The sequence below is a fragment of the Ochotona curzoniae genome, unplaced genomic scaffold (genome assembly GCF_017591425.1).
Source record: "Ochotona curzoniae isolate NIBS_2020 unplaced genomic scaffold, NIBS_Ocur_1.0 contig_1, whole genome shotgun sequence".
Lineage (NCBI taxonomy): Eukaryota > Metazoa > Chordata > Mammalia > Lagomorpha > Ochotonidae > Ochotona > Ochotona curzoniae.
The window spans coordinates 21,779,701-21,923,879 of NW_024464918.1; the positions used below are offsets into that span (position 1 = coordinate 21,779,701).

At 38.0% G+C, this 144,179-nt stretch overlaps 4 protein-coding genes and 4 long non-coding RNA genes across 9 annotated transcripts; 5 read left to right on the forward strand and 3 right to left on the reverse strand.

Annotated features, from left to right (window-relative positions):
• Positions 1–1,500: 1,500 nt before the first annotated feature.
• SPINK7 (serine peptidase inhibitor Kazal type 7) lies at positions 1,501–4,403 on the reverse strand. Its single transcript, XM_040974353.1, has 4 exons — positions 4,334–4,403; positions 3,569–3,594; positions 2,784–2,908; positions 1,501–1,546 (listed from the first exon to the last, which is right to left on the reverse strand). The coding sequence occupies exons 1-4, from the start codon at positions 4,401–4,403 to the stop codon at positions 1,501–1,503; spliced, it is 267 nt and encodes an 88-aa protein (XP_040830287.1).
• Positions 4,404–25,998: 21,595 nt separating this feature from the next.
• SPINK13 (serine peptidase inhibitor Kazal type 13) lies at positions 25,999–33,947 on the reverse strand. The gene is made up of 4 exons (XM_040974366.1): positions 33,854–33,947; positions 31,273–31,310; positions 30,149–30,276; positions 25,999–26,047 (listed from the first exon to the last, which is right to left on the reverse strand). Exons 1-4 carry the CDS (start codon positions 33,945–33,947, stop codon positions 25,999–26,001), a joined length of 309 nt encoding a protein of 102 aa, XP_040830300.1.
• A 16,238-nt stretch (positions 33,948–50,185) lies between these two features.
• LOC121167930 (sperm-associated acrosin inhibitor-like) lies at positions 50,186–55,970 on the forward strand. Its single transcript, XM_040997687.1, has 5 exons — positions 50,186–50,334; positions 51,141–51,178; positions 51,991–52,109; positions 52,932–53,012; positions 55,862–55,970. Exons 1-4 carry the CDS (start codon positions 50,271–50,273, stop codon positions 52,975–52,977), a joined length of 267 nt encoding a protein of 88 aa, XP_040853621.1. The 5' UTR covers positions 50,186–50,270; the 3' UTR covers positions 52,978–53,012; positions 55,862–55,970.
• A 1,373-nt stretch (positions 55,971–57,343) lies between these two features.
• LOC121168012 lies at positions 57,344–79,993 on the forward strand. Of its 2 annotated transcripts, none has more exons than XR_005885687.1 (4): positions 57,344–57,452; positions 72,798–72,858; positions 78,744–78,861; positions 79,852–79,993. It is a non-coding gene; the product is annotated as an uncharacterized LOC121168012 (long non-coding RNA). The 2 variants fall into 2 exon arrangements; XR_005885678.1 differs by lacking the exon at positions 57,344–57,452 and adding an exon at positions 71,967–72,127.
• Positions 79,994–80,666: 673 nt separating this feature from the next.
• Positions 80,667–86,694, forward strand: LOC121168098. Its single transcript, XR_005885691.1, has 3 exons — positions 80,667–80,741; positions 86,296–86,518; positions 86,613–86,694. It is a non-coding gene; the product is annotated as an uncharacterized LOC121168098 (long non-coding RNA).
• Positions 86,695–88,208: 1,514 nt separating this feature from the next.
• LOC121152330 (ovomucoid-like) lies at positions 88,209–102,688 on the reverse strand. The gene is made up of 5 exons (XM_040974376.1): positions 102,619–102,688; positions 96,826–96,866; positions 95,809–95,918; positions 89,111–89,215; positions 88,209–88,263 (listed from the first exon to the last, which is right to left on the reverse strand). Exons 1-5 carry the CDS (start codon positions 102,686–102,688, stop codon positions 88,209–88,211), a joined length of 381 nt encoding a protein of 126 aa, XP_040830310.1.
• A 1,338-nt stretch (positions 102,689–104,026) lies between these two features.
• Positions 104,027–111,725, forward strand: LOC121153394. Its single transcript, XR_005883393.1, has 4 exons — positions 104,027–104,065; positions 104,785–104,894; positions 110,951–111,277; positions 111,674–111,725. It is a non-coding gene; the product is annotated as an uncharacterized LOC121153394 (long non-coding RNA).
• Positions 111,726–120,592: 8,867 nt separating this feature from the next.
• Positions 120,593–122,120, forward strand: LOC121153398. The gene is made up of 3 exons (XR_005883394.1): positions 120,593–120,673; positions 121,573–121,604; positions 121,938–122,120. It is a non-coding gene; the product is annotated as an uncharacterized LOC121153398 (long non-coding RNA).
• Positions 122,121–144,179: the final 22,059 nt, after the last annotated feature.

The window sequence follows — 144,179 nt, forward strand, 5'->3', positions numbered from 1 at the left end:
TGAAACACATTTTAATATAATATTCCTGTATACTTTAAAAAAAGAATTTATTTTTACATATTTGAAATAAGAGTTGAGAAAGAGAAATCTTCCGTCTGCTCTTTCATGCCCCAAATGTCCAATAATGGCCAGGGTTAGGCCGTACCAAAACCAGAAGCCATGGGCCGCCTCTGGATTGCCCATGAGGGTACAGAGTCCATCTGCTGCTGATTTCCCAGGCACATTAGCAGTAATCTGAATCAGCAGTGGAGCCAGGGTTAGAACTGGAACTCACGAGGAATGCCAGTGTGCAGATTTCTTTAACATCTATATCACAGGCCGGGCTGTGGTTGATGTGGTGTTATGAATTGATGTCAATCTGAAACAGTAATATTATTTCAACCCCAAACAACCTGTATCTCATGCAATAAGATATTGTGAAGTAATCAAGGAATCAATAATCGATATGAGTAGACTGCTTCTGATCTACATCAAAGAATTGTAAAATTGTAAGGCTCTAAACAAGATGGAAGAATCCACCATGGGGGGGGGAGCGGGTTTTGGGGAGGGGAGGTGGGAATCCCAGAAGCTGAAATTCAGTGTTTCCCGTAAACACAGAATTTACAGAACAAATAATAATTAGCTAAAACAAGAAGCTAAGCATAGTATAGTCCTACGGCATGTGAAGTAAACAGAAGAAAAATCAAACAAGTTTATTTTTAATAAAAATGGATAACATCTTTTTTTTAACAATTAAAAAAAATTCTAGAACAGTATTGTTCATTGATGTTTGTGCATTTGCATATGTATGTGTCTGTATTATGTGTGTGTTGTGTGGCTATGTGTATTTCTGTTTCTTGGAAGATAATTTGGATTCTTTGAACAAAAATTTTCTTTGTACCAGATTTGTGTGCTCCCAATTTTAAGGATTACTTACTTTTATTTCAAATGCAGATTTACAGAGAGAAGGAGAGACAGTGACATCTCCATCCATTGATTTACTCCTCAACTGGCCACAATGGCCTGAGCTGAGCCAGTGTGAGCCAGGTGGCAGGAGTTTCTTCCAGATCTCCCATGTGGTTGTAGGATTGAAGGCCTTTGGCCATTCTCTACTGCCTTCTCAGGCCATAAGCAGGGTGCTGGATTGGAAATGGAGTGGCTAGGACATGAACCGGCGCCTGATAGGATGCTTACAGTAGCATGCAGTGAAATTGAGTCACCATGCCAGCCCTCTATTTTCATTTTTAACTGAGATATTAAATTGTGATCTGAGAAACAAATATAAACAGAAGTAAAGATGAGCTTTTTGAGGGAGATAAGTTTATTGAAGTATTTAACAAAAAAACAATCTGAATTTGTAAGGAGAGCACAATCACCTCCTCCACTCAGAAAAGTTGACTGTGAACATGGCTTCATTCCCACTCAGATCATGTTGAAGATGAAGAGAAGTCATTTGGAGCCCATGGATAATGGAGTAAGTGACAAATATGTTTTTGCTATCTACCAGCACCCCTTGAGAAATTAACATGTTCCTTCATGAAGAAATTGAACTCTTCCATTGCTCTTCCTAAAAGAAGACAAATTTATCAAAATTCAGTAACACAAGAGAAGTCCTCATGTGATTATAGACCTGAAAGAAAATCTTGCATTTATGAGGTACAACTGTATTTATAGATGAGGGAACTGAGTCTCCCAAAGGTATGTCCTTGTCACAAGTAGTTTTGACATAAGCCAAGTTTCCCTAATGCAGAGAAGATTCTGCCCCATCTCTTACTGTTTTTGTCTCAAGTCCCAGGTGATCATTCAGCTTCTTTACAATGAAGAATGACAACTAACAAAGAAAGTGAAGTTTTGCTATCCCTTGGCTTTTCCCAGTCCACCATGTTTCCTTGTCCATGTCCCTTGAACACAGCAACTTTCCTGGCTGAAGGCAAAGTGTTTGAATGCCTTGCAGAATCTTTCCTTTTATCAATTAAAACTTGCAGAATAGGAATAAATACATGTCCTTCTGGGCTCAGGGTTTAAATGATATTCTTATTTGTTGAGAAAATCACAAAGATAAGAAATACAAGATCTAAGATAATTGGCTAAAATCCAGGGTCCTAAAGGAGAGTTAATGAAGTTCAAAGCGGACTTAATTTCAGGGAGTGTTAAGCTGCACACATGCACTGAAAAAGTGACATCTGCCTAGTTACATTTCTCCAAAAACAGTGTGTGGGCCAAGCACAGAATACATAAGCAAAATATGTCCATGAGATTCTGGTCCAAGTACTGACAGCTTGCATCCTCTATTTTAGATAAAAGAAAAACAATCACTTTGGCAACCTTACTTCTTCTTAAGGCTACAGAGATTTAAGAATTCTAGGAAATTGAGTACAAAGGATCTCTAGACATGGTGTATCTAAGAATGAACTTGTGTTAGGGTCATTAAATATCAAATAGAAATCATAGGTAGTGGTTTTCAGTTATTTTTTTGAAGATGAAATTTAGAATCCTTTCTTCAAACAACATGGGCCTATACAGAACCCCTGGTTCCAGAGAAAGCAGTCTGGGAACTCATGTTAGATTTTCACAGTTGACTGACTAGAACTGGAGGTTCTGTGATGGGACGGGAGCAATCTAAGCTGAAGGGTAGGCAGCCCCTCCCTAGCCTGACTGGACAGAGTCAGTTTTCTGACCTGATTAGCCAGTATGTGTATGAATAAGTGCATCCCATAGAGAGCTGAGCAGATTGTTTCAATGAGGAGGATTTGTAGTGAAGAATATTAGCTTCAGATCTCCTTTGATTCCCATGAAGTACTCACAAGGTCTCAGTACACAGGTGACATTCATTCCCGTAGGTGATGTAGTCAGAACCACAAACCGGCAGGTATGTGATAGGGCAAGGAATGGCCACCACTGGGTACTTCTTATATATGCTGCAGTCCACCTGGTCAGACACAAAAGAATGTGCTGCTTTGCTCACAGACCTCAGATGAGTCTGTTCTGGCTGCAAGAGCTCAAAGCTCCAGCTTAATATTTTGGTGCTGCTGTGGCTACTTCTGTAAGGAATAATATTACCAATGTGATGACTAGTGGTACTACCAGAAAGGCTTAGATTTTTTCCTACTACACTCACTTAACAATTGAGCACTTGAGCATCCTTAATTCTTCATGGATTTTCTTTAATATTTTGGTCACTTGAATAGGGTAGCTTTTCTATGAGCTCTTTTACAGTTGAGGAAATTAGAGCTCTGAAACATAGCTTGTGTAAGGTGAATGATGATAAATGGTAGAGTTGGAATTTGATTCTATAGGCTGTACCTCTGTCCTGCCTCTCACAAGTCATCCCTTGCATGAAAATGTCACTAGCCTCTTTTGAAAGGCAGTTTGCTCCTTTAATTCTGGAAATTTTAAAAATAAATATTAAGGGTATAGACTTTGTAGTCACCTGTATGTTATATTTCTTAAGTGGTATTCTGGAAATAAAGGCCATTTCATCTGTGTTTACTTCCACTTTCAACCTCCATAAATACACAAATTAATTCTGTATTTAGAAGTATTCTCTGATTGTCAATAGCAATTGAAATAAAATATTCAACATACTCACCGTTGTTATTGGCAGACTGTTAACTTCTGAAAGAAATATGGGTAGAAAGTTAAAGTAAAGCACTCACTGGTTGATTTGTTCTGTCCTACAGCTAAAGGCTGTGTTATCTCCCCTGGCAGTGAGTCTCAACACATTCCCCATCCTTATGCAACATCCCAGTTATTTCATAAGAAAGTTGAATGGCCAGAGGTTAGAGAGGTCCTTAGTTCAGACAGAATAACCTCTTTGTGTTGACCACTGAACATTTTTTGGAGCTCATGCGTTTTGATAATGGCTCAAAGCAGGTTGCAATCTTTTCCCTTCTCTTGAAAATAAAGAATATGATTTGAAATTTAGAAAGTTTAATTAAGTAGTCTTCAGAATATACATGTTTAATTATCTCCTAACTTTTGAAGCATTGTGTTTAATTTTGATCCTCCTATATTAATTTGGGGAAATCCAAGTTTTCCCATATCTTTGCAGAGTGGAATGGTTTTTAATTACTGCAACTTTCAGCGTCTTTATTAAATGGACACTTAACAGAGAAGTTAGGAAATTTTTGGTCCTTAGATGCAAATAAAGATCTTTGAAAAGGAAGACATGAGATCCAAATCCTTCCACCTCGTTCTAGAACACAAAAATTTCTCTTTCCAGGCTAGGGCTATCTCTGTCTACAGTCCAAAGCACTTTGAATCCACACAAGCACACACTGGTCTCATTTGCTTTTATGCCAGAAAAGGAAAAGGGGCTAAGTTTTGTGTGGGACACTGTCTTCCTGTAACTCACCAGAGCTGCTGCAGAGATGGGTTGCTGCACAGAGCAGGAGGAACACCTCAGTGAGCTTCAGGGTGGACATGGCTGTGATGCAGAGGCGGCTTGGAGAAGAACACAGCTGAATGGCTGTATCCTAGGAAAAGGATCACATTTATATGGCAAGCCTCAGTTCCTCCACCTCTCCTATGAGGTCATCCAGAGCCAGTATTAGCCCTGAGAGAATCTCATACATTGTCACACTGTGGGCGTTGTTGCAGTTGTTGTCACTTAATTGCTACTTCCTATGTGATCAACAAATTGATTATTTGAGGACAGAGGCATTTTTCTGCCTTCTGCATAGGTGTGGGCCATTGATTGGTATTTATTCAAACTTCAGATAGTAGAAAATATTAAGCATGGACCACTTGGCCTAGTTATAAAATAAATGAAAAACTTTCTTTTCATTGTCAAAGCAGAAGATATTAAATCTGTATTAGATAGTTTGAATCAACTATTTCCTTTTGGCTCCTGGGAATATATTGTTTTATTTTGAGGCAGTGAACCTGATAGAAGAAACAGTGACCTTGGCGTTAGTGAGGTTTGAAGGACACTGAAATGTTACTCTTGACAGCATTTGGCCCAGTGGCTTTAAATTTAAGTATTGTAAATGTGGTTAGCTTGTTATCAGTTAGGAAGGATGGGCTGCTCTGTAGCATATGTCTCAAAGATTTCTGTGACTTAAAACAATGCATTAATTTGTTTCTTTATAAAAATATGCATTTATTTATTTTAGAGATAGAGAGGCAAACAGAGTGGAAATAAGCAATATTTTTTCTTCCTAAAGTACATATTCTATTTGAGGGACAGAGGAAGAAAAAGTGAAGAAGGGAAGGAGAGGGGGAGGGAGGGAATGGAGAGACAGAAGGAGAGAGAGAGCGCACTTCTGCCCTTGAATTAGTTCATCAAGAGCCAAGCAGCCAGACTTGGCCAGGCTAAAGACAAAAGCCAGAAACGCAGTCCTGGTCCCCACGAGTATAGCAAGGATCCAAGTACTAGTATGGTCACCTGCTGCCAGATTATGAAGAAGCTGGAATTGGAGGCAGAGTCAATACGCAAACTGAGAGACTCACAAAATGAGATGTTTACATCCCAACCTTTCTGCTGCATGAAATCATTATCCCAAGTTTGTTTCGTAGTAAGGTATATGTTTTTACTCTTTAAGTGATGATGTTGTCTTGGCTTCTGTCTGGATGACAAAAGGCCAGGTGGAATATTCCAGCCCAAAAGGGATACTGAGTCACTTCCTCTTACATGCCCTTACAAGGCAAGTGGCTTTGCTCAAACATAGAGGGTACAAAGTGAATGTGCCCTATCTTACCTTGTTCCCTACAGCCAAGAATGAGGAGAAATGGAAGTAGTTGGTAAACAGTTCAGAGACCACCCCAGAGCCTGAACTTCCTTCTGTCTGATGGGTCCTATTGTTCTTCACAACACAGTTGCACAACTGGAGTCATTTACATAAGCATTTATTCTGAATCACAGTAAGTTAATTACATTATTTTGGTTGCTTTTGTTATCATAATCCACAAACCAAAAGTCAATATTAGATTGTGAACTGCATTGTCTAATCACAGTCATTCAAATGGTGCTGCTTGTTTACTGAGTATAAGAACATATGAGTGACAACCGGGGGACAGGCAATAGATTCTTTCCCATCAATCTTTTGCTTACACTTTTATAGTTTAGTATATTCTACAATAGCATCTACAAAAAAGAGTAAATGAAAAATAAATTATATTGTGTGGATCTTTAAAATTTGGACATTTGCAATTATTTGGGAGGTAATATAATCCGGTGGATAAACACATGGTTGTTGGGCTCACTGGATCTCATATGAAAGCTTCCTTCCGCAACTATTGATTGTTTGCCTTTGAATCTATGAATTATGTTAATCTCAGAACTCTTCCTCACTTGTAGACATATTTAGTTAAAATGATGTATTTGAGCGTGACAATTTTTAAAGACATTTTATTTATTATGAAGGCAAAGTTACAGAGAGATGTTCTATCTGCTGGTTTACTCTCCAATGGTGGTATGACGCTGTTGCCTGGACCAGGCTGAAGCCAGGAGCCTGGAACTCCATTCGAGTCTCCCATGTGTGTTTCAGGGGCACAAACATGTGGACTCTCTTCTGCTGTCTTACCAGGCACATTAAGCAGGAGCTGGATTGGAAGCAGAGCAGTTGGGACCTAAAGCAGCATTCTAGTCCGGGATCTGTTGTCAAAGGTGGTGCCTTAACAATTTCCATAGTGTGAAGTTTTCACACACAGGCATGCACTCAGTCATGTGTCACTTAACAATGGGGCTGCACTCTGATAAATGTACCATTAGAGGGTGCCATCATCATGTAGACATGAAGTATGTTTATATAAACCTACATGGTAGGGTCCACAACACTGCATGATCCATGTGATTTAGGGCCACAGTAAATGGTGCAACAGATGTAGAGTCTAAAACAGAAATAATAATGCAATCAGGAGATGCAGAACATGAGGTGTGAGGCTGTAATAAAGCTACTGTTTGACAGTAAACTTTTTTGTAAGTAGAAATATACTCTAATGATAAAAAGAACATTATAGTAAACATAAATTAGTATTGGTCATTTATTATCATTATTTGGCATTATGTAGTATACATACTTATATTGCCATATTTTTATAGACTAGAGGTACAATATGTTGGTTTATGCCAGAATCACCTCAAATATGTGAATAGCACATTGTGCTATGACATTGTGATAGTTACAAGGTCAGCAGGTGATTGGGATTTTTAAGTCCATTATAATATCATGGAACAACTGTCTAACACATTGTTACATGGCTCATGACCTGTATATATTAATATACTTAAAATTTGTGATGGATGCATATGTAGAATGGTGTGTGTGTGTTTACATACAAATGTGCCAAGCTCATAATTATATTTTGGTACATGATAATGTCACCTTCATGACAACTCACGAAAAAAGGAATTTTTATTATTCTAATTTCACCAGTGAGTAAACTGAGGTTGAGGGGATTTAAGTAATCATTCAGTGATCATAATACCAATTAATGGAGTCAGCTGTGCTCAGTCATGGAAGAGAAATGAAGAGTCTAATAAAGAGAAATGATAGTTAAGTTACAGTTTCATCTGAAAACTTGGAGAGAATGAATAATGAGAAAAAGTTATGATATCATCATTTCAGTTTGAAAATTTGGGACCAAAAATACTGTTTTGGTAAGGGGCAGTGGGAGTGAGACCAAGAGGATGATCAGGATTACATAGGATTATAGTGTCAAACATTTAAAAAATTTTTTTTGTGCTCAGAGAGGAGATGGATAGAAGAAAGCTTCAGCTAGTTTCATCAAAAAGTATAGCACATGTAATTATGTATGGTGATTAACACTTGGTAATGCTAGCAAACATCTTGGAGTGTCTCAAATAAAGTAAAGAACAAGTGGAATGCAGGGAAAGAGATGTTTTTGAACAATACAGAAAAAGAGATGAGGGGCTTTGGCCATTACATGCCAGGGGTGCCTTTTTTTTTTTCTTTCAGGAACTTAGATCTCTCCAAACTGTTATTTATTGGCCAGTACTGCAAGCTGTAGTGTGCAAAGCTACCTCCTCTGATACTGGCCTGAGTGAGTTTGATCTTCCATCTCTTGTTCACTCCTCAGATGCCTACAACAGCTTGGGCATTTCAGGTCAGAGTTAGGAGGCAGAAACTCAATTCAGGTCTCCCATGTGAGTGGCAGGAACACAAGTATTTGATCCATCATCTGCTGCTTTCTAGAATGCACATTATTAAGAAGCAGGAGTTAGAAGTAGTGCTACAATTTGAACTGGTATGACATGTGGGTATCCTAAATGGTGTTTGAATTGCTGTGTCAAACACCTGCCTTGGAGTTTCTCTTTGCTTTGGAAGACTTGTATTTGTCTGGAGGCTTGAAAAAGATGGATACATGTATGTATCAGTGGGAACATATCAAATTAATAGTAATGGAAGGATGCCCCTAGACAAAGTTGGCACAATATTTAATATGGCCATTCAGTACCATGCTGGATATTTCTACCAAAATTCATTGTGATTTTGAGTGACAAAGAAAATGGATTTTATGGATAGGAAGTGGGTACATTTGAGACTTAAGACAACATTAAAGACTTGTTTGGAGGCTTCAACTCTTGGAACATAATTAGACTCTAGAAGGTTCTGAAGTACTATGCAAGATGTCAGCATTTCCAAATGTAGAGGTCAAGTTTTGGGCAAAACATGAACTGTAGGCGTGGGGAATATGAACAATTGTTTACTAAGACTATGACTAGCAGGTCAAGTAGTAGATTTCCTTTCTCAGGGATAGGGTTGAGATCATGATCCTGAGAGTGTATTACAAAAATAAAGTAGGTGAAAGTTGGGTGAAGACAAAGATCTGCATTAAAAGGGTGAGGAAAAGTAAGGTTAACGTATCAGATATGGACTTGTTGGGATTTGGCATTTATTGACATGTTCAGGAAAATTTCAGGCTAGAAGCTGAGTCACAAATTGTGGAGCATCCCATTGAAATGAAAGATGAATCTGGAGATGAGAAGTTGTCTACTTCAGGCAGAGGGTGGTGTGCATTCCTTGTACTGCTGAAAGAGGGGTGGGTGTGGAATGTAGGAACTTGAAGACTTGTAGGAGAGGGTTCACTGTGATCCATCTGGGAGGAGGTATGGTGAAGTTAATGCAGAAGGATTCAAAAACAGAATAGGAAAGAAGTTTGAGAGTTGGAAAAGTTTTTCCCTAGTAGCTTTGAAGTGCCACAGAAAGGGCAGCATGACTCATAAGAGGATGAGCTAAGGGTGAGAGAGTAAAAATGTAACATTACCTGAAGGAAGAGATCCTCAGTAAATTGTGGGGAGATAGGGAATCCAGTGCCACAGCTGAAGGCTAGTGGCTGTAGGAATGGGATCTATCCATTCTTCCTTCCTCTCCTTCCTCACCTTGTTCTCTTCTTCCCTCCCTCCTCCTCTCTTCCTTCCTCCCTCCCTCCCTCCTATTGTTCCTTCCTTTTACTCCCCTCTCCTCCCCTCCCTTTCACTGCCTTCCCTTTCCCTCTCTTCCCCTCACTTCCCCTCTCCTCCCCTCTTCTCCTCTCCTCTCCTCACATCCTGTGCTAGAATTGTGCTACACCTGCTATTTGTGCTATCTCACTGAAACCTTACAAGAAACTTAAGAAACTCCTGTGTTATTTTCCCTGTTAGTGTATACAGCTAAAACTTTGAAGTGTTTCCCCTAAGGTTTATTTATTGGAAAGGAAGAATTGGGCGGGGGAAGGGGGACAGAGAAGAAGGGCGGAAGGGAGAGACAGAAATGTTCCATCTGCTAAATGGTTGTAATGGCTCACACTGGACCAGGCCAAAGCCAGGAGCCTGAAACTCCTCCCAAATCTATCACATGTGTATCAGCAGCCCAAGAACTTAGGTCATCTTCAGTTGCTTTTCCAGGTGCATTAGCAGGGAGCTGGATCAGTGGTACCAGAGCAACTGGTACCACAACTGGTACCCAATGGGATTCCAGTGCCTTATAAGGATGACCCCAGGAAGAACTGGTGGTTTCTAATTACCCTGGTATGTTGCCTTTAAATCAAAATGTATACTACACACACACACACACATACTGTAGATAGAGACACTGAGCACTGAAATACTAGGAGTAAGGCAGAATCAGAACAATCTGTAAATACAGCTGTACTTGTAAATTAGCATCTCTAGAGAGAAGTGAGCATTAGGGCTGCGCGTGGGATTTTCATGTGGGACAAGCTTCTGTAAACAGAGAGGATCTCCATAAGGAGAGACAATAGCAGAGCGAGGACAAAGGGTTCCTATTCTGTCTGTATTCCCATCTATCTAATCAACAATATATGATGATCCTCTTTTCTTTTTGCTTCCTCTACATCTAGTGAAAGTTGTAGAAATTGTTGTAACCAAGTTTTAAGATAAAAATTCATTCTGAGGGATAGACTTGTGGCACAGAAGTTAGGTCATCACTTGGAACATGCACATTGCATATCAGATGCCTGGTTTCAATCCCAGCTTTTCCACTTCTGATCCAGTTTTGCTAATATAAATCCTGGGAGTCAGGTGATAGCTCAAGTACATGGGTCCCTTGCCACTGCTATGGGAGACATAGATTGAATTCTGGGCTCCTCGTTTTGGCCTGGTGTGGAGAGACAGAAACTTGGAGTAGGGGACTTCTTGCTATTGTAAGACCATAATCAGGGCTGTTCTTTTGTTGAGAAAGCTCAAGGAGTTTGGGGGAAAGGTCCTGAAGCAGTTGGCATGGAAATGCAAGGGCTAGGAGCTTTCATAATCCTCAAATTTACATAGTAAACCAAAGATAGGATGCTTCATCTCCCTGTGCTGTTAATCATTAGTAGCCTGTTAGAAGACTACACTGTTTGCTATTGACTCCCCTATTACATATCTGCATGTAAACTGCATCTTGTTTCAGACCCCCTTCCTTACCTATGTGATCCTCTGTCTTTAAAAGTTTTATGCTGTTAATAAACTTTAGCTATTGACCATCAGTCAGTAGTCTATGTGTATAATTATAGGCTGTGTGCACGAAGTGCATCGCTGCTGGACGGCAAATAGCCTGACCCAGGCCTGGTGTTATGGGCGTTTGGGGTATAAACTAGATACTAGAGGGAGATTCATATTCATTTCCTAATTCATTTATTTATTCATTTCTCTCTCCCTCTCTCCCTTACTTCCTCCCTCCTCCACCAACTTCTTTTCAAATAGAATGAAAATGAAAAATTTTAAAGTCAACCATCAGAACACTAACATGTATGTTAAAAGAAAAGACTAGTGTGAACCTGGGTGGTAAGCCTACTCCCTAGGGCTCCTTCCTTTTCAACACCTAGCAAGCATCACCCAACCCTTCAAAGCCTTCCTTCCTGGTTCATTTGAAATCGTTGGCCTACATTGGGTTGGATCAAACAAGTCTTCTGCTTATGCCCTTCTTCTGAGTGACTCCTTCATATACTAGGCATTTTCTTTTTTAACATATAGGTCCTACTATGATCATGCCTTCCTGTGCACCAGGGCGCAATGATTTAGAAATCTGTATATTTGAGTTTTGGCTTTATTCCCTGCCTTCCATGGGAACAGAGAGTTAGCACACCCAAGAATCTGTGATTTAGGTAGCATTCAGTTGTCTTTGAGCCACTGGGATAAAAGCTCTAATCATGGGACTAGATGATGTGAATGAATAGAAGCATTATTTTTTTTCCCTCTGACTCATGTTGCTCTCAGTTGACCTCATGTTATCTAGTTGTAAATGACATGCACACACCCAGCTCCCAGCACATTTTAGTAAAATCATGTTTGTTTTACTCAGTGCTGAAAGGATATCTGACACTCTAGAGTTGGCCAGCACTAATAGGCCTGCCATAAAAAAATAAAACTAACCATGGAGCTTGAACAGGAATTGTTTTGTTTCAGTTTTGGAATTCAAAGTCAAAATGACAACATGTCTAGCTTCTCCTGAGACCTCTCTTCTAGGCTTATGGTCTTTTTGCTGTGTCCTCACATAGCCTTGATTTGTGCACTGGCCCCCGGTGTTTCTTTCTCTTTTTGTAAGGACATAAGCCTTTTGCGTTAAAGTCACACTCTTAGGAACCTATTTAACCTCAATTACCCCCCTTAAAGTCTATATCTCAAAATATAGCCACATTGGCAGTTAGGGCTTCTGCTTGTGAAATTTGGGTAAGTATCTTGCAGCCTATACCATTCTACTTCCAGATTCCCTAGATTCTTGTCCTTCCCATATCCTGAAAAATCACAGACCTTCCTTTAATCTTCAAGATAATTTTCACCCATGAAATCATTTGTAAAAAAAATATTAGTTTATTTTATTTGAGAGAAAGGATGAGGAAAAAGAATGCCCATATGCTGGTTCACTTTCCAAGGGGCCCACAGTGGTTCCTGGCTGAGAACAACAAGCAGGAGCTTGTTGGAATTCAATCCAGATCTCATGTCTGGGTGGCAGAGACTCAGCTACTTGAGCAGTGAGCAGCAGCCTGTCATGGTGCAAGAGGGAGAATGGATTCCTAATCTTCATAAGGTAGCTACTTTAAAAATTTGCAAATATAAATCCTTTCTTTGCACTTGGAGATACAAACTTAAAGACAACAAAAACAAAAACATTGTATCCTCAAGTAACTCAGAGCTCTCTTTGAAATATAAACCTTCAAGAAGAACACTCTGTATCTTCCTCACTTTGTTAAATGCTTGTTTTAACATACACCACTGCCTCCTGACTGAAAAATGCAGAAAATTGTTTCTTCCCTGGGTAAGAAAGAATCCTTTAGCAAACCCAGAAGGGTTACTCACATTAACTGACTACTCCTTCTACTTTTCATGAATTTCCACTTCTCTGACTCTACTCAAGCTACACCATTCCATTCTTTAGGTTCTCATTGTCCCTAAACTGTCCAGTCACCTGTATACAAGTCAAAGTTGAATTCACACAGGGCACTTGTTTTTTCTATAACAATGACATTACAATATGGTAATACCGAATGAATAGTACTACTGAATGAATGAGGCCCAGTGCAGTGGCTTAGTGACTAAACCCTAGTGACCTTTATACACTGGGATCCCATATGAGTGCTGGCTTGTATCTCACATGATCCACTTCCCATCCAGCTCCCTGCTTGTGGCCTGGGAAGGCAGTCAAGAGTGACCCAAGGCCTCAGGACCCTGCACCTGTGAGGGAGACCTGTGAGAAGTTCCTGGCTCCTAGATTTGGATTGGCTTATCTCTGCTTATTGCAGACACTTGGGAAGTGAACCAGTGGATGGAAAATTTCTGTATCTCCTTCTCTCTGTGTATCTAACTTTCCTATAATAAATAAACAAACAAACAAACAAACAAATAAATAAATAAAATGCACTTAAAGAAGAGATTTAGGAGAAGTGTCCCTGGATAATCCATCATGATTATATTCACCTTTACTCTGTGCGCTACTATGGCATTCTTTCCCATTTTACATAAAGTGTAATATTCTGCCTTAAAATAAAAATATTTATTGTCAGTGCTTTTGTAAGATAGTATTAAATTACTAGAGTATATCAATGGTAGAGAAAGTATGCAAGTATGCATGCATGTGTACACTTTGAGATGGAGAAGTTTTATATCTAGCCTTAAATATCATGATTACAGTTAAGCAATAATCATTACAGTAACTGTAGACTCCTTTAACTTTTATACATTATTTGAAGTGTATTTGAACATATGTATACGGGTACTCAGCATGTAGCTTTTCACAATAGTGCTATGTACTTACACAGTTTATTATAATGCACACCTTTCATGTACCATTTGAAGAACTCATATGTATATGTTTTTGTTTTAATTTTTTTGGCACCAAAATAAACTTCCCTTTTAATTCTATTTTCCATGATTTTTTTTAAGTACTCTCATATGATATTCTAACTTTATGCTAGAATCTTGAAAGAGGACTTCTCTTCATCCCAAAATATGTCCTGTTCTTCTAGATGTTTGAGAGTAGAGAGAGTACAGTTATTGTAATTTTTTCTCTAGTAAAGTGTTCTATAACTATTATTAGTGAATCATAGCGACTATTATAGTATATAATAATGTTAGTAAAGTAACAATTATTAATGAATAATAAACAGAACAGCTTTGCAAAATGCAGAATTTTCATTGAGTAACACAATGTACTTTAAAACTTTTTATAGACAGATGCTTCTCAGTTTATAATGAGATAACATATTGATAAATCCAGAATAAATTGAAAATATTCAAACTCTTAAATTCATTTAATAACTAGCCAGCCAAACATCATAGTTCATAATACATAACATTGATATGTATCTATGTTTATTATTTCTTTAAAAATATATATGCTTAAGTGAAATTTTACACAGAAGTCTTTGAAACTGGCTGCTAATGAAGAATTAGACATTAACTTTAACCATCAGGATCGCTTTCCTCAAGTAGTATAAAAGCTAAAACTGAGCATCCTGAACTGGCTGACAAAATTCTTGGAAATGAATGTTATGTAAGTAATACTACAACACAGTACAGGTTAAAATTCATCTAATCCTCTGGAGACAGCATTGCCAACAGGTTAGGTGAGTTGACAAGCAGGAAAATGAAAACATTGAAATAGTATTCTGTCAAAATGCTCTGTGTATCTTTTAGGGGGTTGTTATGGTATTTAACAACTATAATAGAAGAAAAACAATTATGAACATAATAGTAACTATATCAATCACGTATATGTTTACTTTCAAATAAAAATGCCATATTTTATTCTTGTTCATTGTTAAAGCTGTGTGTAATGTTGTTATTGAAGTTAATTTGATAAAGGAATTTAATTTTGGTTTGTACTTTTCTAACTTTTTAACATTTCCTTTTCTAGTTATTCATGTTATCTCCTACAAAAGGATTAGTCCTTGAAATGTGCTATTTAACATGTTTAATGTATTCATGTTATCTATTTGAAAAACAAAGAACGCGGAGAGAGAGTGAGCAGAGGCAGAGAGATTCAGAGATCTTGTACTTGCTGGTTCAGTTGCTAGATGTCCCTAACACCTAGGTGTGGGCCAGAATTCAGATGTCCTACTTAATATGTCAGGGATCTGACTGCTTGAGCCTTTAAGGTGCCCTTAGCAGGAAGTCTGCATCGGAAGTGGAAAGTCAAACCCAGTCACTCTGATACACGATGCAAGTGTGTTAAGTGGCACCTTAACCAAAAAGCAGAACACCTTCCCCAGTCTTTGCAATTGAGCAAACAAGCTTGTTCTTAAGAACATGTGGTTTAAGAACTTCTCTAGAGAGTTTGGTGACAATGTCATTGTAGGTGGAGTTACAGAGAAATGAATGGAGTAACAACATGTTTGAATTTAATGATTGACAGAGTGAAAACACCACAAATTGGGAACAGGGACAGCTGAGGGAAAGAGCTGGCCTGTGAGATGGAATGTTTGAGTCTCAGATCTCTGGATTGTAAGTTATAGTGTAAAATTCAGAGTATCTATTAGGAAATCAGAGCTGCAAGACTAAAGCTAAGGTCTTGAAAAAGATGAAACTAAGGAACTATTTGCACAAAATCATAGTGTAAACAATAAGGCAGCCATAGGGAATGATGTCTAATGGGATCTGAGTGTATATTTTTTCACAGTAACCTTCACTAAAATTGACTTTCCCTTGACATTAATGCTTTGATTCTCTCAACTCATTCAAACTTTCCTAATATTGTTCAGGAGACAGGAATACAGAATGATAATAGTGATAATGAAATAATGACGACAAAATTATGGTAACAATAAAATCTAGTGCCATACAGGAGACTTTACATTCCAAGGACAGTTCTTCTCATGCAAGAAAATGATAACCCAATTTGAATATTACATAACATATACATGTATCAACACATGCAATATTTATAACTTTCATTTTTTCTAATAAAATTGAATTTAATTAATTTAAAAAATAAGGCTAAGGTACAAGCGGATTAAGTAACATTGAAAGTCATTAATATGATATGGAATTGAAATTTGAGTTCAAGGGGCCAGTGGCTCAGATGGTTAATCCTCCCCCTCTGAGCACAGGTGTCCCATATGGGTGCATGTTCCTCCTTGGCTGCCCCACTTCCCATCCAGTTCTCTGCTTGTAGTCTGGGTAAGTAGCCTTGGGAATCTGCACTGGTGTGGGAAACCCAGAAGAAATTCCTGGCTTCTAGCTTTGGATTGGCTCAGCTCCAGCCACTGCAGCCATTTGGAGGGTGAGCCAGTGGGTGAAAGATCTTTATATCTGTCTTTCCTTCTCTCTCTAAAGATTTCTTCCCCATAAAAATAAATAAACCTTTAAAAATTAGAAGTCAGAGTAGTTTCATTTTAGTTTGTGCATCTTTCCTTCCTTTTCCTATTCTCTCTATTTCCTCTCTCCTGTACCCTCATCTCTCCTCATCCCTCCGCTCCTCTCTCCCTTTCTTTCCTGTCTCCTCCCTATTCTTTCCCCTCCCCTCTCTTCACCACTCCCTCTCTTCCCTCTCCCTGCACCTTCTCTTCCCACTTTCTCTCCTCTCTTCCTTTACCTCCCTCCTTCTTTCTCTTCTCCTCTTGTCTCTTCTCCTTTTCCCCATCTTTCTGTTTGTTTGTTTTTTGTTTTCTTTTGAAGCAGAGAAGCACACATATGCAGAACTTATATATCTACTAATTCATATCCTAAATTCCCCTGATGGCTTGAGCTAGGTCAAAACCAAATCCAGGAGTCAGGAATTCATTCTAGGTCTCCCACATGAGGATTAATTGAGTCATCATCTGCTTACTTCCCAGAGCCCATGGTATCAGGCAGTAAGAGCCAGGAGCCAGATCTGAGTTACAAACCTAGGTACTCTGGTATTGGATGTGGATGGCTTTTTTGTTTGTTTCCATTTTACGATTTTTACTTTATGTCCGTAAAGATAACAAAAAAAAATTTGTATTTCATCTGGGGCTTTAATCTTTCTTCTGAGGATTATTTCTAGTTACTCCATAGTTTTGCAGAATCTTGCAAACCTTTTAATTTGAAGCTTTTTTTTTTGGTCGATGTGAACATCTTAACCAGTGTCGTAACTACGAGGCCAGGCACCTGCTCCATCATGCTTTTATGTTAAGCTATTGTTTACTAACCACTAAAGATATGCTAGTGAACCTTAGAATTATTAACACTAAGTCACACAATGTCTTGGAAGAATCTATATTGCCTACAGGAAAACCATTTTTTAAAATACATTTATCTTTCAGAATAGAATTAAATTATCTCTTCTCAAATATTTATGGGAATTGAAATTTCCTGTGGATCTTGATAAAATGAAAATTTGACCTGGTACATTGGAGATGAGATCTGTAACTCTCCATTTTCTAAGAGTGTAACGATTTTGTTTTGAATGACAGTGACAAAATGGCAATGAGAGAAGGGAAGGGGGAGAGAGAGGAGGAGGGGAGAGAGAGAGAGAGAAATATGTTCCATCTGCTTTTGATCTTGAGCCAGGGTTAGGCCAGGTCAAAGCCAGAAGAGCCAGAAACTTCATCCTGGCGTCCCACATGGGTGGGAGGAGCCTAGGTAATTAAAACACCATCTGTTACCTTTCAGGCATCCTGTAAGGGATGCAGACATCCTGACTGGTGGCTCTAACCTGTTCTGCCCACCGCCTTTACCCAGCCCTGTAAATCTGCATTTAAAAAAAAAATGATCCTATGGTTTGAAGAGCAAGAGTCTGGAAAGTCGTGAGGCAGATGAAGTCAGAAACGTGTCATAGAATTTACAGTTAAATTATGCTTCAGAATTCTATATAGAGTGACCAAATTGTAGCTCAATATATTAAAGTATTGAAGGAACATCCTTTTAATGGTTTGTCATGTCATTTAGAATAAGATAGCGACTTCGGTCCATAGTTTAAAAGTCCCACCTACATGATATATTTGGAACTGTTATCCAGCTCTTCTCTTGTTACTGAATCCTGACTTCTCCTGTCCTCCATCTATCTGTTTAAAGGAGGCTAAATTAACTCTACCACTTGCTTTTGTGTATCTGGAGCTGCTTCCCCAACTTCCTTAAGACCTAGCTCACCAAATATCAGTATCTCCACTGAGTCCTCTTTGGCATCATACCCTTGCTAGCCTTGAGATTGTGCTTTGTTAGCTTCTAATTCCTTTATCCTTCTAGAACAGACCCAATAGAATGTGAAGTCTAAAAGAATAAAAGTTTATCTGCCTTGTATGTAGGATAACAAATGGCACAGAGTAGATACCTAGTGAGTAGTTTTGAAACTCACATCTCATTTAGCTGTTCTCTAAAAATATTTCTTAATGTTTGATAGACTAACTAGCTTTGGATGAGACAATAGAGTAACAGCAGATCAAATCTGGAAAGTTGATGCTCAGAGTATTGGCCAATGTATTGGAAGTATATGCAAAACAGCAAGAAAATTGTGCTGCTTTATGAGAACTGGTTTTACAATTTTGAAAACAACATTCTTGATACACCATTTGTCCATTGGTGTATCTAGACAGGATGTTTTTTTGAAGATCAATATTTTTTAAGATGATATAGTTTGCACTTTGAAAAATCTCTTATCATTACCTCTCTTGTGCTTAGGCACAACATCAGCACATCAGCTTGTGGCTAATGTCAAGGTATCCTGAGCTCAAGACTCAATCCTCCTTTATAATCAAAAGTATTATAGTTACCTTATGTAAGTTTAAATTTAGCATCTGTAAAATGGGGATGACAATAATTTCAGGCTTATGGGACTCTGAAGAAGAATGAGGGAACAAATAAGGCACACTGTGGGCACTTGGCATGGGTATATGTAGTCACTGACCCGGGGACAGCTGTTCCATGCCTTCAGTGTTAGGATTCACTTTAATAGCAGAATGATGGACTTGTGACTGTTTATGAAGGACTATGACACTGTAATAATATGGGGAAATTGGAGGAGGGAGGATGGGACTTAGGGAATAGGGAGGGGAAATTCCAGAGCCTGTGAACTATATTATAAACAAAACAAAACAAACTACCTGTGTGCATGGGCTCCACCAGGGTGTTCTCTTCACACAAACCTTCCACATTTTATAGAGGCTTTTATTTTGTTTATTGTCACTTTTGGTAAGGCAGAGATGAAAAGACTAAATAATGAACTAGTGTTGGCCCATGAGAGTTGGTTGCTGTTAACAAGAGAAGGTTTAAATTGTAGAATATGTTTTACTTTGAAGACCTAAAAGACCTGATGGTAAATCTCTTCAGCTCCGAAGAATGTCAAACCTTTTGGTATGACACACTAGGGGTGCACAGAGGGAAGGGGGAAGAAAATGAGAGCATGAGATTCCCTGTGCCTGCAGAGATAGTTCATGTGATTTTCCTGGAAAGGTGAGTTCAAGGCTACCTTCTGGAATCTTGTGACCTGATCAGGTTAAACCAAGTTAAAAGAACGAGGCTGACATCTAGTGGTAGTGGCTGAGAACACACAGAAACCAAAGGCAGACTTCCTTCAGGTTTTATCTCCCCAGGCTTCAAACATAGTAATGATTTTCTCTTTCTCTATAAAACAAGGTCATTTTTTAAATAAGTGACATGTTATTAAAAATAGTCAATTTAGGGTAAGCATTTATGACACAGCAGTTTAAACCTCCACTTGGAATACCTGCATCCTACGTCGGAGAGCCTGGTTCTGGACTTCACTCCAGTTTCCTACTAACACAGTGGGAGGGAGCAGATGATGGCCCAGTTACCTGGAGTTCCTGTCACCCATGTGGGAGACCTGCACGTAGCCTCCCGCTTCCCGGTTGCTCCTGTCCCAGACCTGGCTGTTGGGAGCATTTGGGGAATTAGATGATTTCTCTACCTCTGTCCTCCCCCTGTCACTCTGTCTTTGAAATGAACAAATCTTTAGGAAATAAAGCAAGTCAAGCAGTTTATTGACTAATGTATTGAAAGGATTGAGATGAAGTGAATATTAGCCATGGTGGAACAAGAGTGGGAAGCAAATGACATTAACTCCTCCTGTCCTACTCAAACATATACCTATATAAACTAGGCTTTCCTTTCTCTCCTATTAGTATGTGGTCCTGATATCCTCTAATAATTCATGTGGACTTCAGCCATGATACTGAGGTTAGCAGGCCACAGGCCTGTGTGTGTGTGTATGTTTATGTGTGGTGGGGGAGGGTCTTAATTTCTCTGCCCCGATATCTGTGCCTTGATGGCCTGTGGATTTTTTTTTTTTTTATCAAACCCATCATAATTCCAATCCCCATTTAGAGGAGTTTTTTTTTTTTCTTTTGCCTATGTGTCCTAAAGTCATGCATCCCCAAGATAATCACAATAGGAGTTACTATTCCTCTCATGTATTCTTGAATATTTGTGTTTCTCTTCAATGTGAACACTAATATTGTCTGTTATTTCCTTCTTGGACCTGCATGATAGAGCAGAATTTATAAGCTGGTTAATTCAGATTCATTAAATCAATGAATGAATATGTCTAATCTGTGAAGTGGACATGGATATACTTATGGCATAATGTGGTTGTGTAGGCTGAATGAGAGTGGATGTATATAGTGCTTGAACATAGGATTTCATAAACAATGAAAAGGAGTGAATGTCGTTTTTAAACTCGCATTTTCTGCACCATTGTTTCTCAGTTGTGTTTATAACATGGAAGGGTCAGGGATATTTTAGACCCAGGGGAAGTATTTGAACCACTGGTACATTCTTTGGAATGCATCAACTAAGTCTTACTGTTTGGGAGAGATTCTATTCAGTTGTATTTGGTAATATACATGAAAATAGAGCAGAAGGATCTGGAAAGCCTGGAATGGAGTGGTCTCTGCTGGACATTGGATCCTACTCGGGCATAAATTCCACTTCAGCCCAGAATCCCCCTGAAATGAATTGTATGGAGAAAGAATAGGATGCACAGTCATGTAAAATAACAGACCGATTCATGTAAAATATGCCAAGTGAAACAATGCTCTCATCTCTCTAAAGGCATTTTCCTAAACACGCTCTCTTAATGACCGCAGGAAGCCTGTATATTAGGTGTAAGGAGAGGAGGAATGCTTGTTTCCCTAAGTATGTAGTCACAAAGGGAGCAGGAGGAAACAAGCTCCAGCATATTGTGCTGTTGCTGTTGTAGACTGAATATTGATACCAAGATTAAAATGTGAAAGCAGAGCTCATTTACATGTTTCCACTCACTGTCTTTGTTAAGGGAGAACAAGTAGAGATTGCATCTCAAAGGTTTTAAGAATGTACTGTCTGATTCTGATACACAATGATATTGTTTCACATGAATTATTTAATACCTACAGTGAGACTTTCAAAGTGTTTTTCCACATCCATAACACTTGCACAGTGTTTTCTATCTGTAATCTTGCTAAAGCTTGTTTTTTTTCACTGTGTAAGGTCTGATAGTGAGAGCAGGATTGTAGTATACTTTTGTTTACATGCTTTTGAACTTCTGAATTGTGTATACTCTGCAGAATGCTGACTTCAGAAAAGAAGATTTCTCTGTCACTGTGCTGATAATTTTTTCCCTTTCTATGAATATGTTGATGTCTGTTGAATTATAAGTCTTGGCAAATTTTTAAATTAAATTTGTTTTTAAAAATATTGTTCATATAATTGAGAGAGATGCATGCCCATATGGGTCTCCAGTTAGGGTGCTGAGGGTCTGGGTATGGATGAAGGTGGGTGGGATAGATAGTTTGTTTTTCCTCCCATGTCTTCAGGGCAGAAGAGGAGTGGGCCACACTGCTGTCAAATTACATCTGCATCTGGGGATAGCAGGCAGACCTTCAGTGATGTCTTAGAGACCCTGATGTGGAAAGAGGATTCCAAGGGTGGTACTTGAGTGGTTTTGTTTCACCAGGGTTGAAAAAATCTTTCCAAAATCTGTTGGCTGACTACATCTATTTTAGTGCACTGCTAGGCCCAGGAATATGTTGCAAAGCTTGGCCAGGAGAATGATTCAACTTGTTCTGCTTTCCATCTTCTGACAAGGCCCTCCACATCTCTGCAGGCCTAGATAAGCTGTCTGTCCAGGACATGCCTGTCCACTGCACACACAGCATCTGAAGAGGCCCAGTCTCAGCAGACACACTCCAAGCTTGTACTACATACACTGAGATTTTCTCTATGGCTGGGTTTTGAGTCCAGGCATATAATTTGGGGAGTCCCCCCAAAAACCTCTCCTGGGGTGATCTCAAATTTGACTTTTATGTGTGCCAGCTGGTGCAGGTTCAGGGTCTGTCACTTGTCCCAGCCAATGCACATACCAATGTACATTGCTCAGTTCTACCCCCAGCCCCATCTCACATGTAAACTGATGGGTGATGTGGTCTAGCCTAGCCCAGCCCATCCTGCCACACAAGTGGGTGCTGAGGCCTGGTTGGGCGACTCTAATATCCCCCACCAGTCCATCCCCAGCCCTGGTTGTTGTATGTGCCAGCCTCTGCTGCTGCCTGACCTGACCAAACCCACATCTCATCCTACTCTAGTGTGTACCTGGACCAACGTGCCTTGACCAACCTGGCCCACCCCCAGCCCTGCCTGTTATGATTACGAGTGTGAGCTGTAACCTAGCATGGCAGTGCCCACGGTACCCTTACCAGGCCCACTCCCAGCCCTGAATCTTGCCCCTGCCTGGGGGTTCTGCAGTCCAACCTGACATGACTTGTACCAAGTTCTGGCACTTACTAGCATGTGCTATAGCCTAGCCTGGCTGGCCCACCTCCAGCCTAACTCACCCAGCTCTCATGCTTAATAGTGGAAATAGAAGTCCAGCAAAGGATTCTTCGAAGTTTCTCTACCAGGCCTGCTCCTAGTTCTGAGTCTTGAGCATGCCAGAAGTTGCTGCGACCCTTTCTGTGATGGCCCACCCCCAAGCTCAGCATTCACTAGCAGGTGCTACAACCTGGCTCAGCCCACCCTACCCCCAGTCTAGTTCTCACTGGTAGGTGCAGCAGCCTAACACAGGCTGACCCACCCCTAGCCCTCATATGAACTGGTAGTTGTTGCGTTCCAGTCAGCCTGGTCTGTACTGTAACCTGGCTCTTGCTTGTGCCAGTGTATGCCACAGATTGGCCCAGCCTAGTCTACATCCAGACCTGGCTCACACATGTGCTGATGGGTGCTGTAGCCGAGCCTGGCTTGGCCTGGCCTGGCCCACTGCCAGCCTTGGCTCTCATGCTCATCAGTGGAAGCTGCAACATAGCAGGGGAATTCTCCAAGTTCCCCTACAAGGCTTGCTCCTAACCCTGGATCTTGTGTGTGCTGGCAGATGCTGCAGCCCAGCCAGATATGGCCTGTCCCCAAACGTAGCATACACCAGTGAATATTATGACCTAGTGTGACTGGCCTACATCCATTCTGGTTTGCCAGTGGGTACTACAGCCTATCCCAGCCTGGCCCACCCCCACATCCAGCTCGCATTTGAGCCAGTGGGTGCCATGGCCAAGCTTTGCCTGTCTACACCAATTCCAGCTATTGTGAGTACGAGCAAGTGCTGAAGCCTAGCCAAGGCTGACCTTCCTAAAAACTCAATCTATACAAATGCTAAAGATTGCTGCAGCCTTGCCAAGCCCAGGCTGCTCTCAACTCTTCTCAGGGTTTGATCTTGCCAGCAGGCCTTGAGGTCACCGAGGGTAAGGTGATGGTGTTCTTCAGCCAAAGAGCCACGGTTTCAAGCTGGTGAGGAATGTCTGCTGTATTATTCACAAATTACAAGTTTTAAAGGTTAGGGAAGGGCAGAGCAGGAGGGTGTCTTCTGGCAGTCCTCCATCCACCAAAGATGCTGTAATTGGCTATAAGGCATGTCCATTCCCATTAATCTTTAATCATGTCAGAAGTCACGATCCACATGCATTCCCTTTGACTTTCTAGTCATGTCAGAGATCACGTTCTGCATGCAGGGCTGGAAACTGTTCCTCAGGTCATGGGCAGGTATGCAGTGAGCCATGCCCACCAGGTAGCAGGCAGGAGCCCATAAACTCTAGCTCTCACACTCACCAGTAGGAGCTGTAGTATAATGGAGGAGTACCTAGAGTTCTGCTACCAGGTCCCTTCCCAGTCCCTGATCTTGCTCATGCTGGCAGGTGCATGCCAGCACCAGCCTGGGCTGCCCCCAACTCTTGCTGTCATATTCACCGATAGGAGCCATAGCTTAGCAGAGGAGTCCCTGGAATTCCCCTGCCAGGTCCCTTCCTAGTCTGTGATCTTGTACATGATGGAGATATTTGACCCCAACCTGGTGTGGCCTGTAGTCTCAGCTTTTGCTGGCTGGTGTTGCATCCTAGTCTACCTGGGCATGACCTGCACCATGTCCAGGTTCTGGTTCTTATGTGTGCTAGCTTCATCCTACCTGATGTGACAAGAGATCCAGCACACACAAATGCTGACAAGTGCTGCAGCCCTGCCTGGCCTGGTCAGCCTATAACCCTGGCTCTTGTGTTCCCCAATAGGAACTATGGCCTAGCAGGGGAGTTCCGCAAGTTCTCCTATCAGGCCTGCTCCTAGCCCTGAAATCTTAGTGTGCTGGAAATTGCCATGGCACTGCTTGGCATTGTGTACCTTCAGTCCTGGCCTTTGTGTGTGCTAGCAGGTGCTGCAGCCTGGTCCAGTCAGGCACCCTCCTAGCCCTGGCTCCCGCCAGTGTCAGATGAGTTCTGTGGTCCAGTCTGTTTCAACTGGTCACCACTTTCAGCTCTCCATGTAAGCTGGTAGGTTCTATAGACCCACAGAGGTGAGTTCATAAGTCCCATACAGAATCAGCCCCCAGTATTCTAGTGGGTGCTGTGGCCAGCCTGACATAGCCCAAATCATCCCACATGTAGATTAAAATAGGCCTGGGTTGTGAGTTTCGTACAGGTTATGATGAAGTCAGCACAATTGTAAACAGAAACTGAACATTGGGAACTATGCTGAGACATAATTGGGGTTTCTGAAAACAGAAACACAGATACCTCGATATGTAGGGAACAGCAAAAGGTGCTCTTTTCATTTGCTTTCTTCAAACATCTCCTAAAAATATTTATTGTTGGTTTGTACAGATATATATGACTACTTGATGTGAGCTCACAGCAGATTAAAAGAAAAAACAAACAAAACAAACAAACAAAAAATCCCTACAGAAAACCTGATTCTTGCTTCCAGACGAATGTTTAAAGGGTGGAACACCAGTGTAATCATTAGAATGAGACCAGAGGCCTTCCAGAGTGGATGAGTGACTCTGTAATAATCCAAACCAAGAAAATTTTGGAGTTGCTATAACCAAGAACACTGACAGATGATATAACCCCAAGCAGTGATAAAGCTGAGGATAGAATTTGGATATCCTTATCATCATTCTAGTGTCATATCTGAGTAAGAAATATCTGTTGATGTGACACCCTTCATCACTCTGATTATTTACTTCCCTAACTGAAAAAGGTGTAACTCGTCTATTCAGGGAATTTAGAGAATAGCAATAGGTCTAGATAACTTTTTTTTTTAAAGACTTATTTATTTTTTTATTGGAAAGTCAGATATACAGACAGGAGGAGAGACACTAAGATCTTCTGTTCCCTGGTTGATTCTTGAAGTGGCCACAATGGCCGGAGCTGAGCCAATGCAAAGCCAGGAGCCAGGAGCTTGTTCTGGATCTCCCATGTGGATGCAGAGTCCCAAGGCCTTAGGTCATCCTCTGCTGCTTTCCCAGGCCTCAAGCAGGGAGCTGGATGGGAAATGGGGCTGCCAGGACATGAACTGGCACTGATATGGGATCCCAGGTATGTAAGGTGAGGACTTTAGCCACTAGGTTACCACGCCAGGCCCTAGATAACTCTATTTTGCTGCAAGTGCATACATTTTGTTGCTAGAGGCCTGCTGTGACTCTGTAGGGAAGCCTGTGCTCTGTGACAAATTCAATTCAGTGGAGAGTCCGTAAACCCACTTGGTGAGCAGACATTCCAACCCAAAAAGAGATGTCAGTTTTAAATAATAATTTCCCCCAAATTATTATCAATTAGGCTTTTTGATTATGTTTGTTTTGCAATAAATGTGATAGTTGGCTATCATGGAATTTCAAAAGAAATAGAAAACAAGTGGAAGTATTCTGTTACTCCTTAATTACATTTTCCATATTTCTCAAATTGAACTTCAGCACCAAATTCCCTAAAGGGGAGAGAAATGAAGGAACATTATTATTATAAGAAAAGTGAGAATTGTTCTTAAATGTACTCTCTATTATTTTTTACAACCTAAAAATCAGTTGCTTTACAATTTCCTTTAAAAATTAACCTTATTTCTGTTCCTATTTGTCACCACCACAGTTTTGTATCTCTTATAGTGTTAATTCTCCAAAAAGTGTTCTGTTCAGTTTTCTAAAATAAAGTTTTGTCATCTTGGAACCTATTCCTGTTTCACTCAGTGCTTTTCCTTTCAGCATAAGAATACACCAAGAGGTATATGACAAGCGGAGCAGTGATCCTGTGCATAGTTCACTCTGTACTCAAAGCATCTGAGCGTAGGACACCTCTGAGCGTAGGAAATCTCTGCCTCACTCGAGCATGTAGGCTTCATGTAGACTGGCTTCTTTTTGAGTTTTCACCCTTGCAGATGACAGTATACTCCCTGCCTTATTTCTCAGTTCCAAATGATTCCCCAGTAGATTTAACTATCAATTTTCCTTTATGAATTTGGTTTATTTAAAAGTTTTAACTTCTCTGTGTTTAAGAAATACCCAACCCTAACCCCAGATTCAAATGTGTATATGTGTGTGTGTGTATCATATATGATTCACATATTACTCTTGTGGTCCAGATAAATGCTTCGGGATAAATGGTTAATAAAAACATAAAGAAGCAATGTGAACCACCTCCGCCAACAAGGAGAGATTTGAAACTTCAGTTACCTGGAATGCCTGAACTTTACCTGAATAGGGAGCCACTGCAGGGACACTAATGTTTATTTATATTGCCTCTGAAAATCTGCATTTTTATTTTATTTTATTTATTACTAATTTATTTTTAGATTAAATGTAATTTCTAAATCAACCATCTAAAGCTTATTTAAAAACTACTTTTATTATCATCAGCTATTATACAAATTTGTCAACTTGGACTGCATTTGCAAATTCTTGAGGAGTTTGAGCTTTGTTTCATAAAAATCTATGTTCTTGGTAGCTTTTAGCAGAGTCTGACACTGAGAAAGTATTAAGTATTTGTATTAACTGTGGCCAAGAATTACATTCTTCAGTATTTTTTGGAGGGTATCTGTTATTCATAAATGGGAAGTCTCTTTCTGGATTTTGAGTACAATTTGCCAAGTTTATTCTTTCAAGCCTCACCATGAGCTGAGACTGAGGAATTATCACTCATCAATCAAAACAGCATTGAGACTTTTCTTTTTTGCCTCAAAACAAAGAAATGGCTTGAAAGTTAAATTTGTATTTGCATGTTAGAAGGAAAATTAAAACGAATGTAGTGGTCAGTGTACCACTTCTGCATGGACTCAGTTTCCTGTGTTTGAGAGTAGGATCTTTGGTTTTGAACATTTTTCATGTTGGCTACTAAGTCATGTTGTTTCTCATTTTCAAATAACAGGAAACCTCATTTGTGTTTAGAATTAAGAATGACAGCTAGAGTGATAATAGCACATGTGTCAGAGTTAAAATATACATTGAACAAAAGGAACAGAAGGTGGGAGAAAGAATGAATGTATCAAGAGTTCCAATTCCTGAGAGATGATCCAGGAAAAGGTAAAGAAAGAAGGAAAGAAGAGAGGGATGCGGGCAGAGTGGAAGGGAAATGCTTCTTGCTTCTCTTCCCCAGTGCTGCCGGAAGAATATGAGGCATGACCCTAAAGCTGGTGAGACTGTTCTGTGCAATCATAGCTTCCTCAGTGAGGATGAAATGAATCTCAGAATTACATGCCAGAACTGCCCGTTCTCTGTAACTTTCAGGAGGTTAGGCCATTATGAGTAAATTCTTACACTGCTCTGATTGGTGATGAGTGTCCAAGTACCAGATAGTGCCTATGTGTGTCATGGGGGAGGGGCCGCTTACATAAAACAACTGAATAGTTTCAAGTCTATTGTCTAAATAGCTGCTTTCTAAGAAATCAATAGAAACTGCTTTAAGAAAGAATGGGTAGAATTTAAATATTCTACATAGTCTGGTAAGATTCGTGAATTCTCATTCACCTTTCTGTGAAGACAGTGATAGGGACTTGGCTATTTTATATATTTTTAGTTTCTATTGTTTCTTTTAAAAGATACTTCAGGGCCTGGCACAGTAGCCTAGTGGCTAAAGCCCTTGCCTTGCATGCCCGTAATACAATATGGGCACCAGTTCATGTCCTGGCTGCTCCACTTCCCTTCCAGCTCCTTGTTTGTGGCCAGGGAATACAATCAAGGACAGTCCAAAGGCCCTGGGATCCTGCACCTGCATGGGAGACCTGGAAGAAGCTCCTGGCTCTTGGCTTCAGATCACCTTAATTCGGGCTGTTGTGGTCACTTGGGGAGTAGACCAGTGGATGGGAGATCTTTGTCTCCTCTCTGTGATTCTGATTTTCCAATAAAAAAAAATCCTTTTTAAATAAGAAAATATTTCAGCCAATCTCTGAAACTAGTACTCACTCTAGAGTTGGGTGTGTATCCCCTTATTCCAGCTTCTACACCCCATCTCAATCAGTGCTTAGCAGAAATCCTCATGAGGTACTAACATCATGCTGGAGGCTGGTGAGAACTACTCTCAAAGGAAGTTGTGCAGTTGGCATGAAGAGTATAGGTTCTTGATGTGAATACTGTTCTTGAGCCTGCCCTTTAGTATACGCTAGCACGTCATGAATGATGAATATGTTTTCATTGGATCTGGAGCCATTCCGTCTTAAGTTTGACTTCTGGGGTGAGGGGTGGAGAGAATGATGGAGATGAGCTTTGCAAGTAGGTGCGCAGTGCCCTCATGACCCACGCAAGAAAAAGTGTGGATTCCACGTCTTTGGTTAGCTTCCCTGCTTGTTGAGCTGTCATACATATTGTCATTCCTTGTGGGTAGCAGAATTAAATATTGCTTATGCTAACCCACAGGGAGAGGACTACTGGAAATTCTCTCTCGTATCTCCAAATTGGTGTATTTTCATTGTAATAAATAGATACAAGTAATGTAAGCACTGTTCTGAGTTTCATGAGGCCTTCTAGTGAATTATCAAACCTGAGAGTAGTCATGGGACAACACTCTCTCTGCCCGCCCCCTCCCACAAAGATCTCACAAGTTGTGAAGGAGGAACTGCCAATACACAGGCTTATTCATGAAAACATTTAAGTGAAGCTAACATATTTCACGTGGAATGTTACTGATTTTTTTAAAATCTGAATTTCCTGCTGGATTTATTTAAAAGATAACAGTATCACAGTTGTTAACCTTTTATTTAGGTGAGAAAATATAACCATCTTGTTACACATGTTCAGCAATGTTTGTGCTTATATCCTTATCTAGGTCTTCATCTGTACCTTCATCTATACTTACTGCTTTATCTTCATCTCTGTCTATATCTGTATTTGTTAATATTTGTCAAATGACAGGCTTGTCAATGAGACTTGTAAAGAATTTGAATGATTTTCATAATAATGGCCTTTCATGTGTTGTTTGAATATAACATATAGACTTTTTATAAATACTATTTCTGTGTAACCCTCCCAGAACTTCATGTAAGTTTTTTGTTTTCAAAATATGTCTACTTTGAAATGTTAATTAAACTTACAACATTTTTCACTGTCCATATAGTCTGCCCATAATATATATATATATTTAATTTAGAAAAATGCACTTGTTAATTTTACTTATTTGAGGGATGAAGAAGTAGTGACAGTCAGATGGTCAGTCAAACAGACAGACTTCTTACTGCAGTAGTTCACCCCCTAAACACTGGGTACATCCTAGATTGCACTGACTGGGAGGCAAGAATTCAATCAAATTCTCCTACATGAGTGGCAGAAGGCCCAGCCACCTGCTGCTTTTGATGTAAACTAGCAGAAAGCCAAAATTAGAAATGGAGCAGGACTTAAAGTCAGGTACTTGGATATGGAATGCAGGCAACAAATATTATGGCAGCCTCCGTGCCACGTACTTATCCCTACACCCAAAGTTTCATAAAGAACAGGCTATTTTTTGATGGTATGCATCAGTAAAATCTAATTCCTTGGTTTTTATTTTTTGGAACTTCTGTGAAATTCCATAGGGGAAAATATAGTAATGGTGTTTTATTTTTACTTACCACTTGTCAATACAGAAAAAACACTCATTCTGATAAGTATGGTTATTTTTAGCACACACGTATGCTGTCACATTAGGACAATCGGCTTCATAAGAAGGTTCCAATGGTTGATATAAATGGCATGGAGGCTGTAAATACCATGGAAATAATGAATATTTATACTCTTTCTTCTGTGCCTTGCTTGTCACTTCTGTCACAGAACTATTCATTGATGTTTTTCATGAATTTCTTATATTCTGAGGGTCCACCAGAAAAGTTTTGTTTTTTCCTGACTGTAGTGTATGCACCCATCCCTGGCACCTCTTTTTTTTTAAGATTTATTTATTTATTGGAAAGTCAGATATACAGAGAGGAGGAAAGACAGAGAGGAAGATCTTCCATCTGATGATTCACTCCCCAAGTGAGCGCAACGGCCGATGCTATGCCAATCTGAAGCCAGGATCCAGGAACTTCTTCTGGGTCTCCCACATGGGTGCAGGGTCCCAAAGCCTTGGGCTGTCCTTGACTGCTTTCCCAGGCCACAAGCAGGGAGCTGGATGGGAAGTGGAGCTGCTGGGATTAGAACCGGCGCCCATATGGGATCCTGGTACGTTCAAGGTGAGGACTTTAGCCACTAGGCCACGCAGCCGGGCCCCCCTGGCACCTCTTAAATTCATAGTATAATGGCATTCATGCATAACTCCAAATACAGAGCTTTCATTTAATCTTGGTCTCCCATCCCAGTCACTCTAGGACATTTGTGAGGGAAAGAGGGATGTGTGTGTTTGTGAATTTCTAGAAAACTGAGCTCAAGTGTGGTTGGGAAGAATGGTGGTTCAGTATTGAGACGGCGGATACATTTTAGAGTTACCAGAATCAACTTTGTGATTGAGTAAGTGACAGGTGTTAACTTACTTAATACTTAGAAATATACTAACTCAGTGTATCTTATTTGGCCTTATGTATTTATTTTGCTAAGAGGTATTACTATATTATGGTACTTTTACTGCAGGATGGCATCTAAGCCAGAGAAGTTAAGCTACATGCCAGAGTCCACAACAAATCTTTCTCTTCTCCTTTACTTGCATTAAATTTCACATCAGCCATATCCAGAAATTGATCTGGAATGAAAAATGCAAATTTACCTTAGGCCATTTGGAAATGTCATGTGTTCTGAGAATGCCTGCAATTAAAGCACAAACAATAGGTTAGAGGATAACATATAATCCACACATATAATCCAAGCATGAGTCTTGTTAAAGTTTTTGTTTCTCAATGGCTTATTTTCTGTTATTGTCATTTAAATAACCTGGCAAGACCTGGATGAAAACTCATATCTTTTTGGCATTCTGATATGAAATGCCGGTGATGGTGAGCGGAACATTTACCTTCATACTACGGTGATTGCCCAGAAAAATACCTTTTAGTGAGACTTGAATCTGATTACCAAACTCAAAGAAAAAATTCAGACAACATATTATTATGATGAAAACAATACATATTTGTTGTGCTCTAGAGGGTTTCTTTTGAATTAACAAATTAGAAAATAGAATAAGAATCCACAATGGAGATAACAAGCTTGATTTTTCCACTGAAGAAAGTTGTGTGTGTATGTGTGTATATTTCATTTATTTATATATTATATATAATATTTATATTATATAACATATATTGTTTATATCTTATATTATACTAATGCATAATAAATATATCATGTTTATATAATTATTTCTTTTTATTTTACTATATTATATATTATAATTATTCTGTCACATACAATATAATATACATTATATTATGTATCATATAATATATTGTTTATATTCATATTTTATTATTTATATATAATATAATAAATATATTTATATCTATATTATATGACATATAATAATATGTTATACTACATATTCATATATTATATGTGATATATATGTATATAGTTCATTTTTTTTTTGTAGAAAAGGCTCATTTATTTATTTGAAGGAAAGAGAGAGTTGGATTAATTTTTATCTGTGGGTTCATTCCCAAACTGACCATAACAGCAGAATCTGGGCCAAGCTGAAGCCAGGAGCTGAGAATTTCATCCCAGCTCCCTTTACATGAATGGCAGGGGCCCAAGCACTTTCTGCTGCTCCTAGGCACATTAACAGGAGGGTAGATCAGAAGCAGAGGAACTGGGGCTTGAACTGGCTCTCTGATATGGGATGCTACTGTGCTACAATGACTTTCCAGAAAAATACCTTTTAGGGATACGTGATTCTGATGAACAAGCTCAAAAACATATTTAAGCAAAAGCATTCCTTATCCAATATTACAGAAAACTTTTTTTTCCCCTCTCTTGTAACTTCAGGGAGATCAGACGGTTAGTCTTCCTAAATCGACAGATTGCTCACCTGAAAAAACAGTATGTGCCAAAGCAGAGAATACCAGGAAAAATATGATCTTTGGAGAAAGGCAGCCATTTGATTTCATCTGGTATCCTTCTTTCATGAAACCTGCAAAAATGCCCAAGACAATTTAGTCCTAATTTCTGACAGAACTGGCTTTCTAAGCATCGGACAACCCCAAAACCCCAGCTAGTGTCATGCCCATGGAGTTGGCTTTGGCAGTCTCACAATGGCCCGAAAGATCTCTCTGCTCTCAACAAGGGAAGAAAAATACCCTTCCCCCTGCCAATCACAAGTTTATGTACATCACAGTTCTAGCTTAGAAGAAAAATGGACCTCAGGACTCTCATTTTAGCCGACCCCAAATATGTTACCTATCAGTAAATTTATTTTACACTTTGGGATACTCTTGTGATTGACTGTAGACATGCCATATATTCATGAGAATTCTAGGATAATAAATGTGAATTGAAGGTTGTCCCTCATATTCAGGCACATGTCACCCTGTAATACAAGCTGTTTGATTTTCTGAACTAGATTAGTTTTCTCCACACTGGTATCTTTCATTTTCTGGTTACTCTTTGTTGGGCCAGTTAAATGAATACAAATATAAAGAAGGAATTGCAAATGGAATTATTAATCCTGGGAAATACCAATTATATGTGGCACCATTCCTGATAAAAGAATCAGCGCGCGCGCACACACACACACACACACACACACACACACGAACTACAGAAGTTTGTGGAAAATGGAATCATTTCTCTTTGTGCAAAATATTTTGAAATTCACATGCAGTATTTTCGTAACAGTTTTCCATTAACTTTCTGGCATTGAATTCATGTATTAAAATGCATAAGACACTAGAAACTATGGAATTTGGAGTCAGAAATTAGAAGTCCTAGGTTCAGCATCTCCTAGGTATGTGAGTCTCAGAAAAAATATTTGTAGAATATTGAAAGGATCAACTGGTATTAATATGAGGTTAATCATATTAAATAGACGATTTATTCAGTTCAAATTTTGTTTGTAGGGATGAGAATATTAGAGGAAATAAAAACTACTCAATTCCGTTTCTTCAGCTTTATCATGCTCTAGCAAATTCAATGTACTCTTTTCCAAATTCTAACAGGTGAGCATGTAGACAAATGATTCAGAACCACATTAAGGCAGAAGCTCCCTTTACTTTCACAGGCAAAGGAAACAAAAGGAAAGTGTTAGGGGGAAGCAAAACTCACTGTTGGTAATGACATCTTCCAGTGATGGGAGAGATCACTAATGTGGAAGGCAAAGAGAAGATATCTGAATAAAGTGATTAAACCTTGAGGTCACAGTTTACCTTGAGAGGAGTTGCTGGTTTGGATTTCTTTGGCCAGGGATGTGTGGAGCACAGTAGCAGTCTCCTTACTTGGATCACTGATGCCTAGTAGCATGAATTGTCTCAAAGGGCTGTTTGTTTCTGACTTTGATCTTTCAATTGTGTCTGATGTTTCATGCACCAATAGGCTGGGTCAGACTTGAAGGCTATGTGCATAGATTTCTATTTGTGGAGCATGAGAACAAGAAGTACTGGTGTCTGCAAATCAGACTGATGACCTACCGTATTCCAGAACATTTGGTCAATTTTGATTCAGGTGGATTCTGGTCTTTGCAAATGCCTCTACCTCTATTTCTCAGAAGTCTTACATGTTTTATATTTCTTGGGTATCATTTTTTTTTCCTCTGGGAAATAACAATATTCCAAATAATAATCTTTGCAAGACCTATGCCTCCCATTATTCCATTTAGTGCCTTGTACCATGTCTCAACTCTGACAAGTCTGAAAATTGACCTAAAATTCAGCCTCACAGACTTTAAATTACTTTGTGTTGTTAGTAGTCTTGTTGTTGTTTTATGTTCCTGCCTCAAACTGAAACCCAGGTCTGACATTTATATTTAGCCTCCTTTTTCATTGTGTCCTTCATCTATTTTTGATAGTTTTTAGTTTGAGAGACAAATCTTCTGTCTGCTGTTTTACTTCCCTTGGGAGGAACAGGGTAGAACAGAGACCCCAAAATGAAGTGTCAGAAATGAGAGCTTCCAGTAAAAAGATAGCTTTCAAAGTAAATTGAGATTTTAAATCCAGTTTCAGAGTATGTTCATCTTAAATGAAACTCAGACCAGTAAGACTTTTATTGGTTGGATTGTGTGTTTTATGCCTTAACCACAGTCACAATAAATATTCTGAAAATGGATGCAGAAAATAGACAAAAAAGCTTCCATAGTTTGTCTGAAAAGAAAGAAACCAAGTCATTGAAGGTGGTAAGGTCTTCAGAAAGGAAAGGACTTTTATTTAGACAATCCTATGGGATCCTTGTGTCTCAGGTCCCCAACCTGATGGTTGAGCATGTGCTGGTGTGAACTTGATAGGGATTCAGCAACCCTTCCTCTGGTTTCTGAAGCCAAACTCTCCAGACATAAAATTGAGATGACTAGAATCTTACCCAATTTTACTGGTGAACAACACGCTTAACAGTACCTTCTTATGACAAACAGTAGTTCTAAACAACACAACACAGAACAAAAGAAGACAATGACTAGCTATAACAAGAGTCACATACCCAAAGAGCTGTTCATTTCTAACCAAAATTTTCTCCTGTAAAACTCGATTGGAAAATCCCTCTTAGAAGAGATAAGGTTCAATTGAGTAGAGGTTGATTATCATGTTTTGTGGTGAAGATTGCTTTTGGTCACCTTTGCTGAGAGTTCTATGCCCCTCCTGGATTTTGTTTCCCAATTCTTGTTCCAGATTAGGGAAATTTTTCTTATTTGATTAAATAGATTTTTAAACTCAGCTTCCCTGTCTGCATCTTCTACAACTCCCATAACTCTTATGCTGGGCCTTTTAATTATTAAATACTTTATTTTTAGCTTGATCCAGCCAGCTCCACTTTCAGCTTTTGCTTGTTTCCCCATTGTGAAAACAAATATCTTCCAATTCTGAGATTTTTTTTGCCGCATTCATTCTGTTATGGAGACTTTCCACTGAATTTTTTTTTTTAAAGATTTATTTTTATTATTTTTTTATTGGAAAGGCGGATATACAGAGAGGAGAGACAGAGAGGAAGATCTTCCGTCCGATGATTCACTCCCCAAGTGAGTCAAACGGCCGATGCTATGCCGATCCGAAGCCAGGAGCCTCTTCTGGGTCTCCCACGCGGGTGCAGGTTCCCAAAGCTTTGGGCTGTCCTCGACTGCTTTCCCAGGCCACAGGCAGGGAGCTGGAAGGGAAGCGGGGCTGCTGGGATTAGAACCGGCGCCCATATGGGATCCCGGGCGTGCAAGGCGAGGACCTTTAACCACTTGCGCCACCGCGCCGGGCCCTCCACTGAATTTTTAATTTGCTCTATTGTGTCCTTCATTTCCAATAATTGGGCTTGATTTTGTTTCAGTGTTGTTATTTCCTGTATAATATACTGCTTAAAATCCTTGAACTCCTCATCTCCTTCTTGTTAAGAAACTTGATAATGATTCTTCTGAATACTTTATCCCCCATTTTCTCAATGTGTTCTTAAGTTAATTCTGAGGTTGGCAAGGGCTTTTGCCCCTTTGCAGGGGGTCTTCAGTAATTTTCATTGTGCCTGCATCTCTTTTTTTGCTCTTGATCATTGTACTTCTGCTTAACAGATTCCCCTTAGGGCAGGTTTCTAAGCTGTGTCACCCACAGGTCTACAATTCAATTTTACTTATTACAGTTGGCACCAGGTCCTTTTTTTGCAGTCACTTGTGCCACTCTGGGGTCTTTTGTTAGACTTCCACCAGTCTCCATAGCCCCATCTTCTGGCCCTCTCCACCTCATGTGACCCATGCTGAGGCTTCACTGTTGCCTATACAGCCTTTCTCTCACTTCTGATTCAGGCAGTTCCCAGGATTAAGGAGACACCAGGTTTCCTGAATAGCTAGTATGTTGGTGGTGTTGATCTTGCCAGAACCTGCTTGCCCTTTGATCTGAGGGCTACACAGACTTATTTTGGGTCATAAGATCCCAAAGTCAGTTTTATTTTTTATGTGTGACCAGTACAATGCACTAAGCCCAGTGAGTTCACTCCCAGCTCAGTGCATGTGCAAGTCACTATTGTCCCTGCAGTCTCAAAGTCTTTTCCATGTTGTACAAAATGGTGCCTGACATGGCATTGGTGGAATTCTAGATCTGCTGGCCATTAGGTCTGGGCCTACCCAGACCTATTTTGTGTGGAACCTATAGAATGCCACATTATCGCAGTGCACTGAGCCAGAAATGAGTTTGCTCCCAGCTTATTGCATGCACAACTCTGTCCCATAGCCTTTGCCTTCCTATGCAAAATGGCACCCAGTTAGGCTCAAGTGGGGAACTGGGCTGTGATATCCACCCTGTTACTGCACCACCAGTTTGGGATCTGCTGCTCTGTCTCTGCTCCTGATCAAATCAAGTAGAACAGCCAGATGGGCAGCTCTCTGACTTCACCTCTTGAGGTCTTGTTGAACTCCCCTTCCCTGCTGGTTTCTGGTGAAATCTCAGGCTGCCGGTGGAGTTGAGATTGCTGCTCACTGACTGCTCTTGGGGTATCTGGCCACTGCAACACTGCACTGTTGTCTCTGCTGCATTCCTGTGTCTGTCAGTCTCCCAGTGCCCCTCTGCCATCAGTCTGTTCTATTTCCTGGAATGTGCCCTCTTTGCTTCCATGTCTAATGTTTCTCCATTTGTTTGAATGTGTCATTACCCTATTCCGCCATATTGATTCTCTGTAGTCACCACTACGCTTCTCATTAACAACTGAAGAGGGCAGTCATATACTACATAATGTAGTAAGTCAGATACTTGCATCTCAACTTGCTCAGAAAAAAATCTGTACCCTTTTAGATGAACAGAAAAGAAAAAAAATCTGTACTTTTTCAGAGGAACAGAAAAGTAAAGGCCATCTACTACAAAGCTACCATAAAATGAAATCATATATAAGCATTAAATATTTTAGGCCAATATTACTCCTTCTTTACATATACATAGACACAGTCACGTATCCAAGCCAGCGTTCCAGTGTCAATAAATGGTTGTAGATTCTGTTTTTGACTGCTATAGACTGTTATTGAACTTACCTGTCCACTGTAAGGAAGTAGAAAACTGGACAAGATTAAAAAATAATTGTATTGCAGCGTTAGACCACAGGCAGTGAAAAACTAAGCTGGTAGATTGCTGAGGAAAGACAGGCAGCTACCTGGACTCCCTGGCTTGCACATGACATTTTAATGGAAGCTGTTGACCTCAGACCTCTTGCATCTGGTATATCACATACGAGCAGCACTTGAATAATACCAAGTGACAGGAACCATTAGGATATGCTCAGTGTTGGGTTTTATTAACTTGGCAATGAGTATTGAAATAGTCCTGTTGATTCCTTAGTGTCAACTGAAGCTTGTAATAGAAGTGATGGAAATATTCCCTCAGCTACTTAGGTAGGTCCTAGAGATGTCATACATGGGTTTCACATGTCAGCAAAGCCTGTGGATCCATGGAGGGTTTGAAGGAGCACACAAGAGGCCAATCTCACACGCATCAAAACAAGTTTGTTTTACCAGTACATGCTGAGTGTCAGAAGCCGCTAGAATATACCCAGTATTGGGCTTTACCAAATGAGACTGAGTCCCAAGACACAGTCGCTTTACCCCTTGCTATCTCTCTAAGATTGAGGGCAGCCCTGCAGCTACCCAGAGTGGTCCCAGGATGCTCACCTCTGATCCTGCTGTCACAGTCTCCACATGTCCTGAGGTATTTGCAAAGCCTACCCAAAATATGCCTTAGGCACTCAGGTGCTTAGAGTAAATATTGCATATAATTCTTACCATTACAAGCCTCTACACATAGTGTCAGTAAATGATTTTACAAGAGTATTTACCTACCAATCTGTTTTTACTTGCACAGTTATCTTTATCCACTTGAAAGGCGGAGATACAAAGAGGCAGAGACAGACAGACACAGGGAAAACTCTTTATCACTGGGTCACTCCACCAATGCCCTTAACACCCAATAGACCAGGCAGAAGCTGGGAACAAGGAATTCAGTCTGGCTTTTCCATACAGATGACAGGAACCCATGAACTTGATCCAACCCTTGCTGCTTCCATAGGGTCTGCACTGGCAGGAGGCTGGAATCTGAAGAGGAGTGGAGATTAAAAGGCATTCTCCCCCAGGCATTCTCATGTTGGGAGAGGCATCCTGAGTGAAATCCTAGCACCTTGTGCATCCCAAGTGACTTCCTAGCAGCTGACCCATTCCACCCCCGCCCGCCCCACCTGTTTTTATTTTTCATTTGAACTGGTTGCTGGGTTGGAGTCTGACTGGTAATGTAAGGAGTCCCTGAAGTTTCCATGAAGAAGATTCTAACTCAGAGGCTCCTTGAAAGTAGATGTGGGCATTATGGCTTTGTCACAGCTTTTGCTTACTCCTCGTTTCCTCCGTCCATAGTGTATGTCATATTGATAGACACAACCAAGCATAGGAGAGCAGTTTGGAGACATGGACAGAGGTGTGTAGGCTCTGTAGTAGTAAAGATGGTGTCTAGATGAAGTCACTTCCTTCCATTGGCTCAGTTTGTGACCCAAGCCTAGTTCAGGTGTGCTGTGAATATAGTGATAAAGAACGAAAGCTTAAGACACTCAGTGAATGGAAGTAAAGAGTGAAATGACTTAGAGGTGATCAGGCGATGCAATATTACTATTTCTGTGTCATATAAGGGTGCTTGAAAATTTTGATGGAAAATTGATTTTTAAGATTATTTGGGCATAAACATTTTGAATACCTTACATAAATTTTTCTAATTGTGCTTTTTTCATGAACTTTTTCTTGACACCTTATGTACATGTATTCTTTAAAATGGTACCAGATAAAGCTTATATTTTAATTCCACTCCTACAAACTTTTGGAATATCCTAGTATTGTACTATTAGGCTCACCATGTCATGGATATTATCTAGATATTAGCAGGAAATGAATAATGAGGATCGGAATTTGGACTTATTCTTCTAGTCCTTATTCATAACCTACTAAGTGCCTACATTACAATAAGCCAAAGGAATGGCACTAGAATTTATGAGTCTTAGAATTTTAATAAAAGCAAGCTACAATTTTTTAGTAGTTCAGCATTATTCCAATTAATGTATAGCTGTTAGGTCTTTAAGATACCACTAGAAACCTAACTTTATTAAATTACTACTTGTTTTGTTTTACCAAACACAAAGAAATTGATAAAATTTAGTTTTGTAGTAGTGAAGTAAAGAAAGTAAAGAAAACAAGGCAAGCAATATCCAGGAAGTAGAAAGACCATCAGCCAGGAGATGTGGCAGTTGATAATCTTATCATGTGTGGGATTGATATTAGAAGAACAGAAGGAACCTGTTCCACACAAGATAGCAAATGAATAGAACACTTTATTCTGCTTGCCTGAGTTAGACAGGAATGATCAAAGGCCTACTGTTAAAAGATAATTGAGTCCTTAACTAAAGGCTACTTTCATTAGAAATGTTTGGCTTTTTTCTGTTTCTTAGAAGACAGAAAAGGCATATTCTCAGAGCCTAAAAAAAAAAAATCAGCATAGAAGTATGGTATCTCACAGTCAGAATTTACTCAAATCTTATATATTCATAATGGGGCTTTTATTTTTTGATTGCAGCCCATCTTATAAAATATATTTTAAATTGCATTCAAAGAACAAATAGATGCAAATACATATCTTAAAAATTTTAACACAATTATCATGCTTTGTGATACATTATAATATTTTCTATTTTACTTTTTCTTGTTTTTCACTTCACTGTATAGTTTATAACCTGATTTGACTTTACAACTCATTAATGCATCAGGGTCTATAATATAAAATGTATTAGACTGCTTTTAAGAGTTAATAATTGAATTTTGCAAGTGTGTGTGTGTGTGTGTGTGTGTGTGTGTGTGTCCACATGTGCATGTTCATTTCTGCCCTGTTTGGTATCACACTGATTTTAAAGTATTACAAAGGACATTTCTTCCAGTTAGGCCACCTCAGGTTTCTTCCCCCAATCCCCTCCTCAAATCTGTAGGATGTTATTGGTACATGGAGAGTTCAAAAGGAGAAAAAAAAAGCCACAACATGGAAAGATAAAGTTAAATCAGAGGCAAGAGGTATAAGATTAACTGTGGCAATATATCCATTCATTAGGTTTATTTGCATAGGATCTTTTGTTTTTCACTCTGAGAAGCTATACACAAACTCATATGCTAAAGTTGTAACTTTCCTTTTGAAGAGAAGAGAGAGAAAAAAGAGAAAGATCTTCCATTCACTGTTTTACCTATTAAATGGGTACAATAACCAGGTGTAGGCTAAGAATAAGGAGCTACATTCTGATCTTTCACTTGGGAAGCAGTGGGAATGGGCAGACCAGTGTGGCTGGAGCAGACGGGTAAGAGACAATGATAAAAATATCAGCTGTTACTAGTATCAAAGAGAAAGAATCATTTTTGCTGTTAGATTGTTGCGCAGCAACAGTGAAGCAGAAGTGACGGAAGGTGAAGAACCACTGGTACAGGCGTTGGCAGGCATTATACAGGCCCTGCCAGCATAAAAGCAAGGGAACAATGACATTATTTGAACAAGAAAGTGATTTTTTTAATCAGGCATTTCTGTAGGATGTTACACTGAGAATAAACACAGAGACCTTAAGAGAGCAGTGAGGAGACTGCTTTGTTTCAAGAGAGAAACCTATTTAGATGGTGGGGATAAGGCACCAGCTTCTTGGTGTGTTTTGAAGGAAGCACTGCCAGGATTTACCCTTTGATGAATTTCCTACATTACTTTTCCAGGTACTTAGAAACTAGACTGCAGCTGTCCAAACCAAGTCGGTGAATGACAAAGACTTGAAGAATGTGATAGTACGAAACAAAGGGAATATTAGCAAGAGCTTCAAAATATGCTATGTAACCATCACTTCGTTGTATTTATTGAATAAAACTTGAGAGTAGATTCTCATTCTTCAGAATTCAATTAATACACATGTGGAGAGCAGCGCTTGCCAAGCTTTGTCACATCATGTCCCACATAGAAAATAATATGAATTACAAAGAGACAAGGCTACCTACCACTGGTAACAACCTACCCAGAGAGTTCAGATGTGCTAGTTATGATGCCACGTAGAATATTAAGAAAACCCATATATTTAATAGCCTACATGTTAATAGTTTGCTTAATGACTATAGCCACATTCTACTACTAAATTACAGAAATCAGCCATAACAGCTGAGGCCAGTGGTATCTAGCTAGTATGACGTATACACAAAGAGTTCATAGAATAAGGGAATTAAAAGGTAAGTTAGAGCACGAGTGTTTGGCTTAAGGATTAAGATGGTATTTGAGATGCCAGTTAACACACTTGCGTATTTAAGACACCTGCATGCTGTATCAGAGTGTCTGGGTTCAAGTTCTGCTGTTGTTCCTGACTCCAGCTTCTACCTAATGCAGAACTTCAGAGGGAGCAAATGGTGAATCGACCATTAGGATCCTTATCAAACATACTGAGTTTCTGGTGCCAGGCGTTAGTCTCACCCAGCCCCAGCAATCATGAGCTTTCTGGAATGAACCAGTGAATAGAAGCACTTGGCTCTTTTTGTTGTATTTCTCTCTCTGCCTCTCAAATAATAATGATGATAATAATAATAATTTATTTTGTTGCCAAAATTTTGAAGTCCGTGACTTTTTATAATATCCAATTTCACCAAACTGTGAGGACCATCTTGTATTAGGTTAGCATTAAATCTCTGCTTTAGCTAAAAACTGAGACTACTAAATATAAGCTGAACTTTTTTTTTCTTTTTTGATTTTCATGATGCATTTCCATAGGCTCAGGGATTTTTGTCTTACCCTCTCTCTGTTTCCACTCCTCCCAAGTGATTTCCCTTATATTATTGCAATAGAATAGTCCTACAACTGTTACAAGTCCATCATTCTGGTATTTAAGAGTATCATGATGTTGTAGGTATAGACCGTGATAGAAAGCCTATCATTCTAGTGTCAAGATATATTTAAGTTTCATTAGGAATCCATCTTTTATTCAGGAGTAGCATGTCTTCACTTCTTGGTATGGTAGTCTCCATTATACAGTTCCTCTAGCTGAATGTATGAATAGACATATTTACCTATATACTTTGCATGTAAGCAGCCTTGTATCAGAGGTGACATGGTATTTGTCCTTTTGGGACTGACTTATATCAATGAGCAGAATGTTCTCTAGTTGAAACCATATTGTTACAAGTGGTAGAATTTATGCTTTCATTTCATGTATGATATATGGCAAGGATCCAATTCCACTTTCACTAATGCCTTTTGTCAAAAATGATCCTTTCTACTTTCTTGCACCCTTGCCATATCTAAACTTCAGTTAATTTTGCTTCACATTTCATTCAACTGGTGTGGAACAGTGCTATAGCCAAATATTCTTTGCTAAATATCACGTTTAATTGCATGAAAGATACAGGTGACATGATAATGACTTGTATCTCTAATATTTGTGAAATGTGTGGGACAGAAATTATTCTTCTGTAATTCAAAATCAAGATTCTGTGTTAAAATTTCTGAATAAGCTGTCAAGTTTACTCTGAAGTGGGTGGGTTTGAATTAAGGATTTCAGTTTCCAAAATTGCTGGAGAAACCAGAATGTGAAGATTAGTTCAATGAAATCCCACTGTGGTTTCCAGTTGACTCTGGGATGGAGACAGAATGTGCTCAACTTCTAAAGTATGGCATTGCCCAGAATGGTCTCAGCCATACTTTCCAGACTTTCTTGAATCTTCTTGGAGCTGTTCATATCTATCTTGTTTTCCAGCTCTGGTTGCCCTGATACTCATCTGTGAGATTTTCAAATATGCCATGCCCAGGCCTCATGCACAAACCATTGATTCATATGCTGGGGATATAACTGAACGCTGGTAAAAGGTAGCCAGGTAATATCTCTTTCTGATTTAATTTGTAATGTATTTTTAACAAGATGTTCCTGTTTAGGGAAATGTTTGATGGGCACACAAGAACACTCTACATTAATAATTGCAGTCTTATTATATGAATCTATATTTAACTCAAACTCAGAGATCCAATAGAATGAAATCTCTATTAAGTCTGATATGGCCTCACAGCAGGTAGTTGTCTATGTAGAATTTCCCAAATGTATTCTTCCTTTTCTTCAGTTGTTTCTGTTGGCTATTGTTGCACAGTAGTTAGAAATATATTACCACTTACATTTTTTTTTTCAGTCATTGGACATTTCCAGTCTCACCCCATATTTTACAATGCATGTGGTCAAAATTTTCCCAAACCTCTTGCTTAGGGAAGATCTATTGAGAAATAGGAGAAATATTTCTTATTAGATACTTTATGACCTCCAGGAAAGATACAAATTATCCCTGTCCCTCCTATCTGCCAGTTGGCAGCCCTTTACCCATGAAGCTCCCTACCAAGAGGCCTATCAAGAAAACTCTTGCACTGGGTGCATGTGACTGAGAAGAAAGGGTGAATAAAACACACAGTGTCTGGAGCTGTTGCCCACACACTGCACTGCGCTCCACCTCCAGGTAGGTCAGGTGGCATATGGAGAGCAGCACTCTGGTTTTCAGCATTGCTGTGAGAACCTTCATGTCTTTTCTTTTCCAAGTCCTGTTGTGACTTTCTGAATAAAATCTGAGGTTCTGCTGTGAACAATTCCTTACAGGTGGGAGATTATCTGTGGCCTGACCCAGAGGATGAGGAGCATAAGCCACTCCTTTGTAAATGTTCCAGGAGACTTTTCCTGGGGTTCTCTAAGTTCCTAGGAGGCCCTGTGTGCACATGATGTGTGCTTTAGTATCTGAGGATGGGGAGAACATGAGGGAGGGGAGAGGAGGTGGAATATGAATGGTGCTTTCAACTATGAGAGAGAATGCTGTGGACAAGGAGCACTGATTCCTATGCTATAAACATTGTTAAAGTTTTCTTCCACAGACTTGCTACAATGCCTTTCTTCTCACCATGGATCACAGCAGTTTTCATCATTTCCTTGACATTCTTTCTACATTGTGGTGAGTATATCTCAAACTTTGAGTGAAGCATTTTGCGTACATGAAATGTAGCAAGCCATTGTTTTAATTAGTGATTGGACAAGATTGTCTTTCAGGGTTTGCAAGCTGTCAGCTGGTGAAATAAGACAGGACGTGTTTCGGATGTCTTTTTCAAATTGTAGCTGTGGATCACTTTTCTTTCATTGTGTATTTTAAAGCTAAAGAAGTATTTAGACTGGGCAGTAGACCTTACACTTTTATTCCTCTGGGATGAAAGATATTTGCGTGTCATTTTTGCTCTTATGTTCACATTCCATGATGGTTAAATGCCAAGTGTACACAATCATAAGTCTTTACACCTGGCATTTTTTGGCAATCCATTGTTTTATGTATTGTTTTAGATCAAGGCCTCATTTTAGAAGAGTATTCATTGATCTGTTTGCTGATAAATTATTTTCTTAAAATCCCACGGTATTCTTGCTTTTTAGAGTAAAGTAATTATGAGGAATCAGAGCCTTCATATTACAGTTGAACACTAATGTGTTAAATAGTAATGAAAATCTTGCAGATTATTTATGTGACATGTTATGTGGCTGTAATGCACTCATTATCTTCTTTGACTAGGCTGTCTTTCAGAAAAAAATGGAAAAACTATTCTATAAGAATGTGAAAAGAAAGCCAATAAGGAGAATTTAGTGTAATATTATAAAAGAGTAAATGCCATTTTCAAACATCATATGGATTTTTAAATTACATAGTATTCCAAGATTTGTAAATCATTTTGTGTGCTTGGTATTTTAATACTACTAAAACTCTCATTTTATACTTGCCTACATTAGTATCAGTACACAATTTACATAGGTTTCTGCTACTAAATGTAGGTAATTCACAGCATAGCGTATGCTATTGTCTCCATGTTCTTCTTCTTTTTTAAATTCCTCTTCTGTTTTTTGTTTGCAGAACCTTCTTTTAACTATCGAACAGAATATCGCCTAGCAGTACGTTAATAATGATTAATTTTTAAGTTGGAAATGGTAAACAATAATAGAATATATAACAACAAACTATACAGGCATCAAACAAACTAATATAAAAACACAAAACATTATGAAAACATTATTGAAAAACCTGCTATGTTACACTAAGGTATATACATTTAATTTTTCCAAAGGTATAAAACCATTTGGCTTTACTGACAAGATAAAACTCATCAGTTTCAAAAAATTCCATGAGTGAGCATAAGCTATGTTGTATTCAGCATCTAATATATGTGAAAGATTGTTCAAGTAGAATCATACAGCCTCAGAAGCAAGAGGACCAACAGAAACAGTAACACAATTATACCCTTATGGATGAATAAAGTTATAATTTTAATATATTAATATTTTACAGTATTATATGTGAGAGAAGAAAATGAATTACATTTCTAAACATCTAGCTAAAGACCAAAGAAGTTATGAAAATTATATCATGTAAGAATACATTATTAAGATATAACTAGCTAACATGGAAAGCATATGAGAAATTAAATGTTAAAATAGAGTTGCGTATGGTGGTACACTTATTATTTACAAACAAATAAATAAATGGATACAAATATACTATTTAAAAAGACAAAGAAGGATTGGTTTTATGATTTCTTGTTTCACATAATAATTCAGCACATTTGACCTGAGGATAAACTGAGGTGAGAATAAAGGGAAAGGAGGTTGCTGAATTATAAAAAAAATGAATTCAGTTACATCTATTGCTTTTTAGAATTAATATTGGGTTTGTTAAGTATAACAGCAGTATTTCATGCTTAGCTGACTCATGGGTACCTCAATTTTTATTGCTAAAATTCGAAGCAAAATAGAATTATTCCATTTCTGTACCTGGAATTTTGTTTGGCAATGATGAAAAAATTTGTTAAAAACTTTGTTATCTAATAAATTCAGTGATGGCTTTTTCTGTTCAATAGCCAACCTGTCAGAGGTATTCAAACTACATTTGCACCAAAGAGTTTGATCCAGTCTGCGCAAGCAATCGCCAGACTTATGGGAATATATGCATGTTCTGCAGTGCAAAGCGGTAAGAATAGCAGATTAACCAGCAACTCCTCGACAGAAATAGAGAGACCACCACAAAATGATAGTAAAAAAAAAAAATCTTTCTGATGACCTAGGAGAGACGTGCTGAAGACAGTTATAGTATCTATTTTCGTAAAAACCACAAGAACACAATTCAACCTCTCCCTGAAGCTCTGTTTCTAAAGGTAGTTTAAAGGAAGTTTTGTATTTGGCTTTTCAAATACAAATACATAAATCACTGAATTTAACTTAGTTTGATTGTTGCTAGTTACTGCTGACTGCTGAATGCAGAACTGAGAAATCCCTCACATTGGTCCCCAAATTTCTAACAAGGACTCCTTCCGAGTTTGATGACATCCCTCAGTTCTTCCTTCGACTACAGGACATTCTGGAACATTCCACTGAATCTCCAGCCCTATTTTCTGCACTCTGAATGAGTTTGCTGTGAAATGTTCTGCCAGGCTTCCTATCTATCCCACCATTGCCATCACTCACAGGTGCTTCCTCCAATGAAGCCCTTGTATGTGTAACCAGCAAACTGGCTTCTGCCCCTGGAGATGCACTCAAACAAATCCTTATCCTGTCCTCTTCCGTGGATGAGCAAGTCCCAAGATGGAATCAAACTAGGATGAAGAAGAGGCCAACAAACCTTGTGCAAAGCTAGAGAGCTAGTAGGACCAATCTGCATGTGGAATTGGAAAACAGACTCTGAACTGTCCCATGTTCAGAACCTCATTAAGAAGTGTTTTATGCATTACTCAGTGAGTTTAAAATGTTCTTTCCATCATTTATTTTTCTTCTCCTTGTCCTCTCCTTTCTAGAGAGAGTAAAGGTGCAATTTCATTCATTCGTTATGGCGTTTGTCGGTCATCCTGACCTACACATTTCTGTGTCTTCCATTGCAACCCCGTTTATGCTGGATTCTACAATCAACTAGAATCTCCTTCATTAGCGTCTTTAATTCCTTGATGATCAAGTGAACACATCTGTGGTACTTAAGGTGGTCATGGGTCTTTTCCAACACTAACAACCTGCAACTGAAGGATCTTTATTCCCAGTGTTCAATTTTTCAATAACAACCTGAAAAACTACAGTCTTAATTTTGTGTTTGAATATAGCATAGCGCAGTTTTTAATCATAAATGTTTTAATGAGCAAAATGTTAAATAGTTTTACCTGTTCAAATGTGCCATTATTGTTCTTTGTGTTTTTTATAAAGGGTTACAATTAATGACTATTCTTTGTATCTATAATTTAATATATTCACAGGTGAATGCACAGTACATTACTAGAGTATTAGTTAAAACTAAAAATACCTGGATTGCTCTTTACCCTAACGCATCAGTTGAATAATTGAATGAAGCATTAATTGAGTAAAGCAGCAACTGAATAACAAGATGTACTTTATTCAGAATATGAAATTAGTATATTTACACATAAAAGTACACTATGAATTCAGGGCAAATGTAAAAGTCAATGGACAATAATACGCAAAATATTAAAGGCAGTTTCCATATGGTGATGTAATTACAGGTTTTTCTTTCTCATCAACTTTTGGGATCTTTTATTTTAGTAAGACAAGGATTAGTTTCAAGAAAAATTCCTCAGTAAGACAATAAAATTCCTCATGGATTTTCCTGCTAATTAATTTTGTGCACCATAGCATTTTCAAATAATTATGCTTAAAGGATAGCCAAATTTTCCTTCATATTTTGCATTGAAATTGTCATTCAGTAGTGACTTTATTATGGCTCAGGTTAAATGTGGATTTCTCTCACAATGTCTCTATTAGTATAACTTTACAGGAAGTCTTACACTGAGATAGCTTGAATTATCCCTCATTGTTTCTCTACATTTTATGGTGTTAGCTATTCTAGGTGCTTTGTCTTTTCATACAAGCTTGTTGGTTCACAAATGTTTCTGTGTTTTGAAGATAAAGTAACAGATATGCAAAAAAAAAAAAAAAGCAGAAGAAATGTTCCATGTGGGTAAGTGGGACTGAGTACTTGGACCATCATTAATTCCTTTCCCAACATAAGAGCACAAAGCTGGTATTGGAAGAGGTATGATTGAGATATAAAGTGGCAATCTGATATGAGATACTGGCAAGATAAAGTGTTATGCCACAGTGTAGCATCACCCTCTAGCCCCATACAAACTTAAAAGCCAGATTGTTAATAAAATGAGCTTCTCTAATATAGGTTGTAACTGGATGTGTTGGTTGATTGGGTTGGAGAATAATGACATTTAACAATGCTGCACTATTAAGCGTGAGCATTTGGCTCAGCGGACCATGAATCAATCCTTTTGCCCCCTGCCACCTGGTGGGAGACCCACTTTATTGGTAATTAAGTCATAACTCTCATTGGTACCACCATTCACTGACAAACTATAGATTGTGAGTTTTCCATTATGGTTGTGCCAGTTTACTTTATTTCCAATAGTTCACAACTATTCCAGTTTTTGTACTTCCCTGCCGGCTCTGTTGCTTTTTTAAAAAATAATATCCTTGTGAATTAGTATGAGGTTGTATCTCATTATCGAATTGAAGATCACTTTTCTGATGATGGTAAGTGATGTTCAACACCTTTTTATAAACGTATTAGTCTTTTGTATGAAAAAAATCCCTTATAAAAAAAAATCTTGTGCCCATGTCAAGGCCTTCAGGAAATTGTGCAGTATAGAAGTTCCATTACAGAAACTGTATTCAGACAGTCCTCCTATCTTTTTCTTCCAAGCTTAACCTTCAGTTACCTCAAAATGTTATAAAATTTCACATTAAACATTGAAAAATCTCAATTTGGTTTACCACATTTTGTTGCCAGAATCTAAGGGAATATGTAGTTAGAGATAACAGAAGTTTTATTGTCTTGTTTCACTAGTTTTGCTCCTTTTTTATTCAGTTGCATGGGTGATTTCCTATTACTTTCTTATCTTAGGATCTATACTAACGCTAATTGTTTTCTCTCTTCTTCATCGTCTGGGTACATCATGACCTATTTTGCAGCTCCCAGAGAGAACACACAATACCTCTATACCATGTTTGCCCAGAGCATCTCCCTCATTCCCATTGTTTCCCTCCCTCACATATCAATGAAAGAGACTTAGTGGGAAGGTGGCAACTGAGGAGGGGGGTGAACAAAATAGTCACAGTCTGCAGAGCTGGTGGCCTCGATTCCCATGAGGTCTCTGCATGAGGTAAGTCACGGGCAGATCTGGGGAGCTGGAGTTAGTGTGGAGCATGGCTGCAAGGAGTGTTCCCAGAGAGTGCCAACTGAAGGCACTTTCTGTTTTCAACAGTGTATGTTTCCTGAAATGTAGACCTGTTACTTCTGAGCTAAGACAAAGGGTTGGGAAAGCAAGCATCTAATGTTTACCTGTTCAAAATGGACGTGGATCTCTCACAGGAGCTTTGAGACTTGTTGTGTTCATGTTAGACTTGGAAGTATAAAAAGGAAAATAATTGCCGTTCATCAGAAATCTAGGGGTTTAGGGCAGTTCATTTACCAGTAGGAGTGTTTCCATGTGTGGAATCTGATTCTGTTTGGACGTAAAATGTTGTAGAATTGATTCTGGTTCATAAGTTAACAGCCAGAAATTTTCACTCACAGACTTGCAAAAAATGTCTTTCTACTCCTCATGGATTAAAGTTGTTTTCATCATGATCTCCATCTTCCTTTATTGTGGTGAGTGTATTTTTTCGTTCTGAGTGAGACACATTTCATATCCTAGAAAGTTAAAACAACATTTACTCCTCTTTAGGCATAGGGAGACAGACTGTATTAGGTTGATAATGTTTGACTAGTAACTAAACAGATATGGAACCCGTGTCTTTCTAAAGTTACGTCAATACTTCTTTACTCCTTATAGTGGAGAAATGGAGAAAGAATGAGTTAAGATACAGATATTTGTTAATTACCTTTATTAATTCTTGACTGAAAAAGCAAGAACTTTCCTTTGGGAAGTGGTATTCTGCTTATGGCTACTTTAGAGTGTGAGTGAGACTGATCTCTTTCTTACTCCGAGTCTCCTGAAGTCAAACCTATTTGTGAAAAAAAAATACACACAGACACTTCAACTTACAGTATTATTTGAACCTTAGCAAAAATCATTCTGTAGGGCACTGAGTTAAAGTACACAATTAGAACAGTTATTTAATTCATGAAGTACTGTGCAAGCTTCATGTTTGAATAAATCACGTAAAGCATTGTCTCTTTTGATAAAGATATCAGTTATAAAGCTGCAGAAATAATGAAAAATGTTTCAAGTAATATGTGATTGATTTAGGATTTAAAATTATTTTAAAGTAAAGTTTATGAACTGAGATTTTACTACTGCCATAAGAAATAACATTATTTTCATTTTTCATTCTTAGTACAAGTATTATTTTGATAACTCTGTAAATTAGAGACATACTCAGCTACTAGCTGAAAGTTTCATGACTTTTTTTTTAGTTTCTTTCATGTGTGTATTTTTCTTCATTCTTTTCTAGAAACTTCCTTATTTGTTAAATCAGGTAACGAACGAAAGGTAAGACAATGTGCCTGTTGCAGCAGCTGAAAATATAAATTATTCACATTTTTGTGTTGTAAATGTTAACAAATTTTAGCAAAAAAAAATAGACAAAATGTTCCCTCAAATCATCAAAATATAATGTCATTGTGTGTTTTGAACAAAATCATTCAACTTCTTCTTGATAAGATAAAAAAACTACAAATCCTGTTTTTGCAAAACCTATTTGAGGGAATCAATGTTGTTTCAACCAGCTATCTGAGTGAGTCCATCTTGTTCAGCAAACAAATGCACATTTTTTAAAGCAACAGGACAATTATCTTTTAACATCCATGTATGTGCAGAGTAGATTATTATAATGGTGGAAAAAAAAATTAAAGCTCTCAACATTCCAATGGAAAAGGTTTATCTAAAATGTAGGTTATAAAATATAAAACAGTGTTTTACTCATGTAAATTCTTATACTGTGACAACCATGCTGTTTGTGTTTTGTGGAGCAGTGAAATTATAGAAACAGAAGTGGACAAAAAGATAGAAAATATAGTTTTGATACTTATTGGTATGATAAAAGAAATCATGTGAGCTAGCAGAAGGGAGAGAATCCCTGGATAATGTCAAAATTGCATTGGCTTTTTCTCAATAAGTAGAGATATAAAATATTGATAATTTTTAAAAGTAAGTTTTAGTTATACTAAAGTTTATGTATGGTTGAACCTAGCATATGTTCTTTATTCTGCTTTTGATGTGTGGTATTTCATGTTAGAATTAGAGAATATTTTGTCTAGATATTTGTTGTCTGATAAATTTCATGCAGTTTCAATATTTTTCAGCCAGATTGTTTTTTATATGTGTTTAAAAAGCAACGTGCTTGCACCAGTGAGGTTAACCCAGTCTGCGCATCCAATGGCCGAACGTACCGTAATAAGTGTGTTTTCTGCAGCGAAAATAAGTAAGAACATAATCATACATATTTGCTCATTGAAACGAATGAAGACAGCATTACATTAGTTTATGATATTGATGCTTGAGACATGGTATATATACAAAGTAACTATAAAGATGTGCATCCAGCACTTGTATCTTTCCTTGAGGTTTACATTTCTTAAAAAATTCGTTGGCTCTTATCCCTCTATATAATCATGCTGGATTTCCTAGAGCTGTGGAAACTAATTTTGTTACACTTTATTAGTAGTATACTACACACCAGTGTTATGAAATGCTGAAATCTTGAGGCTACACGGCAAGTTTTGATGAATCCACACACACAAAAAAAGTACAGGTACAGTGAATTAGAAACCGTTGGTGCATTCAGAAATCACAAGGCAATTCTCTGAAAGCTTCTTTGGATTGTAGGGCAGCAAGAGTGCCCTATTTTCTCACTCTCCTTCTGAAGGAGTGTTTGTTAGCCTTTGCCCGTTCCCCCCAACTCTGTGTTGTTTTCCCTTGTAACAGTCCTGGAACTTGCTTAAGCCCGAATGTCATCTTCTCAAGGAGCACTTATGTGATTCCTAGTCCTCTCCTTTCTCAAGTGTTGGCCAATTCCAAGACTGAGAGAGACTAAATAAATGGAAAGGTTTAGTTGTCCCTGAAGCCAACATATGTAAAACTGGTGCTGGGAATTGTCCAGATTCTTAAAAAAAAAGAAGCACATCTTCTCCATTATTTACCCAAGTTCAAATACTTCTTGTAGAGATGTCTCTGGTGCATTTCCTAGAGAGTTGAGCCCATTCCTTTATGATTTACTTTTCATTCTCATTTTTTTCCTTGGCAGGATTTTAGGTGAAAAAATGAAATTTGTTCACTATGGACGCTGCTGAATTTGGATGGAGCTGTGTGTCTTCTTGGCTATAAGGTGATCGTGCTCTGCAGTGGAATCTGCAGGTAGAATAAGTAGCATCTCTTCAGTTCCAGTATTGAATTCTACAACCATCACCACAAACTAGCTTCTTTTATCTTCATGTTTTTGCTATTTCTATAATGTTTTTTCATTTATAATATAATGAAAGGCTACATGAAGAATTCAACAGATAAAAAGTAATAACATAATTCAACAGAAATAATGGCAAGGACTATAAAAAATTAAAAGGTTTATATCAGTATACAGTAGTTTTTTAAATTGTCATAGATCATTGAAATTAATCTTTGTCAAATAAATTGCTAAGAATGGTATACCATGGGTGTGACATGGTAGCATAGTGCCTAAGTCCTTGCTTTGCATGCATTGGTATCCATATGGGCACCGCTTCATGTCTCAGTTGCCCCACTTCCCATTTGGCTCCCTGGCTATGGCCTGAGAAAGCAGTCAAGCATGGCCCAAAGCCTTGAATCTTGCACCTATGTGGGAGACCTGGAAGAATCTCCTGGCTTCAGGTCTTGTCACTGCTGCCATTTGGGGCTTGAGTTAGTGGATTTTTCTCTCTGTCTTTCCTCCTCTCGGTATATCTACTTTTCCAAAAAAAAAAAAATAAAATAAAATAAAATAAATCTTAAAAGAAAGAATGGTATACCACAAACAAATTTTAGACTCTTTAAAATACTGCCCGAAAGTGTTTCTGATTGTAGCTAACCCCTCTTACTGACTTCATCTAATCTTACTAATCTGTAGCATTTGATATTGATTTTTCCTTTTCTGAACAGAATGAACAACTGTGTAGTCTTTTATGCTTACTTTTTGCATTAAAGTTGCATAATGATTTAAGAATTCATAGTGTTTGTGCCTTGTATTAGTAGTTTACAATTTTTACTTTTTGTTATTTTTGAGGTACATTTTAAATTAATATTACAGTCAAACAGGTATTGCTGCAATAAATAAAGCATTCAACAGAGTGAAAGTCAAAATACCATAGAGCTAAGTAGAAATATAGATAATTATATTACACATATATATGTACATATGTGTGTGTAGGTAATATATAGGTAAATATAGACAAGAAGCAAATGAAAAAGAGTCAGTTTCACTCATATGCAGTACATTTTAAGATATTCACAGGTGCTGAAAATTGTAGAGGGTTAACAGCCTTAATGTTTTCAGCAAGATTTAAAACAAAGTTCGAGAAAATGCTATATATGCATCTGAGCTGTTATACACAGGCATTTCCTTATTTATGTGTTAGTTTGTTTTGTGCTGATAAACTTCGTTGGGGTTATTTTTCATCAGTTTATACACAATTGAATCATTTGTTTTTGGCTATTATGAATAATGTGAACATCAGCATGTCATTATTTAGATGGATTTTTTTTTTAGAATGAAGTAGCTATCTGGTGAAATGTTTCCATAGCTCACTTACATGTGGAAACTTCAAGTAATGTGACAGATTATCATGTAAAGAGATGTAAAGTCTTACATTTCCCCAGCAATCCGCTGGCCACACAAGCTGGCCAGATTCATCAGTTAGTTACTGGACTTTGGGAGAAAGACTCAAAGCAAGCCCAACAGGGAATGTATTTGTGTGTATTTCTAACTGGACGAGAACATTAGAACTCATTCAAACGGGCATGCCAAGTGCTGGGGGATGGCGATGTCTAGAAGAACCAGTGACTTGGGTCATTGGTCCTTCCTTGGCAAGAGGGAAGGGAAAGCTCCCAATACCATCTTAACAATTGAGTGGACAGTGGAAAAGCTGTAAAAATATGTTTTCCCTACCAAACACCACAGTTACATTGAGTTTATGCAAAGAAGAAGAGGGAAAAATCTCCAGGAAGTCTTCATGGTGACTTTAGTAGCCGTTGTATTCCTCTTTTCTGTGCTAGAAGAAACACCATTCAATTGAACAAATTCTGTGTTGAGTGGTGTCACCTTATCAAGGACACAGACTGTTAATTGCACTAATACTTATGAGTGCAAAAATGCTAGCCTAATGGAAATTTTATTGTTTCACCACTTTTGAAGGGGATCAGAAGAATTTAACCCAGAGAAGAAAACAAATTTGTTTAAAGCTTATTCAGAAATATAGTAAAAGGGTTAAAACTGAAAAAAAAAAAAACATTTCCCCAGCAATTCATGGTTTTGCCACATTCTCATTTTACTTTGTTTTTAGAGGACAGCCATTTTAGTGGATGCATTTACTGTTAGTATTACCACAGAAGATTTAAATCATCGTGTGAAATATCCACAAAGCCTACTCTAGCCAGCTGAAAATATCAAACATTAATGGAATACAATAAACTAAATACTTAAACTGGTTATTTTTAGTTGATGGCATTGTTTTGCTTTACCCATATTTCTCTTTTTTCTTGAGCTCAGGAATATATACTTCTTATTCAAAAAAATTAAGAAATAAGAGTTGGTTGTGAACGTGATGTGCTTTCATGCTACTTAGCATTCTTCAACAGTGACATTCACTGTCAGAATCGTATCAGCTCACACAGTGATAGAGCGGCTGCTGAACTTACCAACGGGAATGCTTGAAGGGAACTGCAGGTGCTCTGCAAGTGAGGCAAGATGTTCGGATGCTCATTGTAGCCACTATCCACAATACTTGATGAGCTAATATATGGATACACAGAAATGAGCTTTTCTGAATGATCTTGTTTTTTCAATAGGATCCTTTTTGATTCGGGGACCCTCAAATGTATTAGAGCTATTGTAGTCAGCTCTGTAAGGTACACAATATTTGGTAGTTTTGTGTTCCATGGTTCATTCAGAAACCTCACTACAGTACACAATAGAAATGCCTCTCAAAGTCTTTCCTTTTCATACAGCAGTAGCAATTGTATAAACCTGAGATTTTGGAATAGCAGTGCCAAAGAAGCCCATGGAGAACAGAATGATGTCAGAGGAATATCTTCTGGCCAAGACCAATGAATGGCGTCCACTTATGCTTTCATGGAACTTCCAGCTCAGGTCTACGTGCTCTGCTCCTTCTTTAAGTAGCTGCCACAGATCTGCTTGCCCTCAGGATACAGTTCCACAGCCTAGAACCCCAAGTCATGCAGATACTTCAAAGAAGCATCAGTCCAAGTGAAGGTAAAATAATGTAACTGAATTATAGCAGTGTGAAAAATTCAGTTTATTTTCTACAGTGCTATAGTATTTGAAATCTATGAATGTCTTAAGGTACTAAAATATAGCAAGTGGCTCACTTGATTACATATTGGATGTTATCCTGTTATGTTATACATCGTACTACTTAAATTAATTCTGAAGTGCCTTTAACACCAAGTCAGTGACAGCATTTTTCCTTCAGACCTTTGTGTTCTTTGATAATTTTCCCTCAGTGGTGAGTTTCAATACACTAATGATTACACTGATTTCATTATATTGATGAAAGGGCCAAACACACAGGAATATTAATTTTTGAAAAAGTGGACTTTATGTCTGATGATTCAGACATTGTGGTGAAACACCACAACCACCAGTTGCCACATAAATATAAAGTAGCCCAACAGGACTTGAGTTACTAATCTCACTGTAATAAGCATGAAAATTTTCAGTTTAATAAATGTAGCCAAATCTTGTCATACTGGTTATAATAGATATGCCTATTAAGAGTTTGTTTAAGAGCAAATACTATGGTAAAATTTGTAGAGCTGCATCCTGCAGTGCCAACATCTCTTAATGCATGCCAGTTAGAATCCTGGATGTTCCACTTCTGATCAAATCCCTGCTATAGGGCTTAGGAAACCAGTGAGGATCCCCAAGACCTTGGGTCCCTGCACGCATGTGGGTAACCCATAACAGGCTCATGTCTCCTTGCTTAGGTCATGCCAAGCCCTGGCCACTGTTGCAGTGGGGAGACAGTGAAAGAAAGATTACATCTTTCTCTCTCTCTCTCTCTCCCAACATACTTAACTCTGCTATTCAGATACTTCTCCTTTTTTTTTTTAAAAAAAAGTATGATTTTAATTTGATTGATATGATTCATTGCATTTAACCTAACAAATAGTTAAGTACAGTACTACACAGTTTGTCCTTTATGCCTGATCTTGAGACCATGCCTCTTGGGTCTTTATTCTTCCATTAGCAACATTTTTATGTGTTATATGTCCTTATGTTCTTTAGCTACCTTGAAATTTCATTTTAAAAAAAATTTAACTCTATGTTTGAGATCACTTGGAGACAGAGATTCCACCAAGTAATTCATTCTCTAAATGAACAGTGACCAGTGGTGGACCTGGGCTTATGCCAAGACAGGAATTAAATATGGCCCTCACTTGGGGTGGCAAGGATTCTGTCTCTTGAGGATCTCTGAAGGAGCATAGAAGCTCCACGCACCTTCATCCAGCCTGTGCCCTTGGTGTATTTTGCGTCTTGATGACCTCAAGTGCTTATTTTTCTAACAAGTCATTGTAAGTAAGTAGCATGTTGCCCTATGTTGTATGAACTTTGCTACTAGGTACTCATACCTCATAAGGAGGCTGTGTCAATCTGTGCTTTGTAACCAAGTCCAACATGAATTATGTATAATCTGGCATGTACTGCTTGTGATTGGCATCAGAAGTGGGGACGATTTTCTGGAACTGAGCTTAAATATTTGATGCTGAGGGTCACAGCAAATTCAGATAGTGTCAGGCTGCATGAAATTACAGGAATTCAGTCATTGTTCAAAGACCTTTGGAGATCAGCTGGGGAAACTCCTACACATTACAATAAGCAGAAGCACTAAACACTGGTATTTGAGATTTTGATTTTTCCTACTGCTTGCCCATGTGGAAATCCATGGTCAGCTTTTGGTCTAGCCATATGCTCTCTCTACCTAAGGTTTTTAAAATATACTGCACAGTACCATAGAATTCAGAGTTTTTGAGAGGACACTATGACTACTTAATATATCAATTTCAACTTAGATTTTCGTAAAGACTGCTAACATGATGTAGCAAGCTGGGTATGAAAAAATCACCAATTCAAGTAAGATTATTACTTTGATCTAATATCAAGATATTCCATAAAGGTTATTTTTGTTTAATTATTTTTTGAAAGTGCCAAGCAATGTGCATCATTGTACAGATAAACAAGTTTTTTGTCCTTTGAACCCATTCATAACCTCCAGCCAAGTTAAGAACAAAAGATTAGATTTGCATTAGGGTGTTTATCAATTTTTTGTACCTTAAAGTTGTTACTCTACAGAATTACACACTATCTCAGAATTAAAAAGAAATAATTTAGTTTTGCACCCTGCAGTTGAAGAGATGTTAGATGAAAAGTTTGAAATACAAAAGGTAGAAATTGGAACCTTATTAACATACTTAATCAGTTTAGTTTGACTACTAATGAAAAATATTAAAAATTGAACACAAAAGCTCATGACAACACAGAGGTGATTTTTAAAATGTTTAAGACAACTTGAAATAGCATAATTTAGTAGCTATTGATTCTAAATGACACTGTATTGCATATAATACTGCATAGTTCCATAGATGTTTTATAATCTTGGTAAATGTATAGTTTTTCTCAAGAGATAAGATTAAATTTATGAAGAGGGAAAAAAAACCCTTGATTTAATCTGATGTCCTAGGGACTTGTCATTGCAGTCTCTCTCCCCCGCCATTTTTTCCTCTTGGTTTGATTCTCTTACCCTTTTTGGATCACTTGCTTGGAAAGCTTTCTGCTCCTTATCTTGGGATCTGTAATTGCTGATATTATCTTTTTGTTCTCTCCACACTGCACTTAGATTGATCAGATCAAATTTTATTCCAGTCTCGGGAGAGAAGCTCTGTGAAGAACTAGTTGTGAGCATCTTGCATGAGTTGCTTTTAGTCATTCAAGAACACACAGTGCCCCCTATCCCCCTACAATGACCCTCACTTCACCCCAGGCACTGCACTCCCATTTCATGGACTTGGGCCATGTGTCTTCCGTCTGTCAAGTTCCCTACTCACAGATCAAGATGGGAGTCTATAACAGATTTATTTGACTAAGGAGAAAAGTTAAGTAAGCGTTCAGCAGGACTCTTTAGTTCTGTGTCTGCGACCTAAAGTAATCATATGTGAAATGTAAGGAGGCAGCGCTGAGGTACAAGATTCGTTTCAGAAAGAAACCTGGAAAGCAAGAATGAGTGTTTTCTTTAGCTACAGCCACACTCCTAGGGGTGACCTGAAGAGTTGCAGAGTAAATAGCACCTCTTATTTGTGGAAAGAGGATGTTTATCTGCATGTGCTCAGCATATGTAGATGACAGAATGCCTTTCATTGAAACTGAATGAGCGCTGGAATGCAAAGCAGGAATTGTTCTCCTGAGTTAGGATCCCAGGTTGTTGGAGCCTCCCAGCACTAGTTGCCCTGAAACTCATCTGTGAGGTTTTCAAATACACCATGCCCAGGCCTCATGCACAAACCATTGATTCATTTGCTGGGGATATAACTGGACACTGGCAAAAGGTCTCCAGGTAATATCTCTTCCTGATTGTGAATTTGTGGTATGGTTTTACAAGATCATACTATGTAGGGAAATGTTTAATGGGCACACAACAACAGTCCACATTACTACATGCAATTTTATATGAATCTACCAGTAACCTCAAACTCAGAGATACAGTAAGATCAAATCTCTATTTTGTCTCTGCCATTGCAGGACAGGCACATGTCTGTAAAATTTCCCAAATGTAGTGTTCCTTTTCTTGAGTTGATTCTGTTGATCATCGCTGCCCTGAAACTTAGGAAGCTTGTATTTATTTTTTTTTTATCATAGGATCCCTAAATACGACATTTCCATGGCACCCCAAACTTTTGAATGCATGAGATCAGGTTATTCGAGACTCTTGCTGAGAGAGGTGCTATAGAGAAATACGTGAAATTTCTTATGAGCTACTATATGACCTCTAGGAAGGACACAAAGTATCTCTCCTATCTGCCCTTGGGCAGCCTTTTTATCCTCACAATGCTGCCCATCAACAAGTCACTCAGCAAACTCTTGAGCTGCATGTACTTGACTTAGAAGAAAGGATGAATAAAACACACAGTGTCTGGAGCTGTTGTCCACACACTACACTGTGCTCACCCTCCAGGTAGGTCAGGTGGCATGTGGAGAGCAGCACTCTGGCTTCTAGCATTGCTGTGAGAACCTTCCTGCCCTTTTCTTTTCAACATCCTGTTGTGACTTTCTGAGTAAAATCTGAGGTTCTGGTGAACATTTCCTTACAAGTGGGAGATTATCTGTGGCCTGACCCAGAGGATGGGGAGCATAAACCACTCCTTTGTATATGTTCCAGGAGACTTTTCCTGGGGTTCTCTAAGTTTCCAGGAGGCCCTGTGTGCACATGATGTGTGCTTTAGTATCTGAGGATGGGGAGAACATGAGGGAGGAGAGGAGGTGGAATTGAATGGTTCTTTCAACTGTGAGAGAGAATGCTGTGGACAAGGAGCACTGATTCCTGTGCTATAAACATTGTTAAAGTTTTCTTCCACAGACTTGCTACAATGCCTTTCTTCTCACCATGGATCACAGCAGTTTTCATCATTTCCTTGACATTCCCTTTTCATTCTGGTGAGTATATCTTCCATCTGTCAGTGAAGCATTTTGCATGCTTGAAATGTAGCAAGCCCTTGTTTTAGTTAGTGATTGGACAGGAATGTCTTTTGAAGGTGGCAGAATGTCAGCTGATAAAATAAGATAGGACATGTTTCTAATTTTCTTTTCAAATTGCAGCTGTTGATCATCTTTATTTCATTGCCTACTTTAAAGCTAAAAAATTATGTAGGCTAGGCAGTAGTCCTTGGAATTTTGTTGTTCTGGGATGAAATGTATATTCACGCATATGTAAATTCTTTTTTATCTTCTTCTTGTGTACACCAAGTGTACACAATCAGGACTCCTTACACTTGACATTTCTTGGAAATTTAGTGTTTTATTTAGTCTCCTTGATCAAGGCCTCATGTAAGAATAGGACTCATTGATCTGTTAGCTCCTAAATTATCTTTCATGTAGTCCTACTGTATCTATGAATTTCAGAGTAAAGTAATTGTGAAGTGTCAGAGCTTCATTTTACGATTGAATATTAATGAGTTAAATACTAATTAACGTTTGTGATAGTAGAGGGCATGTTATGGGATTGCAATGAAATCACTATCTTTTCCTAGGCTGTGTTGTTTTTCAAATGGGAAAGTTATAGTATGTATGTTGGTATTAAAAAGGCAATATGGAGGAATTTTTTGGAATATTAAATAATACAGAAATCTATTTTAATATGTAATATGTAACATGAACTTTTGAATTTCAGAATATACCCAGATTTGAAATCACTTTGTATTTTTAGCAATTTAATACTTTCAAAATTGTTCATTTAATTACTGCATGGTATTAATGTCAGTAAGCAGAAGTTTGCATAGGCATTGCCACTAAGCAGTGTGGGAAATTTGCAGCATAGAGTATGCTTTTGTCCTCATTTTTCTTTTTATTTTTAATTTTTCTGTGTTTTTTGTTTTCCAGAAACCTCTTTTAACCATCCACCAGTAGTTCGCCCACCTGTAAGTTAATACTGATTAACTTGAAAGTTGTAATGGTAAATTCTAATAGAAAATGTCAACAAACAAAACATGTACACTTCAAAACAGACAAAAGAAAAAGTATAATCTATTGAAAAACCTATGTTTTCCTTATTTAAGGACCATGCATTTAATCTTTCCAGTTATAGAAAACTGTTTGGCAAAAAGTACAAGATAAAACTATTCCATTATTTAGTAATTCCATTAGTGGGAATAAGGTTTGTTGTATTCAGCATCTAATGTATGATAAAGCTTTTGAAGTAAAATCATTCATCCAAATAAGCAAGAGGAATAAAACAAACAGTAACTCAATTATCATTTTAAGGATGGATAAAGTTATAATTTTAACAGATTCAGTCTTGTCTTTTTATGTTCAATAGCCATGGTGTGATTTGTATTCAGACTCTACTTGCCCAATTGAAGAAGATCCAGTATGTGCAAGTAATGCAAATACTTACATCAATAGATGTGTATTCTGCCATGCAAAGAGGTAAAAATACCAGTTTTTTGCACATATCTTTTATTCAACATGCTTATAAATAAATTTAAATTAATGATAGTCTTAAAATTATTTCTCCTCCAGTTACATTTTTCAATCAGTAGTACGATTGCAAGGCAAAAAGAAATATCATAATATATAACTACATGAATTTCTTCAGCCACTTACCTTATACATAGACACACATAAAACAAAAAGTCTTATAGAGACTATTCCAAAGAAATAAACTATCACAAAATAATAGTAAAAACAATATTTCTGATGACCTTGAAAAAGAGACAGAGGATAGCCATACTATCTCTATAATAATAAAACCCACTAGAAAAAACTTTGACCTCTTCCTAAAGCTCTGTTTCTAAAAGAATTTTTGTATTTGGCCTCACAGTATGCCTGTATTATATAATACAGTAAATATATAAACCAGTTAATTTAGCTTAGTATCAATGTTGCTAGTTACTGCTACCAGACTGTTGAGTACAGAGCTCAGAAATCCTTCACATTGGGCCCTGTAGTATGAAGAACTGCTTCCGAATTTGATGACACCCCTCAGTCCTTCCTTTGACTACAGAACGTTCTAGAGCATTCTACCAGGTTGCCCTCCCCATTTCCTTCATTCTGAAGGCGTTTGCTGCTAACTGTTCTGCCAGCATTCCTATCTATCCCACTCTTGCTCTCACTCACAAGTGTGCCTCTTATGTTAGACTTCCACCGTGGTCTCTGTAGCCCCAGGTCCTGGCATGCCACACGTCATCTCCTGTGATACCATGCTGAAGCCGCACTGTTGTCTGTACAACATTTCTTCCACTTCTGATTTGAGCGTTTCCCAGGATTAGGGAAACACTAGGTGTCCTATATAACTAGGTTGTTAGTGGTGTTGATCTTGTAGGAATCTTGGCTGTTAGGTTTGAGGGCCAAATGTACCTATTTTAATACGCAAAATGTCAAAATCAGTACTATTTTCCCTGGGGGACCAGTGCAATGCACTGAGCTCAATGAGTTCACTCCCAGATGCACAGCTCACTGTTGTCCCTGCAGTCTTAAAACCTTTGCCACAGCGCACAAAATGGTGCTTGATGTTCCCTACTAGAGTTCTTCATAGGCTGGCCGTCTGAGGGCTGCCTGGACATATCTTAGGTGGAACTTGTAGGATGTCATCTTGTTGCAATTCACTGAGGCAGAAATAAATTCACTGCCAGCTCAGTGCATGCACAGTCCTGTCCCACAAAACTCATCTGGGACCTGTCACTATGTCTCTGCTCCTGATCAAATCAAATACACCAGCAGGACGGGCAATTCTTTGGGTTCACCTCCAGAGCTCCCGGTCTCTTCCCACCTTTGTTGCAGATAGAGTTCCAGCTGCCAGAGCAGTTAAGATTGTCACTCACTGAACGCTGCTGTGGTGTCAGTCACTGCAGCACCACACTGTTGCCTCCGCTGCTCTCCTATGTCTGTCAGTCTCCAGATGTCCCTTCGCTACTGTTCTGTCCTCTTCTATTTCATGGATTGTGCCCTCTCTGCTTCACACTGGCTAATGTTTCTCAGTCTGTTTAAGCATGCCTTTACCCTATTCTGCCAGCCAGTGGCATTCTCAAAAATAGAATGAAGCAAGCAGAAGAAAGAATCTCAGAATTGGAAGATATTTCCTGTCAACAGAGGGAAACACAAAAAGGTGGAAACAAAGCTGGGTCATGCTAAAAAAAAAGTATTCAAGAATTGAAAGACACCATTAAAAGGCCAAATACAAGAAATACGAGAGTCCCAGAAGGTGCAGAAAGAGAAGTTGAGTTTAAAAATGTATTTAATGAAATAATAAAGGGAAATTTACCTAGAGAAAGAATTGGGAAACAATATTGAGGAGGGGCACAGAATTCCAAACATGGTTGATCAAAAGCAGTCTTCACCACGACACATGATAATCAAGCTTTCTTCAAAACGAACATAACTAAGTGTGCATGTGAAAAAAAATCAATTGACATGTAAGGGAATGTCAATTAAAATCACAGAGACCTCTCACACGCCAGAAAAGAATGGAGCAACATTTTCCAGCTTCTAGAAGCAAAAAAACTGTCATCCCAGGATAATGCATCCAGCAAAGCTTTCCTTTGAAAATGAAATTTTCTTTGAAAATAAAGTTAAAAGAATGTGTCTCTTCCAAACTTGCCCTACAAATGATACTTAAAGATGTTCTCTTGACAGAGAAGAGGAAAGCAGTCAGCAAAACCAAAGGCAAATGTGAAGAACATCCCAGTAAAATAGCAGCGGAAGACTAAATCAATGAACAACTCATTGCTAAAATGACAGGAACAAATTACTACCCATTCACATTAAACCTGAATGTGAATGACTTAAACTCATAAATTGAACATCATAGATTAGCAGATTAGATGAAAAAATCGGTTTGTTGCCTACAGGAGACATATTTCACCAACAAAGATCAGTGGAAACTGTATCTCATGGATTTTGATTTTTTTGTTAGTTTCACCTCTTCAAAACACTTTCTTCTCATTAAATTCTTCACTGACTCATACATCATACAGTAGCATCATTTTGTTCAAGAAGGTTCTTGATTTTCTTTTTCATTTCCTCAGTTACTTATTAGTCATTCAGTATCATGTTATTTAACTTCATGACAGTTTTAATTTCTTATTTTCTTCCTTTTGTTGACTTTGTATTGTAGCTTTTCATTGAAGGGGATGTATAGTAACTGTGTAATGGAGATTATCATATCCAGATGTGAAGACACAATGCAGTATGCATCCCTACTTCAAAGATGGACTCTCATGAAACTATTAACTATGTCTTGACACTAGGATACTGGGCTCTTTGTCATTGTCTATGCCTGCAATGATCATAAACATATGACTGCTTATGAAGAACTATTTTATAGTGATAATATAGGGGAACTCAGTGGCGGAGAGGGAGAGGATTTGGAGAGGGAGTAAGTGAAATCCCAGGGCCTATGGAACTATATCATAAAGTGATAATAATAATAAAAAATGATAACTTTAAAAAAGTGTTTCTCCCTAAGAAGCCCTTGTATGTGTAATCTGCAAACTGGCTTCTGTCCCTAGAGATCCACTAAACAAACCCTCATCCTGTCTTCTTCTGTGTAAGAGCAAGTCCCAAAATGGAATCAGGACTGGATTGAAGGATGGGCCAGGTTGTCTCAAGGATGGGTTTTTGTGCGAAGTTAGAGAGTAAGTTAACCGAGTTGCATGTAGAAGTGGAAAACAGACTCTCTGAACTGTCCCATGTTCAAAACCTCATTGAAAAGAGTTTTATGCAGTACTGATGAATTTAAATGTTCTCTCTACCATTTACTTTTTTTCCTCTTTGTCTCTTTATAGAAAGTATAACAATACATTTTCATTTGTTCATTATGGTGAATGCTGAAATCTGCCTGATCTACACATGTGCCTTCTTTGCAACCCCATTTATGGTGGATTCTACAATCAACCAGAATCTCTTTAATTGGTGTCTTAAATTCATCAGTGATCAAGTGAGCACATCTGTGGTAGCTAAGATAGGACATGGGATGTTATGGAAATTTTCAACACTAACAACCTGTAATTGAAGGAGCTTTGTTTTCATTGTTCAATTTTCTAATAACAACCTAAAATATTGGTGTTTTAATTTTGTGTTTGGTAATAACATAGCTCAATTTTTAATTGTATATACTTGAATTGATGCAATGTTATTAAAATATTATTTTTAGTGTTCTAGCTTTGATAATCAGTTATAATTGGTAATCATTAATATTCTTCATATCTATAGTTAAATATATTCACAGGTGAATACCCAATACATTATTTGAGTGTTTGTTTGCTGGAGACCAGCTCTAGTTCAGTTTGGAGCTCAGGAAGGATGTGTGGAGTCAGCGAGAAAGGATACATGCACCACCATAACTTGGGGTTCATAATGGACAACTCGAGAAAACTGTCTTCTTTATTTACACAGAAATCATCTGCACAGATATTTGATTGTTTTATTTATACTTCATGGTTAAGCAGGCATTTTCAAAGATAATCCTGAAAAATATTATAACCATTTTATTTAAAAGCAAACCATTATTCATTCTCCAGTGATAGCCACTGGGTGACACCCAGGAACTCTTAAGATCGGAGCACGTATGGTTCCATGTTAATTAGTAATACACTCCTACCACATTTCTATTTCGACAACTTATCTATCACCTAGTGGAAAAAAAGATATTATAAAAAAGAAACTTCAAAGATTAAATCTCACTATAATTATGAGCTTTATAACCCCGTAAACAAATAATTTAAAACGTGTTTCTATAATGCTAGTACAAGCATCCTTTAATTCCTCTAGCCAAAGGGTCATAAAAGTGGCTAAGACAGATACTTTTTTGAGTCAAGGCAAATTGCAAAAACAGGCTAACCCTTAGGTTACAGTAACTATATTTGTTACCACAAAAGTTTCTGCTTGTACTCCTATCATTTTCATTAATTTTTATGATACTTATCAAGTCATTTTCCAGAACGCACGCTATGTGTATGGACCAGGTTCCAGGACAATAGTTAGAACACAATAAGGTGTTCAGGTACAGCATGAGCTCAATTGTGAATTAATTCTCATAAAGTTTTAAAGGTTCACTCACCAGACATCATCAGTAACATTAGTTCCTAAGCTCACATTAGTTACAGAAACCATTTTACAAGGGCAAACAACAATGCCTCAACAGATTTCAGGAATTTTTAAAGGGATAGTTGAGTATCTATGTAAAGTTGGTAAAACTGTGTTGAGGTGGTTAGAGAGACATCCACCAGGCCTTGCCATATGACTGGAAGCTCCTTGTGGCCTTACCAACAGGGGAGCTGTTCTCTTAACCTTTGTGTTGTTCACCCCAATTGCAAAGTTCCCAGTTAAGAGTACAAGTACCTGAATTCTTCTTGAACCTAAAATATCAGAATCCCTAGGAAAAGCATCTGAAAAAGTAATCCTGAATTCTAACAAGTGCCCTAAAGTTGAACCTTAGAATTCTATGTTTTAGGACCTGGCACTATAGCCTGGTGGCTAAAGTCCTTGTCTCATGCACTCTGGGATCCCATATGGGTGCTGATTCTAATCCTGGCAGCCCTGTTTCCCATCTAACTCCCTGCTTGGGGCCTGGGAAAGCAGTCAATGACGGACCAAAGCCTTGGGACCCTGCACCTGTGTGGGAGACCCGGAAGAAGCTTCTGACTCCTGACTTCAAATTGGCTCAGCTCTGCCCATTGCGGCTGCTTGAGGAGTGAATCAGTGGATGGAAGATCTTCCTCTCTGTCTGTTCAACTTTGCAATAAGAATTAACAAATGTTAAAAAGAAGAACACTATGTTTTAATCTTAGAATACTATGTGTATAAACATTAGGCAATGTGAATAAATTCTAAAAAAGTAGGGTGCGTGAAAATAATCAAATGCCTTGCAGGTTTATTCAGATACACTGTGAGGTTTATGAGGCTTGTATGAATGCAACAGATTTTCGTTTTCTGCCATAAATCAATCAAGACAGAAAATGGTTATCCTGGGGTGTTGGGTAGTCTGCCTTCACCAGTGTAGGCTATCCATTAGTGGCACAAGTCTTATACTCTATCATTTCAATCAATCTCTCCACCAAGTTAAAGCAGGCCTTATATGGATAGCCAACATTCCCCTAAAGCTGCATTATTATAACAGAAAAAGCTGATTGACTAATGAAAGATAACTGCCAACTTGTTGTATGGACTACATAAAGCCTGCTCTCCTCATCACTAAAATTTTCTCAATGAAAAAATGATCTAACTGGGTGGGGCTTCTCCCTCAATATCTCCTTTTTGTCAGATACATGAAGGAAGCGGTATGGAAATGGTGGTCTTACCCACTTCCCTGTAGCTCTTGAACCTTTTCACCCTAATTACCTATGTAAAGATTGCCAAAATATAATAGAAAAAAATTATCTATGACGGGGGTGGGCAACACAATGGCTTAACTAATTAATACCCCACCTTCAATTTCTGGAATCCCTTATGGGCACCAGTTTGTTTCTTAGCTGTTCCAACTGTTGATCCAGCGCCCTGCTTGTGGCCTGAGAAAGCAGTGAAGAATGGCTCAAATGCTTGGGATCCTGCACACGATGGAAAGCCAGAGAAAGCTCCTGGCAGCTGCCTTCACATTGCCCCTGTTCTGGTCATTGCAGCTACTGCTGGAGTGAACAGGTGCATGGGAGTTCTTTTCTGTCTCTCCTTCACTTTGTAAATCTGCCTTTTGAAAAAAGTAAAAATTAACAATCTATATGGAACGGTTCAGTCTTTTACATTCTAGTATGCACTCCTCACTCTATCTTAGCCAAAATGCTGAGACGCAATCTAGTATTCATTCTTTATGTAATATTCATTTGAACGCATGTATTTCAAAACTGTTTGTTGAACTGAGAATCAGAGTTACATAAACAAGGGGAGAAAGATTTTCCATTGTCTGGTTAACTCCCTGGATTGCTGTAATGGCCCAGACTTGGCCAGGCCAAAGACAGAGCCAGAAGCTTCTTCACATCTCCTATGTAAATGACAACAGCCCTAACCGTGGAGCTGTCTTTCGTTTCCCAGGTGTCAGGATTAACTGAACAGATGAGAAGATGCTTAATGGAGAAATGATTTTATTAATCTACACTGAAGCCATCATCCAAACTTTCAGAGTGATGTGCCTTGTTTAAGAATACACAGGTTTTTTTTTTTTCCACCATGAAAGAAACTGGATGTTATACAAAGCTTTCATTAATCCTTCTCTTACGTGAAACTAGCAATTTCTGAATAATTTCTCTTGTGTTAGCAAAACCAAAGAAGAAATGTGCGAGAAAACATTAACACAGAGTCTCAATATGATTTGATTCATAACCTGTAACTCATGGACAGAAAGGAGAAGATAGTATGGATGCCAGGCATGCTGTCTTCTATTATTTATAACCAGAGGGAAGCACAAAGGAGAGATAACACTGAGGGGTTTGGTCTGCTTAACAAGATTAGTCACAAGCCCAGGTGTTCCTTGCCTGTGAATAGCCCCTGTGCCCACCAATGCACTGGGCTCCTTCACCAGGTCACTAGCAGGGAACTGGATTGGATATAGCCTGTGATGTAAGCTAGTACCTTTAAATTTGCTGAGACCCAAATCATAGAGTACCTATATGTGTATAAACATTAATTTTGCACTCAAAAGAGTATAACTGAATAGTTAATTCAGTTGATGCTTGATTCAGTTATACTACTGAAGGTTTAGGGTAAAGAGCCATCAGGTATTTTCAATCTTAAGAAAAAAAGCGTTGGTCCCAGGCAATAGTACAGTGGTACGATCCTCGCCTTGAATGTGCACTGGTTCTAATCCTGGCAGCTCCACTTCCCACCTAGCTCCCTGCTTGTGGTCTGGGAAAGCAGCCGAGGATGGCCCAGAGCATTGGAACCCTGCGCCGACGTGGGAGACCTGGAAAGAAGTTCCTGGCTTCAGATCGGCACAGCACTGGCTGTCACGGCCACTTGAACCATCAGATGAAAGATCTTCCTCTCTGTCTCTCCTCCTCTCTGTACATCTGCCTTCCAATAAAAATAAATAAATCTTAAAAAAAAAAAGAAACAAAGTGGTGCACATTCAGCTGTGAATATATTAAATTATAGATACAATCAGTAGTCCTGTATTGTAGCCTGTTACTTTACCCAAAACAGAAAGAACATTAAAAAACACATGTAAAAAGATTAAACTATTTAATATATGCTGATTAAAGTATTAATGATTACATTTGTGCTATTTTATTATCAAACACAAAATTCAGATACTAGTATTTTCAGTTATTGAAAAATGAACACTGTGAATAATGGTTGTTAGTGTTGGAAGATTCTTTAACATCCATATCCCAACTTAGGTACAACAGATGTGTTCACTTGATCATCGAGGAATTTAAGATACTATTTAAAGAGATTCTAGTTGATTGAAGAATCCACCATGAATGGGGTTGCAAAGAAGGCACAGAAATGTGTAGGTCAGCCTACAGAGCAAGCACCATAGTGAACGAATGAAAATGTTTGCTTACTCATGCTATATAAAAAAAAAGAGAGAGAGAAAAAAGTAAATGATGGAAAGAACATTTTGAATTCACCAAGTACTGCATAAAACACTTCTCATTGATGCTTTGAACCTGGGACACTTCAGAGAGTTTGTTCTCCACTTCCACATGCAGCTCTGTCCCACTTACTCTCTAACATTTTACGTGAATGAATCTGGGACAACCAGGCCCTTCCTTCTATCCAGTCCTGACTCCATCTTGGGACTTGCTCCTATATGAAGGAGCAAAAGCTTATGTTTTCTTTGAGTGAACCTTCGAGGACAGAAGCCAGTTTGCAGATTACACATACAAAGACTTCATAGGAGGAAGCACCTGTGAGTGAGAACAAGAGTCGGGTAGATGGGAAGGCTGGCAGAATGTTTTGCAGCAAACTCCTTCCGAGTGCATAAAATAGGCAGGGGATTCCAGTGGAATGTCCCAGAATGTCCTGTTGTCGAAGGGTGTCATTAAATTAGGATGGAGGAAAGCTTGTTAGAACTATGTAGCCCAATGTGAGGGATTTCTCAGTTCTGTAGTCAGTAGTCAGCAGTTAACTGGCTTATGTACTCATATGTCTCATACAGTACAAGTATACTGAGAGACAAAAAACAAATCTACTTACAAAACTGTTTTTAGACACAGAGCTTGAGGGTGAAGTAGAAATGTGTTTTAGTGGGTTTTATGATTTGAGACATATTACAGCTCTTTTTGGTATGATTTCCTAGATCATCAGAAACATGATTTTTACTATCATTTTGTGTTAGTTTCTCTATTTCTGTTGAAGAATTGCTATATCATCTGGCATTCTTACCTCTTGGCACTGCAAAACATGCAGCTATTGCCATGTGTCTTGCCATCACTCGCACAGACTGGATCAAATTCATTGTTGCAAATGTGGCTTGCATATGAATCACAGTTTGGCTATTGAACACGAAAGGACATAATTGAATTTATGATAAGGTTTAAATAAGAATTCTCTTTATTCTCACACAAAATTACAGATATAAAAAATAATGTGAATGTTTTAAATGATAACTTTATCCATCCTTAAGTAGATAGTTGGGTTACTTTGCTTAATTCTCTTGCTTCTTAGGGTAAATGATTCTACTAAAATATTCTGTTACATACACTGGATGCCGAGTACAACAAAGCTTACGCCCACTCACGGAAATTTTAAATAATGGAATAGTGTAACTTGTTATTAAAGCCAAATGGTGCTATACTATTGGGTAGATTAAATCTATGACTCTTAATATGAATTTCATAGGTTTTCAATAGCATATCATTTATTACTTGATGTTTCTTTTGTTTCAAAGGTGTATACTTTATTTATTGACATTATCTCTTAGAATTTATCATTTCCAACTTAAAAATTAATCAGTATTGACTTACTGGTTCTGGAACTTCTTTTTTTTGGTTAAAAGAGGTTTCTGCAAGCAGTAAACAGAAGTAAAATGTGAAAAAGGAGAAAATATGGACAATAAGATACACTATTCTGTGAATTTCTCACCTTTCTTAGTAGTAGAACTGTATGAGAATGGCGTACGAGTAATAATGCAGGCAAGTAATAAAATGAGCATTTCTGTTAGTTCTAAAACAAGACTCATTCTGTACACTTGGCATTTAGTCATCATGTTATATAATCATATGGGCAAAAATGGTAAGTATAGATGTTTCATCCCAGAGAAATAATAATCTAAGATCTTATGCCTAGTCTAATGACTTCTTTAGCTATAAAGCAGGCAATGAAAGAGAAGTGCTCCTAATCTTCAGTTTAAAAAGGTAATTTGAAATTGTCCTGTCTTTTTTTTACCAGCTGACACTTTGCAAATCGTAAAAGACAATATTGTCCAGTCATTAATTAAAACAAGGACTTGCTACATTTCAGGTATGCAAAATGTTTCACGGACAGATGGAAGATATACTCACCAGAATGAAAAGGGAATGTCAAGGAAATGATGAAAACTGCTGTGATCCATGGTGAGAAGAAAGGCATTGTAGCAAGTCTGTGGAAGAAAACTTTAACAATGTTTATAGCACAGGAATCAGTGCTCCTTGTCCACAGCATTCTCTCTCATAGTTGCAATTCATATTACACCTCCCTTCTCTCCCTTCCCTCATGTTCTCCCCATCCTCAGATACTAAAGCACACATCATGTGCACACAGGGCCTCCTAGGAACTTAGAGAACCCCAGGAAAAGTCTCCTGGAACATTTATAAAGGAGTGGCTTATGCTCCCCATCCCCTGAGTCAGGCCACAGACCATCTCCCACTTGTAAGGAAATATGCACACCAGAACCTCAGATTCTACTCAGAAAGTCACAACAGGACATTGCAAAGAAAACGGCAGGAAGGTTCTCACAGCAATGCTGGAAGCCAGAATGCTGCTCTCCATATGCCACCTGACCTACCTGGAGGGTGAGCGCAGTGTAGTGTGTGGACAACAGCTCCAGACACTGTGTGTTTTATTCACCCTTTCTTCTCAGTCACGTGCATGCAGCTCAAGAGTTCCTTTGGTTGGTAGGTTGGTGTGGAGAGCTTCATGGATATAAATGGGCTGCCCAAGGGCAGATAGGAGAGAGAGATATTTTGTGTCTTTTTTGGAGGTCATAAAATAGCTCATAAGAAATATTTCTCTATTTCTCAATAGATCTTCCCTCAGCATGAAGTTCTGGACAAGTTCATCTCAGCTGATGCATTTAGCAATCCGGGTGAGTGCAGAGAAGTGGCATTTACAGTTTATGATAAAAAAGAAGTAGAAAAGATGAAGTAGAATCTTTTATCCTATTGTATCAGAATTAGCCAAAGAATAAGATCTTAGAAAGAATTCATTTTGGAAATTCTACTTACACAGCACCTAAACTTCAAGATCAGCAACATACCAAACTTCATAGAAGTTTGATTCTGTTGGATCTTTTGAGGTTGATGGCAGATTCATATAAAATTGCATGTAGTAATGTAGAGTGTTGTTTTGTGCCATTTAAACATTTCCCTAAATGGTATGATCTTGTAAAAGTTCCACTAATTCACAATCAGGAAGAGATATTACCTGGAGACCTTTTGCCAGTGTCCAGTTATATCCCCAGCATATGAATCAATGGTTTGTGCATGAGGTCTGGACAGTGATGTATTTGAAAATCTCACAGATCAGTATCAGGGCAACTAGTGCTGGAAAACCAGATATGATGTGAAAAGCACTAAGAACATACAAGGAAGTCTGGAATATAAGCCTAAGGTCATTCTGGACAATGACCTTCATTGAAAGTTAAGCTCCAATTGTTGAGTAATGTATGAGTTGATTTTGGAAAGGTGAATTGGACAGGGCCATGCAAATAGTTCACGGACAAGTGCAGAGACCAGGTTGAGCTCAGGTCATGCTGGTCTGCATTGTCACACCTAACAGTTTGTGTGAACCAGGGATGGGAATAGACTGAACAGGGCCAGGTTCTAGTACCTGCCAGTGAATTTTGGGATTGCCAGGCTGGGTCAGGCCAGGCTAGAGCATCCAAAGGCATAGGCCAAGATTGATGAGGGAGTATACCAAGCTTAGTCAGAGTAACCACTGGCAGGCACAAGATCTATGGCTGGGAACAGGCCTGGTTCGGGAGCAATTGGGATGCCCTGACTGGGTTGTGGTTCCCACTGTGAGTGAAAAGACCAGAGTGGAAGCTGTTGTCTAGTCCTGGCTATAGTGTCTCTTGGCACAAGTGTGGTTGGTGGTTGGGTATGGGCACACTGGACTAGGCTAGACTCCAGCACCCACTGGTGCCCATGAGAACCCAGGTACATGTAAGACAGGCTAGGCTAGGTCTCTGCCCCTGCTTAGACAGATGTGAGCTGTGTCTGAGTGTGGACCAGGCTTGGCTGGGCTGTAACACTCATCAGTATAATCAAAATGGGTGAAATTCAGTCAGGAAAGGCCACTGTTACTTCTAGGACGGGAGGTGTACTAAGTAGGGCTGGCCCAAGGAGCCACCAGTGTGTGCAAGATCTGGCATTGGGAGAGGTTTGGATGGAAGAGCTTGAGCAACTCTTCTGTTGTGACATAGTCCCTTCAGGTAAGTACAAGAACCATGACAGAGAGCACCTTGGACCAGGCCAAGGAATGGTACTCAGCAGCATACATTTGGTGCAGTTTGGGGGCAAACCAGGCTGGGCCAGTTCACATCACCCACTGGCTAATCTGAGCACCAGAATGGAGTGTTGGTTCAGCCGCGTTTGGTCACAGCACAAGCCAGTTCACATGAGGGCCAGAAATGGGGGGCAGCTGAGCTGGTCTAGGCTGTAACCCCAACCAATGTGAGTTGGAATTGGGGGCAGACTGGGCCCAACCATGCTAAGGCACCCACTGGCTAATGGTGAGGTGAGGCGGGCCATGCCAGACTGGGCCACAGCACACTAGAGACCCAGTAGGACCTGCTAGACTACCACTCCCACTGGAAAGCATGAGTGGGAATAGAGGCAGACCAGACCAGGCAGGGATACAACACCTATTGGCCTCAAGTGGGCTGGATCAGGTACAAGTCAGGCTGGGCTAACTGTTCCTCCTGGTGCTTGCATAAGGCAGAGTGAGTATAACTTGGTTAGGCATTGTTGCAGCAGAACTGCCCGGAGAGTGCAAGATCTGGGAGTGGGAGTGGGCTCAGTAGGGAAATACTGGGCAACTCTCTCCTGGATTGCCACTCTGACTGGTGGGCATAAGAACCGGGACTGGGGTAGGCATGACTAGACAGATAGTGGTACCTGCCAGCATGTGTGTGGGCTGGATAGTGGGGCTGATTGGATTGAACTAGACTTCAATGACCATTGACATGTGTGAGGGCTGAATGGAAGGTGAGGCAGACTGGACCAGTCTACTGTACATACTGGCAAGCACAGAAACCAAGGCAGGGGTTGGGCCTGGTGGGGGTTATTGCAGGTCCCTCCGACTAGGCTGTAGCTCCCACTATGTATGTAAAGGCAGAGTGTGTGGTGGGCAGGATTGGGCTGGGCTCTAATACCCATTGTGTTGGCAGTGAATAACTGGGCAGTGGAGACTCAAAAGTGGGCTATGTAGATCAGTGGGTTCTGGAGAGACTTACCTTATGCAGAGACCTCATGGGAATTGAGGCCACCAGCTCTGCAGACTGACTATTTTGTTCACCCCCCTCCTCAGTTGCCACCTTCCCACTAAGTCTCTTTCATTGATACGTGAGGGAGGGGAACGATGGGAATATGGGTGATGGTCAGGGCAAACATAGTGTAGAGGTATTGTGTGTTCTCTCTGGGAGCTGCAAAATAGGTCATGATGTAGCAGGAAGGATGAGGAAGGGGAAAAATGAGCATGATTATAGATCCTAAGATAGGAAAGCAGTAAGAAAACATCCAATCAACTGAATTAAAAAGGAAAAAAAAAGTAAATGAACCAAAACAATCAGGACTTTTTATGTGTAACTAGATATGTGCCTATTACCCTTACTAGATTTTGGCAACAAAGTGGTAAACCAAATTGAGATTTTCCAATGTTTAGTTTGAATTTTGTAATATTTTGAGAAAGCAGGTTTAAAGTTGGAACAAAAAATATGCAAGGGTTATTTGATTAGACATTATCTCTAATGGTAACACCCATACAGCATAATTTCACGAAGGACATAAAAATGGGCCAAAGACTTTATTAAGAGGACTCTTTTTCATACAAAAAGCTAATACACTTATGAAAAGGTGTTGAACATCACATCATAATCAGCAGAGAACTGATAAATTCAGTAATGAGATATGGTCTCATATCAGTTCACACAGATGCTAGTTTTTTTAAAGATTTATTTTATTTTTATTGGAAAGGCGGATATACAGAGAGGAGAAACAGAGAGGAAGATCTTCCATCTGATGATTCACTCCCCAAGTGAGTCAAACGGCCGATGCTATGCCAATCTGAAGCCAGGAGCCTCTTCCGGGTCTCCCACACGGGTGCAGGGTCCCAAAGCTTTGGGCCGTCCTCTGCTGCTTTCCCAGGCCACAGGCAGGGAGCTGGAAGGGAAGCGGGGCTGCCGGGATTAGAACCGGCGCCCATATGGGATCCCGGGCGTGCAAGGTGAGGACCTTAACCACTTGCGCCACCGCGCCGGGCCCAGATGCTATTTTTTGGAAAAGAACACAAAGCTGGCAGGAAGTGCAAAATTTGGAATGTTTACCAGTTGTTGGAGGGAAAATTACTGGTACAACCACAATAAAAAATTCATAATCTACAGTTTGTAGATGAATGTTCATAACAGTACCAATGAGAGTTATGACTTAATTACCATTAAAGTCGGTCTCCAACTGGGCAGCAGGGACCCAAAGACTTGGACCCTCATCTGCTGAGCCAAACACTCACCCTTAATAGATACAGTATTGTTAAATGTCATTATTCTCTAAGCCAATCAACCAACACATCCAGTTACAGCGTGTATTAGAGAAACTCATTTTACAAACAACCTAGCTTTTCACTTTGTATTTGGGCATGTTGACAATGTGGCATAGCATTCATGTCAATGTTTGCCATGCCCATATCCCATATCAGAATGCCAGTTCATGTTGCAGCCATGCCGATTCTAACCCAGCTTCGTGCTCATCACTTTGGAAAAGGAATTAATGATGGTTCAAGTACCCAGTTTCACCCACCTACATGGGGGACCAGGCTGGAGCTTCTGACTGTTTGCATAGACCTGATCAAGACCTGGTTAGGGCAGCCATTTACACAGGGAACCAGCACATTGAAGATCTCTTCTGCTCTCTTTGCATATTTGTTATTTTATCTTCTGAGCACAGAAACATTTGTAAAATAGCAAGTTTGTATGAAATGACAAAGTACCTAAAATAGCTAACACCATAAAAAAGTAGAAAAATAATTAGGGCTAATTCAAGCTACCTGAGTCTAAGATTTACTATAAAACTACAGTAATGGAGACATTGCGGCAGAAATCTCTGAGCCATGATAAAGTCACTACTGAATGACAATTTCAATGCATACTCTGAAGGAAAAATTGGCTATCCTTTAAGCATCATTATTTGAAAATGCTAGGGTGCAAAAATAATTTGCAGGAAAAACCATGAAGGATTTGATTGTCTTATTGAGGATTTTCCCATGAAACAAGGTCATGTCTTTTACGAAAATATAAGATCCACAAAATCAGTAAAGAAAAAAGCTGCAATTCCATCACTATGTGGAAACCACATATTTTTGTATTTACTTTCAATTCTTAGAGTACCTATGTGTGTATAAACATTAATTTCATACTGAGAAAAAGGTACAATTAGTAATTGATACTTTATTCAGTTGATGCATCATTCAATTATTGAACTGATGCTCTAGGGTAAAGAGGAATTCAGGAATTTTTATTCTTAAGAAACACTAAGACTAAATGTGAATTCTCCTGTGTATGTATTTAACTATAGATACAAAGAATACTCATGTATTGTAACCCATTATTTACCAAAGCGAGAAAGAACATGGAAAAAAAATTGAGCAAACATTTAACATTTTATTGATTAAAGTATTTGTAACTAAAAATGTTGCTATGTTATTTTCAATAACAAAACTGAGTTTTTCTATGTTGTTATTGAAAAATTGAACAGTGAAAACAAAGGTCCTTCAATTACAGGTTGTTAGTGCAGGAAAATCCTTTAAAGTTCTGTGTCCCATCTTAGGTACCTCAGATGTGTTCACTTGATCATCGAGAAATTTAAGAGTCCAATTAAATAGATTTTAGTTGATTGTAGGATCCACCACGAATGTGGTTGCAAAGAAGCCACAGAAATGTATCGATCAGTTATCTTTGCATTTACCAAAATGAACGAATATTAACAGATGTTTTCTGTTTCTGTAGAGAAGAGAACAAATAGAAGAAAAAGTAAATGATGGAAAGAACATTTTAAAGTCACTGAGTCCTACATAAAGCACTTCTCAGTTACGTTTGGAACCTGGAACCGTTTAGAGTGTTCTCCACTTGCACGTGAAGCTCCGTCCCACTTACTCTCCAGCTTGCACAAGGCTCCTCTCCACCTGACCTACCTTCAACCTCGTTCTGATTCCATCTTGGGACTTGCTCAGACACAGAAGAGGATAGGTTTAGGGTGTATTTGAATGGATCTCCAAGGGGAGAAACCAGTTTGCATATGGCACATACAAGGGCTTCACAGGAGGAAACATTTGTGAGTGAGAGCAACCGTGGGATAGATTGAAGGCTGGCAGAATGCTTAGCAACAGACTCCTTCCGCATGAAGGAAATAGGGAGGGAGATCCGGTGCTACGTTCTAGAATGTCCTAGAGTGTAAGGAAAGACTGAGTGGTGTCATCAAATTAGGAAGGAAAAGTCCATCTTAGTATAATGGGGCCCAATGTGAGGGATTTCTGATTTCTGTAGTCAGCAGTGTGTCAGCAGTAACTAGCAATAATCGAAGTTCAATTAACTAGTTTATGTATATACCTGTATTATGCAAGGCAGATACCCTGAGAGCTCAAATACAAAACTTCTTACAAAACTGCTTTTAGACACAGAACTTCAGGGACAGGTTGAAGTATGTTCTTGTCGTTTTATGATTTGAGATACTGTAGCCATCATTTGTATCATTCTCTCAGGTCATCAGAAACATGGTTTTTATTATCATTTGGTGAAGCTTTCTCTATTTCTGTTGAAGAGTTGCTATTCAACCTGGGATTCTTACCTCTTGACTCTACAGAACCAGCACATATTGTCGTAAGTTTCACCATCAGTTGCACAGACTGGATCATAATCTTTGGTGCAAGAGTATATTGGTTGTGAATCGCAATTTAGCTATTGAAAACAAACAAAAAAAACCCCTGAATTTATTAGATAAATAAATTTTTAATATTTTTTACATTCTTCATACAAAACTCTAAATATAGAAAATGAATATGTATACTCCATTTCAAAGTTAATCAATAAAAATTGAGGTAACCATGATTCAGACATGAAAATCCTTCGCTATGCTTAATTAACCCAAAACTCATATTAAGAAGCAGTAACAGCAACTGAATCCATCTTTTATAAGTTATCAAGATCCTTCCACTTCTGTTTATTCTCAGGTCAAAAGTCCTCAATTACTTTGTGAATCAGAAATAAAAAAATAATAATTTCATCTTTATTAATAGTATAATGATATTTGTACTTATCCACATATGTATGTGTAAAATCACATACAGCTCTACTTCAATGTAATTTGTTATATATTCACCATGTTGATCATTTACATCTGTAAAACTATGCTGGCCTTATATATTTGTTTAGAAATAGTTTATTGCCTTTTACCCAGATACTATTCCAAAATGTGAATATATGAAGATGATAATTTTATCCATCTGTAAGTGTGTAGTTGAGTTACTATTTGTTTTATTCCTCTTGATTGTTAGGGTGAATGATTCTACTTCAACATTCTTTCACGTACATTAGATGCTGAGTACAACAAAGCTTATGCCCACTCATGAAATTTTTAAATAATAGTTTTAACTTGTTGAATCAAAATAGTTTTATATAACTGAAAGATGAACTCTGTCGCCCTCAATGTAATAATAACATAGGTTTCAATTGCATACTGTTTTATATGGATATGTTTGTTTGCTTGAATGGGTGTACAATTTGTTAGTTCACATTTTCTGTTAAAATTTACCATTTCCAGCTTAAAAATTAGTCGCTATTAACCTACCCGCTTGGAATCTTCTCTTCCAGGGATAAAAGAGGTTTCTGCAAACAACACACAGGTGAAGAATTAAAAATAAGAAGAAAATGGAGACAGTAGCATACACTTTGTTGGGAATTTCCTACATTTCTTCGTAGCAGAAGCCTATGTGAATTGTGTGCTGATACGAACGACAGGCAAGTAATAAAATGAATGTTTTTGCCAGTACTAAAATATTAATATACAAAATGACTACCAAGCAATATATTCAATAGTTCCAAAAATTCACATCATCTATGAAAAATAGTTCTCTGGATTATACAGTATTCCATCAAATGCTCCTATATTGGCCTCTTTTCCAGATTTTACATTATTGTTTTTCCATTTGATTTGGAGGACAGGCTAGTCAAAGTAGACAATGTTTACATTATACTCCCTATCATATCCTATAAATGTAATATGTAGACATTAATTAGTATTTAACTTATTAATATTAAATTGTAATGTAAAGGCTGATACCTCATAATTACTTTAATCTGAAATGAAAGAACATAATTTATCAGCAGACTAATCTATCAGTTATCTTATTATATGAGACCTTGATCTAAAAGAAGAAGCACAATTAGATTTCGAACATGCCAAGCATAAAGACTCATGATTCTGTATAGTTGGCATTAAACTGACATGGAATGTAAAAATAAGGGCAAAAATGGTAAGCAAAGATCTTTCATCCCAGAGAAATAATATTCTAAAGTCTATTTCCCAGTCTAAATATTTCTTTAGCTTTAAAATACACAATGAAAGAGAAGTGATTCACAGATGCAATTTGAAAAATGCATTTGGAACATGTCCTGTTTTTTTTCACCAGCTGACAGTGTGCAAAACCCAAAAGGCAATCTTGTCCAATCACTAATTCAAACAAGGACTTGCTACATTTCAGGTATGCAAATGCTTCACTCAAAGTTTGAGATATACTCACCACAATGTAAAAAGAATGTCAAGGAAATGATGAACACTGCTGTGATCCATGGTGAGAAGAAAGGCATTGTAGCAAGTCTGTGGAAGAAAACTTTAACAATGTTTATAGCACAGGAATCAGTGCTCCTTGTCCACAAGAATCTCTCTCATAGTTGCAATTCGTATTCCACCTCCCTTCTCTTCCCTCCCTCATGTTCTCCTCTATCCTCAGATACTAAAGCACACATCATGTGCACACAGGGCCTCCTAGGAACTTAGAGAACCCCAGGAAAAGTCTCCTGGAACATTTACAAAGGAGTGGCTTATGCTCCCTATTCTCTGGGTCAGGCCACAGACCATTTCCCACCTGTAAGGAAATGTTCACAGCAGAATCTCAGATTCTACTCAGAAAGTCACAACAGGACTTGGAAAACAAAGGACATGAAGGTTCTCACAGCAATGTTGGAAGCCAGAGCACTGCTCTCCATATGCCACCTGGCCTACCTGGAGGTGGAGCTCAGTGTAGTGTGTGGACAACAGCTCCAGACACTGTGTGTTTTATTCACCCTTTCTTCTCAGTCAAGTACATGCAGTGCAATCGTTTCCTGATTGGCTTGTTGATGGGCAGCATTGTAAGGGTAAAAAGGCTGCCCAAGGGCAGATAGGAGAGGGAGAGATATTTTCTGTCCTTCCTGGAGGTCACAAAGCATTTCATAAGAAATATTTCTCCTATTTCTCAATAGATCTTCTGTTAGCAGGGGTTTGGGACACGTTGATCTCAGCTGATGCATTCCAAAATTAGTGATAAGAGTGGAAAGGTGCTGATTATAGATCCTATGATAGAAAAAAAATGAACAACAACAAAAAGAAGTAATTGCTGTCTAAATTATTGGGTATGAATATCCAAGAGAATGAAATCAATAAAGGTAGAAAGTGCATATGAGAAATTCTATGTAGACAAGTGCCTAACTTGTCTAACATGTGCCCAGAAACACATCAAACTTAATGGAGATTTGATCCCTGGTGGATCTCTGAGAAGATTTAAATGTAGAATCACATTAATTTTTAATGCCTAATGTAGAGTTCTTGTGATCCTATCTTGTAAAAAATATATAATGCAAGTCCTGGCACGATAGCCTAGGGGATAAATCCTTGTCTAGTATCTGCCAAATCTCATATGAGTACCACTTCCTATCCCAGCTGCTAAACTTTCATCAGTTTCCCTGCTTGAAGCCTGAGGAAGCCGTTGAGGTTTTCCAAAGCCTTGAGACTCTGTACTGAAGGGGGGTCCAGGAAATCCTCCTGGCTCCTGGCTTCAGGTTAGCTCACCTCTTTCTGTTGTGGCCACTAGCAGCGGACAGAAGGTTTTTATTTCTCTGTCTTTTCTTCTCTTTGTAAAATTGCCTTTCCAATAAAAATAAGTAGGTCTTGAAAAAATAGTATATTCCACAATCAGAAGTAGGAAGAGATATCAACTGAAGACCTTTTTCCAACAGCCGGCTATAATCAATCACGTGAATCTGTCACTTGTGCATGAGGCCCAGACAATGGATTATCCTTACCAGCATATTCCCACATTCTAAAGTGTATGTAAGTGAGTCAGCAAATATACCACATAATTATTGTGATCAGCCAATAGAATTTGTGTCTGACTGAATAAATTGCAGTGTCTCCTAGAGTGCCTGTGAAACATGTGATGCCATATCAGAGCAAGTAAAAAATGTTTGTTGATTGTATCAGACAGTAAATGCATGGAATAATCCATAATTCAGGCATAATATTTAAGCTAAGATAGTTCAAAAACAATCTATCTGAATTATATCATGAGTAAGAGAAATTATCGTGCTATGCAAATTATTTCAATGAGAGACAGCATATATTTTGAAAGACTTATTTTTATTGGAAAGGCAGATTTACAGAGAGAAAAGATTATCTACTGGTTCACTGATCAAATGGCTACAATGTCTGGAGCTAAGCCGATCCAAAGCCAGGAGCCAAAGTTTTCTACAGGTGACAGTGTCTAAAGGCCTTGGGCCACCATCCAGTGCTTTGCTAGACCTTAAGCTGATTGAGAAGCAGAGCAGATGGAACACAGAGCTGCACTTGGAGGAAGAGGATTATCCAGTAGAACCAACGCACTGGCACAAAAACCGGTTTTGCTTAAGGTAACTAGTCACAAAATTTGTATCTGTCTATCTCTTCGTTAATTTTGTCTATCTCTTCATAAATATCCTTGAATTTCACGTATGCAATTTATATACCACTCTTGATGTAAGACAGAATGCAATGGTAAGAAAATTAATAACATCAATTACTCCAACCAATGTGATTCACCTAGTTAATAAAGTTTGAAACAGTAAAACATAAATGATTCACTGAATAATGTCTCTACCATACAATGAATACTATCCTCATAAAGAGAAACTTTTTTTTTTTTTGGCAGCAAATTCACCTTTTTCCCCCAGCATGGGCTTATTATATTGCAACTGGATGACTGTCCCGTTGACATCCCTTCATTATACTCCCATGAACACTTCCCCATTTTCAGTACAGGAGATGGCCCAGACTCATCTTGTTTATTTCCTCGCCTAGTACTAAGTCACCCATTTCTCGAGTCCTTATATCGCTCTTTAGAAAGATAGAAATAGAAATCAACATCTCTGTGTTAAGAGTGCTCACTGATAAGGGAGACTTGATTCTACAGCCTCTCATGGATGGAACAAGTTAATATGTGTATGTACCATGTATTTCCAGTGGACAGGCAAACAATCCAAGTTCACTTTGGTAAAGGGTGTCTTTGGCACAGGAGGCTCCAGCAACCCGGGATCCTAACTCAGAACAGTTCCCGCGTTCAGTTTCAATGAAAGGGAGACTGTCGTCTACATATGAAGAGATCATGCAAACAAACATCCTCTTTCCACAAATAAGAAGGTGCTATTTACTCTGCAACTCTGCAGGTCACCCCTAGGAGTGTGGCTGTAGCTCAAGAAAGCACTCACTCTTGCTTTCCAGGGTTTTCCTCAAAAACAGGATCTGGTCTTTCTGAAAGGAATCTTGTACACCAGGACTGCCTCCTTACATTTCACATATGATTACTACAGGTAGTGAACACAGAGCTAAAGTGTCCTGCAGAGTCCTTATTTTAGCTTTTCTCCTTCATCAAGTAGATCTGTTAAGGTTTCCTTCTTGATCTGAGAGTGGAGAACTTGCACGATCCACAGCCATGAAATGTGGTGGTGGTGGTGAGTGGGGGGAGGGGGGAATGTGTGTTTTTCCTGAAGTGCTTAAAGCAACTCATGCAAGATGCTCACAACTAGTTCTTCACAGAGCTTCTCTCCCGAGACTGGAGAAAATTTGATCTGATCAATCTAAGTGCAGTGTGGAGAGAACAAAAAGATAATATCAGCAATTACAGATCCCAAGATAAGGAGCAGAAGGCTTTCCAAGCAAGTGATCCAAAATGTGTAATGGAGTCAAACCAAAAGCAAGAAAGAGAGAGAGAGAGAGAGAGAGAGAAAGAGAGAGAGAGAGAGAGAGAGGAAGGAAGGAAGGAAGGAAGGAAGGAAGGAAGGAAGGAAGGAAGGAAGGAAGGAAGGAAGGAAATAAATGAGGGGGAACTGCATAAGATGTTAACTGAATGAGTCATTTTCTACCCCTAGAACATTAGATTAAATCAAATTGAGGTTTGGGTAGTTGATTAGAATGGGAAGGGCCCAGAATCAGGGGAAAGTGGGATATACCATTGTTTCCACATTTTTCTTTTTCTTCTTCCTGTGTCTGAGTGAAGGGGGAGATAAAAGGAGAAGCCACACCCAGTTCCCAACTGTCTCAGTAGCCAGGGGTGGGGAACAGCCACCCGCTATCACCAGGCCATCAATGTGGAGTATGTTCCAAGGGTTCTGTATAAGTGGTTTCACCAGTTCTGAAATGGTGTTGATCTCACAGATGCAAGGATGAGGATATCCTTCCAAGGTCCATTGGTGACACAGTCTACCTCTGAGTCTCCGTTCACCCAGAAATTTGCTGTCACACTTCACAAATTGATAGTTGAACAAATTTTTCTACCCTCCTTCCTCTGCTATGGTACCACATATCCTCTGCAGGCTCCAATAATCTAAATATTGTCCATGTGCATATGGATATTGTGTGAGTGCTGCAGTCCAGTCTGGAGTGGCACATCTCACCTCAGCATTTGTCAACAGGTGCTGTAGCCTGGAATGGCCCAGTCTGCCCCTGATGCCAGCTCTCAATGATGTGTGCTGCTGCCCAACCTAGACCTGTGCTGGCCCTAATGTGAATTGGCTGGTGCTGCATTCAGTCTGGTCTGTCCTGCACCCTGTCCTGGTTCTCAAATCTTCTGTTGGGTGTTATGAATGGGCCCAGGCTTGTTCACCTCGAGTCCTGACCCACACTATTCCTTGTGTGGCAGTGAGTGGTATTCGGTGGTGGTTGATGCAAACTACCCAGCCCAGGTCCCCCACATGGGATGATACGTAGGTCTGACCCTTACATTTTTTTCAGTTCCCCACTGCAAATGTCTTGATGTCAGCCCCCTTGCTTATTGTAAGTACAGTCAGCCTCATGCATTTTTTGCCTTTAACACACTCCCTTACCAGTCCTCCCTTCTACACATCTACCAACCCCTTTTCTGGAATTTTGCCTTCCCTCTCTGCTCAGGTAGTAGATGTTTTCTGCAGACCCAATGGACTGCCGGACTCTCTGACATTGTCTGGAGATACTTCAATGGCAGCATCATGGACTTACAACTGTTCATGAAAGATTCCCATTGGAAAACTAGAAGGGAAATCCTTGCGGAGGGCAGGGAACTTGAGGAGGTGGACAGGAAATCCCAGTGCATATTAAACTGTGTCATAAAACAAAAAAAAAAGATTTTTCAATGTATTCAGATATTGAAAAAGTGCAAGTAATATTATCAATCTCTAAAGGAGGTAGCAAAATATTCAACTCACAATTTAAAATTTTTAAAATATATTTATTCCACATATTATTTTGAAATATCTTCCATGGCCTCTTCAGCTTCATAATTGATATCTAAATAAACAGGACAATGCTTTACGTGAATGCTTTTTACGACAATGCTTTTCATCTGAACATAAAACTTACACAGCACTTCATGGATTAAATATCTGCTCTAATTTTGTACTTTAATCAAGTGCCTTATGGATTGTTTTATCCTAATGTTCCAAGAACACTGTAGATGGAAGTGTCAGTGTATTTCTTTACACAAATAGGTTTGATTTTAGGAGACTCATGGTGGGTAAGAGATCAGTCTCACTCACACTTTGAATTAACAACCAAGAATAAGACATCCCATAGGAAAATATTGCTTTTTTCAATAAGGATTAACAAAAAGCAAATATCAACATCCTAACCCATCATTCTTTCTTCATTTTTCCACTATGAGGATTAAAAAAACAAGAAAAAAGTATTTAACTTTAGGATGACTTGTGTACTATATCTCTTTCATTACCAATAACTGTTACCAACCTAACATAATAAGAGTCTCTATTTTCTAGGATATGAGATGTGTGTCCCTCAGGACCAGAAAATAGACTCATCAGAATGAAGAAAAGTGAGGACCATGATGAGAACAGCTCTAATCCATGTGGAACAGAAAGGTATACTTTCATATCTGTGAATTAAAATTTCTGATGGTTCATAACTTATGAAACAGAATCGATTCTAGAACATTAAATGTTCAGAAAGAATCAAATGCCACACTTGGAAACACTCCTACTGGTGAGTAAACTATTCCAAACATCCATATTGCTAATACAGGACAATTATTTCCCTTCTATTCTATCAAGAGTTATTTTCCTTTTATTCTACCAAGTCTAACATCAACCAGACACACAATGTGCAGAAAAAAAGTCTCAGTGGTCATGTGGGAGAAAGCCTAGATCCACGTCCAGTTTGAACAGGTAAACATGCTTGTTTTCCCAACCCTTTGTCTTAGCCCAGAAGTAACAGGTCTACATTTCAGGAAACATACACTGTTGAAAACAGGAAGTGCCTTCAGTTGGCACTCTCTGGGAACACTCCTTGCAGCCATGCTCCACACTAACTCCAGCTCCCCAGATCTGCCTGTGACTTACCTCATGCAGAGACCTCATGGGAATCGAGGCCACCAGCTCTGCAGACTGTGACTATTTTGTTCACCCCCCTCCTCAGTTGCCACCTTCCCACTAAGTCTCTTTCATTGATATGTGAGGGAGGGAAACAATGGGAATGAGGGAGATGCTCAGGGCAACATGGTGTAGAGGTGTTGTGTGTTCTCTCTGGGAGCTGCAAAATAGGTCATGATGTAGCAGGAAGGATGAGGAAGGGGAAAAATGAGCATGATTATAGATCCTAAAATGGGAAAACAGTAAGAAAAGATCTCTTCTTTCTTTGCATATTTGTTACTTTATCTTCTAAACACAGAAATATTTGTAAAATGACAAGTTTGTATGAAATGACAAAACACCTAGAATAGCTAACACCATAAAAAAATAGAGGGATAATCCAAGCTACCTAAGTCTTACTGTAAAACTACAGTAATGGAGACATTGTGGCAGAAATCCCCATTTTTCTCTGAGCCATAATAAAGTCACTGCTGAATGATAATTTCATTTCAAAAAATAGAGGAAAAATTTGGCTATCTAAGTGTTGCCATTTGAAAATGCTAGAGAGCATAAAAGTTATTAGCAGGAAAATCCATGAGGAATTTTATTGCCTTACTGAGGAGTTTTTCTTGAAAAACTTCATGTCTTTTACTAAAGTAGAATCTCTCAAAGATGAAAAATCTGTAATTCTATCACCATATGGAAATTAATATTTGGAGTATTATATTCTACTGAGTTTTACATTTACTTTCCATTCATAGATTATGTGTATACACATTAATTTCATACTCAGTAAAAGGCATAACTAATTAGTTCATTGATGCTTTATTCAGTTGATGCTTCATTCAATTATTGAACTGATGCTCAAGGGTAAAGAGGAATCCAGGTATTTTTAATCTTAAGAAACACTCCAATAATGTACTGTGCATTCACCTGTGAAAATATTAAATCATAGATACAAAGAATCGTATCGTGTTGTAACCTATTACTTTACCAAAACAGAAAGAATGTTAAAAAGTACACTTAAGAAATTAACGTATTTAACATATATTGATTAAAGCATTGATGATTACATTTGTGCTATTTTATTATCGAACACAAAATTAAGATATCAGTGTTTTCAGTTGTTATTGAAAAATTGAACACTGTAAACAAAGGTCCTTCAATTACAACGGTTGTTAGTGTTGGAAGATCTTTTATCATACCATGTCCCATCTTAGCTACCACTTGATCATTGAGGAATTTAAGACACCAATAAAAGGGATTCTCATTGATTGTAGAATCCACCATATATAGAGTTCAAAGAAGCCACAGAAATATGAAGGTCAGGTGTCATAGCAAGTGCCATAATAAAGGAATGAGAGCGTTCCATTTGTCCTACTACAAATAAGAGAACAAAGAGAAAAAAAAGTAAATGATGGAACGAACATTTTGAATTCACCAAGTACTGCATGAAACACTTCTCATTGATGCTTTGAACCTGGGACACTTCAGAGAATTTGTCTCCACTTCCACATGCAGCTCTGTCCCATTTACTCTCTAACATTTTACTTGAACAAATCTGGGACAACCTGGCCCTTCCTTCAACCTGGTTGGATTCCATAGTGGGACTTACTCATACAGAGAAGAGGATAGGTTTAGGTTTTGTTTAGTGGATCTCCTGGGACAGAAACCAGTTTGCAGATTACACATACAAGGGCTTCATAGGGGGAAACACCTGTCAGTGAGAGCAACAGTGCGTTAGATAGGAAAGCTTACAGAACGTTTAAAAGCAAACTCAGAGTACAGAAAGTAGGGATGGAAATTCAGTGGAATGTTCCAGAATGTCCTATAAAAGAAGGACTAAAGGGTGTCATCAAATTAGGAGGGAGGAAACCTTGTTAGAACTATGTGGCCCAATGTGAGGGATAAGTCAGTTCTGTGGTCAGCAGTCAGCAGTAGCTAGCAACCCTTATACTAAGTTAAATTAACAGGCTTATGTACTTATGTGCATTATACAATACAAGTATACTGAGAGATGAAATACAAAACTTCTAACAAAACTGTTTTTAGACACAGAGCTTGAGGGTGAAGTAGAAATGTGTTTTAGTGGGTTTTATGATTTGAGACATATTACAGCTCTTTTTGGTATGATTCCCTAGATCATCAGAAACGTGGTTTTTACTATCATTTTGTGTTAGTTTCTCTATTTCTGTTGAAGAATTGCTATATCATCTGGCATTCTTACCTCTTGGCACTGCAAAACATGCAGCTATTTTGATATGTGTAGCCATCACTCGCACAGACTGGATCAAATTCATTGTTGCAAATGTGGCTTGCATATGAACCACATCTTGGCTGTTGAACACACAAGGACATCATTGAATTTTTGCAATATATAACTTTTAAATAAAATGTTTTTCCTTTACATAAATTGCAGATATAGAAAACAATAATTACATTCTGCTTCAAAGTTCATTTACAAAAATTGAGTTACAATGAATCAGCTAAACATGAAATCTTCTTACTTTGCTTAATAAACACAATGTAAATTTAAAAAGCAATGGAAGCAACTGAATCCACTTTTTTTTTATTATAATTTACCAACCTGTTTCCTCCTCTGTTTATTCTCAGATCAATTACTTTCTGAAATAAGGAATCTTATTTGTATTCTGATACTTTTATGTATCCATTTGCGTATTCTTCTATTGGTATGTGTATTGTATATATGTACCATTATGTAGAGCTTTACTTTTATAGATAAAGCATTTAGTCTTTTTCATGGTGACTTTTTACATTTATAATATCGTGTGTAAATTTTAAACCTTCTTGGGTCTTTGCATAGTTGTTTAGAAATATAGTTCTGTTTCAGATTCTGTTCGAAAATGTGAATGTTTTAAATTATAACTTTAAGTTATAATTTATAGTTTATAGTTATAATTTATAGTTAAATTATAACTTTAAGTGTATAGTTGGATTACTGTTTTCTTCGTTCCTCTTGCTTGTTGGGGTGAGTGATTCTAGTTCAACGTTCTATTACATACACTGGATGCCGAGTACAACAAAGCTTATACCCACTCATGGAAATTTTAAATGAAATAGTGTAACTATGGTGCTATACTATTGGGTAGATTAAATCTATGGCTCTTAATATGAATTTCATAGATTTTCAATAGCATATCATTTATTGCTTGATGTTTCTTTTGTTTCAAAAGTGTACACTTTATGTGTTGACATTATCTCTTAGAATTTATCATTTCCCACTTAAAAATTAATCAGTATTGACTTACTATTCCTCGAACTTCTTTTTTTTGGTTAAAAGAGGTTTCTGCAAGCAGTAAACAGAAGTAAAATGTGAAAAAGGAGAAAATATGGACAATAAGATACACTATTCTGTGAATTTCTCACCTTTCTTAGTAGTAGAACTATATGTGAATGGCGTACGAGTAATAATGCAGGCAAGTAATAAAATGAACATTTCTGTTAGTTTGAAAATGTTGTATACATAAATTACTACAAAAGAGAATATCATATTTAAAAATTGTTACTACCTATGAAAAATAGTCTTCTGTATTATTTAATACTCCACCATATTCTCCTATATTGGCTTTCTTTTCCCAATGTGGTATAAAATCATAGTTTTCTAATTTTGTTGCAGAAGACCATTACTCAAGGAGATAACAATTGCATTATGTTCCCATAATATTCCCTTTCAAGTAATATGTGGATATTAATTAGTATTTTCAGATTAGTAGTCAACTGTAATACAGAGGCTCTAGCCTAAAAATAAATTTGAAATGTAAGAATACAATGGAACCTTAACAAAGAGAACTTCTCAGACTTGGTTTTTATAGACTAATGGCTAATGTCCTCGCCTCACATGCTCAGGGATTCCACATGGACATTGGGTTCATGTCCTGGCAGTGCCAATTCCCATCCAGCTCCAATCTCCAAATTTCTATTCTTGTGGCCTGGAAAGGCAGTAAAAGGATGGTAAAATCTTTGGCTCCTGGCTTTGAATCAGCAAATAATTTATCACAGATGTTAGAATGTGTCTTCTTCTTAAATATGCCTTTCATCTAAAAGAATAAATTACGTCTTAGGCTTCCAAGAGATGCAAAGTATAAAGACTCATGATTCTGTATAGTTGGCATTAAACTGGAATATGACCATAAGGGAAAAAAGATAAGCAAAGATCCTTCATCTAAAAGAAATAATAATCTAAGATCTATTGCCCAGTCTAAATATTTTTTTAGCTTTAAAGTAGGCAATGAAAGAAAAGTGATTCACCGATGTAATTTGAAAAATGCATTTGGAACATGTCCTGTCTGTTTTCACCAGCTGACAGTGTACAAAACCCAAAAGGCAATCTTGGCCAATCATTAATTCAAACAATGGCTTGCTACACTTCATGTACGCAAGATGCTTCACTCAAAGTTTGAGATATACTCACCACAATGTAGAAAGAATGTCAAGGAAATGATGAAAACTGCTGTGATCCATGGTGAGAAGAAAGGCATTGTAGCAAGTCTGTGGAAGAAAACTTTAACAATGTTTATAGCACAGGAATCAGTGCTCCTTGTCCACAGCATTCTCTCTCACAGTTGAAAGAACCATTCATATTCCACCTCCTCTCCCCTCCCTCATGTTCTCCCCATCCTCAGATACTAAAGCACACATCATGTGCACACAGGGCCTCCTAGAAACTTAGAGAACCCCAGGAAAAGTCTCCTGGAACATTTACAAAGGAGTGGCTTATGCTCCCCATCCTCTGGGTCAGGCCACAATTTCCCACCTGTAAGGAAATACGCACACCAGAACCTCAGATTCTACTCAGAAAGTCACAACAGGACTTGGAAAACAAAGGACATGAAGGTTCTCACAGCAATGCTGGAAGCCAGAGTGCTGCTCTCCATATGCCACCTGACCTACCTGGAGGTGGAGCGCAGTGTAGTGTGTGGACAACAGCTCCAGACACTGTGTGTTTTATTCACCCTTTCTTCTCAATCATGTGCATACCTGACAAGAGCTTCCTTTGGTTGATTTTTTTGATGGTGTGCTTCACGGATATAAATGGGCTGCCCAAGGGCAGATAGTAGAGATATTTTCTGTTCTTCCAGGAGGTTATAAAATATCTCATAAAAATATTTCTCCTATTTCTCAATAGATCTTACCCTAACAAGAGGTTTGGGACACGTTGATCTCAGCTGATGCATTCAAAAATCAGTGGTGAGTGTAAGTATAATCTATTAAGATTACAGGAGATGATTTATAGCTAACAGATTCGTAACACTATTAGACATTAGAAAGCCTGTAGAAACTTACAGTGGAATCCAGAAAAACCCTGACAGCCTCTTAAAAGGAGGTGGTGGGTACAGAGCAGGAGAGGATCTCAGTGTGGGGCAGTAGGCTAAGAGTAGGTTTGTATCCTAGTCCCAGAGGACCTCCTTCCCCCCTCCCCCCCGCACCACCCCTCCCCCGCCCCGGAGGCTTCCCAAAAGCTTTTGCTGCAGAGGTAGTGGATACTTCCTCAAGGATTGTGGGTATGGACACAGAGAATGGTATCCCAGCTGCCAAGGAGATCACAGGGAATGTGAGCACCCTCGGAGAGAGTCATTTCCTATCAGACTTCCCACATGGGCTGGAAGCAGCCCAGAACCCTCATGATAGGGTCTGGTGACATCGAAACTACAGCCAGGAGCCAGGGGGACACTTAGAGATAAAAGAATTGTAAATTTCCTTCCAGACACAGGAGAGGTGCTTTCTCTGGTCGTTTCCTAGTTCCAGCCTTGGCTCCCAGCTCCCTTACACTGAATATCATGGTTGCTTGGGAGCCCCAAAATTAGTTCAGATAGAGAGAGATTTGGCTTTCAAATAGAGAGAGACTGAGATAGAAAGTTTGGAACAGCCAAGAAAAAGGCCAGCCAGCCTATTATCTCTCAGCCTGTACATACTGGTAAGGCTTCCTATTTGGCTTCTCCTAGACTTCACTAGATGGAATTTGGAATTCAGTTCTTCCTCACTCACTAAGTGTTGGGGATTTCCTTGCTCACCAATCTAAGACTTTTTCTTCAATTGTTAAAATATGGCTTGTTAGAATCATAAAACGGATTTAGTTATGCTAAAATGCATGAAGTTCTGTAAAATCTTGCTTAAATGCTATAAACTGTAAAGTTTAAATTATGGATTAACGTTCTCCCCCAAAATTTATTAATTCAGAACTGTTAATGCTAAACAAGATGTAACTGCATAGAAACTTTGATGTTAAACTTTTATTCAGCTGCTATATATGATGGACGAATAGCCTGAAGTCAGTGTTAATCCTTTCACTGTTTCAGTACCATTCCAATTGATTTAGGCTATTCATATAGTTCAGGAAAGCTTCATGTGTTTTGTTGCTTATTGAGGTAATTGTTTCTAAATCTTGAACTAAGATGCTCAGGGCTCATGTTTACTCTGGCAAAGATAACTATGTTATATTTCTACCTTCTACCAGAGATCTTTTTTTTTTTTAAGATTTATTTTTACTATTTTTTTTTTATTGGAAAGGCAGATATACAGAGAGGAGAGACAGAGAGGAAGATCTTCCGTCTGATGATCCACTCCCCAAGTGAGCGCAACGGCCGATACTATGCCGATCCGAAGCCAGGAGCCTCTTCCGGGTCTCCCACGCGGGTGCAGGGTCCCAAAGCCTTGGGCCGTCCTCGTCTTTACATGTATTCCCTGTAGAATGCCTGGCTGCTGTGGCCCCCATCTCTCCACCCGCTTTTCAGCATGAAGTAGCTAGAGTGGTTGCTGGCCCCTATTCCTGACAGCAGCCAGGGTTCATTCTCCTGGGAAAAAGGATGTTGCAGAGTTAGATGAGATAGGTAGTTAGGGTATGTGGTCCCTGGTGAAGTTATTTTTGTGTAATATATAATATTGCTTCTCCCCATTTTCTGCTCTTCCAAGGGCATGTTGTCCCTAACTACATCTTTCAGGTTTAATTTTACAAAACACAAAAGGGGGATTAATAGAAGGACATTCAGAATCTTTGCTATTGTGGGAGACTTAGCCAGTTGAATCTCCCCTGAAGGCGCCAGGAGCAATGATATGGAGATGACTGAGCAGGATACATCCTGGTTCACAGGTTTAGATAAAGAACCTGCTAGAGGAACAAGCTGTGTTTTGGCGAACTGTACCTGCTGTTGAGATGTAAATGGCTCAAACACTTCCACCATGAATGCCTATGTGGCTACATTCTTTTAAAAGTCTGGTGCTGTTATAAACTTAGGCTGTCGGTCATCAGTCAGTAGACCATGTATGTTAAAAAATGTCTCTGTGCACCACAGCCATCACTGCAGGACAGTGACATGTACGTATCACCATTTAAAATGTTAGGGTGCATAAAAGTAATTAGCAGGAAAATCCATGAAGAATTTTATTGTCTGAGGAGTTTTTCTTGAAAAACTTCATGTCTTTTACCAAAATAAAAGATCCCAAGAGTAGGTAAGAAAGAGAAAGGTATAATTCCATCACCATATGGAAAATACTTTTACTATTTGGATGGCTGTCTTCCAATGATTTCTATATTTACTTTCAATTCAGTACCTATACATGTATATACAATAATTTCATATGCAGAAACAAGTACAACTTGTTATTCAGTTCATGTTTTATTCAGCTGATACTTCATTCAATTATTCAGCTGATGCATTAAGATAAAGAGGAATTCAGGTATTTTTAATCTTAAGAAACACTCCATGTACTGTGCATTCTCCTGTGAAAATATTAAATCATAGATACAAAGAATAGTCATTTATTGTAACCCATTACTTTACCCAAAACAGAAAGAACATTAAAAAGCACATTTAAGGAGATTAAACCATTTAACATGTATTGATTAAAGTATTAATGATTACATTTGTGCTATTTTAACAGAGAACAAAGGCCCTTCAATTACAATGGTTGTTAGTGTTGGAAGATTCTTCAACATTCCATATCCCATCTTAGTTACCACAGTTGTGTTTATTTGATCATCGAGGAATTTAAGAGACTACTTAATGAAGGAGATTCTATTTGATTGTAAAATCCACCGTAAATGGGGCTGAAATGGAAGCCATAGGAATGTGTAGGTAGGCATATTTCAGCAGGCACCATAACGAAGGAAGCAAAATGCATCTTTACTCTCTCTGTAAAGAAGAGAACAAATAGAAAAAAAAGTAAATGATGGAAATAACACTTTAAATTCACTGAGTCCTGCAAAAAACATTGCTCAATAAGGTTTTGAACCTGGGACACTTCAGAGAGTTTGTTCTCCACTTCCACATGCAGCTCTGTCCCACTTACTCTCCAACATTTTATATGAACGAAACTGGGAAAACCTAGCCCTTCCTTCAATCCAGTCCTGACTCATTGTGAACTTGCACTTACACAGAAGGGGACTGGGTTAGGATTTATTTGAATGGATCTGTAGGGGCAGAAGCCAGTTTGCAAATTAGACATACAAGGGCTTCATAGGGGAACACTAGTAGTGAGAGCGAGAGTGGGGTAAATAGGAAGGTTGGCAGAATGTTTTGCAGCAAAACATTCAGAGGGCAGAAAATAAGGAGGGCAATCCAGTGGAATGTCCCAGAACCCAACGTATGGACTGAAGGGTGTCATCAAATTAGGAAGCGGGAGTTGTTGTTAGAACTATGGGGCGCAATTGAGGGATTTCTGAGTTTTGTAGTCTCCATTCAGCAGTAACCAGCAACAGTCAAACCAAGTTAATTGGTTTATGTATTTACCTGTATTATATATTTCAGGCCTACTGAGAGACCAAATACAAAACTTCTAATGAAACTTCTTTTAGACACAGAGCTTTAGGGAAGGGTAATAATGTGTTCTAGTGGGTTGTATTATTATAAAGATATTGTACTTTATTTGTTTCTGTTAAAGAATTGCTAGATAATCTGGCATTCTTACCGCTTGGCACTGCAGAATATGCAAACATTGCTATATGTTTGGCCATCACTCGCACAAATTGGATCAAATTCTTTGGTGCACATGTAGTTTGAAAATGAATCACATTTTGGCTATTGAACACAAAAGAATGTCATTGAATTTATGAGATAAAAAAGTTTTAAATAAAGATTCTCTTAATTCTCACACAAAATTCCAGATATAGAAAAGAATAATTAAATTTTATTTCAAAGTTCATCAATAAAAATTAAGGGACTATGAGTCTGCTAAACATAAACCTAATGTAAGTTTAAAAAGCAATGGAAGCAACTGAATCCACTTTTTTATAATTTACCAACCTTTTTCCACCTTTGAATTTCCTGTTCAATTATTTTCTGAAACAAGGAATATCATTGGTTTTCTGATATTTTTATGTATCCATTTGTGTATTCTTCTATTGGTATGTGTATTGTACAAACATATATGTATATATATGTATATATATGTACAAACATGAATAGAGAGAAAGCTCTACTTCTATATGTAGAGCATTCAATCTTTGTCATGGAGACTTTACATTTATAATATCGTGTGTAAATTTTAAACCTTCTTGGGTCTTTGCATAGTTGTTTAGAAATATAGTTCTGTTTCAGATTCTGTTCGAAAATGTGAATGTTTTAAATTATAACTTTATCCATCCTTAACTGTATAGTTGGATTACTGTTTGCCTTATTCCTCTTGCTTGTTAGGGTGAGTGATTCTACTTCAACGTTCTATTACATACACTGGATGCCGAGTACAACAAAGCTTATACCCACTCATGGAAATTTTAAATAATGGAATAGTTTAACTTGTCATCAAAGCCAAATGGTGATATATTATTGGGTAGATTAAATCTATGGCTCTTAGTATAAATATCATAGGTTTTCAATAACACTTGTACTTTAAATTTCTTTTGTTTTAAGGGTGTAAACTTTATTTGTTGACATTTTCTGTTAGAATTTATCATTTCCATCTTAATAATTGATCAATATTACTTACTGGTGGGCGAACTGCTACTTCTTGGTTGTTAAAAGAGGTTTCTGCAAATAACAAAAAGAAGAAAAATACTAAAAAGAAAATTATGGGCACTATGGCATGCTAGTGAATTTCCCACATGTCTTCTTAGCAGAACCCTATGTGAATTGTGTTGATACTAATGACAGACAAATAATCAAATATTTTTTGTAGTACTAAAATATTATGACTACTAAACAGAATATCCTGTAATTAAAAAATTATTACTACCTATGAAAAAGAGTCTTCTCTATTGTTTAATGTTCTAACATAATCTCCTATACTGGCTTTCATTTCATTTTTTATACTGTAGTTATCCAATATTGTTATAGAAGAACATCAAGTCAAAGAAGATAATGGCTGCATTACGCTCCCATAATATACCCTCTCATGTAATGGGTGGACATTAGAAATTAAATCATTAGCATCCAATTGTAACATGAAGGCTCTTTTCTCACAATTTACGTTGAAATATGTGAAAACAGTGGAATCTAAAGAGAGATAATTTATCACAGACATGTCAGAGTCATCTTGTTAAAAGTGGCCTTGATCTAAAAGAATAAAGATTAGATTTCTAAGAAATGCCAGATGTAAAGATTGATCATTGTGTACATTTGGCATTTAAACATCATTGAATCTAATCATAATCTCAACAACGTAAAGGAAATATCCTTATCACAGAGAAATAATAATTTAATGTCAATTGTTCAGTCTAAATATTTCTTTAATTTAGAGTAGGCAAGAAAAGTGATTCACGGACGCAATTTGAAAAAGACATTTGAAACGTCCTGTCTTATTTCACGAGCTGACATTCTGCCACCCTCAAAAGACAATCTTGTCCAATCATTAAGGTCAAAAAGTGCTTGCTACATTCCCTGATGTCTAATGCTTCACGGACAGATGGAAGATATACTCACCAGAATGAAAAGGGAATGTCAAGGAAATGATGAAAACTGCTGTGATCCATGGTGAGAAGAAAGGCATTGTAGCCAAGTCTGTGGAAGAAAACTTTAACAATGTTTATAGCACAGGAATCAGTGCTCCTTGTCCACAGCATTCTCTCTCATAGTTGAAAGCACCATTCATATTCCACCTCCCTTCTCTCCCCTCCCTCATGTTCTCCCCATCCTCAGATACTAAAGCACACATCATGTGCACACAGGGCCTCCTAGAAACTTAGAGAACCCCAGGAAAAGTCTCCTGGAACATTTACAAAGGAGTGGCTTATGCTCCCCATCCTCTGGGTCAGGCCACAATTTCCCACCTGTAAGGAAATATGCACACCAGAACCTCAGATTCTACTCAGAAAGTCACAACAGGACTTTGAAAAGCAAGGACATGAAGGTTCTCACAGCAAGGCTGGAAGCCAGAGTGCTGCTCTCCATATGCCACCTGACCTACCTGGAGGTGGAGCGCAGTGTAGTGTGTGGACAACAGCTCCAGACACTGTGTGTTTTTTTTACCCTTTCTTCTCAGTCATGTGCATGCAGCTCAAGAGTTCCTTTGGTTGGTAGGTTGGTGGGGTGCTTCATGGATATAAATGGGCTGCCCAAGGGCAGATAGGAGAGAGATATATATTATGTGCTTCGTGGAGGACATAAAGTATCTCATCAAACTATGTCTCCTATTTCTCATTAGATCTTCCCTCAGCATGAGGTTTGGGACACGTTGATCTCCCCCGATGCATTCAAAAATCACTGGTGAGTTTGCAAGAGGAGGAACATAGAGATGCTATGATAGAAGAAAGAAAAAAAACCAGTAAAATAAATAGCAGTAAAAGCTTTGAAATCTACTGTGAAATGTTGACTTAGACAATAAACTCTGGGAAAGAAGATATGTACGTGAAAATTCCACATAGGTAAGTGTCTACCGTGAAATCTGAAACATCCCAATCTTAAAGAAGATGATGCATGTAAGATGATGCGTATATTTGAGGTAAATATAAGTTCACGTAAATTTGAAAGTACTAGTGTGTATTCTTAATCCCGTTAAACATTTCTCTAAATGGGAACATTTACAAAATTGTATTACAGATCATCAAACATTAAGAAATATCAGCTGTTGAGCTTTTACAAACTTCCAGTTTTTTTTTATTGATTACATTGCACTATGTGACACAGTTTTATAGGTACTGGGATTTCCCAACACCTCTCCCCAAACCCTCCCTGCATGGTGGATTCCTCCACCTTGTTGCATTACCCAAGTTCAAGTTCACATGAGATTCTTTCATTGTAAGCATATACCAAGCATAGAGTCCAGCATCTTATTTTCCAGACAAATTCAACGGCTTGTTGGGGAGACCATCTCTGGTCTGAAGGTAGAGCTGGCAGAGTATCATCCCTATCAATTAAAAGCCCTGACGTAACTTCAGCAACAATTTATAACGTTATGGAATTAATTGACATAGTATTGAGTAACCAACATGTTAAAAAAATGCAAGTTCTTTACCACATCCTGTGACGCCTTCATTGACATTTCAATTTTAGTTTATTCACAACTGGGTTCTATACACCTTCAAATAGATTACTATTCAGCTGTCTCCTATTTTCATTATAGTATTTAGCATTATATAGCATTGAAGCATAATTTTGCTGAACTTGGCTTTTTTTTTTTTTTGTTTTCGGGTAGTCTAAACTAGCTTAAAACTCTAAGAAGACATATGTCAACAGTTTAGGTGCAGAACAGTGTTAGGCGGGGTGTGCAGAGAAATCCTCAATACCCTAGTGGGAAGTAACCAATCTTTGTGTCCCAACTAGTAAGGTATAAGTGAATCCATGCTGACCGTTGTCCTTGTTGTTCTCTATCTGGTCTAGAGTTTTGTTTGTTTGTTTTGAGGAATTTCTGGAGCGATCTTGATGGTCATTGCCAGACAGGGTGGGGACCCAAGCTTGGAACCAAAGGAGGACCAGATAAAGCTCCTCTCCTGAGTCCCAAGGAAGTTTACTGTTCTTCTGTTTCTGCGGACTGCTCAGAGCTCCTGGCTGTTGTTCTGATGCCCTTAACCAGCATATGAATAAGTGACTTGTGTGTGAGGTCTGGACAATGGAGTATTTGAAAATCTCACAAATGAGTCTCAGGGCAACCAGTGCTAGGAAACAAGATACGATGTGAACAGCTTCAAGAAGATTCATTAAAGCCTGTAATGTAAGGCTAAGAGAATAGCCTTACATTTGTTAGAAGTTAAGTGCATCCTATCTCCACCTCAGTCGAGTGGAAACCACTGAGTAGTTGAAGTAAGGAAAGATTTCATTGACCTTAACTGAAAACTAAAAAGTTAACGAATACTCATTTTTTGGTCCTCCAGAAATTTGGAAACTGAAATCCCACCACCCTCAGGAAACTTGGACAGTTTATTCAGCTATTCTAACACAGAATCTCCTGATTTTGAATTGCAGAAGAATAATTTCTGTCCTTCACTTGTCACTAATATTACCGAAAAAGTCATCATAGTATCATCTGCCTTTTTTCTTGTAAGTAAACTTAACATTTAGCAAAGGGAATTTGATGATAGCACTGCTCAATAGCAATTCAATGAAATAGGAGGAAAAAATTAACTGAAGTTTAGATAGGAAGTTACAGTAAAGGGATTGTGACCATCGTATATCCCACACACTGGACTTTTCATTGTTTCTTCCTTTCCAGAGATAACAAGCAGAGGCGAAAACCATGCTGTGCAATAAGCTTCAGAGTTTTGAAATATTTAAGAAATAACAACCAGAGTTTAAAAATAGCTTCATGAAGAAAAATCAACATGTTCCAGACTTGGGACATGTAGAAGAGTACATCTTAAAGATCATAATGCTTTCAAAATAGAGACAAGACAAGTGTATTCTCCAACTCACCCAAGACAACTTACCGTGTAAATGCTGGGCAACAGATAGTACAGGTAAAATACCGATGGCCCTCTGGGTCTAGTTTAGGCCCTTAAAGCCAACCTCACATTTGGAGCAGATCCTCCCTCACCTTGAAGAATAACGCTGTGTTTCCAGCACTCCATATACTGCTGGAGTAGAATCACACATCTACATTTACTACATTTACACGCTGCTAGGCCCCAAAATAAGCTTTTTAAAATATATTATCTCTTTGCAATAATTTTCATAGCAGGGAAATTTCTTTTAATTTTGAGATAATTTGGATACATTGTTTTATAACTGTCTTAACAAATATTATGAATGTAATTCACTGCCTGATACATTCATTAAGCAATCTGATTTGCTCAGGTCGCATATGTCACAGGCTCTTTAATAGATTCAGTCAGAAACGAATTCTAAATTCTCACATTGGCTAATCACATCATTTATGTGGTATGTTTACTGATTCAATATCAGACTTGAGAAAGACTTTAACTTTAGAAAGTCTCAATCTGCTGTCAAGGATACTCCAAGGTGGGTGGGTTTGAACTTATGGATTTCAGTGTCCATAACTGCTGGAGTACCAGGATGTGAAGATGAGTTAGGTAAGTTCGATGAAATATTTCCTTCCTTCAAATGCCACAGTGGTTTCCACTTGACTCTGAAATGGAGACAGAATGTGCTTAACTTGTAATGTAGGTCATTGCCCAGAATGGTCTCAGCCTTACTTTCCAAATTTTCTTGCACTTTTTCTGGTGCTGTTCACATTGTATCTTGTTTTCCATTACTGGTTGCCCTGAGACTCATCTGTGAGATTTTCAAATACACCATTGCCCAGACCTCATGTACAAACCACTGATTCATATGCTGGTATAGAACCAGACTTGGTAAAAGATCTCCAGCTGATGTGTCTTCATGATTGTGAATTTGTAACAGTATTTTAAAGATTTATCTATTTTTATTTAAAGGCATTTTTACAGAGAAAGAAGTACAGACAGATAGAAAGATCATCATTTTCTGATTCACTCGCCAAGTTTCCACAATAGCCGGAACTGAGCTGATCCAAGCCAGAGTCCAGGAGTCAAGAGCTTTTCTGGGACTCCTGCATGGGTGCAGGTTTTGAAGCCTTGGGGCCATCCTTAGCTAATTTCCCAGGGATGAAGCAGAGAGCTGGCATCCACATAGGATTCTGACAGATGCCGGGCAAAGATTAACCCACTAGACTATCTCCCCATTACATGCAATACACTTTCATAAGATGGGGAAATGCTTACTGGGATTAGAACAACACTTAACATTAGCACTGTCAGATTTATGTGATTCTATATTTATTTCAAGCTCAGAGATCCAAGAGGAATCAACTCTCCATTATGTGTAATGATTTTGTGGTCTAGCAGTGGGGGGCTCTTGTCTATATAGAATTTCTCCTAAGTTTCTATTTTTATTGATTTTATTCTCTTGGATAGTCATAATCAATAACTTAGAAAGCTCTAACTTTTTGCAAATGCATTCTTCCTTTTCCTGGTTTTATTTTCCTGGTCATTGTGGCACAGTAGCAGACATACCTTTTACTTGTATTATATATATATTTTTCTATCGTAGGAACAGTAAGTACCACCTCTCCACTCTCAGCACTCATTTTTGAATGCATCGGGGGAGATCAATGTGTCCCAAACCTCATGCTGAGGGAAGATCTAATGAGAAATAGGAGTCATAGTTTGATGAGCTACTTTATGTCCTGCAGGAAAGACACAAAATATCTCCCTCTCCTATCTGCCCTTGGGCAGCCCATTTATCCCTTGAATCTCCACACCAACAAACCAATCAAGGAAACGCCTGAGCTGTGTGCACATGACTGAGAAGAAAGGGTAAAAAAAAACACACAGTGTCTGGAGCTGTTGTCCACACACTACACTGTGCTCACCCTCTAGGTAGGTCAGGTGGCATATGGAGAGCAGTGCTCTGGCTTCCAGCATTGCTGTGAGAACCTTCATGTCCTTTGTTTTCCAAGCCCTGTTGTGACTTTCTGAGTAAAATCTGAGGTTCTACTGTGCATGTTTCCTTACAGGTGGGAGATGGTCTGTGGCCTGACCCAGAGGATGGGGAGCATAAGCCACTCCTTTGTAAATGCTCCAGGAGACTTTTCCTGGGGTTCTCTAAGTTTCTAGGAGGCCCTGTGTGCACATGATGTGTGCTTTAGTATCTGAGGATGGGGAGAACATGAGGGAGGGGAGAGAAGGGAGGTGGAGTTGAATGGTTCTTTCAACTGTGAGAGAGAATGCTGTGGACAAGGAGCACTGATTCCTGTGCTATAAACATTGTTAAAGTTTTCTTCCACAGACTTGCTACAATGCCTTTCTTCTCACCATGGATCACAGCAGTTTTCATCATTTCCTTGACATTCCCTTTTCATTCTGGTGAGTATATCTTCCATCTGTCCATGAAGCATTTTGCATACCTGAAATGAAGCAAGCCCTTGTTTTAATGAGTGATTGTACAGTGTTGTCTTTTAGGGCTTGCATACTGTCAGCTCGACAATTTGAAATGTCCTTTTCAAATTTCAGCTGTGGATCACCTTTCTTTCATTTTGTAGAGCTAAAGAAGTCATTACACTGGGCAGTAGATCTTAGATTATTATTTCTTTGGGATGAAACATCTCTGCTTACCATTATGCCCATATGTTTATATTACATGATGATTAAATGCCAAGTATACACAATCATGAGTTTTTATTCTGACATTTCTAGAAATCTAAATTTACTTTATTCTTTTAGATCAAGGCCTCATATAAGAGGACTGATTGATATCTCTTTAATAAATTATGTCCTTTTGTTCCACTGTATTTGTTTTTTTTTTTGTATTCTTGCAATTCAGATGAAGTTATTGTTAGGAATTAGAGCCCCCAAGGTTACAATTGAATACTAATGAGTTAAATACTAATTAATGTTTACATATTACATTAATAGCCTAGATAGGGAGTATAATACAAACATTGGCTTTTTTACTGGACTGATTTCTAAAACAAATAGGAAAATTATCATCTAAACACTGGGAAAAGAGGCCACTATAGGAGGATGTGGTGGAATACTAAAAATATAAAGGTTATTTTAATATGTAATGAGAATTTTGGAATTGTAAGATATTCATTTTTGTATTCATTTTGTGTATGTAACAATTTAGTATTACCAAAATGTTCACTTTACTACTTGCCTGTCAGTACACAGTGCATAGAGGTTTCTGCTACTAGGAAATGTGGGAAATTCACATGATAGAGTATGCTACTTATTTACATTTTCTTCCTATTTTAATTCTTCATCTGTGTGTTGCTTGCAGAAACCGGTTTTAACCCTATAACAGAAGTTCGCAAAGAGGTAAATTTATATTGATGAATTTGGAAGTTGAAATAGTAAATTCTAACATAAAATGTCAACCAACAAATGTATACCCACTCAAACAAAGGAAGCATATCTATATAAAACAGCATGCTATTGAAACCTATGGTATTATTATACTGAAGGCTATAGAGTTCATCTTTCAGCTATATAAAACTGTTGGGCTTTAATGACAAGATGAAACTATTCCACTATGTTAAAATTCCACGAGTAGACATAAACTTGTTGTACTCTGTATCTAATGTATGTGAAAGGATGTTGAAGAAGAACTGTTCACCCTAACAAGCAAGAGGAATAAAACAAACAGTAATCCCATTATACACTTAGGGATGGATAAAGTTATCATTTTCATATTTTCACATTTTGGAATAGTATATGGATGAAAGGCAATAAGTTCTATTTCTAAACAACTATGTAAAGACCAAAGTACTTAAACAAAATTAAGGCATGTAAGCAATGCACACAGTGTTATTATAGGTTCAGTTGCTGCTAATTTTTTGTAAGAGTAATATTGGGTTTATTCAGCATAGCAATAGAATGTTATGTCTAGCTGTCTTGTGGGCTCCTAGGTTTTTATTGATAAGCTTTGAAACCATATTTAATTTTTCCTCTTCTGTATTTGGAATTTTGTATGAAGAATGAAAAATCATTAAACATTTTTTATCTAATATGTTCAAAACATTTTTTGTTTTCAATAGCCACATTGTGAATCATATTCAGTAAGCATTTGCAACAAAAATATTGATAGAATCTGTGCAAGCAATGGCCAGACTTATTACAATATATGTTGGTTCTGCAGTGCAAAGCGGTAAGAATCACAGATTAAATTGCAACTCTTCAGCAGAAATAAAGAAAGCCTCATCAAATGATAATAAAAACCATGTTTCTATTCCCCTGGGAGAAAGATTCAAAAGAATGTATTGTATCTCTGTATTCATAGAAACCACAACACACTTTAACTTCTTCCTGAAGTTTTGTTTCTAAAAGCAATTTTGTCAGAAGTTGTGTAGTTGACTTCTCAGTGTACCTGTATTTTATTTAAACCAGTTAATTTAACTTAGTGTGATTGTTGCTAGTTACTGCTGACTACAGAACTCAGAAATCCCTCACATTGGGCCCCTAGTACTAAGAGAACTCCTCCCTCCTAATCTGATGACAACTCTCAGTCCTTCTTAGTCCATTCTAGAACATTCCAGCAGATCTTCCTTCCTATTTCCTTCAATCTTAAAGAGTTTACTGCTAAATGTTCTGCCAGCATTCCTGTCTATCACACTGTGGCTTTCACTCACAAGTATTTCCTCCTGTTAAACTCTTGTGTATGTTATATGCAAACTGACTTTCCCCTGGAGATCCACTCAAACAAATCCTACTCCTTTCCTCTTCTGTGAATGAATGAGCAATTCCCAAGATAGAATCAGAACTAGGTTGAAGGAAGGGCTAGGTTTTCCCAGATTGGTCCATGTAAAAGGAATTGGATGGAGCTGCATCTCAAGTGGAAGTGGAGAACAGACTCTGTGAATTGTCTTATGTTCAAAACATTACTGAGAAGTGTTTTATGCAGTATTCAGTGAAGTTACAATCTTCTTTCAGTTATTTGCTTTTTTTTCTCTTTGTCCTCTCCTTATAGAATGAAAAATGATACATTTTCATTCGTTCATTATGGTGCTTGTTCTCCAAACTGACCTACATATTTCTGTGGCTTCCTTGCAATCCCAATTATGGTGGATTCTACAATCAACTAAAATCTCTTTAATTAGTGTCTTAAGTTCCTCGATGATCAAATGAACACATGTGTGATACCCACCTAAGATGGGACATGGGACAGTAAATAATTTTCCAACACTAACAACCTGTAACTGAATTACCTTTGTTCTCAGTGTTGAATTTTTCAATAATGACCTTATTTTTTGTTTGGCAATACAATGGAATGATTTTTAAGCACAAATATTTTTATCAATAAAATATTAAACAGTTTGTTCAGATATTTTTTTTCATGTTCTTTCTATCTTGGGAAAGCAGTGAAAATGACCCAAGAACTTGGAGAGACTCAGAAGAAGCTTCTTGATTCTGCTTTTAGACCCACGCATCCTTGGCTACTGTTGCATTGGGTAGTGAAACAGTGGATTAACTTTCTGTCTGTGTGTCTATTATCCCAGCACTTATAACTCTACATTTCAAATAAATTCTTTTCTTTTTTTTTTAAATGGTGTGAATTTTTTGTAAGTAAGATTCGTTGGATTATAAACTACAAATAGTAACTTGCAACACTATGTGCCTGATGTGGAGACCTTGTTTAATTTGCTCTTTATCCCTCCATTTCAACTTTTTTCATGTGTTCTATGTTCTTATGTTTTTTTTTCACAATGATTTTATTTTTATTTTAAAGTCACATTTATAGAGAGAAGGAGGAACAGAAAGATCTTTCATCACCTGGTTCACTCCTCAGGTGGCCAAAGGGCCAGAGCTGAGCAATTCTAATGCCAGGAGCCTCTTCCGGGTATCCCACACAGGAGCCAAATCCAAAGGCTTTTGGTCACCATCTACTGCCTTCCTAAGCCATAAGCAGGACACCAGATCAAAAGTTGATCCCATATGGTATCCTACTTCATGCCAGGCGATAACTTTAGCTACTAGGCTACAGAGATAGGATATGTCTTTAGCTACCTTGAAATTTCTCCTCCTTCTACTTTTTTTTTTTTTAAACTATTTGAGATGGAGGGAGACAGACAGATTCCACCAAGTAATTTATTCTCCAAATGACCAATGACCAGTGGTGGACTGCTGGAGAAATAAGACTGGAATTATTATGACCCTCACCTATGGGTGGCAAGGACTCTATCTCTTGAGGGTGTCTGGAGAGAGCGTAGAAGCTCCACACATCTTCTTCCAATCCGTGCCCTTGGTGTATTTTGTATCTTGATGTTCTCAAGTGGTTCTTCTTCTAACAAACAAGTCATTGTAAGTAAGTAGCATGCTGCCCTAATTGTATGAATTTCTCTAGTAGGTACTCAGACCTCATAAGGAGGTTGTGGCAATCTGTGCTTTGTAGCCAAGTCCAACATAAATTATGGATAATCTGGCATGTACTGCTTGTGATTGGCATCTGAAGTGGGGACAGTTTTCTGGAGTTGAGCTTATATTTTTGATGCTGAGGGTCACAGCAACTTCAATTAGTGTCAGACTGTATGGAATTGCAGGATATCCAGTCAGTGTTAATAGAGAATTGGAGAACAGCTCAACTGGGGAAACCCCCAACCATTACAATGACCAGAACACTGTGTTGAGAGTTTAATTTTTCCCACTGCTTGCCCATGTGGAAATCTGTGGTCAGTTTTTGTTCTGGCTATATGAGCTTTTGCAAATTTTGCTCTTTGTCTATTATCAGTTTCTAAATTATACTGCCAAAATACCATAGACCAGAGTTTTGGAGAGGATCATATGACTATTAAGTACATCAATTTCAACTTAGATTTTCGTAGGGACTCCTAAAGGGATGTGACACACTGGGTGTCAAGGAACTACTAGCCACCAAATGAAATAAGATCATTACTTGAACCAATATCAGGATATTCCATGAAAGTTATTTTAATTTAACTATTTTATTGAGACTGTGTACATACCAAGAAATGCACATCAGTGTACAGATAAACAATTTTTTGTCCTCTATTATCAATAGCTACCATCCAAGATCTGAACACAGTATTAGTTTTCTATTAGGATAATAAATCATTGTTGTTTTTTACCTTAAAATTGAAGAATACACATTATGCAGGAGTTAAACAGCAATAATTTAATTTTGAGCTCTACAAATGAAGTGGTATTTTAAATGGCAATGTTGAAATAAAGAAGGAAAAAATTGTAACCCTATTAGCTTGTTTAATCATTTATGGTTGGCTTCTAGTGAAAAATATTAAAACTGAACACAAAAGTTCATGATAAATCCAAGAAATCATTTTCTAAATTTTAAGACAATGGGAAATAGCATAATTTAGTAGCTATTTATTCTAAATGATATTGCAACACACTATTGGGCAGTATAGTCGTATAAATGTTTTATAATAATTGCTAAATGATTGCTTACCTCAAAAGAAAAGATTAAACTTATAAGAAAGAACCTCTATTAAATCTACTGGTCTAGTGTAGAAATACTTATTAAGTTCACATCTTATGGCAATTCCCCTCCCTTTTTTTTTTTGGTTGCTGTTGTTCTTTTTTGATTCCCTTACACATTTTGGATCACTTGCTTGGAAAGCTTTCTGTTCCTATCTAGTGATCTGTAATTGCTGATATTATCTTTTTGTTCTCTCCACACTGCACTTAGATTGATCAGATCAAATTTTCTCCAGTCTCGGGAGAGAAGCTCTGTGAAGAACTAGTTGTGAGCATCTTGCATGAGTTGCTTTAAGCACTTCAGGAAGAACACACATTCCCCCCTCCCCCCACTCACCACCACCACCACATTTCATGGCTGTGGATCGTGCAAGTTCTCCACTCTCAGATCAAGAAGGAAACCTTAACAGATCTACTTGATGAAGGAGAAAAGCTAAAATAAGGACTCTGCAGGACACTTTAGCTCTGTGTTCACTACCTGTAGTAATCATATGTGAAATGTAAGGAGGCAGTCCTGGTGTACAAGATTCCTTTCAGAAAGACCAGATCCTGTTTTTGAGGAAAACCCTGGAAAGCAAGAGTGCTTTCTTGAGCTACAGCCACACTCCTAGGGGTGACCTGAAGGGTTGCAGAGTAAATAGCACCTTCTTATTTGTGGAAAGAGGATGTTTGTTTGCATGATCTCTTCATATGTAGACGACAGTCTCCCTTTCATTGAAACTGAACGCGGGAACTGTTCTGAGTTAGGATCCCGGGTTGCTGGAGCCTCCTGTGCCAAAGACACCCTTTACCAAAGTGGACTTGGATTGTTTGCCTGTCCACTGGAAATACATGGTACCTACGCTTATTAACTTGTCTGTCATTGAGAGGCTGCAGAATGAATTATCCTGAGCCCATGAGCACTCCTAATGCAGAGATGTTGGTTTCTCTTTCTTTCGAAAGTGTGGGGAAATGGGTACTTAGTACTAGGCGAGGAAATAAACAAGATGAGTCTGGGCCATCTCCTGTGCTGACAGTGGGGAAGTGTTTCATAGCAATTAAGTCGTGCCATATAACGGGAAAGTCATTCTTCTGAATCCCTGTAGCCAAGTTTGGTGAAAACAAAAGGAAAATTTGGTGTAAAAAAATGTTTCTCTTTATGAGGACAGCATACATGTATGGTAACAAGATTATTTAGTGAATCATTTATGTTCAAATTACCTGTTTGGAACTGTATTAACTACCTAAATCTCATTTTGTTGGAGTGAGTGATGTTATTATTTTTCTTACCATGCATTCTCACTTGTTTCATCAAATGGAATGTAATTAGCATGCATAAAATTTAAGAGATGTTTAATGAAGAGATGGACAAATACTAAGTTTTTGAATAGTACCTTACACAAAACGGGATTTAGTGGCCAGTGAATTGGCTCTATTGGCCAAACCTCTGCCTCCCTAGTACCAGCCTCTCATATGGTGCCAATTTGTGTCCCGACAGCTCTGCTTTCTTTTCAACTTAAAGTATACTAAAATAGTGACTGACGGCCCAACGTCTTTGGACCCTCCCCAGGTATGGTAAATCTTTGGCTCCTGGCTTTGGATTGATTATCACCCAATTTTGAAGCCAACTGAGGAGTTTACTAGCAGATGGAGGATTTTTACTCTCATTGCTCTCATTGCTCTCCTTCTCTCTGTAAATCTGTCTTTGCGATAAAAATAGTTTTTTTTAAAAAAAAATGTTGTATATCTCATTGAAATAATTTTTATAGCAGGAATGTTTCTTTTATTCTTGATATAATGTGGATACATTGTTTTTGAATTATTTTAGTTTAAGAATATTATGACTGAATTAGACATTGCTATATATTTTTAATACCTAGTATATTTTTAAGCAATCTCATTTGGTCAGGTCTAGTATTGCATGTTTCACAGGCTTTCTAATAGAAGCTGCATTTTATTCAATCAGACACAAATTCTATGCTTTCACACTGGCTGATCTCATTTATGTTGTATGTTTGATGATTCACTTTCACACACGTAAGAATGTCTGAATATGCTGGCAAGGATACTCCATCACCTAGGCCTCATGCGCAAACAAAGGATTCACTCACTGGGGATAGTGCTCGTGTGAGTAAAAGCTCTCTATCTAATATGTCTTCCTTATTTTGACTTTGAGATATAGTATTTTTAAAGATTTATTTATTTTTATTGAAAGGCAATTTTAGAGAGAGAAGAAGAGAGAAAAAAAAAAGATCTTTCATCTGCTGGTTCACATCCCGTATGGCTGCAACAGCTAGAGCTGAATCAATTCTAAGCCAGGAGCCTGGAGTTTTCTGGGACTCCCACTTGGGTGCAGAGTTTTGAGGCTGTAGACCCTCTCAATGACTTTCTCAGGTCTCAAGCAGGGAGACTGGTGGAAGTGGAGCAGATGGGATACGAACTCTACCCATATGGGGACTGGCAGATGCTAGGCAAGGATTTATCCCCAGGGCTATTGCGCCAGGCCCTGCAACTTATTTTTACAAGATAGGATCATTGGAACTCTACATTAGGAATTGCAAATTTATGTAACTCTATGTTTAACTCAGCTCAGAGATCCAAGAGGAATCCAATCTCCATTAAGTCTGATGTGTTTCTGACCTAGCAGGTTAGGCACTTCTCCATGTAGAATTTTTCATATGTATTTTCTACATGTATTAATTTTATTCTCTTGGACATTCATTCATACCCAGTTAGTTAGACAGCATTTACTTCTTCTTTGTTTTTCTATAATAGGATCTATAATTAGCACCTCTCCACTCTCACCAGTGATTTTTGAATGCATCCGCTGAGATCAACGTGTCCCAAACCTTTGGCTAAGGGCAGATCTATTGAGAAATAGGAGAAATATTTCTTATGAGATGCTTTGTGACCTCCACGAAGGACAGAAAATATCGCTCTCCTATCTGCCCTTGGGCAGCCCATTTATCCCTTGCATCTCCACACCAACAAACCAACCAAGGAAACTCTTGAGCTGCATGTACTTGACTGAGAAGAAAGGGTGAATAAAACACACAGTGTCTGGAGCTGTTGTCCACACACTACACTGCGCTCCACCTCCAGGTAGGTCAGGAGGCATATGGAGAGCAGTGCTCTGGCTTCCAGCATTGCTGTGAGAACCTTCATGTCCTTTCTTTGCAAAGTTCTGTTGTGACTTTCTGAGTAAAATCTGAGGTTCTACTGTGCATGTTTCCTTACAGGTGGGAGATGGTCTGTGGCCTGACCCAGAGAATGGGGAGCATAAGCCACTCCTTTGTAAATGTTCCAGGAGACTTTTCCTGGGGTTCTCTAAGTTTCTAGGAGGCCCTGTGTGCACATGATGTGTGCTTTAGTATCTGAGGATGGGGAGAACATGAGGGAGGGGAGAGAAGGGAGGTGGAGTTGAATGGTTCTTTCAACTGTGAGAGAGAATGCTGTGGACAAGGAGCACTGATTCTTGTGCTATAAACATTGTTAAAGTTTTCTTCCACAGACTTGCTACAATGCCTTTCTTCTCACCATGGATCACAGCAGTTTTCATCATTTCCTTGACATTCTTTCTACATTGTGGTGAGTATATCTTCCATCTGTCCATGAAGCAGTTTACATACATTAAATGGAACAAGCCCTTGTTTTAATGAGTGATTGGACAGTATTGTCTTTTAGGTTTTGCGTACTGTCAGCTGGCGAAATAAGACAGGACAATTTGAAATGTCCTTTTCAAATTTCAGCTGTGGATCACTTTTCTTTCATTACCTACATTAGCTGTAATAGTTAAATGAATTTAGCCATCTAAAGATGGTTAAATGTCAAGTGTGCCGAAAATGATTCTTTATACTTGGCATTTCTTGTAAATCTAGTATTTAGATCATTCTTTTAGGTCAAAGCCTCGTATAAGAGACCTCATTGAATAGTCAGCTGACAAATTATCATTCTTGATGTTCCACTGTATTCTTGATTTTCAGATTAGACTATTATGAGAATCAGATACAGCATTCACATTATAATTAAATGGTAATGACTGATATACAAATTAATGTCTAAATATTACATTAAGAGAATGTGTTGCAGAAGTGTAATGTAAATACTAGCTTTTTTTTTGGCAAGACTGTCTTGTAGTAGAAATGGAATAATCATGATAAAAAGTGGAAAAAGAAAGCCACTACAGAATTTGGTGGAATATATAATAGTACAGAAGAATATTTTTATAGGTAATGTGAATTTTAAAATTGCAGAATATTCTAGTTTTTTTAAGATTTATTTATTTTTATTGGAAAGGCAGATATACAAAGAGAAGGAGAGACAGAGAGTAAGATCTTCCATCCAATGGTTCACCCCCCAAGTGGCCGCAACAGCTGGAGCTGAACCAATCCAAAGCCAGGTGTCGTCCTTGATTGCATTCCCAGGTCACAAGCAAGGAGCTGGATGGGGAGTGGAGCTGCCGGGATTCAAACTGGTGCCCATATGGGATCCTGGCGCGTTCAAGGCGAGGACTTTTGCGGCTACGCTATCATGCCGGGCTCAGAATATTCTGTATTGTAGTAATTTTTTGTACTTAAGATTTCAGTGTCCCAAGAATGTTCATTGATTAATCGCCTGTCACTAGTATCAGCACACAATTTGCATAGGCTTCTGCTACGAATAAATGTGGGAAATTCACAAGATAGAGTATGCTACTGTCTCCATTTTCTTATTTTTAATTCTTCATCTGTGTGTTGCTTGCAGAAACCGGTATTTTCCCTTCATCAACACAACTCAAACGAGTAAGTTAATACTGATAAATATTTACATAGGAAGCAGAAAATCTAATAGAAACTGTCAACAAAGTGCACAACTTTCAAACAGAAGAAACAAAAAGTGTAAAACAGCATGCTATTGAAACCTATGGTATTATTATACTGAAGGCTATAGAGTTCATCTTTCAGCTATATAAAACTGATGGGCTTTTATGACAAGATGAAACTATTCCACTATGTTAAAATTCCACGAGTAGACATAAGCTTGTTGTACTCTGTATCTAATGTATGTGAAAGGATGTTGAAGAAGAACTGTTCACCCTAACAAGCAAGAGGAATAAAACAAACAGTAATCCCATTATACACTTAGGGATGGATAAAGTTATCATTTTCATATTTTCACATTTTGGAATAGTATATGGATGAAAGGCAATAAGTTCTATTTCTAAACAACTATATAGAGGCCAAAGTAGTTTTAAAAATTAAGGCATGTAAGGAATACACACAGTGTTATAGATGTAAATGATCAACATGGTGAATGTATAACAAATAATGTTACAAGTAGAGTTGTATGTGATTTTACACATGTATTTGCAAACAAATGCATATGTGGATAAGTACAAATAATTACCATTGAGAAACATGAAAGAAGAATTAATTCTGTGATTTCTTGATTCACAAAATAATTGAGGACTTTTGACCTGAGAATAAACAGAAGTGGAAGGTCTTGCAAACTTATGAAAGTGGATTCAGTTGCTGCTATGTTTTTTTAAAAGTAATATTGGGTTTATTCAGCATAGCAACAGAATTTTATGTCTAGCTGTCTTGTGGGCTCCTCAGTTTTTATTGATAAGCTTTGAAACCAAATTTAATTATTCCTTTTCTATATTTGGAATTTGTATGAATAATGAAAATATATTGAAATTTGCTTTTTCTAATGAATTCAATGATTTGTGTGTGTGTGTGTTCCACAGCAACGTTGTGAGTCGCAACCAATACACTCTTGCACCGTGGAATATGATCCAATCTGTGGAAGTGATGGCAGTTCTTATCACAATACATGCCTTTTCTGCAGAGAAAAGCGGTAGGAATCCCAGATCAAATTACGACTCTTCAACAAAAAATACAGAAAGCTTCACCCAGTAACAAGAAAAAAAAATTTCTTACGCCCTGGGAGAAAAATTCAAAAGATTGCTATATTATCTCTATATTCATAAAAACCACAAGAACACATTTTAACCTTTTCCTCAAGTTTACTTTCTAAAAGCAGTTTTGTTAGAAGTTGTGTGGTTGGCCTCTCAGTGTACCTGTATTTTATTTAAACCAGTTAATTTAACTTAGTGTGATTGTCTGATAATAGCCCTCAGACCTTCTTACAAATACAGGACATTCTAGAACATTCCACCAGATTTCCTGCCCTATCTCCTTCACTCTGAAGGCGTTTGATGCTGAACATTCTGCCAGCCTTCCTATCCATCCAACTGTTGCTCTCAGTCACAAGTGTTTCCTTCACGAAGCCTTTGTATATGTAATCTGCACATTGGTTTCTGTCCCAGAGGATCGACTCAAACAATCCCTAATTCTGTCTTCTGTGTTTGAGCAAGTCCCAATAGGAATCAGAACCAAATTGAAGGAAGGTCAGGTTATGGCAGATGGAGACGAGCCTTGTGCAGGCTGGAAGTAAGTGGGACAGAGCTGTATGTGCAAGCGGAGAACTGATTCTCAGAACTGTCCCAGGTTCAAAACCTAGTGAGATTGTTTTATGCAGGTACTAAGTGAATTTAAAACCTTTTTTCAGTTATTTGCTTTTTTTCTTTATCTCTTCTTTATAGAAAGAAAAATGATTCGTTTTCATTCCTTCATTATGGTCGTTGCGTCTCATAGTGACCTACCCATTTCTGTCTTCTATTGTGACTACATTTATGGTGGATTCTACAATCAACTAAAATCTCCTTCTTTAGTGTCTTAAATTTCTCGATGATCAAATGAACACCTGTGTGGTACCTAAGATGAGATAAGGGACGTTAAATGATTTTCCAACACTAACTAACATCCTGGGACTGAATTACCTTTGTTCTCGGTATTGAATTTTTCAGTAACAACCTGAAAAACTAGTGTCTTCATTTTGTTTTTGAAAATAACATAGCACAATTTTTAATCATGAATGTTTTAATCAATAAAATTTTAACTAGTCTGTTCAAATGTTGTTTTTTCATGTTCTTTCTATCTTTGGTAAAGTAATGATTTATAATACATGGCTATTCTTTGTATGTATAATTAAATATGTTCACAGGTAAATGCATAATACCTTATTTGAGTATTTCTTAAGATTAAAATGCCTAGATTCCTCTTTACCCTAAAGCATCAGGTAAATATGAAAGAAGCAGCAATTGAATAACAATTTTATTTATTCAGAATACAAAATTACTGTATATATACAATTAGGTACTCAAGAAATTGAAAGTAAATATAAAAATCTTTGGAAGATAATACATCAGGTATTAAAGGTAATTTCCACATGGTGATGGAATTTCAGGTTTTTCTTTCTTTCCTACTTTTGGGATCTTCAGTTTTAGTAAAAGACATGAACTTGTTTCAGAAAGGAAAACTCCTCAGTAAGACAATCAAATCCTTCATGGATTTGTCTGGTAATGAATTCTACGCACCCTAGCATTTTCAAATGCTGATACTTAGATATCCAAAAATTTCCTCTATTTTTTGAAATGAAATTGTCATTCAGCAGTGACTTTATTATGGCTCAGAGAAAAACGGGGATTTCTGCCACAGTGTCTCCATTACTGTAGCTTTACAGGAAGTCTTAGACTCAGATAGCTTGAATTGTCTCTCATTGTTTCTCTGCTTTTTTTTTTTTATGGTGTTAGCTATTCTAGGTGTTTTGTCATTTCATACAAACTTGTGAGTTTACAATTTTTCTTTTTAGTTTATAAGATAAAGTAACAGATATGCAAAGAAAGCGGAAGAGATCTTCCGTGTGCTGGTTCTCTCTCTAAATTGCTGCCCTAACCAGGTCTTGATCAGATTTGTGCAAGCAGTCCGATTACTTTCTAATAAAAAAGTAATAACAATTAAATAAATCTTTTAAAAAAGAAACAAAAAATCAGGAGATTCTGTATTAAAATGTCTAAATATGCTGTCAGGGTTACTCCAAAGTGGGTGGGTTTGAACTTAGGGATTTCAGTGTCCATAACTGCTGGAGTACCAGGATGTGAAGATGAGTTAGGTAAGTTCGATGAAATATATCCTTACTTCAAATCCCACGGAGGTTTCCACTTGACTCTGAGATGGAGACAGAATGTGCTTAACTTGTAGGTCATTGCCCAGAATGGTCTCAGCCTTATTTTCCAAATTTTCTTGCACTTTTTGGTGCTATTTACATCATGTCTTGTTTACCAGCACTTGTTGCCCTGAGACTCATCTGTGAGATTTTCAAATACGCCATTGCCCAGGCCTCATGCACAAACTACTGGTTCATATACATGAGATATAACTGAACGTTGGTAAAATGTCTCCAGTTGGTATCTCTTCCCGATTTTGAAATTGTAATATTGCTTTGTAAGGTGCTCCTATTTGGGGAAATCTTTAATGGGAGTACAAGAACACTTTACATTTGCACTTGCATAATTATGTGAATCTACATTTACCTTAACTCAGAACTCCAATAAGAATCAAATCTCCATTAATAGTAGGATGTTTCTGGTCTTGCAGTTTAGGCACTGTCTATGTAGAATTTCCCAAAGGCATACTTCTTTTTCCTGATTTTATTCTCTTGGCCACTGCTGAACAGTAGATTTCAAAGCTTTTACTTCTACTTTTTCTGTTGTTGTTTTTTCTTCTATCATAGGATCTCTGTGTTCCACCCTTCCACTCACATTTTTGAATGCATCAGATGAGAACAAGTTGTTCCAAACCTCTTGCTGAGGGAAGGACTAATTAGAAATATGTGAAATATTTCTTATGAGTTACTTTATGACCTCCAGGAAGGACACAAAATATCTCTCTATCTTCCTTGGGTAGCTCTTTTACCCCCACAAATCTCCCACCAACAAACCAATTGTTGTAAATCAGAATGCAGAGATTTCAACCTTTGAAGGAAAATGAATTTATTACAGACAAGGGCAGCAACTGTCTCACAGAATAGTGCACCAAGGGGAAGAAAAATAGGGTTTTTGTAGTTAATATACAAAAATTCATGTTACATGCACAGCTGCAGGGTGGTCACTGGTAGCAATCTTTTAATTCTAAAAGCAATAAAGTGTCATCAGCCAAAGCACAAGTTACTGATTTCAGCAGGCCCTAAAACAAACAGTAACATTAAACAGGCCAGAGCCGCTTAGTCTTCCAAGAGCCTCACCCCAACTGGCACCTTCGCAAAATTCATGGTCGGTCCTGTCGTAGTTGTCCATCTGAGCTGATCCATATCATTTCCCCCTTTTGTTTTTAAACATTTGAAACATAATACATTAGAACACCCTGTGATGGCGTGCAGTTAACTTGAGGGTGAAGAAATTTATCCAGGCTACATAAAGAGAACAAAAACATTCAATAATAGGTAGAAAGGATACAAGTGATCCACTTCTTCAATACCTATTCTTATTTAAGACTAAGAGCTGAGACACACTAAGCTATGTCTTCTAATAACTGATTATCATATTTGAGGTTTAATTGGGTTTGAAAAGTTGTCATAATAGCAGATAAAACTCTATTTCAGATTACTCATTACCATCATTAGATAATGTCTTTTAACCCTCTTCCAGTCAAACTGTATACTATTTTAAGGCACAGGAATCACACATTCAGTAGCATAATTTTAGTCACATTTTAGAAATAGTTGCTGGTTAGCAGATTATATTTGGTCTCCTAGTATGATAACAGTTCATTCCAAATCGACTACTTTGGCCTGTAATTGACTGTTGATTTGTCTTTGGGTAACCCATAGATGTTCTGAATCTCTTTGTCATTTTTGCACCAAATGTGCAGTCTGAACTCCCTGATACAAGGCCACTCGAGGTGCAGCTGCAAGAGTGATAGCAATCATTCCCAGTATAGCTAAAATTAACATTCCTACAAACTGTCCAGCCTGTTTTTTAAGTCCTTGAATCAAGGTATGAAGAATAAATGTGAACACCAACTCCTTCCATTCCCTTTACAGTCTAACAACCCCATACAAGCCCTCAGTAAATATATAGAATCCTGGGAGAAATTTACAGTATTGTTTGCAGATACCTGTATACAAAGAACAATTAATGCATGCATGACAGAGAATTCACTGATTCATTTCAATGTGCATGTCCTGTCAGCAACACAAAGGGTAGACAAACACAAACTTGACTATAAACAGTTGATTTTTTTTTTTTATAAATGACACTGAGAGGTTCCCAGTGTAGTTGGAAATAGTCCCTATCTAAGTCTTCATAGGTTCCAAAGCGTTGACTAGTTACCAAATGTGATCCTGATGGGTGTCTCCAGGAATGTAAGGAGAAGGAACAGCCACGTCATAGCTGAAGCAGAGGACAGAGTGGTGATGGCAACTGTGGCCTACATTTTACTAGTAGTCTTCACCTGTTCTGAAACTCATGAACGTACACAAAACTGAATTAGACTTCTGTAAATTTTTTTTCAGACATATTTAAACAATGAGAAATTAATGAGGCAGAGAACAAAAAAATTACCCTAATAGAAAATGTTGTAGATAAAAATGAGAACATTGGCTTCATTTATAAAAATGGCTATTTAGCAAAAAGATATATGAGTAACATCCATTTGCCACAATTGATTAGAACGTTGTTTTTGAAGATTTGCAAGTGTAGGGTGAGGAGCACCATGTAAAAAGGCACGGAAGAAATGACAGTGAAATTTTGAGGGCTATTAATGCCCAATTAGCATTTCCAATAGTAGCAGTGTTAAGTCTGTTACTCTTGTATAGGCACAAATTGTATAGGATATTGGTGGTTTACAAAGCTCTGATTATTTGGGATCGAGAGCTGGCCCTGGCAGGAGTTTCCTGACCACAGGCCTAGGCCATCAAAATCAATTTTAGATATACATTGTTTTGTCCAATTCAGGCTTCTATGGCATTTTAGGGGAATGATCCTTAAAGCTGAAAATCTAAAAGTGCCATATTTTTTAAGTTAAAAGATGTGCTCAGCATTGCTTTTTAAAGTGTCTGGGCTTTCAGAATTATAACATTAAAGCTAATTTTGCTTTTGCCTAGTGCTTTAGTGTAGTAGCCAATAAATTAGCCTTATAGGACTCAGACCCTATAGCCATACAGATCCTTACAAACCTGTCACAGAGCCCGCAGCAGCCTTAATTGGACACCAAGTAGGTTGGCATTCGGAATTTGCATTTTTATAAGCCAAGGTTTGTAAAAGTAAATCTCAGACATCTGGTTGAAAAATCCCTTTTTGTAGTGCAGCTTTTAGCCAAGCTGTGAAAGCCACATAAGGTTCCTTATTTCCCTGTGTCATTTTTACAACTGAGAAGGGAGTCTGCCCAGCCTCTTGTACCATGCTCGTATGTGCTTAATATTATGTGCTTAATGTCACATAAGTAGAATGCATTCCATATATGGAAACTGCTTTCTTAAATTCCTTAAAGACATTAATGTCCATGTAGTGATATTTAAAAGGTCAGCTCCCTCTGCAAAGTCTGGACCAGCCTCTCCAGCGTTCACTGCCTTAGAGTTACAGGAAAGGCAGAGGGAGAAGGAATCCGAGGCTCAACTCCGGAAAGTGAAAAGTGACTTCGGCCATGTTGCCCAGGAGCTGGAGGAGGGGACAGGTGCCAGGGAGCATTTTAGGAGCAGCAGCAGCTGCAGCAGGCCTCTCAGGTTTTGTTCATTTAAAACGATCAGGCTCACTGGCTGTTTTTCTAATTTTCAGTAATAATACATTATACAGAGATTTGGTAATTATTACATCAGATGCCTCAGATTCGTTGCTACTTTCTCCTTGATTCTCCTCAGACGATGGGAAGCTTGCGAACCAGCACCAACTTTTGAGTCCTGCTTTTTGCTTTTTTTCCTCCTGGGCGGGAGAGGCTTGGGGGAAAAAGGCAGCGAAGGTCGTTTTGAATCTCTTTTGAGGATGGTAAACACCTGAGTCCTGTCATTTTTTTCAGCTGATCCATATCACCAATCAAGGAAACGCCTGAGCTGTGTGCACTTGACTGAGAAGAAAGGGTGAATAAAACACACAGTGTCTGGAGCTGTTGTCCACACACTACACTGCGCTCACCCTCCAGGTAGGTCAGGTGGCATATGGAGAGCAGCACTCTGGCTTCCAGCATTGCTGTGAGAACCTTCCTGCCCTTTTCTTTTCCAAGTCCTGTTGTGACTTTCTGAGTAAAATCTGAGGTTCTGGTGTGCATGTTTCCTTACAGGTGGGAGATTATCTGTGGCCTGACCCAGAGAATGGGGAGCATAAGCCACTCCTTTGTAAATGTTCCAGGAGACTTTTCCTGGGGTTCTCTAAGTTTCTAGGAGGCCCTGTGTGCACATGATGTGTGCTTTAGTATTTGAGGATGAGGAGAACATGATGGAGGAGAGGAGGTGGAATTGAATGGTTCTTTCAACTGTGAGAGAGAATGCTGTGGACAAGGAGCACTGATTCCTGTGCTATAAACATTGTTAAAGTTTTCTTCCACAGACTTGCTACAATGCCTTTCTTCTCACCATGGATCACAGCAGTTTTCATCATTTCCTTGACATTCCCTTTTCATTCTGGTGAGTAAATGTTCCAGCTCTCGGTAAAGCATTAGGAAATGTAGCAAGCCCTTGTTTGAATTAATGATTGGCCAAGATTGCCTTTAGGGGTTTGCACACTGTCAGCTGGTGAAATAAGACAGGACATGTTTCAAATGTCTTTTTCAAATTGTAGCTGTGGATCACCTTTCTTTTATTGCCTACTTTAGAGCTAAAGAAGTATTTACTGGGCAGTAGACCTTGGATTCTTATTCTTCTGGAATGAGATACTTGTTTACCATTTTTGCCCTTATGTTAAATCTCATGAGGGTTAATGCCAAGTGTATACAATCATGACTCCTTTATAACTGCCATTCCTTGGAAATCTAGTATGTAGCTTTGTCTTCTAGTTCAAGACCTCATATAAGAAGAGGAATCCTTGATCTTTTGACAAATTATCTTTCGTAAAGTCCCATTATACTCATAAATTTCAGAGTAAAGTAATTGTGAGGAATCCAATAGACTATTTAAATTACAGTTGGATACTAATGAGTCAAGAGCTAATTAATGTCTACATATTACATGTGAGGGCATATTACAGGACTAGGCTGTCTTGTTTTTAAAATAGGAACATTATAGCGTCTATATTGTCATTGGAAAGCCACTACAGAAGAATTCATTGGAATCTTAAATAATATAGAAAAGTCTTTTTCATGGGTAGTGTGACTTTTTGAATTACAGAATATTCCTAGATATAAAGTCATTTTGTGTACTCAACATTTTAGTACTACCAGCACTCATTTGAATACTTGGTTGCCGTTAGTATCAGTGAGCAATTTGTTAGCCTTCCTCTACTAAGAAATGTGATGATTTGCAATATAGAATATGATTCTGTTTCATTTTTTCTTATTCTTAATTCTTTTTCTATGTTTTGTTTCCAGAAACTTCTTTTGAATCAGCCGCTCGCCGACCTGTAAGTTAACACCAGTCTCAAGCAGGTGCAGGGTCCCAAGGCATTGGGCTGTCCTCTGGTGCCTTCCAAGGCTTTAAGCAGAAAGCTAGATGGGAAGCGGGGTTGCCAGGATTAGAACCAGCACCTTTATGGTACCTCAGCACTTGCAAGGCAAGGACTTCAGCCACTAGGCTACTGCACCAGGCCCAAGAGTACCTGCATTTTTAAAGATAAACTTAGAAACCAAATTTATCTATTCCTTTTCTATTTCTTGAATTTTGTATGAGAATGAACAAAAATTTTATTTAAAACTTCCTTATCTGATAAATTCAATGATTTTTTTATGTTCAATAGCCAAGGTGTGATATGACTGCATATGCTGCTTGCTCTGAAGAACATGATCCTGTCTGTGCAAGCAATGGCAGGACTTACGGCAATTCTTGCAAGTACTGTCATGCACTCAAGTAAGAATAACAGTTCAAATAGCAACTCTTCAGCAGAAATGGAGAGACTACCACAAAATGATAGCAAAAACGATGTTTCTGATGACCTAGTAGAAGCATAGAGAAGATAACTATAGTTTCTATATGCATAGAAACCACAAGAACACACTTTGACCTCTCCCTGGAGCTCGGTGTCTAAAAGCCGTTTTGTTACAAGTTTTGTGTTTGGCCTCTCAGTGTATCTGTGTTGTATAATACAGGTAAAACCATAAACCTGTTCATTTCACTTAGTGTGACTGTTGCTAGTTACTGCTGACACACTGCTGGCTACAGCACTCAGAAATCCCTCACACAGGGCCTCATAGTACTAACAAGGACTCCTCCCACCTAAATGATGACAACCCTCAGTCCTTCTTACAAACACAGGATATTCTAGAACATTCCACCTTATCTCCCTCCCTATTTCCTTCACTCTGAGTTTGCTGCTAAGCGTTCTGCCAGCCTTCCTGTCTATCCCATGGTTGCTCTCACTCACAAATATTTCCCCCTACGAAGCCCTTGTATGTGTAATCTGCAAATTGGCTTCTCCCCTTGGAAATCTATTCACATAAACCCTAAATCTGTCCTCTTCTGTGTCTGAGCAAGTCCCAGGATGGAATCAGAACTGGGCTGGAGGAAGGGCTAGGTTGTGGCAGATGGAGAAGAGCCTTGTTCAAGCTGGAACTAAGTGGGACGGAGCTCCATGTGCCAGGGGAGAACAGATTCTCATAACTGTTCCGGGTTCAAAACCACTTTGAGAAATGTTTTATGCAGGATTCAGTGAATTTAAAATGTTCTTTGCATCATTTATTTTTCTTTTTTTTTCCTGTTCTTTATAGACTTACTAATGCATTTTGGTATAAGCATTATGGCGAATGCTGAAATCTGCCTCACCTACCCATGCCCGTGTTTTCTATTGCGACCCCATTTATGGTGGATTCTACTATCAACTAGAATATCCTTCATTAGTGTCTTATATTCCTCGACAATCAAGTGAACACGTGTGGTACCTAAAATGGGACACGGGACATTAAGGAAAATTCCAACACTAACAACTTGTAACTGAAGCACCTTTATTTTCAGTGTTCAATTTTTCAATGACAAGTTTTTAAACTAATGTCCCTGTTTTATACTTGACAGTAACACAGCATAATTTTTCATAAATACTTTAAATGCTGTTTTCAAGGTTTTACTATCTTTGATAAAATAGGTTATGATACATGAATATTCTTTGTGTCCATCATTAAATGTATTGAAAGATGGATTTCCAATACATTATTTGAGTTTTTGTTAAGAGTACAGGTACCTGGAGTCTTCTTGAGCCTGGTGCAGTGGAGTCTAGGAAGACTGAAATGCTGAATTCTGACATGCCCTACTGCTTAGTCTTAGAATACTATGGTCATAAGCATTGGGAATGTGAATAAATAAAATGTAGTGTACATACGTAATTAAATACCTGTAAGTTCTGTCCAAACGTACTGTAAGGTTTATGAGGCTCGGATGAAAACAGCATATTTTCCATTTTGTTATCAGAGATGACGTCACAAAAGATCCTTTTCCAAAGAACAGTGAATAGTATTCCAGTACTCCTTGCTCATTCACGCACAGCATTTACAGTGCTTCCAAATCGTACTTCTTGGGTAATGCTGCAGTGAAAGTGACAGTGCAGATACCCCTTTGATAGACATATTTTTTAAAGATTTATTTATTTTTATTGCAAAGTCAGATGTACAGAGAGGAGCAGAGACAGAGAGAAATATCTTCCATCTGATGATTCATTGCCCAAGTGACCACAATGGCCACTGCTGCGCTGATCCAAAGCTGGGAGCCAGGACTTCTTCCAGGTCTCCCACATGGATGCAGGATCCCAAGGCTTTGGGCCATCCTCGACTGCTTTCCCAGGCACAAGCAGGGAGCTGAATGGGATCAGGGCCACCGGGATTAGAACCAGTGCCCATATGGGATCCTGGAATGTTCAAGGCAAGGACTTTAACTGCTAGACTATTGTGCTGGGCCCCGTTATCATTTTTAAAGATGCTAATATATCTTGTTAAAATAGTGAAAGTAAATTTTATTGAACAAGATAATTTACTTATAAGGGTTAGAAGCAGAAAGTCTGTATGGCATGTAGCCTATGGGTATAATCTACAAGATTTTGTTTTAATGGAGAAATATGTAAGGGTGTACATAATGTATTACAGAATGTATATGTATTGCCTGGTTAACGAGAAGAATTAGAAAATCCCATATCTAGGTTTAGTGAAAATTTCTTTTGAATTTTAGTTATTCAGATAAACACATCAATGATCAATTTTGCTTCACACTGTAGATGAGGTATAGCTCTGTTCCTATTTTCATTGGAACATATTTTCTTCTCTAACTCTGACATTTTCTGGACATCCTCAGAAAGCCAACTTAAAGCTCTGCCTTTGGATGGCACAACTACTACCTCTTTTATTTTCCATGACATGGATGTCACCTTCATTGAACCTTAGCAGGCCTCCTGAGCCTTGGCCTTCCATCTACCTTTCTTGTCTATAAGAACCTGTTAGAAATAAAGATACAGAAATAATACACTTGTGTTGGGTTTCATGATTCTGGCTATTCATGGAACCCTAGATCAGGCCTGCCTTCCTCAACAATGAGGTAAAGAGAAGGTGGAGAAGTGCTGCAAAACAAAGAGAATTCTTTTCAGTGGGAAGGTGAGTATATATAAACCAACTCTGAGTTCATTACCTGCCTGTATCATCCAGTGAAAGTTGGTTATAATAGAAATGAGGGTGAAATGAAACACACATGTGCACTGAATTATATTTTATTATCTAATTTTGATTTTTGAATAGATTGTCATCAACAATAAATGAAGCTCTAAAAATGGAAAATAAATAGGAAGATATGGACTTGAGTGGCAACAGATGGGCATTTGTTCCAGCACGTAGGACAGCACTTGAGATGCCCACACTCCATATTAGAATGCCTGGGTGTTAGTCCTGGCTCCACTTCTGATTCCAGGTTCCTGTTTATGTGTGCATGGGGTGGGAGGAAGTGAATTACGACTCAAGAACTTAGTTTTCTGCTACGCAAGTGGTAGATTCATATTGATTTCCTGGCTCCTGGCATCTAAGCCCTAGCTACTATAGGCATACCTGGAGTAAACCAGAGAATGAAAATACCTTTTCTCTCTCTTTCTCAATTTCAAAGAAATTTTAAAAAATGTTCAGTGGTAGGGCCCAGCATGGTAGCCTAGTGGTTGAAATCCTCATCTTGCATGCTCCAGGATCCCATATGGGCACCGGTTCTAATCCTGGCAGCCCTGCTTCCTATCCAGTTCCCTGCTTGTGGCCTGGGAAAGCAGTTGAGGATGGCCCTAGGCCTTGGGACCCTGCACCTGTGTGGGAGACCTGGAAAATGCTCCAAGCTGCTGGCTTTCCGGTCATTGCAGTCACTTGGGGAGTGAATTAACAGACAGGAGATCTTCCTCTCTGTTTCTCCTCCTCTCTGTACATCTGACCTTCCAATAAAAATAAGATAAATCTCGATATTCAAAAGGCCTGAGAAAATTGAGAATTAAAAAAAAAATCTCTGGAGTTGAAGGATTCTCTGGAACAAATTTTATTTCAGCGGAACAAATGAAAATGATATTGCTCCATAAATCATGTCTGATTTAGGCTGACCTGACAAACACCCAGGGGCACCTGTTGTTTAAGGAGAGCTGCAAGAGGTTCTGAAGTTCAGGTAATTTCATTTGCATAAATCATTAGCATTTCCCTTCATGGTTAAGATTCAGTTTTCCTTTACTCAACCTGAAAAAAACAGGAAAAGAAAAGAAGAAAGAAATTAAGGTCCACAATAAGGAAGACAATGTAATCATATAAAAGTCACGTAGGAAAGCAAACCTGTGTTCGTACGGCTGTCCGTGACTGCTTTGAGCATCCCTGGGCTCCACGCCAGTCCTTTCTCACCTCTGGACCAAGTGTCTTATTTACACTGAACTGATAACTAGGGTCATTTTGATCAGATGTATGACATAATGTTTGACCCTTTGTATTACTACCAGAGACACATCAAGATTTATTGATTTTAGTAGTCATGACTTCTATGTATTTAATAGATTCTACCATTGGTGTAATAGGAGAGGAGTTATTCCTACATTTTATTGTTGAATATTCAGAAATTCTGAAGCTGAAGGATCTCATCATCAGATTTACCCGTTTAAACTACCTATAATTATATTTCTTGTATAGAGAATATTAAAATCTGAAGGTTAGAATCATTTATTTTATATATATATCCTTTAGTATTGTTACATTGGCTTAAAATAAAACTTATTAGGCAGCAATAAAGAATCTATGGGCTTTGTAATACTATATCCTTCAATGTATTATACAGATTCATCGTGTAAGCATCAGGCTTAACGAAAGCAGAAATTTTTCACTGAAAAGTAAATTTACTGTCACATAAATTCCTACATAAATCACATTCCTCTGGGAACGAACCAAGTTTACCATTCAAGACTTAGGTATCATTGTCGGTGTTCATTGCACAAGTCACAGCTGAAACGAACCACAGATATACAACAAAACATTGGACCTCCTATTCATCAAAAGAGTACTCCAAAGACAAATAGAGACTTCTTACCTCTTTGCCTCATTAAAAACACAGAGGTTACCATAGGTTTTTCCATCAGAACCGCAGACTGGTTTGTAGACAGATTGACATTTTGTGTTTCTACTTGGGTTTTTGCTGCTGCTACTGCCAGTCTGTAGTAAAGTAAAAAAAATAATTAGATAAGGATGGAAGAGTCCATTTAATTTAGATGTTCTAATAATACATTTTCATTGCTTATTTATTATTAACGAAACATACTTTATCAATAATTGTATCAATCTCTTATATTTAATCCACGCAATAGTGCTAATTAAAATACTGTATATGTGATTCAATTTTTTAGCTACACATAGAAGACAGGCTTGAGGTTATAGTGAATTAAATATCTCAGCTATGACACAAGCCCTGAAGTATTTTATACAAAATCCTATTTTTTTAAAGAAAGGTATTTTTGTTGTTGTTGTTTGTTTTTTATTGGAAAGCCAGATTTACAGAGAAAGGGAGACAGAAAGATCCTCCACTTGCTTGTTCACTCCCCAAGTGGCCGCACCAGCCAGAGCCAAGCCGATCTGAAGCCAGGAGATTCCTCCAAATCTCCCATGCAGGAGCAGGGTCCCAAGGCCCTGACCATCTTCCTCTGCCGTCCCAGGCCACAAGTAGAGCAGCCGGGAAATGAACCAGCGCTCATATGAGATCCTGGTGCATGCAAGGTGAGGACTTTAGCCACTAGGCTACAGTGCCAGGCCCAAAATTCTATTCTTAATGCAGATCAAACTTGTTCCACTTTAATTCTGGGGAAAAAAATTAGCCCCTCCTCTGAATGAAGAAACAATAGTGAGAGAAGTCATACTTGTAATTCAAAAGAACCTGATGTATATTTCCTTTAATTTGGGCTCCAGGAATACAGATTTGTAAATAAATGATGCTTTTTTCAAGATATTCTGATGTAGTCAAATAAATAGACATTAACTTACAAAGCAATACAGCATGCTGTATGGTGAATGAAACCATTAGTGTTAGAAATATACTAATGAAAAATCAAAGATCTTCATAGGATATGGATAGTACCTGACAAAGAGTAACATAAAATGAAGCTGAATGGCTCATACGAGCCAAATATGAGAAAGTTAAACACCTTACGTGTAAGAGTTTGGATTTTATCTTCCAGGTAGTGCAAAACAACTGAAGAATTTTGAGCAGGGTATGAAGTATCAGATCAGATTTTCGTTTAGAAATATTACTTCAGCAGTTTGGAGATATGAGATTATAGTACTATTATAGTTCAGTAGTTTGTAGGCTCTAAATATGAATGACAGTTAAACCTGGCATGGATATGATGCTTCTCCAAGTAGGTGGAGAGATAGAGAGTGTTTGGGTAGACATTTATAGGGAAGAATTGAGGGATGGATTAAAGGAGTACAGATGTCACTATTTATGTTACACGTGAGACTAATTTTTTGCTGAGGTAATTGAGGAAAGACAGACTAATACTAACCTGAATCCCCTTTATGTTGCCTTTTAAAGAGTTGTCCACATTTTGTCTGTCTGCTTGACGGTGATAAGAGTTGGACATACTTTGTGGGCTTGATGACACTGGATTCCCTTGCTGGCTAGAGGTCCCTGGCTTCCCTACTTGTGGAACAGACCCAGAATTTCTTTGCTTATTTGAAATATCTGTGTTTCCTTTTTGGTTAGAGTCTGCTGAGTTTCTTCGCAAGAGCCATGCTTCTGACATGCCAGGCTGATTGAAAACTTGTGGCTTTCCATGTTGAGTAAAATGTCCTGGTTGCCCTGGCTCGTTAGAATACTCCAGGTGTCCTTGCTGATTCACTGCCCCAGGTTTTCCTTGCGTGTAGCTAGCTCCTTGTTGATTGGGTTGATTAACTTCATTTTTTTTCTCTAGAATCAGTAGAGGTTCTCGATTTTCTTCTAGTTTTAAGACACTTGCTTTTGAAAGCCGAGTGGAAGACACTGGATAAAAGAGAACCACAAATGCAAAAATCAATTCAATTTCAAGAATTCAAGCACTCACCACAATATAGAGTTTGTATTTAATGGCTCCTTGACTTTTTTTTTTTAACCAAGCATCAAGATTGAAAATTCTTGATAGCCTGAATATTTTAGTTCTTCATGTTTTCTTAACTTTCTAGAAGTCATACACTCACGTTAGCTTGCCCGTGTTTTAAATTGTAGATCTGAATTATTTGAATTGAGCCTTCATCCTGTACCCAATTATTTTTCAAGATTTTCTAACCTGAACAATATATATATTATCAACTTTATTCACATCCCAGAAAACATTTCCAGTTTCCCAACCTCACTTCATGGTTGAATCATCATAATTTTCCAGACAGAACAGCTGGCAGCCATGATCCTACTTCGATCTTCTATGTACTTATATGCTTTCTGTAACTACCTACCTGCCTTTTTCATGCCCCAAAGGGCAAGGTGTCCCTTCTGCCTTAGAGCATGTTTGCTGTTTCAGTTTTAGGAACACCATCACTATGTAAGATTCTTGCACTAATCATGTACCCTGTGACTACTTTTCTTCTTCCTTTCCTGATCAAATTACTCATGAGAACAGAAAAAAAAAAAAGCCTGTGACTATATTTTAAAACCTGCATATCATGACCCATGAACGCTATTAGCTTTTTCAATTTAGCTTGGAAGCCCATCATTGCCTCATGAATAAATAAATGTTTTAGAATTTTTTCAGATTCTATAAAGCAATAAATAAAGTGGTTTTTCACCTGAGTTGCATTCTATTTAGTTTTACGTTTATTGTCTATTTGCTAGGTTTCTTTCGGCTTCTTTTTGTCTTTCCTTATGCCTTATTTCTTCTAATGACTTCTTTTTTTTTTTAAGATTTATTTATTTTTATTGCAAAGTCAGATATACAGACAGGAGCAGAGACATAGAGAAAGACCTTCCATCCGATGATTCACTCCCGAAATGGCCGCAATGGCCAGAGCTGCACATATCTGAGCCAGAAACTTCTTCCAGGTCTCCCACACAGGTACAGGGTCCCAAAGCTTTGGGCCGTCCTCGACTGCTTTCCGAGGCCACAAGCAGGGAGCTAGATGGAAGGTGGAACAGCTGGGACTAGAACCTGCACCCATATGGGATCCCGGCGTGTTCAAGGTGAGGTCTATAGCCGCGAGGCCACTGCACCGGGCCCCTATCAACTTCTTAATACAGTTTTCTCAAAGCTTACATTTACTTCTTACAGGTTTCCTTAATATATGTTTCCTATTTATATAATTTCTAAATCATTTTAATGCAGAAGATACATGTTTATATGTATGCTCTCACTTGCATTTGCAATTACTCTGCCTTATGTTTCCCTGAGTAGATCTTGTACTTTCAAGCCAATGTAACTAACCTCAAATGCCTCATCAAGTTTTATACACTGAACCTGCAGCAGTAAATGACTGTAGGTGGTTAAGCCCCAAGTACAGACACAGACGTTTAGCAGTGACAACCTTCTTTAATAAACTGTGGTTCTGGGTAAAGTCTAAGGGTGTAATCTAGCCATTCATTCAATTTAATAAGATCCGTATTAAGAAGTGAGTGTTTAGCCTTGCAGATAAAATGTTGAATAATCTGTTCAAATCTCATGTCTGAGAACCTGGGCTTCGTAACCAGCTCTGACTCCTAACTCCAGCTCCCTGCTCGTGCACAATCATTGGAAACAGCTGTGGCGATGCAAGTAATTGAAGTGGTGCCAGGTGGGAGACCTGGAGTAAGTACTCAGCATGGATTTAAGGAGGCTGGACGGGAGAGCGTGTTGAGAGTGAATCCCGGGGTGCTCGGTCTGTCTCTGAAATACATATTTTAGAGAGATTGTGCGATAATTTTAGTTAGAGATACAACTAACTAAGACACCTCTGCCATCTGAGAAGTCTGGGGGTGGATTTAAACGTGTAAGTACAATGTATAATAATGTAATAAGTTGTATAATGTGAGGACGCTAGACAGTAAAGCATATGTCAGAGAATGTGACGCACTTTCTCTGAGAAGATGTGACAGATAAAAATATGGGTAAAAATCAGAAAGATAGTTGAAAAAGCAAAATTATTTAAACAGATAAATATATGCAGGATCTCTCAGCTCTAGGAATGAAATGCTACCGACTAACAGTCATTAACACCGACTGGAAAACAGATGCAGATGAAAAGGGAGAAATATGAGTTGACTGAGCTATTAATTATTAAATATTTTAAATTTTCTAATAGGTGACACAGCAAAGGGAGACAAACTCAGAAGACGCAAAACGTAAGTAGTTTAAAGTATGTTTTCCTTCCTTTTCTGTCTCAACTCATTTGTCTACTGAGAGCACAATTACATTACGTTTACTGGGGTTTTGGTGAATTATACCATAGGTATATGTATATATACACTGATATATGAATATTTTTCTTGCAATTAATAGCATACTTTTAATACTTACATCGTTTTCGTCATTGACAATCCTGTGAAGGTTTTGATTTGCCAATAAGTTCTTTCATTTCATTCCTCAACAGCTGCATGCTGTTCCCAATTACAGGTTTAGCATAATTTATTTGCTAGCCGTCTAGCAATAAGAAGCTTCTTTATTTTTCTCATTCGATATTATAACTAATGATGCAGTGAAAATACTAATACTGAACTATTTAATGCATGAATAAAATTACAGAATAGAAAGGGTTCCAATTTGGAGATTAAGATATTGCTTTAGAGCTTGACTATATTTTACATCAAAATGTGAAAAATAATTCTGTAGTTTCTTTCTTGGTTTGCATGGTTTTATATATTCTTCTTTCGGCTTTACAAACTCTACTACATGCTCGTCATTGCTTTTCTGTTAATTCTCTTCTTTTTATCTGCTTTCTTTTCTTTACCACCTACCCAGGCAGTCATATATAGAGTACCAACCATCATAGAACTATGTACTAGGAAGAGATATTTAACTGTTTGGGTTTATTTTCTACTAAAGTGTGTTTGTGTGTTCATATAGTGTGTATACATGCATATGTGTTTCTGTTTTGTTCTTTAGTTTTCTTTTCATTTTTTAATTCTGTTACAACAACACCTCTATGGCATCTGTATATAACGTTTAATTTTTAATACTAGCACAAGATTGATATTAACATGCTAGCTGGCTGTGTTCCTTTGTTGTACTTAACTGTATGAAGCAGCTCTTAGGTGCCTCTCAAGAGAATGATACTTACATTACAAAGCATTAGGGCATTGAAGGTCTTAGTCTTTTATTTTAGCTTACTTTGTTTATAAGATGAAAAGATACAGAAGTAGAGGTTGTAATTTGGAGATAAGCTAGAATCTTTTATTATCATTGACAGTATCTTAAGTAATGTCTTAACTATTTTATTTTTCAAAGAGTTTGTCTCTGAATAAGAAATATACAGTTTTGCAAGCAATGTAGCTGCACTGAAATCAGTAGTAATTTGCTAGTATTAAGTGCTGAAGAACTCAAGTAATGGTGACAAATGCTATTACCTGCAAAAGTAATACAGAAATTGTATAAAAAGATATAATTGCTTCATTTTACAAATGAAAAAACTGGGGCTAAAATAGGAAAGTTATTCCAAATCACATAGAAAAGGCCAGGATTTTCGAACACATTTTTATTCTGTATCAAGCCCGTGATCATAACACAAAACCTCCCCCTACGGAACATGAGCTTGAATAGTTACAAACTCTCCTAAAGCTTCTAGACTGGATTTATTTTCTCTACCTGCTACCTTACCTTTCCAATTACCTTGCACCTCTTTCTATTCAGCCACACCAAACTGCACCGTCGTTACACCCGGTCACTACTTTTCTTTCATTTAGCTGTCTGATGATGATTGGCTGTTCTAAAATCTTCTCACAAAGCATTCCTAAGTCACCCAACACTTCCAATTCTTTTAGAGTTGGAAGGAAATTCACCAATTGTGGCTTTCTTACCTGAGAACATGACCAGGAACATGAAGGATAGAAAAGTGGAAACACCCATGGTGCAGTCAGTTGTTTCCAATTTAATTGTGGAATGGAGTTCAGCGTAACTCTTCAGTAGCTGTTCTCCAAATAAACTGTGCTGATAACCACCATGTTATATATTCGCAAAAATTCTCCACCCTAATTGCTAAGTAGTAGTTTTTTTAAAAAAAATTACAGAGTACCTTTCACAGTCTGGAAGGAGTGGTTTCTTGAGTGGTCATTTCAAAATTAGCTTCACGCCCCAACTCCCGTAAATATCAAAACTAGTAGAAATCTATCATATGTATTTTCCTTGAAAAAATGGGGAAATTTTTCCTGCCTATGAATTATGTTCTAATTACTTGCCTCAAATTATATTTTAAAAGGAAATAAAATGCATTGAGTGTTGGTCATTAGGATGTGATGTAGGCATCCCGTAGGGAATGATGATAGATAATGTGTTTTGATGAGGCAACAAGAGACAATGGATCTCCTGTTTGAAGAATTTCGTGACACTGTCAGCCTTTTTTCCTCCAACTATTATACGAAACAGATGATCATGTGAAAATGACCTTGGAATTTTCACTTGGTCATAAACTCAATGTTATAGAACAATTGAATATTATAGTCAAAATTCATTTCACTCTGTAGGAGAAATTTCAATTAAGGACAGGATTGCAAATGATAACTTGGATAATATGAGGTCTGGAGACTATATTGCACAAGACGGGTTGGTGATAAGAATAAGCCTGTAAAGGGCAGGCTGAGGGATAAATGCTCATTGGTATCTTTCTGAGGCTACGCATAGGATAAAGAGAGATTTTACTTGTGTAGTTCTAAATGGCACAACCCATGTAAGGAAGTACAGTGTCCATGCCTTTGAGTTCTAAAAACTGGCAACCTTGGAAAAGGATGTAAACCAAGACAGTTTTTCAACCTTTCTGATTTTTGATCCTCAGATTTAGTACTTTGGGATTCTGTTTAATTTTCTCTTTATTTAGAAGTTGATTTTGAAAGTTGTAGTTTCTTTTAAACCAGGTTAAAATTTTATGACCAAACAGAAGAAAGTTTTAAAGTTTTATATAAAGTCTCTGGATGGATTTAGATTCTTATGTTAAAATAATTATGAATTATGATTGAATCGTGCATATATGAGCATATGTATGTTCAAGTACCATATATATCAAAAAATCAAGTAGTGTTTCCAAAAATTTCATGAAAGTATCAAGCAAATTGAAAGAACTGTACAATTAAAATCTAAATATGTATACCCTGCCAAAATGTAATTAGTATTTTGATATATTTGCCCTATGTTATTAGAAACTTAAAGGTTAGTGGAAAATAGAATTCAAAATAAGTTTATTTTAATGTAAAAAAATGTGAAAGTCATGCTCAATGTTTTTATGATTTACATTTTCTGTGAATTTAAGAACCTGTAAGTCTCTCAAAGTAGGTAAATTTTGTGGCAGTTATTTCACATCGAGACTCCCAAGCAAAACAATACATAAATTTCCAAATAAAAAAGGGACTGTATTATCTGCATTTACATTTTGCTTAAGCAGTTTCTTCTTACATACTTTTCATCTGTCCTATCCATGCTTTTCCAGAATTTCAGTATCATTGATACTTAAAAATCACATGTGTAGATGATAAGTAATATTCTGTGTCTTATATGTCAGCGTATTTTAATGAAAAGATAAAACCTCAAGGACACTCAGATCCTGAGATCTCAGTGAACGTCCCGATGGACTGGTTGATGACATTGCTATGATATTCTAAAAGATTGTTCTCTTTCTCTTAACATTTTTGTTTTTTATTTTTTAATATGGTGGGGGGGGGGAAGAAGGGAAAGAGAGAATAAATTGCAGGGGCAAAAACTCAGTTACGGGAGTCATCAGCACTGCTTACAAGGGTCTGCCTTAGCAGAGTGGGAGGCAATCCGTGGACTCCATGATATGAAACGACGGCATTTTGATTGACAATTTAGCTGCTAGGTCAAACACGTACCTACCTCTCTCTGCTTTCATGTACCTAATCTCCAGATCATTTCAGAGGACCATTGGAAGAAGTTCTGTTAATGCAACAGTTAACGTTAGTTCAGCTTGTCACTTCACTTCTAATAACAGGACTCTCCCACATTTAGGCTTAGAGGAGTCTCAAAAGATTCTCATCCTATTCACACATTTAAGAAGGGAAGGACGTGTGTTGCATATCTTGGACTGGGGTTCTACAGCAAGGCTGTGTTTTTCAGTACTTACGGTGCTTAGTACATAAAACAGTGGCAATGCAAATAACCTGGGATACAGTTTAGGGACCTTATTTTAGATCATCCTACCTCAGGTTGTGTGATTGAATCTCACTTAGCACTGGTCAGTGTACCTCAAGAGACGGGAATCCTGACATTCCCCAGACATAAAAAAAGTGAATGTTATTATGTATTCCTTGGACATCAGGAGATAGAAAAAGCCTGAGCACAGTAGATAATAGATCTGCATAGCCTTTATGAAGTAATTCTTCCATAGACGCAAGTATGTCTGAGTCCAGCCAGCCAAATTGAATGTTTGGTCTGCTCTCTGAAATATAATGCAGATTTCATGGGAGACAAAAATGCCTCTTAAATTTGGCGTCATGTTATCAAGGTGTGAGGGAGAGGCTTGCCAGTCAGTTACCGAATCTCATTAAATACTTTTCGCCCCTTTCTTAGAAGAAAAAAATACTTGTAAAGTCTTCCACTTAGTAGCCACTACCTACCCTAGCCTCTAAAATATCTTAATTGATTCACATAGTTGACTAGTTCAACCAATTCCTCACCCTTTGAATAAATGCATCTATTTCCGAGTTGGGAGGAGGAGGAATGGGGAGAGTGGAAAGGGAAATCCCTGAGCTTGTGGATCTGTATCATGAAAAATAAATTTTTTAAAAATTATCTATTTTCAAACACTGAGCCCTAGAGAAGCAGATAACCTGAAATAGATTCTCAGGAAATTCCTGTGTTTGGGATACCAACTTCCTCATTCAAATGCTAAATTTCAATATTTATTGAAGTGATAATATATCTGACCTGTGAACAATAATGTTTCATTAATGTTAACTACGCCTGTGATGCTAATCTCAGTGTATGAAGAAATTAAGAACGTGCCACCTTCTACCCTCCTGGGAGCTGAACTTCCATGAGGTGAATGGAGAGCAATATAGAGTCCAAATATCAGGGAATGAGGTAAGGTGGTTATAATAGTTATTTATTGGCTTACATCTGAGACTTCAATCATGTGGAAATCTTTTAGTATTTGAAGTTGGCAAATTCCAGGGAAAGATCAGAAATATGCCCTTTATCAGGTTCAAGTTTACTTTCCATTACCACCATTACAAGGGAATAACAGAACTTTTGTCTTAGCCTTCATAAATCAGAGAGAACAATTTATGGTTCTCACCTTATGTTGATCAGAAAATTTTGTTTAATCATTAACCTCCAGGGTTTTGTTCATATATTTTATATGTATTGACATATGAAATATATGAAATCTGTCATATATATATATATACACACAGAGTTAACAGCATAATGTTTCCACACTCTTTCTCTCTTTACCATCTCTCCTTTTATTTTTATTTTAATTTTTGTGATGGAGTATGTTCACCTTAATTTATAATCACTAATTTAATCATCCACTAAATAAAGAGTTCAACAAGTAGTATGTTGAAAGCCCACTCAGGAGTATAGACTATAATCAATAATCAAATCTCGAAATGTTGATTTCACATACACACACACACGTATTACTCTATATTAGCACAAATAAAAGAAAACATGCTTGTCTTTAGGGGGACCTGTTTGCTAAGCACAATGATCTCCAACTCACCTGCTCTGCCATGAATGTAATACTATTTATTATTCCTCCTTCTCTTATTCCTCTCTTCTTTAATTTTATTTTTGATAATGTTCACATGGCTGACCAGGGTGGGAAGGATTGGGGGCAAGTGGGTGAGACATTTAACATTGTAGAATCCTAGAAAACCATCTCTTCCGTAGAATTATGGTGAAAATCAAAATAGCTAATTTTTAAACAATTTCATTCTAAATTAGAAGTAGGATGGGTTGTCCCCACCATTAACCATCTCTATCAGCATAATTTTATATTTATATGTAATATATGATGTGTATATGTTATATTATATTGCACTCATATATAATTATATATCATGAGGATCAGGCTGGTCCAGAATTCTATTTAGCATGCATCTATGTCTAAATCTATATCTAAGATCGATACTCTGATTCTATAGATCTAAATCTATATAGAATATATGCTTCTATATAACATTTTCTCATATGTAAATGAAAATATGTGGTGTATATATATGTATATATATTATTAATCAAACATATATGAAACAGAATGCATGGACACATAGAACTTACCTGCAAAGATGAACAGAGAGGCCATACTAATCAAGAGCAGAAGAGTGCTTGATGATTTCATGGTCAGTGAGGTAGAAAAGTATGATAACAGAGTTCACTATCGTGGATGTTCTGGAGGTTGTACCTATAGCTGCAATCATATGCATGAATTTGTCAGTCAGCTATTCACCACCCTGATTACGCAATTTGGTTTTTGGTGTTCCTAGACTCTTGGGAAACAAAGCTTATTTCAGGACTTTTTCAAATCCTCAGGAACAGTGCTTGAAAATGGAGTTTAGATGGAATGAAATCTACTACAAATAATACACTCCACAATTTGCTATGCTTAGTAAAAGGGGATGATTTCAATCTAATCAGTTTCTTTCAGTTTTCACGTTTGGGATATGTCTGTGGCCAAGCCTTGAGGTCAAGAAGCTCCTTTGTGGCAGTGACCTGCTGGACAGTCTATACAATTAGTACATAATATTATGAAGGCTTGGTGTCACCACTACCAGAAAAATTAAAATGCTGATGTGAGAGAATTTGCCAGAGTAGCTGCATACCCTGATGCTCATTGAATCAGAAACTATAGACGTTCAAGGCGGTTGTGAAGTACAAATCTGTTTCTTTCAACTCTTCATTCTTGACCTATATCTGATGGTTCTTGGTTCGTATTTTTAATTTCAATAAATATTTCAGGGGAATATTTTAGTCATTGTGCACATTTGCCTTCTCTCCGTCACCCCTTCCTTACTTGTTCAGCTTTTGCCCCAAATTGTTTCCTCAGTCTCAAAAATTCCTTGCCCAGAAACTTAAATAGCTGCTTTCTTCCTTCCAAAATATCAGCTAAAATATTCTCTGGGCAGTTTATTTTCCCCACAGAATAAACACATCCTAACTCAGATCAAAATGTTTTATGATCTTAAGTCCTTTCCAATATCAAAAATTCATTCTCCCTGCTTAGTTGCTTACGTAGGCATCCACTTCAGCTACATTTTTGATGCAATAATATGCATATATAAACAGTTGCATGAAAGGTTATAAACTCCTGGATCTTTTGTGTACTGTCTATGTATGCATTGTAATATCTTGAACATAGAAACTTCTACACCATTTGCTTTTCCAAATGTAGACCAGTAACAATTTCTTTTTGGAAAAAAAAAATAGTACAGGTATTACTAGATGCTGCATACACAGTGACAGTGAAGATTGAATGTTAGAACTTATGCCCAATCTTTGTTCAAATATTTTAATGGAACCCCCTTATGGCAAGAATTCAAGCATTTTAATTTCTAAGAATTTTTAAGTGTGAAACATTGGGAGAAAAAATCATTTTCATATGTTTAGAGATTATGAAGTTGTTCATGAATTGTAATCAAATAATATCTCAAATTTTTGTAATTTTTTTAATAGTTAAAATTAGAGCCCAGTGTGGTATCCTAGTGGCTATAGTCCTTACCTTGCATGTGCCGGGATCCCACACAGGTGCCTGTTCTAATCCTGGCAGTCCCGCTTCCCGCCTCGCTCTTTGCTTGTGGCCTGGGAAAGCAGTCCAGGACGGCCCAAAGCCCTGAGATCCTGCACCCACATGGGAGACCTGGAGGAGGTTTCTGGCTCCTAGCTTCAGATTGGCATAGCTCTGATTGTTGTGGTTGCTTTGGGGGGGTTAATCATCTGATGGAAGATCTTTCCTTCTGTCTCTCCTCCTGTCTATATATCTGACTTTGCAATAAAAATAAATAAATCCTTAAAAATTAATACTTTAAGTTTTTAAATAAAAAAACCTCTGTTAAGCCTGCACTCAGAGGAATATAGGGGTACCAGCTGATGTGACAATGGCAGAGTAAAGGCTGTCATGACTTGGCTTCACAAAGGAACAGGATTTCAAAGTTATTTGGAGATCTTGAGACAGAAAATGGATAGCCAGCATTCGAAAAATAAGGAACGCTGTGGACAAAAGGCCAATAAGAACTAAGATATGGTTTTGGAAATTAGAGTAAGGTTTAGCCTCAAATGCAGAGATGCATGGAAGGTTTAAATGCTTTATATGCTATTCTAAGGATTTCATGCTTCTGAATCCTAAAAAATAAGTATTCCCCACAAAAACGTACATCAAGCTCCTTGGAGTTGTGGGCTTACTTTTTAGCAAATTAGGACATTTTCTGATCAATTATTTTTCATCATCTCACCATCATTTTTTCAAGTTGTTGTCTGAAGTGAAGTTATCCCCTAACTAGCTGAGTCTGTGTTCATTAGCAGTTTAGACGCCTTGCCTTGCCTTACCTTTCTTTCCCTTCCCTTTCTGTCCCAGCCATCTCTGTCTGTCTGTCTCTGTCTGTCTATCTCTTTCTCTTTCTCTCTCTGTTTACTTATCCGAAAGGCAGAATGCCAGACAGCAGAAGAAACAAAGATCTTTCATCTGCTGACTCCCTTCCCCAGTGGTCACAAGAGCCAGAGCTTGGTTAGGTGAATCCAGAAACTGGAAGCTCCCGCCTTGTCTAGGAATTCAAGTTCACCACTTTGGCACAGTGCCAGACCCCAGGGGGTTTTCTTCTCTCTGTATTCTGTTCTTACTCATTTTTAATACTGCAACTCCAAGTTGAGTAGTTTTTCTAATGTAATATTAAATTTGATATCAGTATGATATGTGATTTGGGGTATTCTTCTCTAAGAATGTACTTTGGCTCTTGCAGCAACCTAGTATGTAATTCCCTTGTATCTACTTCACAGGTTCTATTTTTCATACAATGTGTCAAACATAAGAGGTAATGTAATACTTTCATCTTTGAAGTATAGTCTTTCATTTCTGGGTTTTATGGATGATATTTCACTGCTTCCTGATTACCAGACATTTTAAATTTGTACATTTGTATTTTTCACCTCTGCCCTTTGAATTACTTTAAAGCAGCTTTGAGTTTTTAATTTTTTTTTTTTGATACACAGAGAGGAGTACTAAAAGTTCTTAGAAAATATGCATTATCTTTTCATTCCATTGACTTTGAACTTTCTGAGCCCCTTTGCACTGTGACAGTTCATTACACAGGCCCAGAGTAGTCTAATTGTAGGGTCAGTTTTGCGGTCCTTCTTGAGATAACATCCTCTCGGTATGTTCCTATATGAACATTATCAGATTTTTAACTCTGACTCAAAATAGTTTGAATCCTGAGCCAACTTCCAAGGATTATTCTCTGTGTGTTCCATTTGGATGCTTCCTTTTTCTCAAGGTATAGAGTTTAACACATTGGTGACCAGCATTCAACTGGAAACTGGAGGGTCCCTCTGCAAAACTTCATCACTCTTGCTCTGACCTATGAATTCTGTTCTCCTCTCATTGAAGCTTTCTTTGGCTTCCTGGAACCTTCAGGAAGTCAACCAGTGACATATAAGGCCCCAACTCAGTCTTTACTTCCCATGAGTATCAGTTTCCTGTATCTGATAGCCAAAGTATTAAATACACCCCTTTGTATACTTTGCCTAGCACAGTAATTGTTTCACATAGGAAAGCTAAATCCAGTCCCTCTTTGTGCATGTTGATTAAAACATTAATTCTATGCTAAAGTTTGGATTTTTTTCTATGATCATTCTAAAGGATATCACTAAAAGTAGTTAAGAAGAGTTTATAGCCCAGAACAAAAGAGGTCAGAAGCTCTGATGCAGTTAAATTCCTTTAAAACAGTTTCACAAAGGGGCTCAAAGAGTTAGGAAATATGTTAGGCTGCTGTGTGTGATGCCAGCATCTCACCAGAGCACTGCATCGGGTCCTAATGGCTGATGTGTCTCAGAGAGGAGCAAAACATGGCCCAAACACCTGGCCCTCTGACATCCACAGGGGAGACCCAGATGGAACTCTGGGATCCTGGCTTTGGCTTGAAGCAACCCTAGCTATTGAGCTTATTTGAGGTATCGATGTGTAGCACATTATCTCTCTTCTTTCCCTCTCACTTATGTTTTTCCCTCTCTCCATCACTCTGGATTTCATCTTTTTTTAAACAAATGAATATTTAAAAAAATAGATATGTCATTAGGCAACAGCAAATTAAAACTACAATGAGATGGTTCTGCATACTTAACAGAATGACTCAAATCCAAAAATCTAATTGTATCAAGTACTTGTAAAAATTGGGAAAGCCTTAAATTCATTTTTTTAAAAAAAACAATAATTTTAAATATGTATTGCTCAGAGAAATGAGTCAATCTAAAAAATGCATACTGTTTGATTCTAACTGTATGCTATTCTAAAAAGACAAAAACCACAAAGACAGGAAAGTCAGTGGTTGCTAAATGTTCGGAGACGAAGAAGATTGGCCAGGGAGAACCCAGAGGATTGTTAGGGCTGTGAAGCTATGTTGTGTGCCACCATAAAGGTGGGTATGTGTTTCAATATTTGCCTAAATCCAGAAGATGTAGAACCCAGCAAGTAAACTTTATTGTCAGTTATGGGCTTTGGTTGACAACGTGTCGTCGTTGACTCATCCACATGCACCTCGAGGCAGAAGTGGCTGAGTATGTTTCGGGAGAAGGGAGTACACGGGTGCTCGTTCTTTCTTATTCATTTTTAGCTTTGAGTTTAAAAATTGGTTTAAAATGGAATTATTAAATGAAGATAAGCCTAATAAATGCAAGCAACAAAGATAGGCAATCCCATCCCCAAGCATTTGAGTTCATTTCAGGACCGTTTCTTCAAAACTGGAACATGCACCCTTCCTAACTTCATCACTCTTCTAAACAGGCATGTTTCTTAATGTGCTGTTATTGACATATGAAAGGTCATATAGACCTTTATACACTATCTTCACTTTATACACTATCTTCACTTCTACCAAAACCATGCATGTGATGTTTTATTGGCATTGTGCATGAGACACTACTGAGTCTTAGTAAATTATGATTTAACTCCTAATTCCCACTAGAACCCCAAATAAAGAAACCTGCGAAAGACTAAATCTGACTCATTTAAGGAGCTGTGAGTTCTGGGGTGCACTGTCTAGCAGTTTCTCTCTGTAGTCCAGATACCCTGAGAACACTGTGATTTTTCTCTCTCATGCAATTTCAATTGACGTGAGGGCCAAGGTTAACCAATCCCCATAAAAGATGACATTTGAGTTGGAGGAGTAAGGAAGATCATTTCTGCAAAGGAGTGAGGAATTCTGTTTGCCACACTTCGCTTTACTTAGTCTGTAAGACATCCCTTTCATATTGAATTTCTCATCAAAGCAACGTGGTACAACTTTTCCTACAAAATAAGCAAGTAGAAGCAAGCCTCTTCCAGAGTTTAGGACTTTACTAAAAAAATGTTATTGTCCATAGAGAGATTAGAGGACATTCATATTTAGTGATGTGTTTGAAATTCTGCCAGAATCGCTTACATAAAAGAGTTGGAAGGTTTTTGGTAAGTCTTAGAGATTAACCTATAATTAGTTATGACACACACAGGAGGGGCTCAGGGCTTCTTAACAGACTCAGTAAGCAAGAATGTAATGATGCCTTCTTAGGTCTATAAAACTTTTGAAAGCACTGCCCATTTAACAAGATTATTGCTACAAAAATGAATTATATCTTACTGGGTGAGACAGCAATTTTCTCTTTAAAGAGACCTTAAGATCTATGTTTACAGTCAGACTATTCATATAAAGAATAAAATAATTCAGTAGCTGGAGATTGATGTACCTTCATCTCCCACAACTACTTCCCTTGCTTACAAGCTTCTTGGGCTTCAGATGAGCAACAGAGTTGAGAATTCATTCTCTCTGCTTCTTAAAGAAAGTCTTTCTGCATCCACCCTGGTGCCTTCACCCCAAACATCAGCCCATCCCTTGCTTTCATACACTTCGTAAACACATATTTTACTCTAAGATAATTTTTAGAAAAAAAAAGTACACTTACATTCTGTTATTCTGCTTTCAATAATCTGATTATCAAATTTTCTTTTCTTGAATGTTTGAATTGTATATGAGTATATAAAATGTGATCTGGAACATTTTCCCACCATTGTTTGTATGAGAACATGTCTTTCCAAGGTGGCAAAGGCTGATTTTTCTAAAGTACTGGTTACAATCTTGAGACCCATGGACTGGATTTGGTCCACAGTTCTGATTTGTCTTTGCTATGAGGATTTTTATTTTTAAGAGATTATTATATTTACATGTTATCTCACTTGCCATAGTCTCCAGTATCTTAAAATCAAAACCTTTGTATCCCTCCAGGATATGCAGGTCTTTGATTTTTTTTTTTTAATATTTCACTGTGAGTTACAAATTACATTATACAGGGCCCGGCACAGTGGCACAATGGCTAATCCTCGCCTTGCAAGTACTGGGATTCCAGATGGGCACCGGTTCATGTCCTGGCTGCCTCACTTCCAATCCTGCTCCCAGCTTATGGCCTGGGAAGGCAATAGAGAATAGCCCAGAGCCTTGGGACCCTGCACCCACATGGGAGACCTAGAAGAGGCTCCTGGTTTTGGATTGGCTCAGTTCTGGCTGTTGGGGCCATTTGGCAAATCAAACAGTGGGTTAAAGATCTTTCTGTCTCTCCTCTTCTCCATAAATCTGATCTGTCTCTCCATTACACATAAGCAAATCTTTAAAAAATTATGTTATCAAGAGTCTCCAGCAATTATAAATTATGGATGCCATTTCCATTTATTAACATGAAGTATTTGTTACTGCCTTGTATACTGGTAAATAAACACTGGCAAGGATCTCTGCCTAAAAGAAATTAAGTAAAAAATTAGAAGACAAAAGCTACTACTAATAAAAACTGTGTATAAAATGTGCATACTAGCCAGTTACTGATCACAAAATTGGTACTCATAAAAATTCCATATTTTTTAAAGATTTATTTTATTTTTTTTTTATTGGAAAGGCGGATATACCGAGAGGAGAGACAGAGGAAGGACAGAGAGGAAATTCCATATTGTCCATTAAAGAAGAAAAGTGGGACAGAGTTAGGTACAGCAATTAAGATGTCACACGGAACGCCTGCAGCCCATGTTAGAGGATCTGGTTCACATTTAAGCTTGGCTTTCCTTCTAGCATTCCCTAAAGCAAACTCTGCAGAGGAGCAGGTGATGGCTCAAGGACCTGGGTCCCCACCACTGCCACTCAACCAGTGCACCATTGCTCCGGCCTGGCCCATCCCTGCCCGTTT

What these genes read in the sequence shown, in the direction of transcription:
- SPINK7 (XM_040974353.1), bottom strand. Translation starts at nt 4,403, where the DNA reads ATGTCCACCCTGAAGCTCACTGAGGTGTTCCTCCTGCTCTGTGCAGCA. An exon ending in ACAGTCTGCCAATAACAACG is followed by an intron (nt 2,909 to 3,568) that starts GTGAGTATGTTG and finishes GTGTCTGACCAG; the next exon opens with GTGGACTGCAGCATATATAA. An exon ending in CACCTGTGTACTGAGACCTT is followed by an intron (nt 1,547 to 2,783) that starts GTGAGTACTTCA and finishes GTCTTCTTTTAG; the next exon opens with GAAGAGCAATGGAAGAGTTC.
- SPINK13 (XM_040974366.1), bottom strand. Translation starts at nt 33,947, where the DNA reads ATGCTACTAGGCATCAGTGATCCAAGTAAGGAGACTGCTACTGTGCTC. An exon ending in AACCAGCAACTCCTCTCAAG is followed by an intron (nt 31,311 to 33,853) that starts GTAAACTGTGAC and finishes CTTTAATTGCAG; the next exon opens with GCATTCTCAGAACACATGAC. An exon ending in TTTTTCTGTATTGACAAGTG is followed by an intron (nt 26,048 to 30,148) that starts GTAAGTAAAAAT and finishes TCTCCCCTTTAG; the next exon opens with GGAATTTGGTGCTGAAGTTC.
- LOC121167930 (XM_040997687.1), top strand. Translation starts at nt 50,271, where the DNA reads ATGTCTTTCTACTCCTCATGGATTAAAGTTGTTTTCATCATGATCTCC. An exon ending in CTCCATCTTCCTTTATTGTG is followed by an intron (nt 50,335 to 51,140) that starts GTGAGTGTATTT and finishes ATTCTTTTCTAG; the next exon opens with AAACTTCCTTATTTGTTAAA. An exon ending in AATCAGGTAACGAACGAAAG is followed by an intron (nt 51,179 to 51,990) that starts GTAAGACAATGT and finishes AATATTTTTCAG; the next exon opens with CCAGATTGTTTTTTATATGT.
- LOC121152330 (XM_040974376.1), bottom strand. Translation starts at nt 102,688, where the DNA reads ATGAAGGTTCTCACAGCAATGCTGGAAGCCAGAGCACTGCTCTCCATA. An exon ending in ATATTCTGCAGTGCCAAGCG is followed by an intron (nt 89,216 to 95,808) that starts GTAAGAATGCCA and finishes TCAACAGCCAAG; the next exon opens with ATGTGGTTCATATGCAAGCC. An exon ending in ATGTTTTGCAGTGCCAAGAG is followed by an intron (nt 88,264 to 89,110) that starts GTAAGAATGCCA and finishes TCTTATTTGTAG; the next exon opens with TAGGACAAATGGAACGCTCT.